The sequence below is a fragment of the Haliotis rubra genome, unplaced genomic scaffold, assembly GCF_003918875.1.
Source record: "Haliotis rubra isolate DU_JTF1 unplaced genomic scaffold, ASM391887v1 Scf4, whole genome shotgun sequence".
Lineage (NCBI taxonomy): Eukaryota > Metazoa > Mollusca > Gastropoda > Lepetellida > Haliotidae > Haliotis > Haliotis rubra.
In genome coordinates, this window is record NW_025767079.1 from 6,547,934 (window position 1) to 6,692,112 (window position 144,179).

At 40.0% G+C, this 144,179-nt stretch overlaps 5 protein-coding genes across 12 annotated transcripts; 4 read left to right on the plus strand and 1 right to left on the minus strand.

Annotated features, from left to right (window-relative positions):
- Positions 1 to 1,055: 1,055 nt before the first annotated feature.
- LOC124287149 lies at positions 1,056 to 2,696 on the plus strand. The gene has a single exon (XM_046723633.1). The coding sequence runs from the start codon at positions 1,056 to 1,058 to the stop codon at positions 2,694 to 2,696; it is 1,641 nt and encodes a 546-aa protein (XP_046579589.1).
- A 347-nt stretch (positions 2,697 to 3,043) lies between these two features.
- Positions 3,044 to 3,766, plus strand: LOC124287151. The gene has a single exon (XM_046723634.1). It carries the CDS (start codon positions 3,044 to 3,046, stop codon positions 3,764 to 3,766), a length of 723 nt encoding a protein of 240 aa, XP_046579590.1.
- Positions 3,767 to 31,585: 27,819 nt separating this feature from the next.
- Positions 31,586 to 80,704, plus strand: LOC124287260 (ski oncogene-like). Of its 8 annotated transcripts, none has more exons than XM_046723763.1 (9): positions 32,474 to 32,604; positions 55,358 to 55,558; positions 56,186 to 56,275; positions 56,993 to 57,207; positions 58,218 to 58,420; positions 58,772 to 58,945; positions 72,082 to 77,653; positions 77,709 to 77,847; positions 78,112 to 80,704. In XM_046723763.1, the coding sequence occupies exons 2-7, from the start codon at positions 55,371 to 55,373 to the stop codon at positions 72,106 to 72,108; spliced, it is 897 nt and encodes a 298-aa protein (XP_046579719.1). In that variant the 5' UTR covers positions 32,474 to 32,604; positions 55,358 to 55,370; the 3' UTR covers positions 72,109 to 77,653; positions 77,709 to 77,847; positions 78,112 to 80,704. The 8 variants fall into 8 exon arrangements, with proteins under 8 accessions (XP_046579712.1, XP_046579719.1, XP_046579718.1 ...); XM_046723762.1 differs by having other exon boundaries at positions 77,778 to 77,847; XM_046723760.1 differs by having other exon boundaries at positions 72,082 to 73,731; positions 73,765 to 77,653; positions 77,709 to 80,704.
- Positions 80,705 to 87,053: 6,349 nt separating this feature from the next.
- On the minus strand, positions 87,054 to 100,459 carry LOC124287278. The gene is made up of 4 exons (XM_046723777.1): positions 100,218 to 100,459; positions 91,818 to 91,965; positions 89,967 to 90,550; positions 87,054 to 87,508 (listed from the first exon to the last, which is right to left on the minus strand). The coding sequence occupies exons 1-4, from the start codon at positions 100,448 to 100,450 to the stop codon at positions 87,436 to 87,438; spliced, it is 1,038 nt and encodes a 345-aa protein (XP_046579733.1). The 5' UTR covers positions 100,451 to 100,459; the 3' UTR covers positions 87,054 to 87,435.
- Positions 100,460 to 119,402: 18,943 nt separating this feature from the next.
- On the plus strand, positions 119,403 to 126,680 carry LOC124287277 (solute carrier family 22 member 4-like). Its single transcript, XM_046723776.1, has 8 exons — positions 119,403 to 119,446; positions 120,721 to 121,142; positions 121,518 to 121,751; positions 122,005 to 122,139; positions 122,589 to 122,671; positions 123,052 to 123,172; positions 124,168 to 124,240; positions 124,443 to 126,680. The coding sequence occupies exons 2-8, from the start codon at positions 120,775 to 120,777 to the stop codon at positions 124,830 to 124,832; spliced, it is 1,404 nt and encodes a 467-aa protein (XP_046579732.1). The 5' UTR covers positions 119,403 to 119,446; positions 120,721 to 120,774; the 3' UTR covers positions 124,833 to 126,680.
- The last annotated feature ends 17,499 nt before the right edge of the window (positions 126,681 to 144,179 follow it).

Genomic DNA, 144,179 nt, shown 5'->3' on the forward strand with positions numbered 1-144,179 from the left:
CTCAAAGCCGAGGCTCGCTTTTAATCATCACCGTACCGAACTAAACGCGAGGGCTAAATTTGCTTTCATGAATGTTTAATTCATGAAAGGTCAATGCTTAAATATGGTAATAACTTTCGTGAAAACGCGTTAGTTGCGGTTGACACTGAGAACTAAAAACATGCTGCAGAATCGCGTGAAGGCTGTTGGAATCGGTCGCTGGGTGTGAGATATGGTGAGCTTTTCCCAGCCAATATTAGCTTGATGTCCTTATCTGACATATAGAAACCTATGATTGATGGTCCACAGCTAGTCTGTCTCACAGTTCCTGAACCACATCGTTGTCCCTACTGCTTTGCCCTCAACGCAATGCTAAAGCCTTAAATGAGGCATGTCTAGATTTTTCAGGTCCTCAATCTCCCTGGAGCGCCTTTTCAATTTAAATGGGTTTATTTGTTGCTATCAAAATGATATATATTCAGGGAGTAAGCGTTAGTCTAAGACTGCAGACTTCCGTGCCACCGACTTTTTGCTTGCATCACATTGCTAACCAACGCCGAGGAACAAAGTCGACGTAACCAGATGACGTGGTCACTAGTGTTAGGTTCAGGGCGAACTGGCCTTGTGCTTAGACTGGTATGCTGTGTGGTAGAAGATATTGCAGGTGACGCAGTTGGGGGATGGGGTGAGAGCAGGGGGTTCAGTACAGGTCTAGTGTTGTTAGGTAGATAGTGCATGTGCTTAGATGTGTGTTAGTGTGCTTCTGTGTGCTCTTTTTGAGGCATGGTGTAGTCAGTTAGAGGTTAGGTGTTGTTTTGCAGCGGTCTGGTGTGACTATAAATAGTGGTTTGCTTAATGTTGTTGATTTTATTTTCTGGTTTTGTCAGTATGTGTTATCTCTACTACTACTAGACATCATCAATCAACTACAGCAATCTTGTTTACCTTCAACCCCCCAAACTATCACCTAAACTGACTATGTGTCTCTGGAATGTGCAGTCATCCCGCAACAAGTGTGGAGATATCATTGATACAATTGTAGACAGAAACATGGACATAATGTTACTGACTGAGTCATGGCTGAGGCACAAGGCGATGAAGCAATTATAACAGATTTGACTCCCCCTGGATATAACCTGCACCATCACTCACGGCCTGGCCGTGGCGGAGGGATCGCTGTCATCTACAGGCAGTATCTACAGATCACCTTCAAGCAAGTCATCACCATTGGTAGTATATCCTTTGAATCACTGGAATTCCAAATAACACATGGAAAGACATGCACGAATATATTGGCATTGTATCGCCCGCCACCTTCTAAGAAAAATTCCTTCACATTTTCCATGTTTCATGATGAATTTGCCAAGATTTTGGACTCTGTCGTCTGCAAAAAATCAAGACTTGTAATTATTGGAGATTTTAATATCCACTTTGACAAGAAGGATAATCTTCAAACAGCTCAGATGTTAAAATTACTTGACTCTCACAATTGTAAACAGTTAGTGTCTGAACCAACACACAAGAGTGGCCATATCGTGGACTGGGTTCTGTCCAGAGATGGAGACTCCTGCACCACTGATGTAAGAGTCACAGATCTTCAGGTATCGGATCATCACCTCCTCACTATTGGGCTTGATACTACCAGACCACTCCATCCGACCAAGTCAATACGCTGTAGAAACATCTCGAAGATATATCAGGAATCATTCAGATCAGATCTCGAGAAGTCAAGGTTACTCAGTGAAACACCAACTGAATGTGCAGACATAGTTGATCTGTACAACACATTCCTTCTGGAGCTCCTTGACAAGCATGCCCCCGAGAAAGTTAGGAAGATCCCTTATAGACCAGAGACTGCATGGATATTCACCCCAGCGATCAGTGACGCCAAAGCTGAGAGGAGAGCTGCAGAACGGCTCAGGCGTAAGACAAGGCTTGAGGTATATAGGCAGATGTACTGTGTTCTACAGAACAAGGTATCAATAGCTATTAGGCGCTCCAAAACCGAATTCATGAACTCAAAGATCAGAGATAGCAGGTCCAACCCAAATGCTTTGTATAAGCTCATGTTTACACTAATGGGCAGGAATAATACCTCCACTTTGCCTAACATCGGTGACTCTGAGTATATCGCCCAACAGTTTTCAGACTTTTTCATTGAGAAGATTGTGAAAATTCATCAGACATTTCCACACGATGAGAGTCCCTCTAGTATGTATAAAGAAACCCATTTTTCCTTTGAATCTGACTGTCTCACAGAGTTTGCTCCATTTACAACCAAGGAGTTGTTAGCTCTTATTAAGAAATCCAAACCGACTTCCTGTGCTCTGGATCCTATACCGACCAAGATTGTAGTGAGTAACATTGATATTCTCATACCAGTAATTCTCCACACCGTCAATTCAAGTCTCAGGTCAGGAGTAGTTCCACACAGCATCAAGAAGGCGATAGTGAAACCATTACTGAATAAAACCACTCTGGACAAGGATGAGTCACAGAGCTACAGGCCAGTCTCAAACCTGTCGTTTATCTCCAAGGCTGTCGGAAAGCGATTGGCAGAACATCTTGAGCATCAGAATTTGTACGAGCCTTTCCAATCGGCATACCGTCCTAAACACAGTACGGAGACAGCCCTATTGAAAGTCCTCAACGACCTTAGACGTGGTATTGACAGTGGTAATGTGGGCCTCCTGGTGCTGTTAGAGTTGATACCATAGACCACCAGATGCTACTCAGTCGCCTCAAGGATGACTTCTTCCTCAATGGTACTGTATGGTCCTGGTTCAAATCCTATCTGTAGAATCGGTATCATTCGGTGTATATCGATGGTGTCCATTCAGCTCCAGTGAATCTCTCAAGAGGTGTGCCACAGGGGTCGGTTTTGGGTCCAGTTTTATTCACACTGTACACCAAGGCACTTGGTTCAATCATTAAGGTACTTGAGATCAACAGGCATCTATACGCAGATGACACTCAGCTGGCATCACTCTTCAAGCCTAATCAATCTGAAGCACGGTGGGCTGCTCAATCTATGACAAACTGCTGTCATGACATACAGAAATGGATGTCGACCAACAAGCTCAAGTTGAATGCTGAAAAAACGGAGTGTGTTGTGGTTGGACCAAAGTCAAGGCGTTTAGAGTCCGGACTCACTACCTTGGTTATTGGAGATACTGAGGTACCAGTGTCAGAGATTGTCAAGGACCTGGGTGTAATCTTGGACTCGGACCTCTCCACAGACAGTCACATCAGCCAAATAACCAAGATGTGTTTTCTTCAGTTGAGGAACATCAGCAACATCCGGAAATATTTGACCAAAGAATCAGCCATCATTCTCATACTGTCCTTAGTCATGACAAGGATCGACTTCTGTAACAGTCTCCTTGTTGGAGCCTCTGCTGTGCAGATAAATCGTCTCCAGCGTGTACAGAAGTCACTCGCCCGAAAACAAGACCATATCACTCCAACCCTGAAGGATCTACACTGGCTTCCAGTGCAGCACAGGGTTACTTTCAAGATCCTCTGCTTAGCCCACCGGTGTCTGTCCGGCGACACTCCAGGCTACCTACAGGACCTCCTGCCTATCTACTCTCCCACTCGATCCCTACGCTCTGAGTCCAAGCTTCTGTGTCGCATTCCCAACATCAAGACTGTGAGATATGGCCAGCGTTCCTTCTCATATGCAGTGACATCCGCGTGGAACAGCCTCCCAGAATCAATCAGAAGATCTCTAAATCTAATGTCTTTCAGACGTCAACTCAAGACCTATCTCTTTCAACAGCTCTGAACACTTTTTATTTTACTGTGCGCTTCGAGCATGCATCAAGCATGGAGTAATGCGCAATACAAGTGGCCTATTATTATTATTACTACTACGACTACGACTACGACTACGACTACGACTACTACTACTACTACTACTACTGCTGCTGCTGCTGCTACTACTACTATAGACTAATATCTAGTCTCTGAAATGAACCTGTTTTGCAGAAAAAAAAAGCAGTAGAGAAAATAATGTGGTTCGGGGACTGTGAGACTGTATTCCTCTCAGCCATGAAAGACTGAACCAAGATTGTGAAAAGATTGTGTTCTAATATAACGATACATTTTGGAATCAACACCAGTGGAGCCGGCAGTGAGCTTATCGAAGGACCATTCTTAGTCTGTCTCACAGTCCCGGAACCACATTATTTTCCCTACTGCAAAGCCCTCTCTGCAGTGCTAAAGCCCTAAATGAAGCAAGTCTAGATTTCCTCAGGTTCTGAATCTTTGGTCTCCCTAGGGCTCCTTTTCAATATAAATGGGCTTGTTTGTTACTATCAAAATTATATATATTCAGAGACTAAGCCTTAGTCTAGACCATTCTCCACGCCCCCAAACACTGGCCTGGATGTTAAAATTAGCACCTCGGGTAAAGCTCCGACAATAGATTTATGTAACTACGGTAACTGGTTCTCAGTAAAAAGTACACTGTAAAATTCACTGTGACAGACACGTGGATTGAGCGATTATCTTGGACTTAATGTGCCAGGAGAGTTATTCCACCGATCCTCCACACATCCCATCCCCACCCACCCCTACCTCCCACCCCATCTTTTATGATCTATAGTCTCATACAAATGAACATACGTGTTACGCACACACGCCCACCTGTAGGCGATTGATCTTTGAAATTTAACACTGAAATATCCATTAGTTGTCAAAATTAGCAAACCTACAAAGTATGACTGTGAGAAAGACGAGACGGCGCAGACATATTGGAAATATTAAACAGACAAACAACGGGGGTAATGCTTGTTTACCATATGTCTCGAGAAGCAATGATTTTTTAACCTGTCCGACACCCCCTAGATTCATTCTAGTTTGGAATATATACATCCACAAGAAGGTGCACAACGAACAGCTCAACCGTGACATCACTTTTTGCAATTGAGTTTTAAGCCTTTTTATCACTTTATCTTTTATCTCAATGACTATCTCTTGTTCAGTGTTGCGTGGTGGACAGGATCTACTTTGATCCAAAATGCAGCGGAAGGATATCAAACGATCTCACTTGTCACTGCAATCAATTCATCCGCCGTGGAACTATAACTATTTGATTGCATCTCCGACGTTTAAGCATGTTTTGCACGGAACAAACTCCAGAGAGAAAAAAACTATATATTGAAAATGAAATTTACAATTTAGGGATTTGTATAATATCTCACAAGCGACAACCGTTTGTGTAGAGCACAAGGGAAGGATCTGTTTGAAACGTTTTTAATGCCAGGTTTCCATACTTGTAGCATGTTAACAGAGACAGAACATCGCGTTAGCGGCAGCTTTTCGTGATTCTCAAACACGTCATGCGGATGAGGGTGTTACTTTGTCGACAGTTATTTTGATAGATGCGTTTAGATTTAAGATATGAAGCTTTCTAAGTGTGGTAAAGACATGCAAATGGCAACTGGGATGAAGAAAGCATAAACGTGTCAGCATCGACGGGCAGCTGGCTATTTGCAATTATTTTACTTCCGAGGTCTGTTTCGTCTCAGGAGATGTAACATGATATGGTGAATACGGGAACGACTGTGTGAATAGCTGCAGTCGGTGATATAAACACTGAGTTCATATGAATAGGTCTTCATGGGCCAATGTAGACTGTCTCACAGTCCCGGAACCACATTATTTTCCCTTCTGTCTACTGCCAAGCCCTCTCTGCAATGCTAAAGCCCTAAATGAAGCAGGTCTAGATTTCCTCAGGTTCTGAATCTCTGGTCTCAAGGAGGCTTCTTGTCAATTTGGATGGGTTCGCTTGTTAATCAAAATTATATATATTCGACACTAAACGTTAGTCTAGAGACAATGAGGAGGAAATCCATGGTTTGGAAACAGAGGGTTCATGTTATAACGGGCGGTGGGGTAGCCGAGTGGTTAAAGCGTTCGCTCGTCTCGCCGAAGACCCGGGTTCGATTCCCCACATGGGTACAATGTGTGACGCCCATTTCCAGTATCCCCTGCCGTGATATTGCTGGAATATTGCTAATAGCGGCGTAAAACTAAACTCACTCATGTTATAACATGTTTCCCTCCAGGGACACTGACATTGACGAAGGAGCCCAGTTCAAGTCTAAAATGATTTGGTAAAACTGGACTGACCCAGATCGAGACTTACACTTGATAGAAATAAATAATTCCGTTTAAATTGAAAAGGAGCCCCAGCAAGATGGGAGATTGAACCTGATGAAATCTAGACTTGCTTCCTTTAGGGCTTTAGCATTGCAGGGAGGGCTTGGCAGTAGGAAAACTAGCAACTATGAGACAGGAAGACAGACTAGGGTCACGTCAGATCCAGCAAGGACCTCAAGGCTAAACTGATGTGGAACTCCTAGATTGCATCAGATCTGGAATTAGGTATTGTTTGGACAAACGCTCAGTCTCTGAATATGTCACCTTCTCCATCATAATATAGGTGAAATACTGCAATTTGGAGTTAATACATCACTCCAATTTAGCATCAAATGATGTACAATGCTACGGATGACTCATCGTCTAAGGCACCGCAATTAGCTTGCGGAGTTATGTCCCTTTAACCTGCCCTCGACCTATGACAGTAGGTTCGAATCCCAGAATCCCATACCGTTTCTAGTGTTTTCAGCACCATGCATGGGCTAGGTTTCGCCAATGTGCCCAACATCAAAGACCTGCAAAGCTTTGCGATTTCTTCCAGTGAAAGCTTACACACCGTGATGTGACTGACCTTATGCGGCGTTAAACACAACTCACTCACTCACTCAAGCCCTACCTAATGCAGTAGCAATTTCCATGTTCCTACGTGACGTCCACCAATCACTACCCATGAAGGTCCGGGTTAGAATATTGATCTTCAGTAACCCATGCTTGTCGTCAGATGCAACTAACGGGATCGGGTGGTCACGCTCACTGATTTGGTTGACACATGTCATCGGTTCCCAATTGCGCAGATCGATGCTCATGCTGTTGATCACTGGATTGTCTGGTCCAGACTCGATTATTTACAGACCGCCTCCATAAAGCTGGAATATTGCTGAGTGAGGCGTAAAACTAAACTCACTCACTCACTCACTCCACCAATCACTGCACAATGTGGCGTCGATTCTTCTATTCCGATGCCAAATACGAGATAATGACCCATCGGTACCATTATCTAAGCTGGTGTCGTACACACTCACCTGTGTAAGTATATCAAAACACGTAAGACGCGAATAACATGATAGGGTGGTCAGGCTCGCAGACTTCGTTGACACATGTCATCATATCCCAATTGCGTAGATCGATGCTCATGCTGTTGAGGGGCGGTGGGGTAGCCTAGTAGTTAAAACGTTCGCTCGTCACGCCGAAAACCCGGGTTCGATTCCCACATGGCTACAATATGTGAAGCCCATTTCTGGTGTCCTCCGCCGTGATATTGCTGGAATATTGCTAAAAGCGGCGTAAAACTAAACTCACTCACTCATGCTGTTGATCACTGGATTGCCTGGTCCAGACTCGATTATTTACAGACCGCTGCCATATAGCTGGAATACTTCTGAGTGCGGCGTAAAACTAAACTCACTCACTATATCACAATACATTGTCGAAACAGGGGCAGAGAACCATGACCTAGATTAATATGCCACTGATGTCACTCACACCGAAAACAACCATATTTAGCATATGGTTGTACGTGCTGTTTCAGAATTAAATTAGAAGGCCCATATTTTGAACTGAAATCTTCAAATCTTCTTAATCCCTGAATCTACATAAACTGATGCGCCCGTTCATCACGTCCATGCAGAACATACCAGATACAAGTCAAGCTACAAATATCGGAGGCACAACTTGCTCACAGCTCGATCAAAGGAATTATCTGTTCAGAGCGCTTAATGAATAATGTTGTGGTGAAAAAATAATGTTGTGATGAAAAAAGTAAACATTGATGAAGTAGTGTCTCGGAACGGCATTTAGAGGTGATACACATAAGGCAAGAATTTATGGATGTCAACTTTTTTATTTTGATGGACACGACGTTTGTCGGAGTAAGAATATGCTCCGAAATTACCCGATGAAGGAGTAAGAATATATTCCGAAATTACCTGATGATGCAGATAGAATATACTCCGAAATTACCTGATGATGCAGATAGAATATACTCCGAAATTACCTGATGATGCAGATAGAATATACTCCGAAGCTGACATCCATAAATTCGTGCCTTTATTGGTGAAGTAGAAAGTAAAAATGCAGCCAATCTTTGCATAAACGTTATGTATAGTAAATCAACACATTTGTTTCCAAGGCGATTATTTACTTACAAGATTAAGAGTTCAAGAGTTCATGTGTGCAAACCAAATTTCCAACTTTTTACTGAACTGTCATAGAATGCGTGTCAGATTGATTGACAAGTGCACTTGGACGCTGACCACCTTTATGATGTACAACGATAGTTCGAAGCCATAAAGTCACTATATAAGAACATTCAGGCATGAAGTCCTGTGGCATCTGGTCGAGTGAAATCGACAACAAGCATGCAGACCGCGTATATTGCAAGCGTGGTATAGATAAATTGCAGTCAATCAAGTACGATCGTTATGAGTCGTGTCGGTCCGTACATCCCATGAAGCGCGAGGCATTTTAGCGCCTTTGAGGTGGCCATGATTTGAAACGCAATTGCGCATGCGTAGACATAAAAGCACATTTTGGCTGCAGTAAAATCTTTATTAAATTTAAGTCTTTGGTAATGGTTTAATCTCGCCTTTGTCCCTTCACTTCCTGCCATTTATCTCGAGTTCTGTAAGCCTAATAAATCTTTTAGTTTTTGAAGATTTTCCTCAAACAGCCTATATCGCTTTAGTAGGGTTATTTTGGTGCTTAGTCAGAAAATGTCTGATTTGGTATGCGTGCTAATCATTTGTAAATATGCTTTGCTGACGTAAGATATGGGACTCGGATCCTAATGATGGATGTCAAAGATGTATGTGGCTTTGACAACCGTCATTATTCTGTTTAATGTCAATAAGCGAGATCGAGTTTTGTTGTTGAAGACATTCTGTACGTCTGTCAGTCATTTGGTTATCTTCCATGTTTACTGATACCTTCCTCGCCTTAATGACTAAACAGCTGATTACTTCTCCGTCTAAGGACTTGTTATTGAAGTTCTTGATCATTAAATGGGTGTTCGTACAGACATGTCAGCCGGTTCCTCTTTTACGTCTTATGGACTTGCGTGAAGTGAGTGGATGGAGTTTAGTGCCGCTTGGAACCGTATTTCAGTCATATGACTGTGTGTTTAAATGTGGGAGGAAGCCCCGAAGTTATGCTTGTAAGAGTGAGTGAGTGAGTTTGGTTTTACGCCGCTTTGAGCAATATTCCAGCAGCATTACGGCAGGGGACACCAGAAATGGGCTTCACACATTGTACTCATGTGGGGAATCGAGCCCGGGTCTTCAGCATAACGAACCAACGCTTTAACCACTAGGCTACCCCACCGCCCCGGTGCTTGTAAGAGAGCTGAAACCTACAAAATGATGATTTGTTGTTATTTGTTTGTTGTTTCATGTCGCACATACCAATATTCCTGATTTATCGCTGTAAATAATCTATCAGACAATTCAGTGATCAACATCATGAGTATCGATCTACACAATTGGGATATGATGACATGTGTCAGCCAGCGAGCCCGACCACCGTAACCCACCGTCACAGCAGCCATATTGAAAACCATATTTGGACCATTACACAACAATTTATACACATACATCCACGTGCATACAGGTGATTAAAATGTCAAGGCCAAAACGCAAATCACTTTTCTGACGTATTGCAATTGTTGACTTTGTTAGCATGAGATTGACGTCATTTGTGACATTCTAGTCATCATGACGACTATGATCATGCAACTATAAGATGTGTGGAAGATATGCCATAGATCTGATACCAGGACACATGGCACGGAGTCGCCGAGCCTCACAGCTCGTATCGGAGTTATCTAATAGCTTTAAAAGGCAGCGTGATGACCAGGACTGATAAAAGACAATGTAGAGTGGGACATTGCGTGTTTTTCATGACATACACATATCTTTACACACGGGCTATATGTACGTGTAGATTGCAGCCATATCGAATTTCTCTCCTGTTTCGCCACGTCAATGTCCCTTGTTCCTGAAAGGTCAATTTCACGATTTGAGTGACGTCAAATAGCTTCCGAAACAAATGAGTTATGATGTGTCATTGATCTGCACCGAACGACTTCGCCCTTTTTGTAACATGTACTAAACACATATTTACTGAGCAAGCACGGTTTGGAATCATGAATATTGTGGGTACTATTCATGAATTTGAGTGGTCAGTAACACATGACAAATATCGCTGAACATATTCACGATTCGTTTCCCTTTTTCATAGTAAAGGCTCGTCTGAAACAAATCCTCAAAAGCATGGTAAAATGATCATTCTGGTATAAATTTTAGATATCCATGTTCTGGTTAGTTAAACGTTTATGAGGCGATACTGCAATCAAACCGTTCTGCATATTTTACTTATTTTCAGATGTGATGCATGTGTGGCGTCTTGAAAAGAAGTTGAATTGAAATCTTTTTAATAAACTAAAAATGTTGCAACTGTGTTTCATATTCAAATACATGCGATTAACCGAACACACGCCATGCAAATTTAACATTAAAGGGAATTCTCATTTCTCGGCACGGTCTTACAAAACCTAATTCCCGAGTCAAGTGAAGCGATATTCTGATTTTTGAATTACGTCAGACACCAAAGCATATAACATGAATAAAGCCAAAAATGTTATTTCATGAGAAAAATGATTAAAGCATAACATCACGTGCCGGTGATCACAGCGAAGTTCATAATAGGAAGTATCCTGTCAATTATGATCGTAATCAGATGTGATCATGGAATCTGGCCAGAGTTTGAAAGTCCAACACAAAGATTAAACAGTGGAGTTTACAACGTCAAAGAACGAGAGCTATGGGACGAAATTTGTGTAAAGTGTCTTGAGAGGTCAAAAAGCGTGCATCTGCTATTTTGACGTCGCTTGATCAAATTGTTCTTTTATGTCGTTTGTGACCTAAATGCGATTTTATAGAATTTTAAGCAGAAACGGGTTGGTTTAAAAAACACATAAAACATCAAAGCGGGAGTTTTTGGGTCGAACCTTAAGCGCACATTATGTCGCTTTTATCATTGCCTCTAAGCCGCTGGGAGTTGCTCTCTCAAACATTATTCCATGCCAATAATACTAACGCGATATGTTTTGAAACATGGTAGAACCGTTAGAAAAAAGGACTCCTGGTTAATAGGAATGGAGGCTGATGATAAAGCCACGCGTGAACTTGTTTATCCAGGATAACCTAGCAAGCTTGACACGATGTGGACTCCATTGGGAATTTGTGTCGAGTTTGAATTTGTTTGTGTGAATTAAAGGCGCTCTCTGCTTCTAAATGACTATATTTACACATTATCATCATAAGGTTGAAACGAGTTCTGAAATCGCCTCTAAAATATTCGCAAGTAATAACTGGTCGAGTACTCAAGTACATTAAACGATATAATTGGCTTTATTATTCTGTTTAAAACAACCATCTATTGGGCAATTGTATTTTGCATGTACTTTAACTTACGCTCAACCTATTTAGATAATAATTATAATCATTGGTAGAGACACTAGTTCTTTCATCAGGCAGCGACAAGACTTGTAGAACCTTCTTGCAGGTTGTTGGTCAGACAGCAAATCTTCATCTTCGTTTAACTGCAAATCGTGCTGAAACTAATTTCTTCTTCAACCTACTTTACTTTTTCAGTAGATTAAACAATTTACAAATAATTGACAGAGGTGTTTGGTGGTTTTTTTAGAAACCCCAAAAACAGAAAATGAAAATTTTGTAATTTAACAAGTGGCAATGTACCTTTAACCGTTTAGAGGAGTTGTTTTGCTTGTTTTGTTTATTTTTTCCACAGATCAAAGATATTTTTTGTTTTTGATCTTTTAATGCTTTGAAGTTGATGGTGAATGAGAAAAAAAAAATAATATTAAACCAAATTTGAAATATAATCAGGTTTACAAAGTCAATAGAAACTACCATGTCACTGTGAAGGCCAGCACTGAGTGTTGCCGCCAACTCTACACACCAGAGGATGCAGAGCACGAGCGGTTTGTTTAACGCCGCACTCAGCAATATTTCAGCTATGTGACGGAGGTTCCAGACGTTCCAGTGATTAACATCATGAGCATCGATCTACACAATCGGGATATGATGACAATCCTGAAGAGCCGAGGCCGCTACCAGCCTCTAACGAAAAGCATTTGTTACTGACGGTCCATTCTAACACGTATCAAAGAGCAGTTGCTTCGTATGATTCACTGTCAGTTAGTTCCAACTTGTGGAATCAAATTAGGATCAAATTGTATATTAGTTTGTGATATATTTGATGACAGTTCAAATTTCAATCAATTTCAGGGTTATGCGCGATACCTGTTCAGAAACGTATTCGCATTAGCAATGGGAGATTTCCGGAATAAAATCCAACTGAACTGCTGGGTTTTTATAAAAAACAACAACATGACTACATCACAGACACTGACAATAACATAGTGTCCTGCCATGCGATTGTGTGGCTTGTCATGGTCTTGCCAAAAGGGCACCACATGCATGTGCCTTATCCTAAATATGGGCATGATGCAACTCTGCACCTTGCCCAAGTTAGGGGAGATAATTCATGCTTATATGGTAATACTGGACCTTGGAAACCACTAAATATATGGATGGGTGGGTTGTCACTATGACACCGACCCGTTCAATTACATAACATCATCAGAGGGTGGGGTGGCTAGGTGATGGGGAGATCCCCGGAAAGATTCAGTCCCCGTTCTTTAAGATAGAAGCTGTCAACAGTTCCGGGTGGTGGGGCTGTGTGATATAGCTGATTGGCTTGACCTTGAAGCATTGAATCATTGTGCTCATGAATGCTTTCATTCACTGGGTCAGCAACGTGGCAACACGATAGCAATATCATGGCGGGGACTCCAGAAACGGTCTCCCGCGTTTGTACCCACGTGGGGATCGAACCCAGGGCCTGACTTTACAAACCGAAACATGAGTCTCACGAACCAATTCAGACAATGACCTACTTTTCAGCCGATCCGAATTTTCTCGTGTGAAAGTGAAAAGAGACACTACAAACAACTATGGTTACACGAAATTCCAATTCCTTGTTTTAAAACAAAATGGTATTTACAAATGAATTTTAATTTTAAACTTCGTATTTCTATATTTTATGAAGAGGTTTAGGCAGCATGATGTTAACTAAGACGGAACAGACTGCCCCTGTTTGAAGAGGTCCCAAAATGATTCACAATTCACCTGGCTGACTGGTTACACCTGTTATGTGTTTTTTGCGCTTATAACGTGTATAATTGTAACATACAATGTGATTTGATATAATATCAAGGTCGTATAAGACCGCCAACGTTTCTAGCGGCCGAGCATCGTTTTGAGATTTCCACGCCGTTTGTCAGAGCACGCTGTCCGACAGACCACGCTGCACGACGTGTTTGCAAGGATTAGAAAGTGTGTGTTTGAAATAATTTGATTTCTTGTTGTTGTTTTTATATACAACCTACTTTACGTACGAAAAGTAGAACACCCTGGACTGGTTATTGTTCTAAGTTGCGCAATAGGTTGGACGGAACCCAGTCAGTAGGACTGACTGACTGACTGAGTTTAGTTTAACGCCGCTTTTTGCAATATTCCAGCAATATCACGGCGGGGGACACCAGAAATGGGCTTAACACATTGTGCCCATGTGGGGAATCGAACCCGGGTCTTCGGCGTGACGAGCTAACGCTTTAACCACTAGGCTACCCCACCGCCCCCCAGTCAATGTAATCAATGTTTTGACTTCCTACTTGTTTACCAGTGTATATTACAGCGTTTAAACTGTCGAGCGAATACCCAGAATGTTTTCACGTTTTATAACGTTAACCACTTTGGGGGAAGGATTATAACCAGTGATATGAATTATTTACACCCCATTGCGATATAGATGGAATATTACAAACTATATCGTTGAACGGATAAATCTCACAAGACTGCGGCTTGAAACAACATTCAATGACTCATTGAAACGAATGGCAACGATTGTATTCGAACCTGACACGTCCGTCTTGTGTTTGTATTGTTGAAGTGAGTGAGGGAGTTCCAGCAATATCACGACGGGGGACACCAGAAATTGGCATCATAGATTGCAGGGGCGCAGCAACCAATATATAAAACTTCCCGAGCTTATACATGATTGTTGTTAAAAAGATTGGGCAAGCCCTCAATACTATCTAAATATAAAGCTTTGCAACCTATCGGGCATACGCGAAAAAATAATCATTATTATTGTGCTAATATTTGTATAGCGCCAATATCCAGCTCAGCTGCTCAAAAGCCTTTGTTTTTTCCCCCTCGATCATCGGATGTCAATCTCAAACGGCACATCGTATTTTCACTCTCAACTCCCTGGGGATTATACAACTCTTGCAGCCACTAGGCGCATCGAGTTAATGTGGCTTTCCAATGCTTACGAGGTACCCATGTTGGGACACATAGTCACAGTACTTTGTACAAATTTACTGCATGTTGCTGTACCCGCAACTAGGTGTTTGCACGTATTTATGTGGCCACCATCTGGTCATATCCCAACGGATTGGCTTGCTACGCGTCATGTACCCAATTGGGGAATCGAACCCGGAACTTCAGCGTAACGAGCGTACGCTTTAACCACTAGGCTTCACCACCGCCCGCGCCTTATTGAACCTCACGACACGAATTCATGCTAGTCGAACACGATATAGCGCTTCCATGGTGAAGTAACTTGACATTCAGTATGACCTCCGCTCTCACCTCGTCCCTCATTCGATCAAACCACTTGAATTGTTGTTTTTTTGCATTCAGTGAATAACACGTAAAATGACAATCACGTGACTTCCTGGTAGCAATGTTTTCCACCAGCAATTAAACCGCGAGTCACAAAACCTTGACCATGTAATGACCAACCAGCCATGTAGGGGCGTTTGAACTATGATTTATATTCTAAATTTATCGTAAGATACACGCCCGCTCCAGTCTTGCGCGTAATAATGTGATCACTCGTATCGTACTTTGAGCTCCTTGTAATTACCGGAAAGGGCCGAGAAGTGACGAATGTATCTTACGAACCACGAGACGTTGTAATTCGTCACAATTCACTTCCTTTTAATTTGCATGATGGTTGCACTGGCAATTCCCGAACAGACTTCCCACTTATTATTCACTTGAAAAAATTGTATCCGTGATTATTTTGATTTATTTACACCATAAACGTATTCGCGTAATTCGAAGCCATCGTAAACATGAAAATATAAATGACAATGGCTATTCTAGACACGTTTCACATCACAGCGGAAAGCAGTATAAGGTGGCCATTTCCTTAAAACACTCAATGACCTGTCTTAGATTTGTAGCATTTTGTCTAAAATCAATATATGTTTTGTTCTTTTATTTTTTAGACAGATTAGTCTAAGACTCAGATCATCACATCGTGAAATATGGACTTGTGATTATGAACATTTTAAAAAGAAACATCAAAAAGAAAAATAGAGAAACGTCGCTTCACTGTTAAAAACACAACGTTCTCTTTAATTCCGGTACATATTTTACACCACGATTTAAAACCCATGGGTTATCGAGAACTGGAGTCTTGTGAACGTTTTTCACCAAAGTCATTTTTTAGTTAAAAAGGGATTACAATGTTCCAACCAAAATTCATGTCTGTGCGTAAAATCGATCTGAAAACCACGGCAGTTGGAATAACGAGTTATTTCCCAGCTCGCTGTCAATGACGCCGACCGCTCAATGTCCGACTAAATACCTTCCCAGACACCGGCTCATTCAAGGCGATTCCCAGACAGACGAAAGCCGACTGACCGCCCGGCGGCCAGACTGACCAGTGCTAATGCGGTCGTTAACAGGTGGTCGACCGCCAGCACGTGGTCATCGCTCTGTATTACATACGCGCTAGTTTGATAGCATTGTATACGAAGTTCACGAGCGTAACTGAATATATTTTAAACAGTTGGTCAATATGGACGAGAAGCAGGTGCACTTGTGTGTATGAATGGTCAATAAACACTATTGACCGTGGTTGAACTAAACCTTACGCACTTTTCAGAGGTGGAAATCAATATTTGGAACAGCTTGCTACAGCCGATCGTCCAATTACCTTGTCTGGAACGGTATTATTCGAATTTTGACCTTGACGGGTTTCCGTCCAACTGACCAGACAGGCCAGGCAGGCGCGCGTGGACTACAAGGCTTCGAAGACAATGGCGCCCCGCGTCAGACAAGTGCCCGAGGCGCGAAGCGTGGTCGTGTGCGAACGCTCACAAGGCTAAAGGTCACGCGAGGTGGCACCTGGTCTGTGAACCACGTGGGAGACATCAATGACTACAAACAAACGAGGGTGGGCGGGGGAGGTGGGTCCTACAGACGTGCATGACGCGGCCAGAAACTCGTTTTTGTTGCCTCTGCGGACGCGCGTTAAGAAATTGAAAGAAGGGTGTATTCGGAACGCGACCAGCAATATATTGCGGCTATATGAAAAGCTTTCTATAGATTAGAGTACTTGTTATATGAAACAGCTAGTATTTCACTTCAGTCTCGTATATTGCAAACAGATGTATCGGGAACTTTGGATATACTGAATTGATTTTTATACCCACAATTCTTTATGTTTACACAAACAATACACGTTAGACGCTGTCAATTCTATTTATTTCGGTGTTTCGAAACAATGATCAGAGGATCAACTCTCTTCATAAAAAGCACCTAAACACGGGATATTTATCACTGTGCAGTCCAAATTATATAAATTCTCAATTTTTTACAACACGAAATTCAACAATAAAGGGTTACATTGATCAATTGAACATTGTTTAGTAACAGATCGCAAAATAGACTTCAAATTGAATCTCGCGTTCACATGACATGCTATGCTAACATATTTTTCATGCAATAGTTTTTCACGCACAACCTTTCTTCCTTTTTTCCGTCTAATTCATATTTTACAATAAATCCAGCTGGACGTGTGGTTTGGTTTTTTTTTAATCTGGATTGTATATTAATTCAAATAAATACCGATATGTTTCTGTCAAATTGACCACCTAATGACATGTTATCGTCTCCCATGACAGGAGTCAGGATATGCCAGCATTAACTTACTCACTCACAGTAAACAGAAATGATATACTGAGAGAAACAAATAAATGAACACATGATCATTCAAGCGTGCCTTTAACATTTTTCAATTATCATCACCAGCTTTGAATAGCGCTGTGGGAGAAAATCTGAGAATAAACAAAAGAACACTGCCAGGGAAGTGGTGTGCCCTTATTTGTTTCCCTCAGTATATATCTGCTAGAAAGGGTCTGATGTATACGAGGAAGTCACCGATGCAGTTTCAAACCTGTTAACATACAGGCAATATGTGTACATTATGTCTATTTCATTTCACGACTTCATCACTCAAACTTAGCCGTATTTGAATTCTAGATCTGGAAGATAACCATCACATATGTAATATAACACTTGAACGGATGACGTGTATTGCACACGGATCAACATATATTGTACATGCACTGACACGAACCTTCTAATCGAAATGAAACAGATGTTTGAATAAATTTTTGAGAATATACTCAAACAAACAAAAAAGATTGCATCTGCATGAACTGTTTATTCGTCTCCACATTTTGTTTATTTCAAGAGAGAGAATTATGCAGAGATGTTTTTTATTATTTGCTTCAGCTTCTACGCCATCGATGTTTTCTTATATACTCATGGAAACTACTCAAGGAACACATGAAAGTACAAGTGTTCTTTTATTCATTCCCAGAATTTCACCCACAGTGCAATACATACCTTGTGAAGAAAATAAAAAAAGAATAATGGAACACTTGTACTATCATGTATTACTTTAGTAGTTTCTATGAGTATATTTGAGTTGTGTACGTTTATGACTAGGGGGGACGGAGGGATGACTCTTGGCTTGGGTGGTGGGAGTTGGAATTGGATTTTTAATATTTTTTTGCTATTAGGTTACACATCAATTTACATAACACAAACATTTGCGTTTGAGTGCGTCTTACGACGACCTATTAAAAAACAGAACTGAGCTAAATACATGAAATATGAAAGCCAGAGGCAGGTACCAATGCCTAGACGTAGATTTGTACGGCATTGAGATTACAGATACATACAACATTACCTCTATTAGAAAACCAGCCCCCTATCCCCGAAACAAATTCCTGAGGAGCATTTCCCCGACCTTTGGACTTCATGATTTGTGTGCACCCCTCTCCTCGATCCGCCCCTGACATACATATCTGATAATGTCCTTTTTTGCATGAACGTTCACAAAACTAAATAAAACCCAAATCACTTTTAAAAAGCAGGTCACAGCGGCATAATTAAACCATAATGGCGTCGTTCTTCCCTCATTCAGCATCCACGTGAAGCACGGACCTTTTCTACGCACCATTGACCAAACCACATGCTAACGTGTAGATCAATACATATTTATCCACAGTTCTAAAAGTACATTCACCCCCGCGTCAGTTATGCGTATGGCGGTAACGGTCCGCTGAACATCCGCTGATTATATCTCCCTGGCATCTACCACATGGTTTACACACGTCTACGTGTAGTCGAGCGTAGGAGCTCTCGTACGTACGCTTGGTGCTCCTCGTCAGGTGGGTTAAAAATAATAGGCAGGGAGGCGATACATCGCGGGATGGGGCGTTATCCCTGAGAATTCCTCCCGCGGAATAAATAGTTGTGTCTACCGTCTAGAGGCAGTCTCAGTGGATGTAACATGGCGGAGGAAAAAATGTGTTTACGAAGCGTCAGCGCTGTCTCAAGGAGAACACGGCGCCCAGTTTACGTTAAGAAGTAAACAGTTGTGGTTTCGTCTTATATCCCCTGCTCGAATCACTTGGCGGGGAAGTAGTATATTATTTCTTCTACTGGAGTAGTTTTTACGCTAATTAAATGATCTATATATATTTCACTTGAACATTTAGAAAAAATACATATCATTTGACATTTTTGTAACATTGCAGGGAATCGCTGGCTGATTTTATGACCAAGAAGCTCAGTGAATGGAATGTTAAAATGTTTGCAACACCTATAACATTGATACTCTGTAGCACTTTTAGTGGTGCGGTGGGGTAGCCTAGTGGTTAAAGCGTTCGCTCGTCACGCCGAGGACACGGGTTCGATTCCCCACATGGGTACAATGTGTGAAGCCCATTTCTTGTGTCCCCCGCCGTAATATTATTGGAATATTGCTAAAAGCGGCGTAAAACCTTACTCACTCACTCAATCGCAGTTTTAGCAGGGTCGATGGGGTCGCATCCCTAACGTCTAAAGGACTTCCCTTCCTTTGATGAGTTCCTCGGGTACATACCGACCAATAAGATATCGTCCTTGAATTATCTCCGCTAAGTAAGGGATTACATCTGACGGGGCGATACATTGGAAAGTTACGCGTGGCTGCTACAAGATCTGCCCCGAATTTAACGTGATATATCTCGGCTTATCGTGGCCAGCCCTTATAATTACCTTGACAATTGTGATAACGTTATTGCCTCATAAACTATGAGCCATCACCCTTGACCGAGGAAAGAAAAAAAACAGAGAAGAGACCGTCTGATAGCCACTCAAACATGAAATCACATATGAATGACTTGCTCCGTGGCGCAGCGAAGTGTGACGTCATTAACCGGAAATACGGGCAATTAATCTTTCCGTGTTGTGGAAGGGTCCGTTTAAAATGAGAATTTTGTCAAGCGAGGGGGTTCGGTAAAATTGAGATACTGATAGATTTATTGTTTGCCATGATCGAAATGCCAATTTCATGCATCTTGAGTTGGGCGTTTGCATGGCTACTGAAATGTTTGATCCTTTAATTGGGGATCTGAAATAACATGAATAAAGTCGCCTTGTGGGATATTTCTAATTAGCTATCAGCCTTTCTGAATTTTAACAAATATAGGATCAATTCAAATTGCGAGAACATTTCTATTTCTTTCCACTGTTAGGTACACAAATTTTGAAATGTTTGCCAAACCATTCAAAGTAGTTGCTTTCCGTCCGTGGTTTTGATCGAGTTATACTTGTATTAGTTTTTAAGCTCAGCTGACAATTGTCAGTAACCAGAGTAATCTTGTAAACTATTCTTGGTTACCATGCAGGAAGCGGAAGCACTGTCAGTCCAATCGCCGTAGTACGGTGCCATAACTTTGGTTGCTGGCGATTTCAAGTGAGTGAGTGGATTGTTCTGTCTAATAACACTGTGTCAGTCAATCATTGCCTGTGTCTTCTGACAGTGCTTCATTCAATGTGGTGCAAATGTTATGTGACTGAAAAAAATGCAATATGATGTTTGATCGTTCGTCTGGTTGAAGTTTCATCTTAACAAATTCATTGACAAAACCCACACCTGGTACCACATGACTGTGTAACACGCCCTAACAGAGAGTTGGTGTAACAAAACAATTAACAATGTCAATATCGGGTGTGACCACTAATTGACAGGTGAGTCAGCGAAGGCGCACAGAAGGCATCAGATGATTGAAAACTTCCTGTTGTGTCAAATTGGAACCAAATATTATATGATGTTGTGTTACGATCTATTTCTGATCCAGTCACGATATGGCTGAAATATTGCCGATGTGACTTTAAATCTTAACTCACTCACTAATTCTGATCCTGTCGTAGGCGTCGACACATCTACCCCGAGACATGGTCTATGGAGGAGACGTCTTGATAAACGACTGGCCGTCTTGAAAAACGTCTGTTATAACTAGAGCAACTTAAGATGTAGTCAACAGCAAGCAACGCTTTTCTGACGGTGACGTGGAAGCCAGTTATTGTTGGAATTCGGGGCTTGGTGTTCCGCTCCCTTGACAGTGGCAGTTTAGGATAGATTCAGGACGCAACGACCAAATACGGTGTTCCTTGTTGACGTTAACGTCTGGGTTAGCGTCTTCAGTAACCCATGCTTGTCATCAGAGTCGACTAACGGGATCAGGTGGTCTGGCTCACTGACTTGGTTGACACATGTCATCGTATCCCAGCTGCGTAGTTGGATGTCCATGCTGTTGACGTCTGGATTGTCTGGGTCAGACTCGATTTTTTACAAACCGCCGCCATATATGCTGAAATATTGCTGAGTGCCGGTTAAACAACAAAAAAAACATCTTGTTGACGTGGCCTCCCACGTGGACAACCTGCGCAACGCCAGACATGACGTCATTAAAGAGATGATATTGTGTCTCGATCACCATCAAAAACATCTTCGTGTTGCACCATTCCTGTTTGCCACGTGCCAACGTCGCGTTGACGTTGAATTTTAGCAAACCACAATTTTACGTAAACGTTAATAACGGTTAAACATAGATGCATTTATGAACATCTGATAATTTAAAATCCTGTGCTGTTCAAACTATGTGTGCGTATAATGTTCCCAGCAAACACGCATCCAAATTTCGTTCACTACACGAACATGAACGTGTAAATTGTGAATCACGACCTTGAAATTGACATATCATTTCATTTATGAAAAGATGCATGGTTTAATTTCAGAATGAATATATTAACAGAACCTTATATGAAGCATGGTTACTTTGTTCCGGGTATCGCTAACAGCGACATGTGTCAGTTTAATGCCACGCCTCAAACATTTTATGCTTGGGTCAGTTTCTACCCTTCCAGCTCTATTGTTTCAGACAGGCCAAGTGTTCCGGTTGAATGGCTGAAGCTATTGTTCTCTCAGATTGTGCATGTTTTGCATGCTTATTTCCTTTTCAACCTTTACTCTCACCCAGTCACTACCCTTTCGAGTCACAGACAGCATGTTCACGTTTTTTGAAGACGTTTTATTTCCAAGGTATGTTGACTGAACGCATAAACACACAGAATAATACATCATTATACATAACAGTATATGAAGTTTGTGAATCGAGTTATGTATACTGGACAAAATAAGTAAGGGATATTGATATTTTAATGATTGATATTTCATCAGTGTGTAAATGAATAAATAGATCAATATTCATAATTTCAAAATTTACATCTATCCCTAACTATTTTTGTCCAGTATATTTAACGTAGCACTGATGGTAAGCAATATAAAAACAAAAACACTGTTCGGATCCAGATTGCCACGTGTACTCCAGTATTCGCGTGTCAGCGTGGGTTGTGTCACTGGATATAACTTGTGATAAATAGGATGGTGAAATACAAGGTTTATTGGTTAAGGGATAGAGTTCACTTTGGGATCTATAAACCTTGAGGTCTGGCGCTCCTTTGTATCCCCTTTGTTTAAATGGCGTTATTGTTTTGAATTATTTACATATAAATTGACTGCTCTTTTACACTTTTCTGTGGATGTGGAACTGCATAGTGGTTGATAGACTGACGCTTAGTCTCTGAATGTATATCATTTTGATGGAAACAATTCCTTTTAATTTGAAAAGAAGCCCCAGTGAGTTGTCGTCAGAACCAGGGGAAATCTAGGCTTGCTTCATTTAGGGCTATAGCACTGCAGATAATGCTCGGCAGAATGGAAAATATCGCGGTTCAGGGACTGTGAGACAGACTTAGTGGTTGATAGTATGACCAAAAATGCTATTGGTTAGGTAGATAATGGTTACACACAAGGCCTGTCTCCAAGACCCTTTAGAATATATTAAACAATACGTTTAGAATGATGTGGCTTGATTGCCCCAGTTCTAAAATTAAAAATTGTACTGGGATCCTCTGGGTTTTATATATGTATTCTTTATAGATATACATTTTTAGAAAAGACGAGTTTATTTCAGGGACTAAGCGTCACTCCATCAGATACTGAGAACACTCAAGCTCCTTTTAGTTGGCTTGGGGCCAGAAGGTGGTGAGGGTTGTGGTTACAGCGTTCTCTCATCACGTCGAGGATTTGGGTTCGATTCCCAACATGTGTTCAATATATGAAGCCCATTTCTGGTGTCCCCGCCGTCATATTGCTGGAATATTGCTAAAAGCGGCTTAAAACTAAACTCACTCCATTTAGTCATCCGTCTCCATTTTGGATTCAATGGCCTTGGAAATATGCATAAAATGCACGCTATATTATATCTTTGACAAATCGAAACATGATATTTCAGGAATGTCTGAATGAACAGAACTATGGATAAATAGATGATAGATAAACAAAAGGATGATAGAATAGATAGGTGGTAGATATACAAAGAGTGATCATATGTAATTCTTAACAAAAGCCCACAGAGCCAGCCACATAAACAGCCCTGTGGCCTTTCCAGGAAGCCAGATAGCCATGCCAAGGATACATAAACCTGCGGTCACACATTGCCTACCATCCCCTATGGACCATTAAGGGATGCCCCAGTTGGGAAATGATACACCTAGCTTTTATCAGAAAAACGCGTATCGGCTTTGGAACAATATCCCGTGGCGTACAGCGCCCGTACCACCGCAGTCCGCCAGCCAAACACATGGCCAAGAACCAGTCTTCGCATGGCTCGCACGGAATTTGTAGTATTTGCGGATACGTAATATGAGAAAACACTAAATACAAGAACACCTGAACTCACATCGACAAGATGCCAAATCTCGCGATAGCGTCTGGTTGCATGGTCGTGAACGAGAATTCCAAAAGGCCTCAATAGCTGTGCGAGATATTGAACCTACCTGTAATGAATGGGCCACATGTTCATCGCATATGGTTCCATTGTACATTATTGATAGTTAAATAGACAACCGTACGTTAATCAATTTTTAAAATCTAATGTTACGATATATAAACAACGAGAGGAGTCCTTTGGAAATAGCACCATTAATACTGAAGAGGAAAGATAAGATGAATAATTGGATAACTCGCTGATATAAGATACAACGTATGTTTTCACATGAACGTTGTTTGTTACTAGTGACAATAATAACAATGAAATTGAAATGTCAGTATATGCAATAACTGGTAATTTGCTCTGATCACATGCTGGGTTACTATTATTAAAAATGTTAGATGTGTTTCGTGTTGATTCCAAAGATAAAAGCAATAAAGTTCACCGTAAAAGAACTCATTGTGAAACCATCAAACGACAAAGACAAGTTATATAAATACGGATCGTGTTTCAGAATTAACAAACAAATTAAGAAAAGTTTACAAATCACCCCAAAGGAATCACAATGGCAGTACAAATTGGTGTAGCAGTTGAAATTCAAAGGCAGCGTAATATAAAAGCAGTTATTTTAGTAATAACGACCTCGCTTCCACAGATGTCAACCTTTCAAAATAGGCCTCGGCTGAGTATCCAGGGCGAAGAGTGATCTTCACACAACTCCTTGTGACACATGCCTTCTTTTTGTAGGATGTAAGTTGATATGAGGCATAAACGAACCCCTTAATGTTGTAATAAACTTGCACAAGTCTCTAAGGTAAAATTTACTAGTTTAAATGATAATTAATATAAGTTATAAACAACAGACTGGGGTCCTGTACTGACGTATCTAGACTTGCCTCTTCGAGGGATAGAATGACTTTACATCCAAGGGCTCAGAATTCAGTACAGCTTTGTAGCAAGGCTAATATTGTATCTGTTATGGGACTTATTCCAGGTGAGACGGTTGGAAAGGCAGTTATTGTACCTTGTAGCACATTCCAGGACTGTCCAGATATAGCACACTACTTTGAGACCCCCACCCCTCCCCCTTCTGGAAGTCAACAGAAACAATACGCTTCAAACACTGTTGGTGAATAACACTGCCACACATATTTCAAGCATTTTCTAGGCTGAAAATGTGGATAAATATATATCTAGGAATTTCTTGTTTGAGATATCAACCCTATTATGAGTAATATGTGGTATCGGCGCTCTTTGTTTTACTGTTTTCAACCAAGTCAACTGTACATTCAACCATGCTGTTTTCCGCACATCCAACTGACTGACTGAGTTTGGTTTTACGCCGCTTTTAGCAATATTCCATCAATATCACGGCGGGGGACACCAGAAATGGGCCGCACATCCAAATATGCATAGAGTGTTTTAGTGTTTATACGTGTTATACATGCAAATTTGATTTTGTAATGACAAAATTGGTTTTTAGTAAGTTCAGTGCGTGTAACAGTTCTGTAAAAATATGCTAGGAAAATGTGATATTTTCACCAGGCGAAGCATGCACATCTATACACACACACTAATTGCAAAGTGGCCATAATATTATTCTGTCTGTCATACTTCGTAATTTCAAAACCATACCCCACATGGATACAATGTGTGAAGCCCATTTCTGGTGTTCCCCGTCGTTATATTGCTGGAATATTGCTAAAAGCAGCGTAAACCTAAACTCACTCAAAAACCATCCTTGGGTTACTTATATTTCATGCACGTGTATGAAATATTCTCGTTGCAGAGAATCAGCAGTACCTAATGGCGAGTGACGACCACCTTCAGATAAACGTGCATATTGAGTTATATTACCGTCGTCCCTATCCTCCAGTGGACAACTATATGCACTAAGATCCGGGTTAGAATTGGTCTTCAGCAGGTACAGCAACCCATGCTTGTTGTAAAAGGCAACTGTGGCGGTGGGGTAGCCTAGTGGTTTAAGCGTTGGCTCGTCACGCCGAGGACACGGGTTCGATTCCCCACATGGGTACAATGTGTGAAGCCCATTTCTTGTGTCCCCCGCCGTGATATTGCTGGAATATTGCTAAAAGCGGCGTCAAACTAAACTGTCAGTCAGTCAGTAAAAGGCAACTAACGGGATCGGGTGGTCAGACTCGATGACTTGGTTGACACGTCATCGTATCCTACTTGCGATGCCCATGAGGTCAGTCATCGGATTGTTTAGTCCAGACCGCTGTTATCTAGCTGAGTGTGGCGTTTATCGACAAACTCACCCAATAAATACACCAATGGGCGTTAAACCAGCTCACTCACTCATTACATTGTCGCATCACTATACGCGTCACGCATGTGCTTTGTTGGTAGTGCGGTTGTTGTGATGTTTAATGTAACTTCATTCGTAGTGGGTCCGGGTTAGCATATTGATCTTCAGTAACTCATGCTTGTCGTAAGAGGCGACTAACGGGTTCAGGTGGTCAGGCTCGCTGACTTGGTTGACACATGTCATCGGATCCCAATTGCGCAGGTCCATGCCCATGCTGTTGATCACTGGATTGTCTGGTCTAGACTCGATTATATTACAGACCGCCGCCACATAGCTGGAATATTGCTGGGTGCGGCGTAAAACTAAACTCACTCATTCATTCGTAGTGATGATTTTTGTCCCTTGACGGTTCGAATCCGAGAAATACTCATGGAAACGAAGAACGGAACACATGAAAGTACAAGTGTTTCTTTATTCTTTTCCAGGTTTCTCTACCAGGTATGTATTGCACTGTGAGTGAAATTCTGGAAATAAATAAAGGAAACCTCTACTTTCATGTGTTCCTTTATTCGTTTCCATGAGTATATGATTATGATTTTATAAAAGTGGATCCTGACGAGCCATGAATTAACTGAAATAGTGTAAAATGCAACGCAAAATAAAACTCACTCACTCACTCCACCGGAACTATTAGCTCTGACCAACATTCGTCAATTTTGCCGTAAATACTGCCGCAGTATGTATATCCACGCTATCCGATGAAGACTGTCGATTTCGTTGTGATTTATCACAGACAGCTTAAATTATTAAGGCATATTTATCCTGTCAGAGACATTCACTGTAAGGCATTTGTTTCATAATCGAATTTGGATTACATACAAAATATCATGACATACATATATATTGAATAACACGTTATATCAACGTTCATTAAACCGCCAAATCAAATCCCCTCTCATCAGCAGCAATAATTAAAATGGATATCTGTTTACAAAGTATTCTAATGCCTGGTGATTTGTTAAATGTCAAACTCAAAACGGATAACTTAATCTTATCAACATCAACATTAGTTTACAGATGTACTGAAGAGACTGAGATTTCAGCTGTATAATGATTAAAGCATGATACTTTTAAAACGCTCGCAGTCGTTTAGATAGAAATCAGTATGATAATAATTGGGTTCTGTATCATAAACACGTTGCGCCAAATAACATATTTCTGATGTATCTATTATAAAAAGCTGTTTGGGTTTGAATGTTTGACATCTAACAACAGATTCATCCAGAGATCCATACTTGACCTTAAAGGAGAGTGAGTATGGTTTTACGCCGCTTTTAGGACTATTCCAGCAGGGGGCACACCAGAAATGGGCTTCCCACATTGTACTCATGTGGAAAATCGAACCCGGGCGTTCGACGTGACGAGCGAACGCTTTAACCACTAGGCTACCCCACCGCCCCTCTTAAGGTAACAAACGGGATCCCAGTTTCGTAGACCAATGCTAATGATGTCAATCACTGGAGTGTCTGGTCTTCAGATGACTTATTGCTATATGTAATATGCATGATCAGAATCAGAAAGTCACTCACTCACTCGGTTCAGTTTGTTCCTCTTTCGGAAAGAGTCGCTCCGAACAACAATTGTATGGGGCCAATTGTAATCTTTTCTTATATCGGTTGGCTTATATCGCTAATGAATAGTTGTTGAAGCGGATGATCTTCTCATGAACAACGGTTAGCTTTGTTTTTGAAACCAGGAAACACGAGTAGAAAAGACATTTGTATAGCGATCCCGTTAACAGTGGGAAAGTAGATACACTGCAAGTCAGGTTGAATAAGACTTCGAATGGCCCCAATTTTCTTTTTAAATAGCTACAGCTAACATTCTGTAATCTTTCCTCGCGAAGCGGCTCGAATCGGGTGGTCAGTCTCCAAGTGAAATAACTGTACGCAAGCTCCTCGCAGCGAAGCGCTCTTCACTGGGAGAGTATACGTAACGAAGGTATCAAGCGCTGGGACGGAGCTTTTGGGCGTAGCTTAAGTGACAAATGGTGATCACCAAGAACGAAAACTGGCACATAACAACATTCATTTTCGCTTAACCAAACTTGTGATTCAACATCTAACCACAACACTTTACACATCATCATTGTGTACGCGCGGACCGGTGGGGTAGCCTTGTGGTTAAAGCGTTCGCCCATCACGCTGTCGATCCGGGTTCGATTCCTCACATGGGTACTTTGTGTGAAGCCAATTTATGTTGTCCCCCCTCGTGATATTGCTGGAATAGTGCTAAAAGCAGCATAAAACCCAACTCGCTCATGCACTCTGAATGCATCATCTTTATTATTCTGTTAAACCCAATTTCACCTCACCTCACCTTTATCATTTTGCGGATCAGCGTTCATCATCAGTCTTTACCTTTTATAAATACCCGTGAAAGTCCGGGTTAGAATTTTGATCCTCAGTAAGCCATGCTTGCTTGCTTGACACGTGTCATCGGTTCCCAGTTGCGCAGATCGATGCTCGTGCTGTTGATCACAGGATTGTCTGGTCCAGACTCGATTATTTACAGACCGCCGCCATATAGCTGGAATATTGCTGAGTGCGGCGTCAAACTAAACTCACTCACTTACCTTTTCTAAGAACAGTTCATAATGTGAATCAACAAATGTTGACATTTAAAAAAAACAAACCCAAAAAACAATACAAAACAAACACACACACACACACACACATACTATTTTTAAAAAGCATTAATTTTACCACCACTCACATTTAATAGTTCCCTACATGGGTACAATGTGTGAAGCCCATTTCTGGTTTTCCCCGCCATGATATTGCTGGAATATTGCTAAAAGCGCCGTAAAACCATGCTCATTCACTAATTCCATACAAACAGGCAGAAAAAATTAATACATACAAGGGGTGGTGTGGTAGCCTAGTGGTTAAAGCGTTCGCTCGTCACGCCGAATGCCCGGGTTCGATTCCCCACATGGATACAATGTGTGAAGCCCATTTGTGGCATCTCCAGTCATGGCATTGCTGGAATATTGCTAAAAGCGGCGTAAAACTCACTGACTCACTAATACATACAAAAAGTTGCATTAATGTGTTACTGACAATAACATATAGTAAAATAGAAATTTTTCTAGCATATATATAATGAGACAATGCGGATTGTGGAAATATTTACACAGTGATACGAGCAGAACTTATTCTATGACCAGATTTAAACGACTGTGATGTCTCGCAAACAATATCTATCATATTTTCAGCATACTAAATTCACTGTGATGTAACACGCCTTGAGGCTACTGTGACAGCTCGTGGAGAACAAAAAAAAACGCAATGGAAAATTTTCAATTTTATTATATTTTTTTCAAAGAAAATTAATTTCATAACATATATGTTAACATATGTCGCCAAAAAGGAAACTCTCGAGGACACACGTAAATTGACTGTCATGTGTGACGGGGGGTATATATATGCACTTTTATTCCTCCATAGGAGAGTACATAGAAATGCGATAATTCGATAAATTAGGGTTTAGAGTTCATTGAAATAGATATACAGAATTTTTCACAGAGGGAGGATAGGCCTTTCACAACAGTCTCTATGTACGACCATAGGTCGTCATCTGCCAAACCCACGGATAAATGAGTCTACCTAACCACTCCAATATGTATACATAAACGTATAGCATCTTCCAAATGCCCCTACATTTGTGTGAAATCGCATTGTAATGTTCAAATGTCGAGACTAAGCTGGGCACAGCAAACACAAAACAAATGTTAAAATTTATAACCTCAAACCATACATTACAAGCTGAAAAATTACTACAAAATTACGCCCGCCCCTAAGAAACACAAAACATAAACAACAACAACACACGCACACAAAACACCCCAAAACACAAAAAAGATCTATCTCGTGTCGGAAATATCTTCTTACAAATGTGAATTTCTCTACAATATACATTTTATGTCAAAAATCACATATGACACTCCCACGAAACCCGTGCTAATTGACATTCCCACGAAACCCGTGCAAATTGCTGTGCAAATTCATAGGATGGACTGTAGTCGCAGCTGCTCTCTCTTTCCGTAAATCTATAAACATTGTACCGATATATGCAAAAATACGTGTACTATAATTGGCTCATTGTAATGAAAAAGCATGCCGAGACCAATAACGGCATTTGTCTGGTTTGAACCGGTTCCAAAACGCCGCAAGCTGAAAGTACAACGATGCTCGTGTGCACTTGCACGTGCAACACGAACTGGCCTCAATACGGGTGGCATCGGAATTTAGGTCACCCCTGATGTATGCCAGTCACTCCAACGCAAAATATAATAACGGGACATAGAAAAACAACAACCGAAACAACTGACAAAATCAGTTTCGTAAACAATTAAGAGTTACACTGCTTTCCTTGGAAAATAATCGTTTACAAATTTAATGTTATTTCCCCGGAATTGTTTAGATGTTATTCTTGTTTTTTCTTTAGGAAATCGTTGCGTGTGGTTACAGATATTAACCAGTTCATTTGTATATCTTTGGAGGCTGTGAGAACTTGATCGATATTGATTGGCATAGCGTGAAAAAACATCTCACCGAAAAAAACCGACACACCCAATGCAAACCAGATTCGTTATCACGCGCGACCTTCAAAGTGGAAAACCAGCCTTATCGTTAAGTGTGGGTTTTAACAAGATCGTCATTAGAGTGAGATTAGAAAATACTACCCTCATCAAATTTTCATCACTCCCCTACCACTAACGCAAAAACAAGCCAGCTTAATCATTGCATGAGGAGAAAGGTTTAAGGTATTGGTAGTCTTGAACAGACCGACCGAAATCCCTTCGTTGCTCAGGGATAGCTCTCTGAGCGCGGCGAAGCCTGGTCCAGCTCGAATATGTAGAACGCTTCGTTTGTCAATATAGAAAGCCGGCGTTTTCCCTGACCGGCCCGCTTCAGACTCGCCAAGGACGATCGGTCAGTCTGCCAGCCAGCCGTCCGCTTTGCCTGACGTTCGCTTACGCGAGCAGACCATTGCCAGACTAGTCCGCCCGCTATTTATGGCGGCAATCGCCTCGCGCTTGAGGTCACGAATAATCCATAGCACTGCAGACGGCTCGACCTCGCTTGTGACGTCACTAGCCAGACACCTTTGATTGTACAGGCTTTGCGTTGTCCCTGTACGACTGAGAACGCCGGTACGTGTACAATACGAACAAGTACGACACTATTCACGAATCGAAAGCCCTGTAAACTCGAATTTCTAACACACAAGTCCTTTCAGCCCGTAAACACGAGTGATGCACACTCCATTTTAAAAAAAACACTCTACCTTCTGCTTGAAATAATATGTTGGTGTTTGCGGAGGGAGGTTAACACACTCGCCTCGCCGGAGTCGTTTATTTGCAGAAAGCAATGTGCACGGTTATTTTTTTCTGCGATGGCATGGTTTATTCTTCATTATAACGACACATTACTTTTTATATTAGCGGTAGAGCATGATCCCACTGGCTGAGACCGGGGTTGTTTACGTGCTTGGCAAGTTGAAAAAACTAGGTCACTTAACGCAGGGGGCGCAGCGGCTGATAGCAAAGCCAAATATTTCACTGGGCTCTCTCGGCAGTTGTGTGAGCATACAGGACCGCGGCCAGTACTACACATGCTGCGGCATACAGACTTGACGACACAAGAGGATTTCAACCCATATTTCAAAGCTGTGGGTTTGGATGGAACACCAGGCATTGCACCAATCGGTGACTCCTCACTTACAGAGGGTCCTGAAACGATTTCAAAACGCTTCAGTTCGTAGTTTAAGCGGACCTAACGGTTTTCCGATTGTGAATGATTTCTCGAAGATGAGTGTTGCGGACTACAGGAAGGTGGTTGCCAGTGTCAAAAAGTGCACCCCGACTGAGAAGGGTATGGATTATGATCCGTTTCTAGCACCGCCGCCGTTTCCGATTCAACAAATGCCTGTGTTCAGTCCCGTAGATTCATCGAGGAGCGAAAGAGGGGATACTATTCTTGAAGGGGAGACGATTTCATGTTTCTTAGTCGGAGGCGAAAAGAGGTTATGCCTTCCGCAGATTCTCAACACAGTTTTGCGAGATTTTACCTTACAGCAAATTAACGCCGTATGCGACGATTTACACATTTTCTGTTCACGATGCAGCCCGGAGCAGTTGGACACTCTCAAAGTGACAGGGATCTTACCACTAAGCGCTCCAAGTTGTGGACTTATTACTAAAACTGATGCGGAACGACTGACGAATGCTCTGCTTCATCGAAACCCCGAAAAATATCTCGAGCCCCCATCCCCAAACAGCTTCAAGGTATATCACGAGTGTTTTGGCAAATGCAAAGGCATATTTCACCCTGAACTTTACACAAGCCCGGATGCCAAATGTATCCAGTGTATGGATTGTCACGGGTTGTTCTGTCCCCCGAAATTTGTCTGTCACTCTCACAAAGCTCTAGAAAACAGAACGTGTCACTGGGGCTTCGATTCAACTAACTGGCGGTCATATTTGCTTTTAACGAAAGATCAGGACTGCAGGGAAGAACTACGTCTCATGAAAGCCCGGTTTGACCCGGGAAATAAATACAAACGTAAACAGGTAAGTGTGCACATTGTGATGACGCAACCCACTGCTTACAGCGGACAACCTGTCATGTTGTTTCACGACAACTTGCTTCGGCATGTCATATTTTCACGCATAACTGTTCTGTATCTGGTTTAGTGTTGTCGTTCTCAATATGTGAAACTATTTCTGTGCAGTGTCTGTTCTCAAACCTGCTTGCCATGCTTTAGTCAGTATTTTCAGTCGTGTGATATTTTGTCGCTTAGCCATGTTAATGTTTACGCTACTATACTGCGTGGTTGTATTTGCAGCATATGCTGAAATATCACCCTAGAGCACAATGTTTACTTGCTTCTCATTTCGCTGTTGGGTTTGTTCGGTTGTATTTTAATAATTTTCACACAGACACCAGCTGTAACCTCAGGCCGCACGCAGTGACTTGTCACAATCAATAGATGTGCCTTTACGCTAACTGAAAATACAGTCGAATTTTCACGTCTTAGACCAAACCACAACATGACAACAGACTATTTTATCCGTCGTAAGGTTGACCTATTTAGTTATTCATGTAAATGCATGGTGTGAATGTAACGCTTGGTTGGCAATAGACCGTGATCAGTGAAGCGAAACTCTAACAAGCCGACGGGTCAAACTCGAGCTTCTGTTTAGACGCGAAGGAGAAAATACTCTGCAAAGTTGTCATTTATATTTTCCAAATTTCGACAGGATGTACATTTTCAACGCCAAGCATCTAGACAGATGTTAAATATGAAACGTGTTATATTGACGTTCTATGGTGAGGGTATAAGGTTACTTATTATGAACGTTGTTTGAACAGTATCACAATGTTCATTGTTAAATGTCCGAAAGGACACGAACATTACTCGTTTGGATTGTTTAAATTGTTTTAGATGTTAAACACATTACCATTCCACGACTGTTATACCATACTTTACTGTTCGATAAAACGACCATAGCGCTCTATGTACAAATCATCTTTATTTTTTTTAAAAACCTACATTTTTTCGAAAATATTGGGAGCACATTTTATGTGGTTTCTTTACTAGTTTTTATGGTTGAGGATCTAAATCAGCCTTGACTTAATCGCGTCAACCTAATTTACGAATGTCCGCATTATCGAATGCAGTGTTATTGCTCTTTTATTACACAGAAGCACTCAGGACGGTGTTTGAACCGAATGACACAATTACAGTTGCTTGCGTAATATTTCATTGACTAAATCCCAGACCTCGTGTAAACACGCAGGGTTCATTTTGCATAGGGGTGCTTGGAATGCATCGTTAATTAAAATCAATATTTCACGGTATTTCACGGTATTATCTAATTAGTTTTGAAAGCACCCTAATCTAATGATGGCCAAACAAAGGATAATTGAAATAACACACTGTCAAAATGCTTTGAATTGGTTACAAGTCGGAAAGGACCAACGTGGGACATCCCGTCGGCCAAAATGAAACCGTCCGGTTAATGCTTCCCGAGACAAAATTACGTAATTCGATCCCTCCTAGCTGTTTGTCGGCTCAGCATGCATTCCACGAACAATATCTGTAATCCGCTGTTCAGTTTGCATAACAAGAGCTCCTTGTGGTATTTACAAAGGTTTGAGAGACACGAGTGCACATGGTGTTAGTCGAGACGTGCGGTGGACTGGCGTCTTACTTCAAAGAGATCCATTTCTTCAGTCGAGTTCGCTCGGGGCTAGGAATATGTAAAATAGTGCAAGGGAAATTGAGATAGGGTGTGAGCATGGGAATTAACGGGAGGGGTTTGCCACAATGTCGCCGTTTGTTTGCGTAACATTTTGAAAGAATAACTTGATATTTCGTGAGCAGGAAGCCCATGGAAGATTGTAGGAAGCAGGTTGGCAAGTGGAATGCTAAATGTCTGAACGAAAAAATGTTGCTAAAATTCTGTAGTTCTTTTTTATCGACTATTTGATTGATCCTTAATGGAAACAATTTCTTATTCACACATGTCAAAACCAATATGTGAGCATATTTAATTCGAAGGAAATATATATATAATCAATTATTTATCACCAATATGTGGTAAGCGTTTAAGGAAATCAATTGTAACTGATGGAAACTATTTATTTTTATCCATAAAAATTGTCATCATGCTTTATTAATGTCGGTTGATATTCCATGACATATGCGATTGTAGAGCATGTGGCGAAGAGACAGTGGTTTCAGTAAACTTCCATTAAAATGAGATTGAAGGGACCAATAATTAATAACCATGTTTCCTAAGGATAAGGACCAAACAAACAGTTACCTGTTAGTTTGTTATAAAGGAATTCAATTTAAACTAGTTTGCTGTATGTCAGTAACTTGGCATTTTACAAGTTTCTTTCAAAAGTGGTATTTTCGGATTGAACTCTTTTAGGTATTTAATTTGAGTCACTGATGACTGGCAAATGTTCATTATGAATGATATATTCATTTCATCCACCCGAAAACACTCCATATGAGATCAAAATATTTAGTGTTTTGCATATATGCAAATAAATTTCTGTGATTACTTTGGTAGGGGATGTATTCAATAGGGCTGTTCAATATAACCGGTTTACCAGTATTTACCGGTTCAGACGTGAAAACGATACGTATTGCGATACACTGATCGCAAACCGGTATTTTGACTTGCATTCGGAAAACTTCGTAACACTCGGAAATCTTCGGATATTTCCTTGTTTCGTTTGTGCCAAATATTATTCACATTTATATTTTATCATGATTAAAAGTTATTAAAGCTTAATCAAGCATAGTGATTTTGTTGTGTTTTTCCTCTATAAATCAAGCATTAACTGGATTATAAGTAGTTTTTGTTTAGAAATACTTCTTGCAATATATTGCAATACATATCGTAATACATGCTTTTGCATCGCAATATGAAAATTCTCTACAATACCCACCCTTAGTATTCAACACCTGTTTTGAGGTGAATTGACCGGGAATAAGGTTGTGTGACTGTTGTAGTGTAGTCTGTGCTCGTGCTGTCAACCCTTGGTTTGTTCCAACCAACTTTGTTAAGAAATAATTATTTTGATAGAATATTAATATGCTGACAGATGCAACAACTACCAAAACCACATTCAATCTCTAGAGGGGCTGGTGGGGTAGTCTAGTGGTTAAAGCGTTTGCTTGTCTTGCCGAAGGCCCGGGTCCAATTTCCCACGTGGGTACAATGTGTGAAGCCCATTTCTAGTCTGATATTGCTGGAATATTGCTAAAAGTGGCATAAAACCATACTCACTTACTCACGAACGAGAACAAAGACAAGAGTGTCACTGTCAGTTCAAATCCCTATGAATTTGTTGAGATACTAATTTGCACAACAATGTAACCCTAATGCATGAGGAATTGATGGACTTAAGACACAATAATACACTCATTTATTTGCCTCAGGATATTGTTTGTCATCAAATATTTGCACTGAACGTCTTTTTCTGTCAATGTTTGTTTCGTCAATCTTGATGAATCATCAATTTTTCATCCTGAGCTTGCAATTATGAGATTGTGACCATTGGTGCTCCAATCCCAACAATGGGACTTTTGCTTCCGTCACCTACTACCTCGTACCACCTATTGACGTGTATAGAAGGGACTCAACCAAAGACAGCTTAAGTGCATAATGAAATCCGCCAGAAGGGTTAATTATCTGCGATACTTGCCCACTTCAATACAGATGGCGAACTTGGCCCCACCTAAAGGGATTTTGGTGTCGTTCAGACTTGCTGATTGCAATTTTTTGTCTGGACACCCTGTCAGAAATTAGGCCCTCCTGCGTAATTGGCGAGAGTCTGGTATGTTTAATGTCACAGTATATTGACATCTCCCTTAGGATGTGAAACAGCCGTAGTTAGAACTTAAAAAACAACAACATTATTAACTGGTTATAGGAATGTGCTCTTCTGAATTTATTCTTTGACCTAAAAATAATTTCATGTAAGTTTTGTCTTCTTACTTACTCCGTGATTATTGTCGTTGGTATTGCCATAATTTATGTAACTGGAAAAATGTTCGAAATCAATTAAATCTTGACTACGTGGACATTTTTGTTTAAGGATAAGCCTAAATTTTAGTCCTCTTTACTCATGTATTTATACAGTATAAATATATTTAAATGCGTAACCTGTTAATAGTCACAACATGACGGGGCGGTGGGGTAGCCTAATGGTTAAAGCGTTGGCTCGTCACGCCGAAGACCCGGGTTCGAATCCCCACATGGGCACAATGTGTTAAGCCCATTTCTGGTGTCCCCCGCCATGATGTTGCTGGAATATTGCTAAAAGCGGCGTAAAATCAAACTCAGTCAGTCAGTCAGTCACAAAATGACTGGGAGTGATGAGGTAGCTGTTGGTAATGGTGTTTGCTTGTCATACCCAAGACGGAGCAGTGCAGTAGCCTGGGGGTTTAAGTGTTCACTCGTCACAACGAAGACCAGGGTTCGATTCCCCTCATGGGATCGTGTGTGAAGCCCGTGTCAGTGTACCCCGCTGTGATGTTGCTGGAATATTGCTAAAAGCGGCGTAGAACCATACGATTCTGAAGATTCCCCACATGGGTACAATTCCCCACATGGGTACAATGTGATGCCCATTTCTGGTGTCCCTGCCAAGATATTGCTGGAAGATTGCTAAAAGCAGCGTAAAACCATACTCACTCGCTCACAATATGGCCGAGACTCTGATGATAAACATCATATCGTAATTGCTATGTTGAAACATAATTGACCAGTGAAAAAACATGTCCTTGTACAAAGTAAATGGAGAATACTGACTTGGAATCAAGGTTACTTTTAAATTATGCATGTGGAATTAGAAAAGACTTACACGCTAGTATTATTTTGCCAGAAACACGTCTGTAATGATGGTGAGTAATGGCCTATTGCCAAGTTATTTTCTTCTCCAATTGATATTGTTTTTCAAGGCGGTAAAAAAATGTATTGCACGCAACATGCTGAATTTTTTTTTGTACAACAGATGATTAACTAGCCATGCGCCATGGCAGTGGCATTTATATTTTTACAATTATTTTTTAATAAATACCAAGACAGATCTAGGTCAAGCTAAACTATGTCGAGTTTCCTTGATTAACTGCAGAGGAGAAATATTCTTTTGTAAATATAATTATTAGTTATTTTTATAAGAAATAGTTTTTATAAATAGACTATACATTTTGTCTTATTAACTGATCCTTGTGATTCGTCACGATATGGCTGAAATATTGCCGATGTGATGTTAAATATTAACTCGCTCACTCACTGATCCTTGTGAAAAATATTTTGAAGTCAGGATTGCAGAAAATCTGTCAAGTGTCTGTATGTGTGACATTTAATCCAGTCCTTGTAAACATTGAGGTCATGTAAATTAACTTTAGTGGATTGGATGGATTGGATTCAAACTTGGATTGAGATGGAAGATTCAGATCCTGAAAAAATATAGACTGGATTCATTTAGGGCCTTTACATCAAATCGTCATCTGACTGTTTCGAATTGAAAATTTTATGGTGCCGGGACTATGAGGACTATGAAACAGAATAAGGCCAGATATAGGAATGGTTCCAATCATACCCTGCCTTGTTATTGGATGGGTCTGCTACTGATGCTATGTTCGGTTTGGAGAAAATGAGCCACTCAGGGAAGACGGCAGGAAGAGTACAGCCACATCAATGAAGGATGAAACGGTCAGCACTGAATATTTAATGTTGTACAAGATGAGTACCAGTACTTTGAAGATGAAGAAGATTAATCTCTCGGATGTAGGTCATGAGTATCTGAATACTAAGTCTTCTGCCAATATATGCCGACTTGACAAGAAACAAAATATTTAGCCGTTAATTTATGAAAAGTACTTCTTTAGCCTTATGAGTATTAGATTACTATGCCTTCTGCCAATATATGTCGACTTGGAAAAAAATGAAACACTTTTAGCCATTAATTATGAAAAGTTCTTCATTAGCCTTTGGTCTTATTATATATACATGTATATGCATGCATGTATGTATAATATTGAATTTTTAGTGGGTTTAGTGATTATTACACTGTCAGAGCTGAAGGGCCCTGCTTAAATACTTCGAGTATATGAGGAAAGACACAACTGCAAAATTATATCTGTTGACACATCAAAATCTGACTCAAGTGTTTGCCTGTAATAATGTAGATGTAAAAGTTCTACGATGAACTGATGTATTTTAGAATTTGAAAAGGCCTTTAATTTGACAAGTACTTTGTTTACTTGTTTCGGAGAAAAAAGAAAGCTGACTTCTGAAAATCATGTGATGTCACTCAAGTCAGCTGATTTACATTGATAAGATAAATTCAGGAGCCTGTAGATAATTAACACAATGTCAAAACAACCTCCCCTGAACTAGGTCAGATGATATATGTGGCGGATTTGGTGACATGTGTCTGTCACACAGATCAGCTGTAGGCTGAAATGATAGACAATCACACCACTCCCTCAGATGATAGTAGGCATGGTTACACACCATTAGGCTGACTGATAAAGCACACCTAGGTTTGGGTTTGGCTAGACATCAGATTAAAATTGATATGTACATTGTCTAGGGCAATAGGTGAAATTTGTCATGTTTGATCATCAGGAAATAAGTATAGATTTTGACATGGCTGTCGTGTCTATTGCGAATGAAGGGTTAACAGTTTGTTTTTCCATTTTAATAAAAATGACAAACAAAAAACATTTCTCTGTAAAGATCTGTATCTGAAGACGTTAATGAGGATGGTGATGAGGAGGTCGCGTACCGATCAGTCGAATTTCTGATTTCAGAGTAGTAAAATGCATTTGACGGATCGGCAGTGTGATATTAGCTATGAATTAGTTTTCAAAACATTGGATCATACCAAAAAAACGACGCAAGGGGTGTTGGATGGTTTGACTCTCTATTTTTGTACTTTTGTACAGTATATATCTTAGTCTACTCATATGATACAATGAGAAATTGATGCATTAAATATATGTTTGGACTCTCTATATTTTTTTACTTTTGTACAAAATTGAAATTGATGCATTAAATAAAATGCATTCATAAGGAGAAGTATATAGTTTGTGATGTTCAACCTTCTCGAGTAGTAATTTAGACTTGGCACATAAACCTGGGAGTATAATAATGTAAGGTATACAAAATGGCATGGTAGGGATTAAACTTAGGTCTCTCTAAACTCAAATATCTTTGTTATAAAAATTGCTTAACACAAGGTAAGTTTTTCATTTTGGTTGGCTAGTGGCCCCACAAACTTAACCAAAAAATGGGTGCTTTGTACATAATATTCTGGTAGATACTTTTGTCTGCTGTCCTCATACCTAGGGCATACAAGGAGGACATGGAACTCGTCTTAATCTGTGTTTCTACAGAACGGGCAGAGCGATGGATCAGGGTCAGGGTTTTTAGCCCGCCGTAAATTTTGTAAAGTGCTCTACGGAGCTTACCTATATCCCAGGGCTCCAGATAAGGGCCGTATCGGCGTATTTACGGATTAAAAATATGCACAATACGGAAGGACATATTTTGGAAAAAGTAGCAGATACGCACCACAGCAATGGTGTACGTTCTTAGAATCGTTTACAGTCGTATTTATCCGAAAAAAGTATTGCTTTATTGTTCATTGACCTGTTTACACAAGAGTAGCAATGTTGTGGTGCATACATGAAACGAAACACAAGATTACTGGTACTCAATTAAATTCCATTCAGTACTCTAAATGTACTCTTAAAGTTTTCCAGTACTCTTATATTGAAAAAATAAGGAGTACCTACTCCTGATGTTGAAAAATTATCTGGAGCCCTGTATATTCTGTGCAAGCCATGTCCATCCAAAGCCATAACTAAACAGTTCGATGTCAGCAATCAGAAAGTCTTCACCGGAATCTGCTCTTGTTCATTAAATAAAACATGTATAGTCTAATCTAGACTAAGGCTTAGTCTCTGAATATATATAATTTTGATAGTAACAAACAAGTCCATTTATATTGAAAAGGAGCCCTAGGGAGACCAGAGATTCAGAACCTGAGGAAGTCTAGACTTGCTTTATTTAGGGCTTTAGCACTGCAGAGAGGGCTTGAGGCAGTAGGGAAATTAATGTGGATCAGGGACTGTGAGACAGACTAAGTCTAATCCAATACAAGCCGACCCCTTAATTAATGAACTTAGACTCTCCCAGTGTGTTAACACAGTCTGAAATTTGACCGATTAGCACAGAACCACTCAAGCATGATTCGACGGATCGGCACTGTTGGCTGGTCAAAATTCGACGGATTAGGCTGTAACCGATGATGATGATGATGATATGAATTTGCTGGTTACATTCCAGAAACTTGAAGGAAAATAACTTAGTCTAAAACCACAAGTCATACCAGTTTGGATGTCGATAAATAAATTTTGAAATCTGTTTAATATTCACTTGAATTGAAAAAGCTATTAAGTTATATAAAGTATAATTTCAAGGAATGCCTGTATGTTTCAGTTTTGACTTTTGTAAACTTTCCAATAGTTGAAAGGTGACAAATTCAGATGCTTCTATGGGGCGGTAGGGTAGCCTAATGGTTAAAGACCTGGGTTCGATTCCCCACATGGGTACAATGTGTAAAGCCCATTTCTGGTGTCCCTCACCGTGATATTGCTGGAATATTGCTAAAAGCAGTGTAAAACTAAATTCACTAAAACTCACTGGGTTCGATTCCCTACATGTAAAGCCCATTTCTGGTGTCCCTCACCGTGATATTGCTAGAATATTGCCAAAAGCAGTGTAACGTCCAACTCACTCACTCTGATGCTTCTGTATCAGGAAGGGTGCAGTGAAGTCATTAACCGAAACTATGTCTCTGTAATCTTCAGAAGTCATATGATACCAGTTTGGACACGAGCCAAGCTGACTGTCTAGTCATTGTCTTGCCCTTATATTTAGCGGTACCTATTTAGCATGAGTTGACTTCAGGCTCAGGTGGCTGACCTTGGTCAATTAATTGACTGTGTCACCATATCCGGACACCACGTGATGAAAAATATTGTGGATGAATGTACCCTTGCTTACTCTGATTTCAGTCCCTAAGAACTATATCTGATTATATGTCTAATGTCAATCAGAATACAGTAAAATTATGTCTTGCCTTTGAGGGGTGGTTGGGTAGCCTAGTGGTTTAGCATTGGATCGTCAATCCGAAGACCTGAGTTTGAATCCCGGCATGGGCTCATGTGTGAAGCGCATTTCTGGTGTCCACTGCTGTGATATTGCTGGAATATTGCTAACAGCGATATCACTCTTACCTTTGATTACATGTATTTTGGATAACACTAATTAAATTGTGGGGTCGAGAGACATGTAGATCTTGTTACCGTCACAATGTTTTGAGCTCGTCAAGTTAAATGTTCATGCGTGACATGATCAGTCAGATGTCATTACAGGCAGGAAGTTCAGATCAGAACATACAATTTTTTTTATGCAAAACTATTTTCAGATCAAGTTTGATTAATATGTACTGTGGTGACGTATGTTTTACTGACTAGCTTAAATACTTTGACTTACTGAGCTTTCATGTGCCCACCTGGATTGTTAAGGGACTGGAAATGGGTGACATAGCGATATTAATAAATGATGAAGCCATCACTGAATGCTCTATTTAGTTTGGGGAACTTAAAACTGAGTAATTTGCTAAACATAATTCACCTAGAATGGTTTTTTTTCTACTTCCTTACGACATGTTTACAGGGTGTCAAAATGTCTATACACTTCATTACCCTGACACGGTACTCTAAGATGAAATCCCACAGGGGTTAAAACCTGTGATTTTTTTGAAGATGTAAAATTCATGAACCACTGTGCTACCACTGTGCTTGATGATTAACAGTTACAGTTAAGTGCTTCTGGCAACAAACCTCATCAGTTTGTTCTTCAAAGGACAAAAATAATCCATTGATGTTCTACAAATCTAATATGATGTCCCTACATAAAGACATTCATACCACAAACATTCTTGTTGGGAGATTCAAGGAAAATAACACAGGCTTGTCATGTTTGCATTGGCCATCTAAGTGCGAGCGACCCCGACAGTGACCTTGACTGAAGGTCAAGCTTGACCGCTTGACCATTCATGAAAGGCCTCCAGCGATAATCAGGCATATGAGATTTGCGAAGTCTCATGAAAGCCTGCTTGCGGGGCTGATTTTCTGCTTAGTATGCTAGAAGTGTGTATGATGGGACTCCGTTTGGTTTAGTGTGTCAAGATGGTCAGGGAATGTCTGGCCTAGAATATGGACAAGGATATACCATGCAGATGTACACTCACGAATGGCATGATAGCCGATGAACTCGTGCATCTTTTGGTGATAGTCATGAGTGAGGACATATTTCAGGTTGACAATATATGTATGACTGAAATATTGTTAGATCAGATAAATAATTTTTACATGATATCCATCAGAAATGGCAATGAACCTAGTGTATAAAGTATAAAAAAATATATACATAAATGCATCAGTGTACATTAACTGTGGAAGGATACTATTCGTTTGATTTGCAATTTCAATTGACCGCTCGACCATTGATTACTGTAGGTCATACAATACTGTACTGCTTATTGTATTGTATTGTATTATTTATGAATATATATTTTGTGTCACGGCCATTGTCCTGTCGTTTTACAACAAAATTATGATGTGAACTTGGATGTTTGGTACGGAAGCAAGTTGGGGTGAAAATCTAATTTGATACGGCCTTAGGTTAAGGTTGGGGCATTGTAATTATTTTCGATAATAATTTTGTTAATATTTCAAAAAGTAATCAGCAAGATCAGTGTTTTTCGCTGGCTTTGAAATTAAGAAACATGTCTGTGGACCTGGCGCACAGAGTGGCGGAATGGCTATTCCTGCAGAGTTCCACCTTCCCTGAGACTCTTCATTAGAGGATGTCTTGAAAAACAACGACTGGTCGAAATTATTCATGATAGAGATGAAGACTTCATGAAAAATGCATGTAGTTTTTTGTGAAACATTTGAGATGATGGTAAATATGAAGTGTTAGCTGTTGTTCCAACCGCAGGGATTCACTCACATGTACGCTTGTAATCTGCATCTGGGGCGGTGGGGTAGCCTAGTGGTTAATGCGTTGGCTTGTCACGCCGAAGACCCGGGTTCGATTCCCCACGTGGGTACAATGTGTGAAGCCCATTTCTGGTGTCCCCTGCCGTGATGTTGCTGGAATATTGCTAAAAACAGCGTAAAACCAAATTCAGTCAGTCAGTCTGTGTAATCTGCATCTTCAGTAAAATCTCATCCTTGACAAAGTAGATTATTTTAGTGAACATGCAGTTTTATTTGTTACCATGGTTACCATGACTTATTATTCTTGCCTTGAAATGATGAGGGAAATAGGTTTGTGATAGACAACAACTAGTCACTGAAATGAACATATTTTACAGATAAAACAGTTCATTATAAACAATAAAGTAAATTGGAAAGGAGCCCTGAGACTTTCTTCATTTTCAGAAACTGGGGAAATTTAGTCCTGATACATATTCTAGACTTGCATGAGCTGTCTTGGATATATTTGTTTCGGGGTCTGTATGACAAGACTAAGTTTTGAGAATGGCATGATGTTTGGGACATTTCATTTCTTGGCACAGATTGTGGCATTGTTCTCAGAAGTCTAGTGACTATTTTCTAGTTCTAAATGATGTGTTAAATATATGGGTGAAATGTAACATGGTATGTGGGTAGTTTTAGTCATCTGAATCTTGTGTGTATGCAGTACTCAGCAATATGCCAGCTGAACGATGGCAATCTGTAAACAATCAAGTGTGAAACGGACAATTCTTTGATTGGCATCGTTAGCAGAGATCTAATCAATTGTGATCATCATGCATCAGCCAAGAGCAGAGATGTAGATCAGTCTGATCAAAGATCTTCACAGGACAATCCTTAAGTGAAGCGCTGGAATACATCTGATTTGCAAGAGCAGACACTGGTATTGTGTTTGAAAAACTCGACTCTTCTGGGCCTGCATGTTTGCCCATACGAAGTCCTTCCAAAGCCTTGTATACCTGGTCAGTTATGGGGAGTTCCAGACAAAACATCTGGTCAGTAGTGACTGACCACTTGACCCAAATTGACCAGTGAGGGGATAATTAGTCTCATTTTTCTTCAGCAGAACAAACAAACTGGCTACTGTTTATCCTGAATTCTATTCTATAAACATGTTGGTTTACATTGTCCAGTGTGTGCATGTTATTACCTTGTGGTCATTGTCCTGGCTAGCCACATGGTCAGTGGATGGGTCATTACCCCAGCATGCCTAACCCATAGGAGCTTTCAACCGCTGGCCTTGGGAGAAATACCAGGCGTAACTCTAGACTGAATGGAGAGTTTATTGCTAGCTTTCTCCACATAATTGCAGTTGTTAGGAAAACCATATGCTGCCATGGCCTCACTGGTAATGGTGCATGAAGGCTGGAATGTGTGTGTGATGTCATTGAGGTCAGTGCGGATGGTCAGGGAGGTGTATTTATTACCCTGAGGTTTGCAGGAGCCTGCGTCCTTGTCAGTGTGTCCATCTGTCAAAGCTTGAGTTCTCTTATGGCCCCCAGTAATGGTGTGATAGTGAATAGTTAACACTAGTTTCATTAACTAAAAGAATATTGTCTGTATGTGTCAATACTCTGCTTAAACAATAACCATAAAAAATTTGTTGAAAAAGAAAAGGTTTTGACCCTTATTGCATAACTTTCAAACAATTCTGCCAAGCCTGCTCTAGAAATGATCAGGTAGAACAACTGTAATGATGGTACAAGAAAGTCTTGGACTAATGTGAATATTTAAGTATGTTCCCACATTATGTGAGGTACATGGAATAATTTAACCTGAAAGTAAGTGCCACATACTTGGTAACTCTACCCTGACCATTTCCTCAGGATTTCATAATAAAATCCTAAGGGAGACCCCACATGCTGAAAAGATATGGCCAGACAGAATTGTTTTCTCTTTGCTTTTTTTAGCAAATATATAGGTAGGGAGATGAATTTTAATTTTAATTTCAATTTCCTTTCTTTTGACAAATTCAGTTTTGATACACGAAAACTGTGATCTTAAACAGTTATGTTTTCAAGAATGTCAAGATTGTCATTATATGTCTGATAATTGTTTGAAAAACCTGGAAAATAACCAATAAAATGGGAAGGGAGAGGTAAATTTCATGTGACCCCCAAAGCTTGTGGGTTGGACCAAACCAAACTGTTAAGTGATTTTGACATAATTCAACAGAAGCAGATGCTAGTAACTTGTGTGACAACATGGCTCTTGAATTCACTGCAACATTGTTTATTAGTTTTTATCACATTTTCTTTTTGTTTATATGTTTTTGAAAAACATTTGTCTTGTGTATGCAGCTGACTATAAGCTTCAGTCTTATCCTGTGGAAAATATTCTAAACTTGATGAATTATGAAAGAGACAGCTGAAGGAGGGAGTCTTCAGTTGTTGCTTCAGTTCGGGACAGTTTGTTGAATATGTTTGTGGTCAAGTTGGCCATAGCTGATTTGACCTGTTTACAATAGTGGTTGCTTGGCAATGGAAAGGGTTGCTAGGGTCTTATCTTAGTAGCTGCTTGTGATGTATCTGTAAATAGTGGTTAGATGTTCATTGAGTCTGTTATCAGGGTTGACCCATTGAGTGCTGATATGCAGATGGGGAGTCTTGTATAACATGATAAAGTTACCACATCGGGGTGAAGGGGGAGGTGGGTGATTGATGCAAGGGCTGAAGGTTGGGATGATGATGATGTCAGATTAAAAATGCTGCTCCTATGTCATAGATGTTATCTGGACAGTCATGTGATCTGGGTAAAATGTTGCTGCATGACCCTGAGAATGATAGGGCTGTGTAGTAGAAATATTTTGTGAAATAAGTTATCGTAGCGCTAAAATGAATGTTACTTATACACTTTGGCAAAGACTTCTAACAGATCAAAGCGCTTATATTATGATGGGTCACAGTAATCTTTACATGAAGACTCATAAAAATGTGATAGTATAGAAGCTGTCGTCTTCATTGCAACAGTGTTTTGGGCAACCAAAATGGGTGTCGATTGAAGAGACTTTGGACCCTGTGGGGTTCCCCAGAGAATGCTGCTTCTTCTGTACAGTCCTTTGACCTAAAAGTGGCATTGTGTAGAATAATATGTGAGATTTATTGCACTTGTGAACATTTCTTGGATCTTTCGGAATTGCAGTTGTATGTTTGCTGTTGATACACCAGTGATACTCACAGCTTTGTTGAATGTGACATTGCTACAGCATTCTGAGCATAAACTGACTCACTTGTTTTTTCACACATAACACTCCTGCAGTTCTATCCTTGAAGTTTCTGACCGCCTCCGTGGTGTAGTTGTTAGAGCATCCGCCCATACCAAAAGACATTAAAATATGGTACTCGTTCGTCCCTGCCTGGCGCTCGGCATTAATAAGTACATCAAGGACTGGTCGGGCTCGGAGTCAGTATAATGTGTCTGAGTGGGGTATTCATGCTTCACTGCGGCATGGTATCTCAGTGGGCTAGCACTATAAAAGCAGCTTCAGTCTGGGCTAGTACAAGCAGACGCACCTACACATACACACGCATGCACGTCGTCATATGAGCGAAATATTCTCAAGCACGACGTTAAACCCAATTTCACCTCATTTCACCTTGAAGTTTCTATGTTAAGTAGTAGAATAGTTAAAGCGTTGCTTGTCACGCCAAATGTTCGATCCCCACTTTACCATGTGTGAAGCCCATTTCTGGTGTCCCCTGTCATGATATTGCTGGAATATTGCTAAAAGCAACTGGGTCACTCTAAATGGAGTTGTCAGCATTCATGATACAAGACACTGGGTGCAGAGGGCCATCCAGAGTGATTGATGAAACATTTTATGGCAACTAAGTAGCCAGTGGCTGAAGTTATCTGACCGATCCGGCCAGACGGAGACTGGGTAACAGTGGGAGAGGAAATCTGGCAGAAATAAGAACACGCTCTGGTCATAGAAGGGTGATAAATTGTGCCTCATACACCCCTTGCCCTACATGGGGCAAAGTTCTTGACCCAGGGTTAGGAGTTCAGAGTTGTTGCCCCTGATAAGGTTGATATTGGCAACATTATTGCATCCCGTGCACATGACAGGATGCGAGGTACATGTGTTTGTCTGCTGATATTGACTGTTATAGACAACCTGGTGGGGAAAACAGATTAGATAAGATATCACATGCGAAGTCTGCCTTGTTCTTGTCACTTGGACACTCTTCCCGAATTTTATTTTAACATTTTGTAACTTGTTTCTAAGAACTCCTTTAGCAAACCATCTTCCTTTTGCTCTGTGTGTTCAGTATATACAGGGGGCGCGGGGGTAGCCTAATGGTTAAGGCTTTCGCTCGTCATGCTGAAGACCCGTGTTCGATTCCCCACATGTGTCAAGCCTATTTCTGGTGTCCCCCGCCGTGATATTGCTGGAATATTGCTAAAAACTAAACTCAGTCAGTCATTATATACATTATATACATGCTGCTCTTTTGTCACACAATCATTAGTATTTGTTGAAATAATTATCACATAAGTGACACTTAACAACCAAATTATAATCTACTAATATCAATGTCTTATTCTCTGATCATTTATTGAAATAATACAGAATTGCAATTATCTTGTGAAAGATAGTGTTCAATACTGATACAGTTAGTTGACAGGTATCTCGTCAAGCATATGAGTACAATTTGTGACCTATATATTAGTAAATTGCTACAATCAGATTAAAATGAGGTAGCTTTAAAAGATATTTCCGAGCTTCCAGGCCAATGACCAGATTGCAAGTAAGACTTGGTTAATTTTGACTGTGTAAAGAGATGTTGTTTCAGACTAATCCTTTGGGTGATTAACTAAATGATTCAACATTACATCTAATCCACTACATGTATTCCCAGGAGATCTCATTTAAATCTTGAATAAGAAGAAATTTTAACTCAAATCATTGGCAAATTGACGTCATATTGCAAAGTTTTCCTAAGGCTATGATAGATTAGGGAGGTTATTTTTGGCTGTAATGGGCTGCTGTATGCCATTGGATGGAGTTAAGAATTCTGACATATGATTGGAAATGAACGGAACTAATCAAAAGTGCCAATAAATGGAACAACGCCAACCATGTCATAGAGCGTGATGCAAAGGAAGGACGTCATCAGAACATGGCTTGTGCCATGCTTAAAAGACCCTCGTCTCCGATCAATAATTCTGGATATTTTTTAACGAAATTATCATTGCTGTGGCTTCCAAATGATTCGGTGATCTCTCCAAATGCCAGACCTGCTTCAGCTCTTGCTCCAGTTAAATTGGATATGGACAGGAAGGAACGTGAGGTTTCCAAATGGCATGATTTCTGAAATCATAAATTCTGATCTTTGGTAAATGGTTTCTGGTGTGTTTGAAAATGTTGTCAACTTGGCCAGAATGAGACCAAAATGTTAGGCCTTTGATGTTCAGTGTTGGAAGTTAATGTTTAGTTAATCATGCTGATGAATTTATTATTTTATCAGCCTCGAAAAGGTCAGTGAACCAAACCATTCCGGTCAAGAAAAATGGGGCCTAGTGGTTAAAGCGTTCGCTCGTCAAGTCAGAGACCTAGGTTCGATTCCCACATGGGTAAATTGTGTGAAGCCCATTTCTGGTGTCTTTCTCCCCCCCCCCCCCGGAATATATGGTAAAAGCAGTGTAAAACTAAACTCACTCTTCCTTCAAGGGAATTTCTTATATTAAAGAATGATCTTCAATGACTTTCTCCCGTATGGGATATGTATTTGCAAATCTCTGCTGATTGTTATTTTCAACCTGAGAATACATCTATTTTTTTCGGATAATACAGGAAAAGTTAAAAGAAGTATGTTTCATTCTCAAAGAGGCCACTGCGTATGCTTGTTTAAAGAGTGCACTTCTTTTTCAAATGGGTTATACAGGAAAAGTAAAAATAGTAATTTTTTAGTTGCCGAGTAATTGACACGAGTAATTGACACGTAAACTATAACCAGACTGTCAGCCTGGCAGTTCATTTGTAAACATGCCATCTAGCCACAGCCAAAGTTGGCCAGGAGGACTCCATCGGAGTAATTCCTCAATCTGCCTGTCTTGTCAGTTCTTTATGGCTTTGGTCTGGGGCATCCTTAATCAAAGTCATTCAATGACCATAACTGTCAAAATGCTGATTCTGCAAATTCTAAGACGAATTCCATTGACCAGGTCTCAAATTTGAAAGGACATCTTGACGAATTACAAGCCCTACCGTTTATCAGCAGAGAGGGATCATTGTATGGGAAGAGATTCTCATTAAAATGAAAATGCTTTCTCCCTGTGGTTTGAGTTTGTGGCGAGGCTCATGCTCATTTTCCAAATCAATTTATTCAGTCACAAATTGGGAGTTTTAAATATGCAAATAAGGCAATAAAGACATGGTAGCTGTTGAGTTCTGAGGGTGATCATGTGATTAATGTTCTTCATCATATTGGCTGGACTTGACGATCGGGATGTGTTAATGCTAATTTGCATATGTATTGTTTCACTGTATGTTGTAAAATGCCAGGATATCCAGAAGGTTTTGGTTATTCTGGCGATAATTATGCATTTCTATTCAGCTGGATGCATGACCGAATTTAATGGGTGCATGTTTGGATTGAAGTCTCAACATTCACAATTCCACAGATTTCCTTTGATAATGAAGTTTTAAGTTTTTGCAAGGAATGTTGAAAAATGAAATGAAATTTGCATATGGTGTTGGAAATCAATAGTTAATGATCTGGTGTAAAACCTGACCTGGGTCACGACATGGGGGAAATATCAACTAATATTCACATCTCGCTAATCTAATTCACTTTTTACGTCTTCAAATTTAGGAAGCTGATGACAAGTGCACTGCAAGGAGCTGACGAAGATGATCAACTGATACTTTATTGTTAAAAGATTGGTTGATGTTGATAGATTTGGGAGAAATATTTTCTCAGGATTGAAAAGGAACACGTAAAGGAACTAGGTTTATGAATACCACAATTGCCATAATAGACAGTTGTGACTGTTTGTAAATCATGCTAAGTTGTTGCAATGACGTCTGTCTGGTTGGTATTTGACATGATATATGCAGGAAACCACAGTTCAAGGTGTCTGATAGACCTGATTGGTATCTAAACACGAGGAAATTCAAATCTAGAGTGATTTGGCAAGTCTATATAGACGGCTCCTTTACTAAGCATTGTTCAAGGCCACTTTGGAATTATGGTCAGATGTATATTTTTAAGAAAGATTTATGTGACATAATATTAGCTCCCCCAAACAACAGTGAACCAATTCAGTTTGGCTAAGGTGCGATTTGTCAAACGGAAAATGCATTCAGTCCTTGTATGAAACTAGTTGTTTGCAAGTGATGTATTACACTTCAATATTATTATGACTGTATCTCCAAATATACACTTGAAATGTTATCTCGGGCTAATCTTTCCACAACCCCAAGTATCAGACAAGCCTCTTCAAGAGGGCTTAAATCATGTTTGTAAGATAGAGTGATTATCTTGTACACTCTCCCTATCAAGGCTAAGGAAGTAGTTCCTACCAAGCACAGTTTTTATTGCATCCTTGGAGATGGAGCATGTCTGCATTGAGATTATGTGTAGAGATAGGAGGTTGAAAGAAAGTGAACTTATAAGGTTCAAAGTTCATGGTGTATTTAGGTGGTGCTTGATCATGACATGGTTAGGGATTCTTGTTTCGAGGTCTTCAGTTCACTGTGCAACTCAGTGCGTTGGGAGTTCCTTTGTGAAAATGAGCAGTCTGTACAGGCCTACCAAAGAAAACTTTCCCACTGTGCAGAAAAACGCTGAAAAGTCCACATTAATCATGGAAATAGCAACAGAAACATAATACCTCGCTACTGAAACAGTAAAAACTGCAACTTTTAAATTGCTCAAACTGGATGAAAATAACGAGGAACCTGCAACGTGCACATGGAAGAGGAAGTCTTAACCGCATGTTGACATCTTAACCGCATGTTGATATTTTCCAGCTTGGACAAAAGTTACATTCCCTTTCAAGTATTTCTGTTGTGTTATTTGGCATTTATCATCATCATACTTGTGTGCACACTTGTTTTGTTTACTTTCCATTTGCATGAAATGATTGACAGCAATTATTGCTCGGAAATTTGAAAGAAGGATCGCAATGCGCACGCGCAGTAGAGGTCAAACTTCGCTGATGTAAAAATGTTGCAGTTTTGTTGCCGTTTTTACTGTTTCATTTGCGAGGTATTATGTTGCTATTTCCACGATTAATGTGGACTTTTCTTGCGTTTTTCTGCACAGTGTGAAAGTTTTCTTTGGTAGGCCTGCCTTATGTGCTCATAAACTTGAAATTGAAACTGGTAGATATCAGAACACAGATAGATCAGTTTCAATGAACAAGATGAAAGATGAATATCGTTTTTTTATTACAACATGTGTTTCAATTTTATGAGAATGGCAAGATCAGAATCTGAGAAGAAGGAAGCCATAGACATCATTACGCTTGAAACAAAAAACACTTTTATAAATTTGAAAAACTGACCACTAGATTTGTTATATTTGTTGGTATGTCACAGCCTGCAACACCAGTATTAGTCAGATATATATGACTTCATTCCATGGGATGTTGCTTCATGGTTGAAATTTAGGGATATTTGTTATTGTTTTAGGAATACCCATGCTTTGCATGTTGGGAAAATATGAATTTACTTCCTTGAGGGAGGGGTAGAGGTGGTCAGTGGGCAGGGTGACAGAATAGGTCTGTTGTAGAAGGAAATAGAAGCTTGACGGAAGGTGTAGGTTGAGGAAGTCAGCGATGGAGGGGGTGACAGTGTGAGGAATTTGGGGATGGAGGGGTGACAGTGGGGGTAGGCTATGCATATAGGAGGGGTGACAGTTGGTGTAGGAGTGCTGCTGCTGAAGGGGGGGGGGATTCTCGGTGGGAATAGGTTCAGGAAGAGGGTGACAAGTTGAATCTTCTGAAGGTACAAGGCCACAGCTGTGATGTAGTGACGTGTGTGTAAATATGTTTTTGACAGTTTAATGATCATGGGATTATTGGAGTTGAGAGGGGGTAGGTTTTAGTGGCCTCTGAGAAGAGGAAAACTCATCATTTGATTCTGAAATGTGGAGGCACTGTGACTCAGTGTGAAATACATGGCGTGTTATTCACTTATTCACGTCTCATAAACAGCATTTATGGATTGTGATTTTATAGACTGTATGATGTGCGTGACGTGTATGGATATTGTGCATTTACTGAATAGCTGGCCTTAGCACGAGTTGTGAGCTTGGCTTTTTGGGGAAGCTAATACCATAGGTTGATTTTGGCATTTCATAAAAACGTAAAAGGCGTTAAGGAAAGTAGCACTTTAATTACTTGAATCCTACTGTGGCCCAAAATAGCGACAGCATTAGAATTATTTTGTGAATTTTAATTGTTTTGGGCATTAAATAATTTTTGTCAGTCACATAAATTGTTGGAAAGGTTGAAAATGACAGTAATTAATGGCAGTAAGTAATATCCATAGCAACAGAATGTTTTTGTGAAATATCGTCCAATAGGATCTATATTGGCAGCAGTTGTGAAGTGAAATGGTACGACTCTTTGAGCTTTGTTTTCTAATGGACACCTAGGCCCTGGTTGTTGGTAGGACACAACATGATTCCTTTTCATCAACCTTGCATGCACATTGGAGGAAACATTTATCATTAATTGACTCTATGGAGATGGTTCAGGGATAAGAACCATCGTGTTCACCACCCCTGGCACTTGATTAAAAATGACAAGAAGCCTACTGCGAGTGTGTACATTTGCTGCCAGTGTTGCCTAAACAGCTGTCACTGTTTTTCTGATGTGAACCGGCAGACAAAGCAATGACGCTTGTTTGTATATGAAGTGACAGAAGGTCAGGAGTTCAATCCTGTTGTGATTTTCAATAAATATGTGAATTATGAACCATCTAGAATTTGCATAAAGTTTGCGTGTGTTCGGTTTTTATGTCACTATTTTTCATTTCATGGGATTTTTTGTGTTCTGTGGTGACTGGCGATTTTTAAAGTTGTTGACTGTTAATCTAATGTCATTAAGCCATTTGCTGGGGTTAAGCTATTCCTTAAGTAATTTGTAATTGTAGTTTAGAGAAGCAGCTTTAGTTTCTTGGTCATCAAATATGTGGAGACACTTTTGGCAATAACCCCATGAGGATTCTGGATAAAAATAGTGAGTGAGTGAGTTTGGTTTTGCGCCGCTTTTAGCAATATTCCAGCAATATCACAGCTTGGACACCAGAAATGGACTTCACACAATCTACCCATGTGGGTAATCGAACCCGGATCTTCAGTGTGACGAGCAAACGCTTTAACCACTAGGCTATCCCACAGCCCCGGAGATGAGAATAATGAACTTGTATTAAGCGACTAAGTGGATCAAGATGGTCCAACCCAGCACCTTCCTGAATGTGGTTCACTGTAACCTGGTTCATAATATCAGTCATCTGATAGTGTGACACAGACAAGTGCATTTTGTTATCTTTTCTCGAACAGTTTGACTTTTCCTGAAGGCTGCAGTAAAGAGCAAAATTTTAAATATTAATGAATATTTCCATGTTTCTCAATGCTGAAAGTCTACGCTGAAGGAATTGGTGATAACATTTCTAATCAAACAGCACCGGTCAAAGATACCCCATCAGCAAACACTTGAACCTGTGGAAAATGGGTTCCAGCGACATTGTCTTGTCCTGCCTTGATGTAGTTAAGGCTTGTTATGGTCTACTTATCTCGTCAATGTGTTCATTTGTGAAGGTTGATTGCCTTATCACTGCAGTATCATCTAAATAGTCTGCTAACTACAGTAATTAAATGCATAAGTAGGTTAATTAGCTGGTTACGTGCCTGGAAGCATTTTTGGGAGTGTACAGGTTTTTCTGCTCATGCAACAGTGTGTTGATTTTTAAAGAAAATGTTTATTTAGCAATGCTCTTTATATACTAAATGATCATTAAAGAATGCAGTGTTTGGGTTAACACTTGTTATAAGTTTATTGAGACAAGATTGATTTTGTTGGATTTTGAGTAGAATAGGGTGTCGTTTATGACGTTGCTGGTTGATAATGACATATGATTGGTGTCTAAATATTGGGCATGTGAAAATTAAGATTCTTCACAATTTCAACATTAATAAAAATAATGTAATTTCTGATGAGTTTATTGTAATCATCGGTTTAATGCATGTTTTGCATTTTCTTTGAACATTCATTATTGTAGCTTGTGATTAAGGGTGGCGTGATACATCATGATGTAATTGACCTAGGTGACTAAACTGATGAATAACAAGCTGGTAGTTGTCTTTGATCTTCAGCGTCCGTTTGTGATGTTTCTTTTGAAGCATATTTTACTGTGGGGAATGCTGGCGCTGTATTGGCATATATATAACCTCCATATCACATCATCATCATCATCATCATCGTCATTAGGGGTGGTGGGGTAGCCAAGTGGTTCAAGCATTTGCTCTTCACGCTGAAGTCCCAGGTTCAGTTCCCCACCAGGGTACAATGCGTGAAGCCCATTTCTGGTGTCCCTCGCCATGATATTGCTGGAATATTGCTAAAAGCGGCGTAAAACTAAACTCACTCACTCATTGTTATTAGGTTAGATTAGTTGGTAGCTGAACAATTTGACATGTTACTGTTTGTTGATTTCGCAGAGTCCGGATCGAGATGGGTGTGAGGGCAAGAGACACAAGGGGGGAGGGGTCAGTGTCGCCCCCAGGCAGTATCCCAGCCCTGCCAGAGCACCCAGCCAGCATGCGGGGGATGTCGGCGTTCCAACCCTGGTCCCCAACAGTGCTCAACGCCATCAAGGAGGGCAAGCTCCTACCCACACCACCAGCCATTATGAGAGAAGGGTGAGTTGGAGATGATGTCGGAGTTGGTGGGAGTTCTTCTTTGAGTTCAGTTTACCTTTGCAAAAAAATCCCAAGTTTGTGCAACTGTATTTTAAATCTATTTGCTGGCACCTGTATTTTGTGTCAGCTGCAAAGTTAGTTGGTCTTTGGAATAGGTGAACTAGTGGTCAACGATATGAGCATCAACATTAATGTTCTCATACACATTAACTTGTGTATGGAACAGTTTCTATCAAGAAGTAGAGGTTGTTGAAGCACCTGGGGTAAATGGCTTCAGGGGCAGTCCCTGAACCATATTTATTTCCCTGCAGCCTTGCCCACCCTCCAGTGCTAAAGCCCTAAATGAATCAAGTATCTCTGGGCTCCTTTTCAATTTAAATGGGTTTCTTTGTTACAATCAAAATTATATATTTGGAGACTAAGCATTAGTCTAGTAGCCTCATGGTTAAAGCGTTTGCTCATCAGCCGAAGACCAGGTTTCGATTTCCAACATGGGTAAAATGCATGAGCCCATTTTTGTTGTCCCCTGATGTGATATTGTTGGAATATTCGCCAAAGGGGCGTTGAACCATCCACACTCACTCGCTCACTATAGGGCTACATTTTAGACCGACACTTCTACTGCAGGTTGCCTGGGATCCTACCTTCCTATCTACACACTGGTCCTCCAGTGCTGCTGCACCCAGAGAGAGTGGTGCCATACTCCGAGTCTGAGAGGTGAGCATCCTTAATTTTGTGTGTGTCACTTGCACATTTTGGGCTTAATGTCAGTCCGAAGCGTGCAGATTAAATGGATCCTGAAATCTGCTAGGCCAAAGTTTTATGGTAGCAACCTTCTGGTAATGAGCCTTCTAGGCTGCGTTGCCTTCAAGAGGGCTCTATAACTGTGAAAAGATTTTCGCGTAAGTGGTTGTAATTCTCTAAACTAATACTGTTATGGTTTAATTTAGCGTTATATTGAGCACTGTGGAATGGTCATCAGAAGCTAGGTAGTTCAGTCGTCAGAAATCAGGTTTGTCAGTGCCATAGTTTTGGGGTTTTTGGTAAACTTCTGATTTCTCCCAAATTAATCTAACCTGCCATGGTGTTAATGAGATACTTGTTTAAAGTGGCATTCAACCTTAACTCACCTACCCACTGACAACCCGTGAATATCCGGGGTTAGAACTGATCTTCAGTAAATAATGCTTGTCGTAAGAGGCAACTAGTGGGATCAGGTGGTCAGGCTCGCTGACTTGGTTGACACATGTCATTGTATCCCATTTGCGTAGATTGATGCTCATGCTGTTGATCACTGTATTGCCACCTATAGCTGGGATATATTTGCTTAGTGCGGCATAAAACCAAACTCACTCACAACACTGACTTCATTGTGCACAGCTATTGTTATTCAAAATGGCCTTTTGACGATGCTGTTCTGTTTGAATTCATCAGGTATGAGCGACACTTCACACCAAATGTTGCTCTGGCTCCACCACCACAAGAGAAAGGAAAATCAGAAAATGGGGAAGTCTCTCCGACCCCGAAAATAATCGAAATTACGGACTCCACCCAGTTATCTCCCCCACGAAGCAGCAAGGAGTATCGAGAGTACGACCTCCCCACCGACACAGATGATTCCTCCATAGGACAGTCTTCCCCATCTGATGGTGAGTTCATTAAGAGTTACCCGCCTTTACTTAATAAACTTCCTTGACATCCTTTTTTTTAATGATCACCTCTTTACCATGAAGAATCTTCTGAAATTAATTACTTATGTCTGAAATAAATGAGCACTTTAGCAATAGGGAATGCTGAAATATGCCTAACTTTAGAATTGAATATTGTGGAGGAAGAGATTAACACTTTAATAACATGGGTCGCATCATAACATGGGTCACATCATGGCAGGGGTCACATCATAACATTGACCTTGGTTGCATCATAACATGGGTCACATCACATCATAGCATGGGTCACATCATAGCATGGGTCACATCATGACATGGGTCGCATCATAACATGGGTCACATGATAGCATGGGTCACATCACATCATAGCATGGGTCACATCATGACATTGGTTGCATCATAACATGGGTCACATGATAGCATGGGTCACATCACATCATAGCATGGGTCACATCATAACATGGGTCGCATCATAACATGGGTCACATGATAGCATGGGTCACATCACATAGCATCACATCATGGCATCACATCATAGACATTGGTTGCATCATAGCATGGGTCACATCATAGCATCATAACATGGGTCGCATCATAGCATGAGTCACATCACATCATAACATGGGTCACATCATAGCATGGGTCACATCATGACATGGGTCGCATCATAGCATGGGTCACATCACATCATAGCATGGGTCACATCATGACATGGGTTGCATCATAGCATGGGTGGCATCATAACATGGGTCACATCATAACATTGACCTTGGATGCATCATAACATGGGTCACATCACATCATAACATGGGTCACATCATGACATTGGTTTCATATTAGCATTAATGGACATAAGTTATTTGAGTATGTTGTCATGTTGATCTGTAATAAAAGCAACCTGCGTTGCATATTTTACTCCTGTACAACCACTGGTGTTTTGGGGGAAATAGACTGAACTGAAAAACTGACCATCTTGATCTGTTGTGCAGGAGAAGAGGCTCACACAGTTGACGGTGTGCGAGCCGAGACTTCACTGGAGGCAGAAATGGTGATGATCCGGAGGGCCCTTGATGGGAAAATACCCAACACTAAAGAAGCTAAAGATACCTTCATGCATGAGTTTTCCAAGCTGCGCACAAGACAAGAGGAGCTCCTCAACACATTAACAATAGCCAAAAACTCTCTCCAACAGGTCAGTGTTACCTTCTGTCATTCATGTCAAGTCAAGATGTTACAACATGGAGGTTGATATACATTCATCTTAGTGTTGTGGATCACGCCGAGGACCTTGCTTTGATTCCCCACATGGGTACAATGTGTGAAGCCCATTTCTGGTGTCCCCTGGCGTGATATTGCTGGAATATTGCTAAAAGCGGCGTAAAACTAAACTCACTTACTCACCCATTTGCTAGGGTTAATTTGTGAAGCCCATTTCTCACTCTCTCACTCGAGTCATAATGAGGCTCTATCATATGTTGTTTGCAAACACCAGAAACCAGTTTATGAAAAGTTATCTGAAGCCAGGTTGATATTGTGTCGGCAGGAGGTGGCGGCAGTCAAGGGACGTATGCGGGATGGAGTTGAGAAGAGACGCAACCTGCAGAAAGAACTGGAACGGATACGAATTGAGTGCGAATGTCGTCTTCATGACCAAGAAGAAGAGAAAGAGAGGTTGCTTAAGGAGATCGATGTGTTGAAGTCCAGAGATGAATGTGAGGTAGGTGCTGATGGTGTACATGTTGTTGATGTAGAAGTTGATGGGCAACCCAGGGGAAATTGTCTGTGAGAAATCAGCCATTTGTTTGAGATTTTCTGAACATGTGTGTTTCAAGATGGCAAGAGAGGAATCATTGCAAAACATTGGGCTGTGGATGTTGAGTGGGTGGAAGTTGAGTCTGCTGTGGGGGGACATGACACTACTCACTGCAATACTGGTACCTTCACCATGATATATTGGAATACCAATGTTTCCCCCAAGCATTGCAACCGTCTCCGTAGTGTAGTGGTTAGAGTGTCCGTCCGGAGAGCGGAAGGTCGTGGGTTCGATCCCCGACCGCGTCATACTTAAAGACGTTAAAATATGGTACTTGTTGGTACCTGCCTAGCGCTCGGCATTAATGGGAACAACAAGGACTGATCAGGTCGGAGTCAGTATAATGTGTCTGAGTGGGGTATTCATGCTTCACTGCGGTATAGTATCTTAGTGGGCTAGCACTATAAAACCAGCTTCAGTCTGGCCTAGTACAAGCAGCCGCACATACACTCACACATGCATGCACGTCGTCATATGAGCGAAATATTCTCAAGCACGACGTAAAACCCAATTTCACCTCACCTAACCTAAGCTTTGCCCTAAGGGGTGGCGGTGTGGAAAACCTGGTTTGCGGTGTGGTAAAAGCCGTGGTTCAAGTCCCCTCATGGGTACAATGTGTGAAGTCAATTTCTGGCATCCATTGGAATATTGATAAAATGTCATGAAGTCATATTCACTTACTCACATAGCCATAACTGCTGTAGATTTGCTAAGGTCTCTGAGGCAATGGTTTCTAGTTTAAAGAATACTTTCCAGTTTAAATAAATAGTAAGAACAAGTTAAAAAGGCAGGTGCCCCTCTTGTACTGTCTGTTTATCTTGACTTGCTTATAATATAATAAGGACCCATGAAGATCTGGTTTAGAATCGGGTGGTCAGGTTTGCTGAATTGGTTGACACATGTCATTGTATCCCAATTGTATAGATCGATGCTCATGCTGTGGATCACTGGATTGTCTGGTCCAGACTGAATTGTTTACATCCGGTATTGCTATATCTGAAATATTGTTGAATGGGGATTTGAACAACAAACAACACCGATAGAATTACTATACATGGACTTCAGTTCTGTATTTGAGCCAAGATTCTTCTGCTGCGCGAATGCTGGAGTCAAATTTGATGTTTACCTTGTTGTTTCCAAGTGTATGTACTGTTTACTTATATGTACAGATATGTACAGATATGTACACTTGTTGTGACTGTCATAGAGTGAGGCACAAATTCTTAAGATACAACATTCTCTGCTGCAGTCCTGGGAATTAAAATGTGAAAATGCATGGACAACAGAATTTCTGTGAGTAGGTTAGGAAAACACAGTTTGACACTGAAACTGTAAACAGGTTGGGAGGGTAATCGCATCCACATTGTCAGCAGGACAGGCAAACCGAGAGACTGCACTCCTGATGAAGTAAACATGTTGGACAACCCTCTGTTTGGGTTGAATTCCTGGCAAGTTCGGCTAAATGGCTGCTAGTGGCTCTGGCATAGCTCCACTAGAGGGAGCCACATGTCGGCATTAACTCCCCAACTGGGCCAACAGTGAGGAGCTGTAAGGAGCTTTGCATCAACTTTAAGTTGTCAGCCGACCAAGGTCGGGCCACAGTGTTTCCATGCTCGCTTGAAAGTTGGAGTTTAGAGGTGCTGAGTCTGCTTTATCATTTATTTGATGATGTGGAGATGTTGAAACATTGGAAGTAGTTTTTGATGCCTATTGTGTTTAAAGAAACAAGGGCATCTTCTGTTGTGGGTGATCTTTTACCTTTTACAACTTGTCTACAGTCTATGTAGTGTTTGCAATGGACATTGCAGCTGGACGACTAATCTGTAATAATGTTCATCATAATGATAATAACCACAATCAAAATGCGAATATGAAGTAAAGATTATGTCATGAATTTACGCTTGTCAGTAGATGCCCAGTGTTGGCACAGAAATAAGTGACAAGATGGCGTTGCTTTTAGTTTTGACTTGGAATCCATCCATCCTACGCCCCCTAATATGTGGATGGTCTGAAAAATGACAGTTTCACGATTCTTTGGAAGAGGCCCATATACAGCTTCAGACATAGGCCAGTCAACACACATGACCTTGACCTTTTTAAAAAAACAATAACATTATTTATGTCATTGAATTTCGTGTCCCTGTTGACCGTAATGTGATTCACAAGGTTATGGAAAGTCAAGGAAAACATGAGCACCTCAGCTTGAAATGTCACGATTGCATCCCAAGTACACTGTTGTCAGGCTCCCCATTGTTCTTGATGCCCTTGGTTTGGTACCTCCTGATCTCTTGACACCAGCAGATTAGGAGTTTGCCTGGGTTTTCTCTCCATCAGGAGTACAGCCCTTAGACACTCTGGGTAATGCAGATGGCTGCAGTGTTTGGGGAATCTACATTTTCTTGGTGTGTTTGACAAGGCAGTGCTTCAACGAAGCCCTGTCTGTCAATGTCACATCTACCCTCTTTTCATTATTCTTCTATCTAAATCTGGGTACGATGTGTGAAGCTCATTTCTGGTGTTGTCTGCCGTGATATTGCAGGAATATTGCTAAATGCAGCGTAAAAACCATACCCACTCACTCATTCTGCAGTTATGGCAATTTTCGACTGATCCGCGGATTTTGCCGATATTATTGCAAATTGATCAATTGTGTGAATCGTCTAAATCCCTGAAAAAAAAACCCATTCGATGACGCAATATTAAGTTTTCAGCTGAAAATAGATTTTCCTGTTAACATCCCTGATTCTATTTAAATATGTAAAACAAAACGAAAACCATTAAGTAAAATAAGCACATGTAATGGTACCTATTTGCACCAACGAGGATAGGCTGTAAATGTGATTACAAGTGATGTTATCAGCTCCCTGGGGATCACAGGACCCAAGCTGCATTGACATTACCACCTTGGCCTGCTGGGTTGCATCTTAGTTTGAACTTAAATGTCACTGAAGCAGTAGGACTGACAGAAATGCTGAAATGTTACGCACACACCTATCTGTACAGTTTCTGTAACTCCCTCATGGATCCTTTGAAGAAGATCATGTTAGAATTGGTCTTCATAAAACCATTGTTGTCTTAGAAGGCAAGTAACTGGGTTGGGTGGTCATACTTGCTGAATTGGTTGATGCAAGTAATTGTTTCCTAGTATAAATCTGTGGTCATTAGACTCATAACTGTCAAGAGGCAACTAACAGGATCAGGTGGTTTGATTCGCCAACGTGGTTGATGCATGTCAGCATATCTCACTTGAGTGAGATTGATGCCTTTGATGTCAAGCACCGGATCGCCTGGTTTAGACGTGGTTTTCAAAAGTCAAACACTTAGTCTCTGAAAATATATGATTTTGATAGAAACAAACAATTTCTTCTTATATTGAAAAGGGGCCCCAGTGAGATTGAGAACCTGAGGAAATCTAGACCTGCTTCATATAGGGCTTTAGTGTTGCAGAAAGAGTCTTCAGAAATGAAAATAATGCGGTCATCATATTGCTGAAACATTGCTGAAACATTGCTGAATGTGAGATTCTAACTTACCACGCGACACTGCCTACACATCACCACACCACACCACACCTGCACTCATTCACAATAGAGATTCTGTGTTAGCAGTCAGTGTTCGGGGTAGTCAACTGAAATGGCCTACTGTCAGATTGTTGGAATGTTGCCTCAGAAACCAGTGAACAATGTACAAGCTGTGCAGCATATTCTCTTCTGTTCCTGTTCAAAGGAATATGTCCCCCATCCAAAAACTAAAACACTCTGTTCCCTGATGTTCCACAGTGTCAGGTTTTGGATGCAGGAAAGAAGAGGGAAGTGTCAACCACCGACAGGCCTTACAGCTGCTTTGTGGCAGCCAGGGAATGTTTGCTGTGGAGATAAGCAGTACAAAGCTTTCACCAGTCCACCTTTATGTCACCACTTGGATGGGTCGTGTCTCTGCTATTAGGGCAAGCATTCGGGACGGTTTCGAGAGTCCTTGAACTGGAAAGCATAGTGTCTGGTCAACCACTGACACAAGCTGGTCACTATGTCTGATGTAGAAGTTTGCACGACAAATAATTCGACTGTCATTAGGGAAATGGGAACGCTGCTACTTTCAATGTTTTTCTAAAATCACCATTATTTGGTCAAATGATTTTATGTTTTGGTGGTGTTGAATTGAACCGAGGCAAATGCAGGGTTAAGAAAGAGGGGGGATAAGAAGGGCCAGGACAGAGCCATGAGGTGTCTGTTTTGATCACTTTGGAGACCTTGTTTTGTTGATCATTCTGTTCGTGTGGATTCTTGTAAAAATTGGTTCAAAATCAGTTGAATATGGAATCATCTGAGATACAGCACTTCTTGTGTGTGTGTGTGTGTCATAACAGGGGTGGTCGGGTAGCCTAGTGGTTAAAGCGTCTGCTCATCACACCAAAGACCCCGGGTTCGATTCCCCACATGGGTACAATGTGTGAAACCCATTTCTGGTGTTTCCTACCATGATATTGCTGGAATATTGCTAACAGCGGTGTAAAGCTAAACTCACTCACTCTCATCAAAACAGTGATGCATGTTGGTTTTACCAATGTCTTAAGGCCGCAGCTTAGTGCAACTTTCAGCATTTCTTTCACAACAGGGTGACTCCTACATTCAACCAAACACTCTCTATAAAATGTGTCATATGCTTGAAAGGCTTTAAGTTGTAACCCTACCTTGTAAATGCCTGAAACATTCATGATTTTCTTAAATGTCTTGAATTTTGCATTTTGATAATTTGCATAATGGATGAATATTCTATTAAAAGGTGGAGCTGTTTGCAGGCACTGCATGATCAAATTTCTTGGTTTGTTTGGCTGCAGTTTTTCATTTCATAAAAGATTTCTGGATCTGTGACATTAATGCTAATTTTGTCTGCTCTTCTTTGTTTAGTACATTTTTACCTTAGTATCCGTAAAAGCTTACATGTGATTCTGATTTTAATGAATCAAGGAAAATTTGACAGTTTGTTATATAAGATGTTCAGAGAGGTGGGCATTGTCTTTAATGTGTGAAAGTGAAGTCAATTTAGACTGACTGACTGACTGACTGAGTTTGGGTTTATGCCGCTTTTAGCAATATTCCATCAACATCACGGTGGGGGACACCAGAAATGGGCATCACACATTGTACCCATGTGGTGATTCGAACCCGGGTCAACGGCGTGAAGAGCGAACGCTTTAACCACTAGGCTACCCCACCACCCTCAATTTAGAACTGCTGACTTGGTGCTTAGACTGTCTGTGTTGTGCAAGTAATGAGTAGTGATATTCTGCTTGTTTCACAAAGTCAAAACGATCAGTGCAAAACCTTTGAATGTGAAGTTTCCTTGTGTGCTTTCTTAATGAAACACTCACTTCAACCACTTTGTTGATATTCAGATAAGGGGAGAGTTTGACCTGGTCAGTTGTGGGTCAGCTCTCCTAATTGAAAAGTGATGTAACCCTCTTGATAGGCCGCAAACCTTTGGTCAGCATGTGTGCATGGCTCTTGAGTTATCAGTTTGTGTATGAGCCCGGGGAACAACATGACGGTGGGGAACAGCATGACGGTACCCCGCAGTTAGCCGACCTTCAACAGATTTATGACTTGCCTGGCAGAGAGTTTAATTTAATAATTACACTTATCAGAGGGGTACACAAAGTACATGGTCCTGACTACCAATTGTCAGACTTCCATGTTAATGGGTTAGATTGTGCTGGAGATTATGTGCCTTACTATGGGAGTGTGGTAGACTAAAGCTTATATATAATTATGATAGAAACAAATAATTCCTTGAATTGAACGCCAGTGAGACTTACTTCATTTAGGGTTTTAGCATTGCAGAATAGGGCCAAAAAGGATAGGACTCAGCCACTAAATTTTACGAGATTCCCGTACTTGACAAAGTGTAATGTCGTAAATGACATACGTTGAAAATGTCTTTTAGACGCTGGAAGAATGGTGTAGTTTGTCAAATTCTGTACTCATGAACCCACTGTTTACCCATCAACTGTTGGAAGTTTATAGCTCAAATGTCCTGACTGCACAAATCTTAAATTTATTGTCCTGTTTCTATTAAATTTTAATAAGTTGAACAAATATTCCCTGTTCCAAGATAATAGCAGGGCAGTGGATGCAGGAATTTATTAAGTATATTTTTATGTTTGGAGACCCTGAATACTAAACAAACTGGTTATTACAGAAGTGTTTATTCCATTTATCATACATAAAATATACAAATTTTAAATATTACTCTTTATTTCAATTTTTGGACTATATCTATTCATAATGTATAGGTTCTCTCTTCCTTTCCCCAATTGGTGTTTCTCCTGCTGTTGTTGATCACTGGAATATTGCTGAGTGCGGTGTAAAACTATACTCGCTCAATCTTCATTTCCACTGTCTACATGTTGATGAGTTGACCAGCTGACAGTTGATTATTCCTGAAAGTCGCCCAAGTTGACCCAACTGATATAGAGATGAGAATCATGTTTTGAACATGTGATGTTCCTTCCGATCTGTCAATCAAGATAAAGTCTGATGTCACTGATAGGTATGTGCTTGACGGGCATATCCATTCTAATAATTATGTCAGTATATTTGAAGAACATTCTGTATGATAAAGGTAGAGGACACTGGAGGTTTATTTGAAAAAGAAATTTGGCATTAAGAGAGGGTACATTTGCTTCTAGCCCTATATGTTGCTTTCTGTTTAACATTTTGCAAAATGAACTGTAAACGGATATGTAATTTAAGTAGGCTTGTAAGATGATACAGATGTAATGTTGTTTGAAATTGTTTTGAACAATTGTTTAGTGTGGCTATTCAATCCATTGACCGAATAAATAATGACATGAAACCATTCTAGTCTCTACTCACCGAGAATACTTAAATGTTATCCAATACCTAAACTGTTGTAATGTAAAGACTTTTTTCAAATATTTTTTGGTTTTGTTTTCAGCTTGACATTTTGGCTTGATTTTTCAACGTGTCGTTTCGGAGGAAGATTTAAAAAAAACATCACTTTGAACTCTTATCTTAGTTTCGTATTACGTTATCGTTATCTCTAGCAAGTTTGTGACAGACAACACGCACGAAGTACACTCATCAACTATGATGTACATTTATCACTGTCGATTCTGACATGAATATTTCTATAGTAGTGGTATTCATCTGAACCGTGTATTATAGCCACAGATAGCGATTCTGTCACATTTTATTGTTGTGAGCTTGTATTTATATCTGTCTCGACCTAGGGTTAGGAATGGAGACCGCGAGAGAGACGCAGTGTCTACCGTATCATGACATAGTGTCTACAGGGGTGACTTAGTTGATTCACATGTGACCAGGGGGGTTTGTTTTTTTGCGATGAATGCTTGGAGTAAACAACCAGTTCGCCAGTACTTTAAGTCGGGTTGTTTTTGTGGGTTTATTTTTTAAAGGCACGACCCATTTGTTTTGTTTGGTGTCTGGGTCAATATGCCAGGATGCAGGTGATTAAATAAGATTTAGGAGAAACTTTTTCTGAATTTGTGGTCGATTAATTCTTTGAATCTTTTGTGATAAAAGTTGTGACAGAATTGAAAATTATTATGTTTCAGTTTTTGTAAACATTTATTTTTATAATGTGAATTAGACTAGAATTTTTAGGTTTTAAGTAAATATTTGTTTGAAGGAAATGTGTTTTGGGGTAGTGCTCATGTAACAGTTCAGCTTAGACAGTTGATACTTGCACGTTCATTGCAGACAGTTGATAATTGCATGTGCATTGCAGACAGTTGATAATTGCATGTGCATTGCAGACAGTTGATAATTGCATGTGCATTGCAGACAGTTGATAATTGCATGTGCATTGCAGACAGTTGATAATTGCATGTGCATTGCAGACAGTTGATAATTGCATGTGCATTGCAGGTAGCGGATACATGCTTATGTGTGCACAACAGATTCAAAATGTCATTCGCAGGTATAAAGGTTAGGTACTAAACGTGTAAATTGTTACAAAGTACGAATTTCAAATTCTCTTCAGGCAGATTTCAAATTCCTTTTGAAATTTGTATTTGACTTATTAAATATTGTCGGCGGTAATAAAGGATATATATTTCACTGATTTCTTTGAATATTGTGTTGACATCAAGTTCCGGACCGCTAACAAAGCTTCTTTCGAGATAATATTTCAAACATTGAAAGCAAATAAGTTTCATTTATGCAGTTAACAAAGTCAGGATTTAAATCAAATTTCGATCCCAGCAGAGGAAACGCAAACTGAATTTAATGCAGTGGAAAAAAACAGGCTTTACATGACAGAGTACCCGAGGAGCATTCTGTATTAAGGTTAGCGAGGAACAGCCTGTATTGAGGTCACAGCATCACTCTGTTGGAGGGGTAGGGGGAGCCAACAGCATTGTACAATGGGAGGGGAGGTGCCCTTGGCTGGTAAAGTCAGCCAAGCACTCAAGCGTCACTGTGCTATCACCCTGTGACCTCAGTATAGGCTGGTTGGCTGGTGCAGCAGTTGGGGGAACTTGTATAATTATGTCTGTCGGCTCACCTGATCTTGAGGTCAAGGTTGGAAAAATCAGGCTTGTTTTCCCTGTACAAATTGTAGTTTGGAAATGATCCAGGTTGAATTGAGATATTTCAAGGAGTTTTTGAGATTGCTATGTGTTTACTTCTTGGGATAGCTATTTTGTTCATATGGGAAGTGATACTTTCTGGAATGAAACATTTAGTTTTGAAATATGAAAATAAGCAAAATATAGTTTTTAGAGCATTTTGATATGCACTATTAAGTTCAGTGATATTTAAGTTCTGGGTCTGTAACCCAAAGCTGAGACGTTTTTCTAAAATGGAATGCTTTCATATTTTACATGATGAAAAAGGTAGGCACAGCTGTAATATGCCAGCAGTGAGAGGCATGTTGCTGGACTAAGAAATGTTGCAGTAATCCCTCTTCTTTCAAAACATATCCCTCCAATTTCTTCATATTTCATTCCCCATACTTCTTGCACTGATTGGATAACATTTCCCGTAAGCAGACCTGCAGAGGCGACTATCACTTCACTTCTGTCTAAGAGCTCGACATTTCTAATTGATGGTTGCCATGGCAACGGGGTATTTTTTTGTGATCTTACAGAAGCATTGTTGAGGCGTGCACGGCCTTCACAAGCATGATGAAGACGCACTGTGAGACAAATCTTCTTTGGGGACTTGCAATATTGGCTGTGAGAAACTGTGAACATTTAAAGGTCGAATAAGATTCAGCATTTCTTTCGTCAACAAAACACCGCAAGTTTTTTTCTCCATGAAATTGAATTAAAACCAAAGTTGGTTCAGTGACAGTGCCATGTTTGCAAGCTACGAGAAATGTCTATTTGGGGAAAATTGAATTAAAGCCCAAAGCTAAAGCAGGATGAGACTAACTCAAAGCAGACCTTCCGCCGTCTCGTTTTGTGTCTTGTTTATGGGCTATTTATCTATTTTTTACTCAGCATAAATCAAAAGCATATACAGGAGTCTCCGTGGCTCGGAGTGTCCCACTGGGAGAGGAGAGATGCCAAGTTGAGAGGCTTATCAGGAGGCTGGAGGGCTTGTGAGAGCCATGTACAACATAGACAGGTGGACATGGTTGAAGATACACACGAGGCAATTTTAGGAATGTTGTTTTGTACGTTCTCGTTGTGAAATGCTTATGAGGTAACATGTAATTATGGCATTGTAATTACATATTTTTTTGTGTTTGAATCTGAAACATGTTGAGCGTGATTAAGTTAGAGGGTGTTTAAGGGGTCTTATTTTAGGTTAGATTGTTGGGAAATATGTTGATAGGACTTAGGGTGCTAATTGTGCAGAAACAGACATGCTTTCTTGTGGACATTTGATAAATAGGACAACTTGCAGTCAGGAAGGGTTCATAGGTCTGCGAGGGAGTTAGGAAGAGCTTGTACCTTTCTGAAGAATTGTACGTGTGCACTAATAATAATAACAATAATAATAACAATAATAATAATGCCATTTGTAATGTGCTGAATTCCGCACCACGGAGGGGCACTCTCAAAGCGCTACAATCTGATTATTATTACCCTGGATAACCCAAGCTGCCTGTGAGGCACTAGAAGGTTAATAGTCACCTGACGTATCACACCGGGTACCCATGTTCTGCTGCGTGAACAGAGGCAAGTTTGAACAAACTCACTTGCCTTAGGTGAGACCACATGTATCACATGCCCTTCTTTGTGGGGCAGGACTGAAGTCCTAGAAACTCAGGAGAAAAGCTGCCAAACACGGTCACCCATCCAAGGACTCTTTGCGCCCAACGTTGCTTAACTTCAACTGATTTGTGACCTGAGGTCAATGCACAGGACCACACACCACCACTGATGTTGTTTTGACCGATGGAACAGTGATGTAAATCATGCCGTATTCGACAGCTGCTGTATCGGATGCAGAACTTGCTTTTGTGGGATAACCATTTATCATATATTCAGCAGGATATGTAGTTTTGGTATTAAACATTCTAGTGACATAGATTTCAAATGAGTTCAACTGTTATGTTAAAAATACTGGTTAATAATGCATAGGGCGTTCATGAAGTGTATTATTCAGTAGTCGTTGATAGTACATGAGAAGGAAAGACTAAACAGTGCTGCTAGACTCGGCAGTGAAACTTATCTGTGACCTGAGCACTAATCTTGGATCAGCAAGGGGCAATGATAACCTTTTTCTTGTGTCCAAAGAGACACGATGACATTTTGTTCAAATGGTGCCACATTTTGTTCTTGTCTTCAAGAGATAATGAAGCGATGCCCTATTCTGTTAGATGTTGTTTGATGTTCAGGAACGCCAGCAGGGACTGAGATATATTGTTGCATATGTTGATTGTATTGAAAAGGATCAGGGATGTTTATTGTAGACACTATCAGTTCAAATAATCCACAGCTCTTTTGATGACGGTTATTGAAAGCCCTGTTTTAACAGTATAATAAGCTTTGGGCAGAGCACCTTGCTCCACAACCATTTTTACTTATTGATAGCAACTCACAACATGATGTGCATGGGGGACCCTTAGCTTGTGGCCCTGAGCATGTACAGGCCTACCACAGAAAACTTTTCCACTGCAGAAAAACGCAGAAAAGCCCACATTAATCGTGGAAATGGCAACATAAATATAATACCTCGCTACTGAAACAGTAAAAACGGCAACGAAAGACTATGAAACTGCAACATTTTTATATCAGTGAACTTTGACCTCTACTGCGCATGCGCGTGCGTTATGATCCGAGCTCGTTTAAAATTTCCAAGCAACCGTGAATCGCCTCGAGTAGAAAAAGTATTGAATATGTCGAAATAATTGTTGTCAATCATTTTGTACGAATGGAAAGTTAACTAAACAAGTGTGCACACAAGTATGATGATGATAAATGCCAAATAACACAACAGAAATACTTTAGTAAGGGAATGTAACTTTTTGTCCAAGCTGAAAATGTCAGCATGCGGTTGAGACTTCCTCTTCCAAGTGCGCATGCGCAAAATCGAAGTTGCAGGCTCTTCGTTTTATGATCCAGTTTTAGCGATTTAAAGTTGCTGTTTTTACTGTTTCAGAAGCAAGGTATTATGTTTATGTTCCTATTTCCACGATTAATGTGCACTTTTCAGCGTTTTTCTGCGTTTTTTCTGGGAAAGTTTTCTTTGGTAGGCCTGATGTGGCCCTGAGACTAACGCGGCAAACTCTGAATGTGTATAACTTTGATAGTAACAAATAAACCCATTTAAATTGAAAAGGCGCCCCAGTCAGATGCGAAATTCAGAACCTGAGGGAATCTGGACTTGCTTCATTTATGGCTTTAGCATTGCAGGGGAGGGCTAGGCAGAAGGGAAAATAATCTGGTTCAGGGACTGTGAGACTGGCTATGTTGCCCCAATGTTCGTGGGTCATGGGGCAACTGCCAGGCAAGACCGATGTTTAGTCTCTGAATATAAATAATTTTGACAGTAACCCATTTAAATTGAAAAGGAGACCAGAGATTCAGACTGGATCTGAGGAAATCTAGACTTGCTTCATTTAGGGCTTTAGCATTGCAGGGAGAGCTATAGGCAGTTGGGAAAATAATGTGGTGCAGGGACTGTGAGACAGACTACTGCTTGGCATGCTTTTGCATTAGGACGGCCTTGGTTATGGAACAGAGGAATACCAGAACTGGAACTCACAATCCGCTTGATTTGAGTTCTTTCTGAGAGTAGCTGAATGCGTGTGATGTTTTGTTGAAACGCGATGTAATCGGATCTAAAACCTATGAAACTTCAATGTGTGAATTTGGTTTTTTTATTCTGGATCTTAAAATATGAAATGCTTTGTATTTGACAGTGAAATGCAACGTTTAATTTTTCTTATATTTAATTTGATCAAAAAGCCATTCCCTTGTCTGGTTGACATGGTTACGTGATGTCCTCCATTGTTTGATCTCAAAGACAATGGATGAGATGACTGCACTCCAAAGTGATGACTTTTCTTATCACAGATGTTTCGAGTGGAGTGTTGGAATGAATGTCGCTCTTTTTGTTTTGAAGATGAAATTAAGCATTTCATTTCCAGATTTGCTAAAGCCATCAATTCCAGTTATAATTCCATGGGAGCAAAAATTCATTAAGTGAATGCTGCAAATCTGGAAACACTAGTTTAAGAAATTAAGATAATGAATGAGATTTACCATTGTCCTGTCTTTTCTTGCATAAAGTCTTGCATAAATTGTTCATTTATTATGATTTCCAGTATATGAGTATCTTCCACTTAATGAACCGTTAGTAATGAATTGTTCAGTTCAGACTTCGAGTCGTCTGAAGCAGATGTTCGGGGAATGGATTGTATGGTCAAAGGGAAATAACTCTGCATGGCAGTTCGACAACCTCTGTCGTGTTTGTCATACATAGCACCTTGAGTATAGTTTGACTCAAAGGGATTGATTATTAATGTTTGTGGTTGTGTAGCCTTGCTGACAACATTTCTGTGGTACATGAATGTAAACAAATTTATTTCTTTATTTTCAGGTTCACGAGAGAAATTTATTCAGCTAAACCGTGACCTGGCAAATCGTCTGAAGCACTTTGAGAGCGCTTACCATGATGCGGAACGGGAGAATGCAGTTTTCCGAGAAGAACTCAAACGAAAGGGCATCAACGTCTCGGAACTGCTCCAGAGCAAACAAAAATACACGCTGTGCAACGGAACCACCGGAAAATCTGCCCCAAGAATAGTGTCCCCCCGAAAAACTTCCAGAAGGAATTGCAAAACAGGACTTTGTGTCATTCCGGCACCCAAAATGTCTCCCTCCTAAGAGGGAGAGAGAACACGTTATTGATTGACTAGAAGAGAGGTCAGGGCAGAGACGCTGTGTACTTGCGTAAAGCACACGATTCAGTGCCCCATGTACGTTTGAATCTTGTGACTGTTTATGCGGCGACGATTCAGCACTGTACGGTGTAAATGTTGTCCATATTTGAAGGCTGTGATTGTTATTGTGGAACCTTTCATCCCTTTGAACCAACTTGGACTGTGCCCCAAGCCAGGACTCTACCATTATGGTACAGAGGGATGATGGGATGTGCTGAACTTTATGCTGAGTTGTTAGGGCCAATGGCCCACCTATTGTTGTCATTGTGGCGTGTTCGGTATTTATACAGAGTTTGTGTCATATTAACATGCCTCTCGTATGTTGACAATGCGCTGGATGGTGTAGGTTTAAAAAAATGGCAAACCTTTTGTAATTTTATGAACTTAGTTTTTATTTTACGGGTCGCACTTTATTACTCTTTTTTTTTTTTCATTTTAATCGTGTCTATTTATGGTGCTACAGCCTGATTGTAATGTTTTGATCAAAACTTGTGGTCTTAGCTTAGCTAGGTTCACCCTTCCTGTTGATATTAAACTAGCAAGCTGCACTCAACTTGACTACACGTTGGAGCAATGGACCAGAGGAATGTTGTCATCCAGGCTGCACTGCTGACCACGTCTCCAGGGTTGCTGTGGCAACCAAGTCATGGCGATGTCACCCAAAAATGTCTCGTGTGCATGTTAAGAAAAGTATCGTTTGTCTACGTCACTGTTTGGGCGTGGATCGTCTTCCCAGTTTTGTTACATAGAGTATGTATGTTTGAGCTCTGGTGTTTCGCAAAGGCAACAATAGTGCTATTTTATATCTGTTCTGTCTTCTGTGGTTACCGTTGAAATAGTCTTGTTCTAGTTTGTTCTAGGAGTCTTCTCACTTCAACACAGCACAGCCTAAACTTGATAGGAAGAAGTACAAAATCTACTGTAGAAAACTGCTCATTAATGAATGAAAATAGTGTGTCTGTTGATGGTGAGGATGTTGCTTGTATCAGTGAGACAGCGTATCAGTTGGACAGTGTTGCAGCTGTATGAAACAGTGTATCGGTTGGACAGTGTTGCAGCTGTATGGAACAGTGTATCCATTGGACAGTTGCAGCTGTATGAAACAGTGTATCCGTTGGACAGTTGCAGCTGTATGAAACAGTGTATCAGTTGGACAGTGTTGCAGCTGTACAAAACAGTGTTGCAGCTGTATGAAACAATGTATCAGACGGACAATGTTGTAGCTGTATGAAACAGTGTATCAGTTGGACAGTGTTGCAGCTGTACAAAACAGTGTTGCAGCTGTATGCAACAGTGTCAGAATAACAGTGGTGCAGTTTTATGAAACAGTATACCTGGAGAACAGTGTTGCAGCTGTATCAAACAGTGGATCAGCTGGTAATTGTTCCAGTGGTCCTTACACCCATGGTGTTGAAACTGCATCTGCAGTGTTGTTTATAAGAGTGTCACAGATAATGTGCAGCTACATCAAACACTGTTGCACTTGCAGGAATTGTTACTGAAGCTTTGTCTGTGTACATGGGAACCTGACAATACTGAATCCTTACAGAAGTTGCATTTGTGTCTCACACATTTACAGCTGTGTTGACGTTTAAAGGGCTTGTCCAGGATGCCATGTTAGTCTTTCCATGGTGAGCATATTGACGAGGGCATGTGCTGTGTTGGAGTAAGATCATCAGTAGAAGGTTCTTTGTCCAATATCTTTCTGTGGGATGTCATGACAATGTGTTATGAATTGTGTAATTAGTCAAAAGGCGAGATATTAACCTTGATCAAATTTCAAGATGGCAGCCAGTCACTATCTGACAACAGTGACTCTCTATTACTTGACATAATATTTGTATGCCACATTTACTGTTAAATCAGGATAAATAAGCAGATCCAGTTAATCTCTGGGAAGGACCTTAATCGCAATCTTTAGACTATCTATAAATAGGAACATGTTATTACTTGTGAAAATACCAGCCATTTTGGGACCATAAAGGGGAGATAACTTGAATAAGTCTAAATTTTGAACAAGTTGACAGAAATCTTCAACAAGTGGTTTCTAGTTTGTTACAGAAAATTCTATGATCTCAGAAGAAATTATAACCCAAATGTCATGCAGTCATTAAGTGCATGTATTTAATCTTTATAATCTTCAGTGATGGCAGCAAAACTTTCATCGACAACCGATTTTTAAATCTCTCCATGAACATAACCACATGCAACTCATTTTCAAATATTGTGAATAGAAGTTTTCTTAAGAAACGAAACTTGTTTTGCATGAGAACAATGATTGCCAAGTTGCTGTCAATTTGTAGTGGGTCATCTAGCAATTGACGATGATTGATTGCCAAGTACAAATAATTAATGACTACTGTGACATTGATGTCCACTTTTCATGTAAATATCATAGTTGAAATGGTGGCTATGTTTAGAAGTGTTTGGGGCTTTTTGTCTGTGTTCTTCAATCCGTGTTCTGTAATTATTCAGGATTTGGGGCGTCAGTCAGCGCACCAACTTGGGCTGTCATTGAAGAAAGCATTTTTAAAAAAGTAATTTTTAATGTCATTTGATTTCAATACTGTTCATCCTTTACTAGACTTTGTTACAAAGTCAGATAATTTAATTTTAACTGCATACTATTTTGTGAACTTGTACGGTCGAGTTGAAAGCTGTTGCTTTTTCAGTGAGAGCCCTTGTTGAAGAAGATCACTGAAGTTCAACTTCGTAGCACCAGGGTTTTGAACTGGTAGTAGGTTAACAGATCACACATTAAACCACATTTTATTTCAAAATTTCAAATAATTTTACATGAATCAAGCAGAAAATCAGTTTCACATCCAACACCAAATGCCTGGCATTATTTTATCATGGCAAAGTTTACTCGACATTATCTTTTTGCTTTCTCATGAGTGCGTTACCATAATTGGCAATGGAGGCAGAGTGTGCAATTTCTTTCCCTTTGTGATAAAAGTAAAACCGTTTTACCTCAATCTACAAATGGTGGCAGTATTATCTTGCATGGCTAGCTAATATGCCCAAAGACAAAAAGAGGAATTTATTTTTTTATTAATATCCATCATTAAGGATTAAATAGTTTATTATGCTTGTTGAAAATTTCAAGTTCTGCTAATTAGGTAGGCTACGAGTTATATATTTCATTGGATGATTGCAATTTCTCCAACAAACTTGACCAAAGAAATGCTTTGTTTGTGCTGCCTATTGTCTGTTGAAGTTGTAAGGGAAATAGTTCTGTAAATCAAATACAGATTGTACGGTTAGTGGGAGTTTCAAGACTTCACAGGTGTATAAAGTCGGTCTTCTTTCCCAGAATGGTCTACTTTGCCGAGTCCGTATCCCCTCGCCATGTTCTTATGTTCAAACAATTGACACGTAAGTTGTGAACACGTTTCAGTGTTTCTAAACATAATTGAATTTTAGATTAATGATCCTTTTTACAGACTTTAGGTATTTGTCTTTGTGTGGTTCTTAATTTTTAATTGTTTATTTTTTTAGAAACAACGAAAGTGAATAAAACTGAGAAATGAGTTCCTTTCTTGCAATATGAACTCTTCCATTAACAATATAGGGCATTGAGGAACTGATCAGTTTATCGTCTTGGGGGAAGATTTTTTCAGCATCTGAAAATGTTTGTTCATTGAAAGGAAACAGTACAATTGCCTCAAGAGTGAAGGAATTGTGGATGTTTCAGAAATGAAAAGCAACATGATGATGGAACACCTTCCCCAGGAAAGATACAGTGGTCTGTGACTAAACTACAACACATTATATTCATCTATATATCAAGGATAGTACAAAAAGCAACCAATTTAAGGCATGTGTCTTTGATAGGAGACCACCAGGCTCACATATGTTAACAGGAAACTGGTCTGTTGTAAGAAATGTTCAAAAGGAGCCTTTGACGGATTTTTGATGCCAATCTGGAAAGAATTTTTTTTCTTTCTGCACAGAGAAAATTAAATGGAAAAGTGATTTGATGCTTTTGGTACTATCCACAGGAATGATATCACCACAATTGCTTCACGGGTACTCATTCATTGTTCATAGTTTTGATAATTGGCGAAAAAAACATTTCAAACTTCGTTGCCATAAAGATTGCCGATGTACATTTTAAGATTACATGTTAAAGAAGATTGGTTGCCATTGGTCAGTCAGCATGTTTATTTTGTTCTTTAAACTAGTGGTGTTTTCCATGTGTTGAATTGTTTCAAATAACCAACTTAAAATCGTAAACCACCTCATCGTTCACTTCCAATTAATAGCACACAGTGAATGTTCAACCCTCACAGGTCATTGTCAACTGGACTGACCAGAATTTCATGTCCATCAGCTGTGTTATTGTCTCGTGTAATTGTTCCAATGATGGACAAGCTGTACTTCCCTTCATCGCACAATAATTGTTCTAGGTTGTGTGCATCTATTGTCGGAGATCATCCTTGTTGTAAATGTTATCCTTGGAGGAAGATAATGCTTTATAAATAACACCAATCCCACTAACTTAGTTATATAATGTAAAGTTCTGACCAACTGTGGCAATTTCAGTTCATAAAACCATTAATTGTTCTTGTACTTGGAGAAGGTATGATGTAACTAGAATGAAACTAATGAATATTCATGTCTTGTTTTGTATGAATATGTATAGCATGCCCATTAGCTGAGTTCAGATCAACGTGATTAATTCATGACTTAGTAAAATAATCTTTACCTACCTTCAGAAGGCAAGGAACTATGTGTATGTAAACTGCCCCAAGTGTAAATATTTTGAGAAAATATATCTATGGGGTGACTAGGGCAATTTTGGGACCCACCGAAATAGACGACAGATGTTTTAGATATATATTATGGCAAAACGCTGACAATTGTATCAAAACATGCTATGCAGGCTGTAAATAAGTAAAGCAGGCACTTTGCTTATAACGTTACATGTGTACAGTGCAAAATGTGTAGCATTGTTGAATTATGTACATGTTGAGTCACTTGTGATTACTGTACAGCGGATAATCACTGGTCATCAGATGCTTGTGAACAGTTTACATGTGAAATTGCTTGTGAACAGTCACTTGTGGAACTGTACACATAGATGACTAATTGTGAACAGTGTACATGTGAACAGATGCTGGTGATACTGTACACACGATCAATTACGTTTGAACAGTTGCTTGTGAAACTGTACACACATACTTTTGTACCTTGTACATGTGTAGTCTCTCGACAAGTGTACTGGTACAACTATGAAACTGTACATGTGTACCTTGTATATGTGAACAGTCTCGAAAAGTGTACAGGTACAACTGTGAAACTGTACACACATACTTGTGTACCGTGTACAGTCTCGACAAGTGTACAGGTACAACTATGAAACTGTACACATACTTGTGTACCTTGTATATGTGAACAGGCTCTCGACAAGTGTACAGGTACAACTGTGAAACTGTACACACATACTTGTGTACCGTGTAGTCTCTCGACAAGTGTACAGGTACAACTATGAAACTGTACACATACTTGTGTACCTTGTATATGTGAACAGTCTCTCGAAAAGTGTACATGTTCAACTGTGAAACTGTACACATACTTGTGTACCTTGTATATGTGAAGTCTCTCGAAAAGTGTACATGTTCAACTGTGAAACTGTACATACATACTTGTGTACCGTGTACAGTCTCTCGACAAGTGTACAGGTAGTGAACCCTGTGACCGTGTACAGTACTGTACAGACACAGGAATGCTGTGTTTTATTAGTGTGAAAAGTGTGCCATATGTTTCTTCAACTGCAGTCCGTGACCACCCAGCAGTGAGCCGGCCCTGCCGCCAACTGAACACCTCAAACTGTTCTGAGTATCTTGTCATTTTCTTTGTACATTTCAAGACCGTTGTTGTTCACGGATGTATAATGTGAGGTACCATAGTGTAGTGTACAGGTTAGTACAAAAAACAGTTGCCGTTAATGTCAAACAGTCGTCTGTTCATCCCGAACACCGAATGTCAAGAACGACGGTTGCTGTTTCTTGTTTCTGTGAGTTATCGAGGGTGTGTTCACATCGTGTGAACAGATAAGCACATGACAGACACATGTTCACTGTTCAGAGGCGGAAGCAAACAGCACTAGAATGAACATTCTTGTTTGGAATTTCAGTGTAAGCACTTTGTTATTGTCAAGTGTCTTCAACAATCTTGAACACAAATGAACTGACCTTGAATCGTTGGATATTGTTTATGGTAATCGGATGGATACTATTTGCCAGGATGCTATTCCTCGGAAACCCAATGCCTGATATCGTGTTCATAGATTGATGAACAGCTGACTGTCTTTCTGTCCGTCTGTCTTCAAACTGTGTCTAATTTGATTTTGTTGAACTATTTCTTAAATGTGGATGTCAAGAACATTAGTGATCATGGGATCTTCATTTTCCTAGCTCATGCAGGGAGAATGAAGGCGAATTGATGTGACATCAGTCGTACGTCTCTAGACACTTAAATCTATTTATTTATTTTTTCAAAATATTAAGTGAACTGTTTTGTGCCACATGAATATTTGTGAACTTTGTTTGATATTGTTAATCTTGTGACGAGTATCGTATTGTTTCTTTGTAATGAGCCGGAAGAGGAATTACAGTAATGTACGTATTGGTATGCTTTAAAAGCAAAAAATCATGCTCTGTGGAGCAATTTGGGAGAATAAAAACACTTTAATCGTAGGATCATTTTGGCTCGGAGAGTCCAAAACAATGTAGTTATGCAACATTTTACTAATTTGTTTCTTGAAGTGAGGGACAAAAGAAGAATGTCTCAAATATCTTACATAAAACATAATCCATCTGTCTCACGGTGTTGTTGTAGCAAGTTTCTTCATCATGCAATTTCAAATTTGATCAATCAAAACCCCAAACATCAAACTTTTTAGCTAAGATTTTTTCAAGCTATTTTGTGTCGCTGGTTTGATGCTGTCATTACAACTGTTGAAAATACGCATGCGTCATTGACAATTACCAACGACCCATTGCTGTAGAACTTGTTGCTTGTACTTGAAAATTCAAATTGTGAATCATGAATCAATCTCTTGGTGGAATTTTTGGACATGGTTAGCGTAATGCAAGTGTGACATGGAATCGGTAACTGTTAGATGGGTGCCAGGTCTCCAGCACTGGGATATATGTACATACGAGTCCTTGAACAACATAGCCGTTTGCCGAAGCTTGTTAATTTTATGACATCACGTGAGTGGATCTACAGATGGGGAGCCATATGATGGCCAACCGGTGTGAAACAATGGCTTAAGGATACGTGCAAAACTAGGAGTTTGCTCATCTGGGGTATCATCTCAAAAACAACCTGAATCGGAAACGAGTCAAAATGTAGTTATGGGGTGCTTTCAAGACTGAAATTTGTCGTGCTGGTAGTTTTTGAGATGATCCCGTGTATTAAGAAGTTCTAGATTAGAATGCTGAAAGACTACATTTTGTTTACAACCTGTGATTTGTCTTCTGGAGAATATAATATAAACCCTGCAATTCTTTCCCTGCTGAGCTAAGCTTGAGTTTTGTTTCCTGGCTGCTTGATGCTTTCAAACACCAGCTTAAGTTACACGGAATAATGATTTGTCAGTCCATTATTTGAGAATGTTTGGCAATAACTTATTTCCAAAGAGTGACAATTTATCTGAAAGCAGTTTGAATAAACATTGATGCAGCCATATTTACAGTGCCATACTAGGGAATGCTATTCATGGGTCGAATTATGCAGACATGTAAAATGTAGTTGCCTTTAAGGTGCTTTTCAGCTAGCCTTACAAGAGAGCTTTCAAAAAGTCGAAGGTTAGCTTTCAAGAATATTAACGGAGACCCAGTTACATGCATGTTTGCTCAAGAATGCAATTTTCAAATGCTTGCTGTTGTTTCTTACGATTTATCCAAACAATGTACATTTTAGGAGATGGAAAAATAAAATTTCTGTGATAAGTTTCCCACTGTTACTTCAGCCAACTACAACATTTTCTAGGCGTGTTTTGTTTTAATCCGACTTTTTTTCTGATCCTGAAAGGCAGAGTCACTGTACGATACTTGGTGATGCAGAATACAGAGGGATGGTTTATGACAATGTTGGGGAGATTTAGCTGTGTATTGCCAACCTTCCATATGTAGGCCTGTCTTGTGAGATATGCTTGTGAGAAGCACTGTTATTTCAAGTAGGGTTACTCTCAAAACTGTTTCAGATTCTACTTGTTCCTTTGTGTCTGTACTTGCTTAAAGATTAAATAAGTGCTATATGATAAAATGTGATTTCTGTTGTTCTTTTGACGATGATGTCGTGTTGCAAGGTTGCCTTCACACTACACAGGATCAAGACTGTCAGCCAGGGAACAAAATATTATATTTCAAGATTTGACAAAAATACAATTTACATAAACCTCAAAATGACATGGGTGTGAGCACAAACATTTCACTGCAGCTTCATTTTACAATAATACAAGCACACATATATCTGCAACTATGACAAATGAATGAAATTTTGGGTTTCTGCTTGTGATCTAAAATGGCCACAAGTACCTCAGACGTACTCCAACTGTCCAAACTTGCACAAACAGTTACTGACCCAGTTGATTGTTGCCTGCTGTATAGTCTGATCTTGTTCAGTACGACACAAGTTGCTGTGGAAGCTTTTTACTGTCTTTAGTTCCTCAAGATGGAGTGATGCACGTCCAGCTGGCATCTTCAAGGCCTGACCCACACATACCATTAATCTGTTTCATACGTGTCAGTGTCACTTTCACTGTCCGACCTGTCAGTTATGCTCACTTCAGCATAATCTGCATCTGAATCAGCAGGGATGGTCACCAGTTCTCGGTGATACGGCTCAGCATTTGATCAAACTAAACGATTTGGTAGGTTAAATCTACTAACGTCCTGATGTGTACTTCTGGGGTCAGCATATCTCTTAACACCAATTACAAAGTTTGTCTATTTGGCCATCCAACAAGGGCATGTCATCCAACTGTCAGTTTCCATCCAGGTACTGACGAGACCATACACAGTCCTTTTGGCCTCCGTACCATGGGTTCAAGGAAGAAGTGTCTGATGACAGCGACTCTTTCGGTTTAGAATTCACCTTCAGTATCCCTCAACAGGATAAGGTGGTCAGACTTGTTTACTTGGTTGACGGATGTCATTGCATCCCAACTGTGTAGGCTAGTGCTCATGATATCAATCACTGGATTGTCCAGTCCAGATTTGATAATTCACAGACAGCTGTTATAGCTGGAATATTGCAGAGAACTGTCACTAACATCAGATGATCGGCTTACTGTTAATGTACAAGATGTCATGGTACAAGACAGTATGGGAAGAGCCGTGCCTCCTGTCATGGCTTACATCAGACCATCTGCTTACACCAGATCAACAGAGAAACCACATGGCACAAGACGGTACGTGAAGAGATGTGCCTCCTGTCATGGCTTAAACCAGATCAACAGGGAAACCACATGGTACAAGATGGTACGTGAAGAGACTTGCCTCCTGTCATAGCTTACATCCAACCATCGGCTTAAACCAGATCAACAGGGAAACCACATGGTACAAGACGGTACGTGAAGAGACGTGCCTCCTGTCATGGCTTACATCAGACCATCGGCTTAAACCAGATCAACAGGGAAACCACATGGTACAAGATGGTACGTGAAGAGACGTGCCTCCTGTCATGGCTTACATCAGACCATCGGCTTAAACCAGATCAACAGGGAAACCACATGGTACAAGACGGTATGTGAAGAGACGTGCCTCCTGTCATGGCTTACATCCAACCATTGGCTTAAACCAGATCAACAGGGAAACCACATGGTACAAGATGGTACGTGAAGATCCGTGCCCCTTGTCATGGCTTACACCAGAACATCGGCTTAAACCAGATCAACAGGGAAACCACATGGTACAAGACGGTACGAGAAAGTCGTGCCCCTTGTCATGGCTTACACCATCCATCGGCTTACACCAGATCAACAGGGAAACCACATGGTACAAGACGGTACGAGAAGAGTCGTGCCCCTTGTCATGGCTTACACCGTCCATCGGCTTACACCAGATCAACAGGGAAACCACATGGTACAAGATGGTACGTGAAGAGCTGTGCCCCTTGTCATGGCTTACACCAGACCATCGGCTTACACCAGATCAACGGGGTAAGCACATGGTACAATACGGTATGGGAAGAGCAGTACCTCCTCATGACTTACATCAGACCATCGGCTTACACCAGATCAACAGGGAAACCACATGGTATAAGAGCAGTACCTCGTGCCATGGCTTACATCACACCATCGGCCTACACCAGATCAACAGGGAGACCACATGGCACTAAAATGTATTGTAGGAGTGGTATTCACCAAACCATGGCTTATTGGTGTCACGCTCTTCACCATGGACAACAATGGCTACCAACAGAGCATGACAAATCTGACAAGTCAGACAATGAGTTTGTTGAACGTCTCCACAAGTCTGGACAAACACCATCATCATCATCATCATCAAAACATAATATTCCATGGCTGAGCTTCAAAGAGCAAATCTGCAATCAGGCAAATGACAGCCTTTATAAACTGAGAGGTGATGACAGGTTGTCTCAAAACTATTTGAAGAGTCAGTGAGTTAGTGGAAACACAAGAAACAAACACGCCAAACTCATGACATTCTGTTCCCTTAACTCCATTTAGGCTGGCGAAGTCTCCCAACAACAGTATGTCTTTGTTTCAGACAAGAATCAACGATTTTGTGCCTGTCAACAGACGTAGGGAAGCCCGGCCCTAAGATCTATTGATTAAGATTTTGGAGTTCACCATCTAAAACCTCCTATTCAGCAATCGTACAGCGGCATGCTGGGAGGTACACCCCTCTCCATGATGATGGACCACATAGTTTTGCTGCTTCATCATTTGTAACATCCGAAAGGAAGACGGGTACAGGAAACCGCAGCAACAAGTCAAGCTGGTTCATCAATGCAGTTGCTTTGGTAATTAGACCAGAACAATCAAGAGTAGAAAGTTCTACCCTTGTGGCTGATCCAGTCATCAGAAACCGTCTTCTCACAGACACAATCACGCAAGGCGGTTGGTAGCCTTGTGTTGATAGCGTTGCCTTATCACTCTAAATGCCTTGTTTCTATTCCCCACATGGGTACAACGTTTGAACTCCTTTCCATTTGTCCCCTGTAAGGTTACTGCTTGAATATTGCTAAAAGCAGAATGAAATCAAACTCGCTCTCTATCAGAAGACGTTTCTGGATTTGCGATGTTTGCGTACACCACATATTCCAGATTGGAGATGTCCAACAAAAATGACATTCGACATAGTGTGCTTTTACAAGAAACTCTCCATCAGGATTCAAAGGAGTGACCCATTTGTGTATCCACCTTCCATGAGAAACTACTGGCGGAAAAGATCCACCAAACAAACACTGTATCAGGTGTTTGGAGAAATGCTCACACACAAAACCTGTTCACTATGCACCAGAAGGACATGGCTGGAAGTTTGTACATGGAACCTACCAAATTTGTGATCAAATGCCAAGCCACATCACTGAGAACTGACGACTATCCCTGAAGATTCAGACATAGAGAATGTGATGTAAGGATTAGAGACAGTTCTTACCAGTTTCTGTTACACTTCCACTGTGTGGAGATTAATGTCATATGTTTGCCCTTCCTTGACGATGTGAGTCTGGCTTGCACCACTCGGCATCTAGAGAAAATATAGACAGTGAATAACTTAAACAACAACTTGTGTGAAACTAAACAAGGTCAGCTCTTCACAGCTGGCTACAATCAAGTGGATCAGTAACTGTTTGATTTCTGGTTACTAGATTTGTAAATTTGGACAGTGGAAATACATCTGAAGTACTTACAATCATGAGGTCATTTTGATTCACAAACAGAAACTCAAAACATAATGAATGCAGAAATGCCAACCCCAAATTGTTGCAAATAGTAGTTTCAAGGATAAAAATTAGCAGCTTGACCATAAAATTAGTAGTCAACTAAATACTTAAAATCATAATGGATTCGGAAAAAGATAATATGATACTAATCAAGAGTGAAGCTTTAATTTCACATACCCCCAACAGCAGATTTCCAAATTATCACCATTTCTTAGAGGTTGGCATCTCTGTGAATGTATAATTATATACATGACTATGTATTTTATAGGCCAAATAACATTCTAACACAGACATCCTCATTGCAAGAGCTGTAAGTTACTCTAAATAATTACTGTAATCTGTGAATCTGCAGTATAAACAGAAGGCTCGCATAATCTCCAGCCTCAGAATAACAACAAACAACTCAGTGACCAGATCACAAAGTAACATCATCTCCAGCCTCTGTATGACAACAGAAGACTCAGTGACCAGAACACCATGTCACATCTCCAGCCTCTGTATGACAACAGAAGACTCAGTGACCAGATCACAATGTCATATTGTAACCCCAGTATGACAATAGAAGGCTCAATGACCAGATAACAATGTCATATTGTAACCTCTGTATGACAACAGGAGACTCAGTGACCAGATCACAATGTCATATTGTAACCCCAGTATGACAATAGAAGGCTCAGTGACCAGATAACAATGTCATATTGTAACCTCTGTATGACAACAGGAGACTCAGTGACCAGATCACAATGTCATATCTCCAGCCTCTGTATGACAACAGGAGACTCGGTGACCAGATCACAATGTCATATTGTAACCCCAGTATGACAATACAAGACTCAGTGACCAGATCACAATGTCATATTGTAACCTCTGTATGACAACAGGAGACTCGGTGACCAGATCACAATGTCATATTGTAACCCCAGTATGACAATAGAAGGCTCAATGACCAGATCACGATATCACATTTTCTATAACATCTGTATGACAACAGAAGGCTAAGCGACGAGATCATTATGTCACATTTTCTATAACCTCAGCATAACAACAGAATGCTCAGTATGAGAGCAAAAGACTCCTTTACCAGATTACCATGCTACGTCTCTAACCTCAGTACGAAACAGAATGCTCTGTGACAGGAACATCATGTAACATCTTCTATAATCTCTGTATGACACCAGGAGGCTCAATGACCAGAGTACTACTACAGAAACTCTCCTTCTATCCCACATTCGCGTCTACATGAAACGTAACAAACTCATACTTGAACAATAGGAACCGATGTGCGTTTCGTGGCCCACATTCGCGTCTACATGAAACATAACAAACTCATACTTGAACAATAGGAGCCGATGTGTGTTTCGTGGCCGAGAATAGCGAAATGCATGTTGAAGCCAGACACGTAAACCTGAGAAAACAACTCCCGCAGAAAAAAAACTCTGGAACCGTGTTCCCACAACGAATGCAGCAGCAGCAGCACGAACACTGGAGGGTTTACAGTATCGTTAATATTACACAACATGGACATAGCTGCAATCAGCAATAAATATGTGCATCGCTGATGAGCATTAGCACAACTGAACAACAGCCCCATAAATTACATAAATATAAGCACTATTTACACAACATTCAAACATACACACTTAAGATTCATTCATGTACACGTAACAGTATGCTGCCAAATCTTTTTCTGCTTTCAATGTTTTAACCCTTATATACTAAGGCTGAGTATGAAAACTCCTTAACCAGATAACCATGCTATGTCTCTAACCTCAGTACGAAACAGAAGGCTCTGTGACCAGATCATCATGTAACATCTTCTATAATCTCTGTAGGACAACTGGAAGCTCAATGACCAGAGTACTACTACAGAAGGCTTCTTTAAAAGACTACCATGCTATGTCTCTAACCTGAATGACCAGGGGGCGGTGGGGTAGTCTAGTGGTTAAAGCGTTGGCGTTCAATCCCAGGCACAATGTGTGAAGCCCATTTCTGGGTGTCCCCTGTCGTGATGTTCCTGGAATATTGCTAAAAGCGGCGTAAAACCAAACTCAGTCAGTCAGTCAATGACCAGACCATCCCTCTCTGCATGACAACAGGAGGCTTTATGACCAGAGCAATACAACAGAAAGACTCTGTGCTCAAATACTGGTTTGTTGTTTTATGCCACCTGCAGCAATATTCTAGCTCTGGATGGCAGTCTGTATATAATTGGGTCTGAAGTAGTGTTGGGAATTGGTTAAAATCTCATAATTGATGATTGGTTCATTACTACCGATCAATCATCGAAAATAATTGGTTAGCATCATTTATGAAATTTGTTAATGCACACAAAAATAAGGTAAAATACATGTAGTTCTTTGGGGTTTTTTTGGCAAAATTTCACATCTTTAAAGGATAACTAGTATGTTAGGAACATAAATTTCTTGGAATCTTTAAGATAAATTCAATCGTGACTTGAAACGAGCTTGTAGTGCTTATGAAATGTAACAGACAAAACCAACCATGTGAAAAATATTGTTAATGAAAACAAGTGTTCCAGAATTGGTTGTGTTCGATTATGAGAAACTGTGAACGATTGCTTGGTCGTTTAGTCACTACGACCAATCTTCGATTATTTCAATTAATCGGACCACCACTAGTCTGAAGTCAACAATTGAATGATTGACATAATGAGAATTGTAAGTGAGTGAGTAAGTGAGTGAGAATGGTTTTACACCGCTTTTAGCAATGTTTCAGCAATATCACGGTTTGGGACACCAGAAATGGGCTTCACACATTGTGCCCAAGTGGGGAATCGAACTCAGGTCTTTGGCGTGACAAATCAACGCTTTAAGCACTTGGCTACCCTATCGCTCCTAATGAGCACTGATATACATCATTAACATACAGGTATCTTCATGAGTAGAAGGCCCTGTGACCATATCACCATGTCACGTTCTGTAGGACAACGGGAAGTCTCTCTGCCGACATATTTGTCAATAAACCTGAACACCCGGTTCCTTCAGTCCCATCTTTCAACAAGCATGGGGTCCTGCAGTCGAAATCTAACTGGGATTTTCACAATTGAAGACTCAGTGACCAGGTCACCATGTGGCATCATCTCCAGCAGCTGAGAGGCAGGCAGCGATGTGGCCATCGATGTCCAGTTGGGATGTCCTGTAACAGAGAAGTAGATGCTGATATCAATGTTAACATTACAACATTGAGCAGATGATCAACGCACTGTATTTATGAACCGAAGGCAGGACACCATTCCTTCACTCAGGACTTTAAATTAAATCACAGAAAAATACAGTAAATGCAATCAAATGTCCAGTTCATCGATGGTGAAATGAGTATATCTTCTCAACAATTATTGTTTGAAAAGAAAACAATGACATGAATGTTTGTTCTATACATTTTACATTTTGTGTTATTTCGATACATCTTTTAGAATGTAACATGTAACATAATGACTGGGATTCACCCAGGAATTTTAACTAGGCACCCCAGCAGGCAAACTGGGAATAAAACAGTTACTGTGTTCACAATGAGAATATTTTAAAGTATTGTACACTGTATTTTAAAATTGCAGTCAATGACATAACATAAAACTAAACATTAAAACCTCCTTCTACGTATTGGTTTTCTTATTAGTAAAATTCAGGTTATCCAAACAAAAACATAATCAAGTACATAAAGTACACACAAATATCGAGAATGGATACAGAAAAAAATTCCTTTTCCCCAGAGATGCACAATATTACCTACAGTGCAAGAGTGGTGGTGGAATTGAGTTTAACGTCGTGCTTGAGAATATTTCGCTCATATGACGACGTGCATGCGTGTGTATGTGTATGTGCGGCTGCTTGTACTAGGCCAGACTTAAGCTGGTTTTATAGTGCTAGCCCACTGTGATACCATGCCGCAGTGAAGCATGAATACTCCACTCAGACACATTATACTGACTCCGAGCCGACCAGTCCTTGATGTACCCATTAATGCCGAGCGCCAGGCAGGGACCAACAAGTACCATATTTTAACGTCTTTTGGTATGACGCAGTCGGGGATCGAACCCGCGACCTTCCGCACTCCGGGCGGACGCACAGTGCAAGAGTAGTTATGGGTGTCTGTTATTTCACCCATTATTCATGATCATCACTCACTCACACGGTAGCTGATTCATTCCAGGATGTTAATTATCATTGTGAATGTCCAGCACACTACACCATTTGAAATACTGTACTTGACCTTCATATTGCTTGCAAAGACCTTTAAAGTTGATTATTGGTGGTCCCCTGAAATCAAGTTATACAGTTGATGAAACCCAGGGGACAATCACTCCATCAATCCCAAACATGCCAAAAGTGTCATACTGGAATGTCTATAAAATATATATCATTATATTCTTGCAAATTATTTTTGGTGTGTGGTTCTGTGCATAGAGCTCAGGTCACAAATCATTTGAGTGAGTGAGTTTAGTTTTACGCTGCACTCAGTGGACCAGACAATATTCACTATATGGCAGGACCAGGTCTGACCAGACCATCCAGTGATCAACATCATGAGCATCGGTCTACGCAATTTTGATTTCGATAACATGTGTCAACCAAGTCACAGAGCCTGACCACCTGATCCCGCTAGGACCTCTTACACCAAGCATGGGTTACTGAAGATCAGTTCTACAGGTCCTTACGGGTCAAAATCAGTTGAAGTTAAGCAACATGGAGCTGAGAGCCCTTGGATGGCACCGTGGCAGCTTTGGCAGCTTTCACTCATGAGAATTTTATGGGACTAGGACTTCAGTCCTGTCCCATAACGAAACACATGTGATACATGTGGTCTCACCACAGGCAAGTGAGTTTGTTCAAAATTTCCTCTGTTTACCCAGCAGAAAATGGGTACCTGGTGGGATAAGTCATGTGATTGTTAACCTTCTAGCACCTCACAGGCAGCATGGGTTATCCGGGGTAATAATAATCAGATTGTGATTTCAGCTTCTTAGCGCTATGAGCATTCGCCTTGTGAATGGAGTTTAGTGCATTATAAATGCAATCATTATTATTATTAAAAAACATCTTTGAGCGAGTGATTTTGGTTTAATGTTGCTTTGAACAGCATTCCAGTTACATCACAGTGTGGCAGCCTAATTTGGGGAGAAAGCCTGAAGTGATGCAGATGTTTGATGTCGACAATTTTGGTGAAACCCACAAGCAAGGGTATGGTGACAAACCTAGCAATGTAATTGTCGCATACCGGGAATCTAACCCACAATTGTTCCTTTCTCAGGAGTGAGTGAGTTTAGTTTTACGCCACACTCAGCAATATTCCAGCCATATAGCGGTGGTCTCTAAATAACCAAGTCTGGACCAGACAATCCAGTGATCAACATCATGAGCATCTATCTACACAACTGGGAACCAATGACATGTGTCAACCAAGTCAGTGAGTCTGACCACCCAATCCCGTTAGTCGTCTCTTACAACAAGCATGGGTTACCAAAGATCAATTCAAACCCGGATCTCCACAGGTCCCTCTTCTCAAGAAACAGAACTCTTTACACTAAATACAGCGCCTTGAAGCCTGAGCCACCCATGCCCCCTGCATATCTGATCATGTTATATACTCTACATACCCTTTTTCAAACTCCATACTACACAGCGGACAAGCTGATAGTAAATTTACTTCACAAATAGGTGCAGACGTGTCAACATCCACTGATGAACTTGGCCCATGTTTCAATACTTCATTTGTTTTTGTCACATCTTGTTTGCCTTTTCCACACTTTTTCATTTTATCCCTTTCTTCAATATCCGACATAAGAATATCTTCTTCAAAATCTGACATGATGTCAAAATCTAAGACTGGAGATTTTGAAGTGACAACAGCTTCACCAGTTCGATCACAATCTGACGACGAAGTACTTTGCTTTGGTGGACAGCTTTCAGTTCTTTTCAAGATCTTGGGAGAATTGCCGTCTGATGAACTGTTATCATTGTGTGATGAACTGTTATCATTGTGTGATGAACTGTTATCATTGTGTGATGAACTGTTATCATTGTGTGATGAATTTAGTATTGTGTTCATCACCGAGTCGAAGTCGTGATTAATTGGTTTCCTGTGAGCGCAGGCTAAACACATCTGAGGCAGGGGAGAGTACTCTTGATCACTGGAAGCCAAAGAAGCAACAGCAGTTGATTCCCTTGACCCACTGATTTTCTGAAATGGAGATGAGTTTTTGTCAGTACGAGTAGGATCATTCATATTCAAACAATTTTATAGATTAAAAGACCTAGTATCCCTTACGACTTGCCTGAAATTGATAACTGAAACTTCGAGACGAACAGCTTCTAAACAGAGAACACTTGCCATAGATGGAATGTAAACAATCGCTCCGTACATCGAAAACTGTCGCATGTGGTATTGTCGGTGTTTGCTGAACTGGTTTCAATCACAAAATGTGCGTAGGAAATTCGTAAAGAGTGCTCAAAGGGACATAACTCTATGGGGTTCAATTGAAATAATGTTCGGCCGGTAGAGGGCGCAAGTGTTGATTTAATGCAACATTGCATTAATTCATTCGAACTTATAAATTAAATATTGCAATCTAAATACGTAATTTTTTGGGAATAAATTATATGGTAGCTTCCCTGTCGAGAAAATGAGACATAAACCAGCAATTAATCGTGATCAAGGTGTATACCTGCCATGTGCATGGGACCTCTTGATTAACTTTTGATGAACTTTTGATGAACTTTAGATACAAGAAAAAACGAGTCTACTATTCTTTTTGGAAAGCCTGCTATCAAGGAACCTTTGTGTTATTAGCAGTTGTTGTGTATTAGCATGAATTTCATCATTATGTAATTAACTCTTCAAACTCACTTATACAGTACTCTCCCTAGTGTACTGTGATGTCACTTGCATTGTGACGTCATAACTCAGTTATGACATCATAGTGACGACGTCATAGTCCTAACTGCCAGTTCACCTGATGAAGGGACCTGGAATGGTCTCGAAACGTTATGAGAGAAATTAAAAAAGAAGTTTAATCCATAAAAATATCTTGGACATCAATGTACAACTTCTAAATGCCACTGAAAGACACTTCCCTGAAGGCTGATAGTTAGTATTGTCGTCCTTGTTGTACCCATTAATGCCCAGCGCCAGGCAGGGACCAACAAGTACCATATTTTAACGTCTTTTGGTATGACGCGGTCAGGATCGAACCAGAGAGAAGTGTGCGGATGTGCCTTTAACTACTACACCACGGCGGCGGTTTTAAGACCTTGAGAGAAGTGTGGTGTGATATAGTGCCTATAAGACCTTGAGAGAAGTGTGGTGTGATATAGTGCCTTTAAGACCTTGAGAGAGGTGTGGTGTGATATAGTGCCTTTAAGACCTTGTTCTTTGCCGGACTGATTCCCAGTTACTTCTTAAGTTTTGTCTTGGGAATCTATACGTGACAATGAAAACAATCACAAACCTCTGTTTCCGGCAGTTCAAGTTCTGGCAACTGTCGTATGTACGCTGTGTATGATTCCCGCCCTCTGAGTGCAAGTAACTGTCTTCTCAGTTCTCTTAACTGTTCATCAGGAATGTCCAGAATTGAGCGGGCCGCAGTAGCATTGCTTCTGAAAATCAAAATTAACACATTATTTCAAAGACGTCTTCACTGGTACAGTCTAAACAGCTACAAGATAAATAATTCAAAGAGTACCCTGATGATGAACATTCAGTTGACCATTTTCAGTTACACTTAAAGACCGTTTTTGACTGCAAATCTGGAAGTTGTTTTGACTTCATGTTTTCGAGGGAGTTTTGATTAGGGCTGTGTACTGGCAAATAAATTGTATTTCAGTATATTGCAATTCAGGTACCTGTGTTGCGATACGTATTGCGATTTATCATCTAATGGAGGGTGTTATCGGTGCAATAAAGCAATCTGATAAACTAGGTATCCAAATTTAATAACTACCGGTATGCAAATTACGTTTATGTTTGCACTGTATTAGTGACTAGTCACAACCATATGTCGCCATCATGAACGACCTTCACCTAGGTTTACCACTAAGTATTACGCTTGAAATTAGAAATACACACTTAGTTTCAAAAGTTTGGGTATCATACCCATAAGGATAGAGAAATGGGTCATGGATATGCAGGATGTAGACTGCAGCTTGTGTATCAGCCAGGAAGAAATGCAGCTGACCCACTGGGTTTCCTATCCAGGCACCGGCTACCCGGGCAACGTAATGACAATACGGAGGAAGCTGTCAAAAGTGTTTTGCAGACAGAGCGTGCTGTTGTGATTGACAGAATCAGAAGAGAAACCCACAAGGACAAAACATTGCAGAAGGTGAAAAGAAGAACCCTAAACGAAGACTGGGTGAGGTGAAATTGAGTTTAACGTCGCGCTGGAGAATATTTCGCTCATATGACGATGTGCATGCGTGTGTATGTGTACATGCAGCTGCTTGTACTAGCCCAGACTGAAGCTGGGTTTATAGTGCTAGCCCACTAAGATACCATGCCGCAGTAAAGCAAGAATACCCCACTCAGACACATTATACTGACTCCGAGCCGACCAGTCCTTGTTGTACCCATGAATGCCGAGCGCCAGGCAGGGACCAACAAGTACCATATTTTAACGTCTTTTGGTATGACGCGGTCGGGGATCGAACCTGCGACCTTCCGCTCTCCGGACGGACGCTCTAACCACTACACCATGGAGGCGGTCATGAAGACTGGGAACAGCATAGACAAGATCCAAACGTAATACACGCCTACCAAAGAAAACTTTCCCACTGTGCAGGAAACGCTGGATAGTTCACATTAATTGTGGAAATAGCAACATAAACATAATACCTCGCCACTGAAACTGTAAAAACAATAACTTTAAATCGCTAAAACTAGATAAAACGAGCATTGTCATTGACATAATCCCCCGCCGCAAATTATCAAATCAAACTTAAAAAGTAATGAAAGTGAAGGTTGTAGTTTAAGATGAAGTTAAATGTCAACAAAAGCATGACCAGTCAACCTGCACCTTCCCTAGATGAAGCTTGGTGTCAAATATGAAGAAAATCCAGTGAATGGGTCTTGAGGTATCTCGCTGACAAGATTAACATGCAGGTTCATATGCTGAAATCTTCAATGTTGCTGTGACCTTGAAAACTACATGAAAGTCACCAAAATCGACTGGGCCCTGCATCTTCCCTAGATGAAGCTTGGTGTCGAATATGAAGAAAATCCAGTGAATAGTTCTAGAGCTATATCGCTGACAAGGGTAAAACGTTAAAGTCTCCTTGTGACCTTGAAATGACTGGGACCTTTTGCATGCTTTGATGAACCTAGGTACCAAATATGAAAGGAATCTAGTCAACGGTACTTAAGATATTCTAATTCGTGAGGACGGACGGAGCCTAATACTATATCCGCCGCTTCGCGATAAAGACGCGGCGGGTGATAAAAAACGAAGAGCCTGCAACTTTGATGTTGCTCATGCACTAGGGAAGCAAGGCATGTTGAAAATGAAGCAACTGCTCTGAGTAGAATACTGGTTCCCAAAGATGGATAACCTCGTGCAAGCAGCTGTGAAAGAATGTTACAAGTGCCAAGACACAACAAGGAACAACTAGAAAGTGTTTATACTGGTAAAAACAGATGTCTCCCCCCATTCCCCCAATTCACCGTTGAGACCACAAACAATTCATTTGATTCCTTCAATTTCAAAATCTCTAAGTATGAAAATACATACTAGGGATAGTATGTTATTATGTTTGTAAAGTCTTCATTTATCTACATGATATGGAGAGACAGTATACCAAATTTGGTGAAGATTATTCAAGTAGTTTTAGAGTTATGTTCCGGAAACAAAGGGAATGCTGACGCCGGCACCAATGCCGAAACCAACGCCGACGGAAAGAAATCAACCAAAAACAATATGTCTCCCGACCCTTCGGGGGGGAGACATAACTCTTCAGAACCAGTAAAGAGCACTCCAATGCCCAACAGACCATGGGATATTCTCTCAATCGATCTTGGAGGACCATATCTGGATGGGCATTACAACTTAGTTGTAATTGACAAGAGGACAAGATTCCTTGAGGTAGAGATAGTGTCTTCTACTTCAGCAGAATCAATCATGGAAGCACTCAAACGAATATTCGTCACTCACGATGTACCAAGAAGAATAGAGCGAACAACAGACCACCAGATGGCAGACTTTGCATAATAATAATATTAATAAGTACATTTATAATGCGCCAAATCCAGACACAAAGTGTATGCTCATAGCGCTACATAAGAGATTATGACATCACCAGGTTAAGAGATTGCGACTAGAAATGATTAGAGTCTATAGAACTGAGTGAAGAGAAATGTTTTGAGACTGTCTTTGAACATTTGGAGGGTAGAGATTCCTTTAAGATGATCTGGGAGTTTATTCCAGAGAGTGGTGGCATTGTAAGTAAATGATCTCTGACCAAATCATCTCAGCCGTGGGGTTGAAACAGAGAAGAGATGTTGTTGGGCAGATCGGATCGGAGGACTCTAGATGGGTGGTAGACTTGTGTGAGTTAAGGAAAGAAGGATTCCATCACCACAGAATAACACCTCTCCATCCAAGTGCCAATGGCGAAGCTGAAAACTTTATGAACATTCTCAATAAAACAGAACAAATCGCTCACCTTCAGGGTCGAGACAACACATCAGGTGTACAGGAGCTTCTGATGGGCTACAGACAAACTCCGTATACAGCAGCGGGTATACCAATATACCGAGCATTGATGAACTATGACGTGAGAATGAAACTTGATTATGATGACAAAACCTCAAGAAGCCTGAAACTGACATGGAGCAGAGAGACAAATTTTGGAAATAGAAGATAAAAGACAATGCTGAAAACAAGTTCACTGGTACTTCCTCGCCGGAGACTACTTCATGGTGAAACAGCAGAAACGGAATAAATGGACGACACCATATAAACCATCTTTACCATGTCTGAAGTTCAGCAGCATAAGCACGAAGAAAAGGGATGGCAGAGAGATCACCAGAGATGCCAGCCACTTCCAGTTAGTCAACACAGTAGTACAAAGCCAGCAGGTGAGAAAGAAATCCAACCAACAGATAATCAACAGCCAGATTGGAGAGAAGTAATATGATCAAGGGCCTGACCAGAAACTGGTAAGACTGTTGCAGACGGCAAAACTACAACGACATAAATCAACGATGTCAGCAACATGAAGACAGCAGCCGGTGATGACGACAACCGCGACTCAATGTCAGCACGAGACGACACCACGACTCGGAAACCGACAACCCAGACACCACTGAGAGACTCACCACACAAGGGAAAGACCACAGAGAAATCGAAGAATATCTAAAAGACTATGTTTATTGAACTGTAACATTAATGTGAACCATTTCAGAGATTCAGGAATTATGGACTTTTTAAGTGAGTGAGTTTAGTTTTATGCTGCTTTTAGCAATATTATGGTGGGGGACACCAGAAATGGGCTTCACACATTGTACCCTTGTGGGGATGACTGTTAAAGTGAAAGGGTTCTGAGCTCCAGATAAGATTTAGCTCATGTGGGTACTGTACCCACTGTATTTTTTTGGAGTGGGTATTATGAATGTTGAGTGGGTATTGTATTTCCTGTTACCCACTGCTTTCAAATAAGTGCGTATTTCAGTCATTTTACTCACCTAAGTATTACGTCATTGAGTAAGTTTACTAAGCAGGTATGTCCTGCCTTATGTCATACCTAATCAAAACCAACTTAAATATAATGGAAATGATTTCATAAAAAAATCACTCATCCTATACTGACAGTACAACACTAGTCCTATACTAACAGTGCAACTTGATAGCAATCGATGTCTTTTTCATTACGCAAGCCATTTTTATAAATATATTTCGGACGCATTTAGTTTTAAACTTTTTTCGTATCTAACATTTTAAATGCGTAATTGGTACGCAACAATTATTTTTCAATGCGTAATTGGAAATTTTCTATGAGTATTTTACCCGGATACGCAGCTTATCTGGGCCTCTGGGTTCAGGCTAAAACGTCACCACAGCAAAACGGCACCTGGCTAAAACGGCACCATTTGGACATAACGGAACCTCGACTTGATGAAAACGGCTACAAATCTTATGGGGAAAATGGCACCATCTAAAATCTTATGGGAAAACTAGTTTTTTATTAGATAATCAGATTGCAGAATATTTCGATAGTAAATTCACTCATTCTCAATAAATGGGCGCATTTGACCATACCAAAAGCCGAAAAATTAAGTTAATATATATTCATTCACTATAAGATTATTTCAGAGTAGAGTACTAGGTGCAAAATACTTGGGGTGACTATTGAGGGAGAAACAACTATTGCGATAGCGATTGTCTATTGCAAGTTACTATTGTGATAGTGATAGTCTATTGCGACCAACTATTGCAATAGGTTTTTTTTCTCCTTGAATTGTCTCTTTTAAATCATTTCCCAAATGAATATATAGACTCAAAAATTGCAATCCATCGATAGTTCGATGCATCGTTACACCCCTACAAAATACACAACAAGAGTTGTCAAGTAATCTTTGTTTTAAACATATTATTTTGCGACTCAAAGTTATGCTTCGAGTTTCCAAAAATGTAGCTAAGTAATGTATGTGACGGTGAAAGTGATACTCAAATATGTTGATTAGTATTAAACAGAGATATTGAAGATCCTCAAAGGTCACTTATCTTTTTGGCCAAAAACCATGTCCGTGTAATATCAAACTACTTCATTTGGTTTATGTGATGTCCACAAAATACACATGTTTAGAGACAAGAACATTTCAAGAAGTCGACAATTAAACGATAATCTCTGCAATAATTTCAAAATAAAGTATTTGAATGTGTTTGCTTCTTAAAAGCATTCCGTCACTGTCATCCACCCCAACCTGGCCAGTTGACAGCAATCTGCGTGAGAGTGGAGGTATTTATCGTGTTTGTTAAATAATTGACAGTCACAGTAATTGATTAGATTGTTAATTGGCCTTTAATTGGGTAGTGTAGTAATCGGCCTGTAATTGAGCAGTGTAATTGTTATATATTCTGCAGAAAGAGCTGTGGTTGATATCTACAAGTCCGGTGCCAGCATTGTAGAGGAAGCTCAACAGAAACATATCAACCCTGACAAGCCTGGTGGTCGCTGACCGGCAATTACACAACTTAAGTACGAGTAGACAGTTGTTCATGGATGGTACTTTTAAGATTATCAAAAAGCCATTCCATCAACCGTATGGTTTTATGCCGCTTTTAGCAATATTCCAGCTATATTATATATATTTATTTCCGGTACTGAGTAGTACAACACATTTATAAATCAATATTTACACGCACATGTAATATACATGAAGAAGAGAAAAAAGTCAACTGTAGGTTACATTGTGTTCCGAGATATATTCTATCCTAAACAAAATAGCATAGTAAGCAAACATGGACAAGTTTGGAAGTATAGTATGGTTTTTGTTATTTAACAATGCTGAAAATTTATTAAGGTTTGGATGGGCACAATAATATTTCTTAATATACAACTTTCTCAGGGAATTATAAGCAGGGCAAATTGAAAGAAAATGATATTCATCTTTTCTATTTGGTTAAGATCACTTAGTTTGCAAGTTCTATTTTCTTTTTTGACATTTTTAAATCTTCCACTTTCTGGCGTCAAAAGTACATTTAAACATCTTATAATACAAACATTTACTGAAAAGTGATAACTTTTCAAACCATTCTTGCAAATAGATATCTTTTAATCCACGTGTTAGTTCTAAAATAAACTTACCCTCAGAATCAAAATACTGATCGTTCCATACAAAACCAAACCCTTTCGAGAATAGAAAATTTCTAACAGAAGAAACCCAATTTGTGTGTCCATTTTTATCGAATAGCATCATTATATTGTAACATTTCTTTGGTAGCCTATAAGAAGGCATCATCAGTAATTTTAACCAGTATTTTATAATTCTGATATTTGAAAATAAGTGCATCGGGTATTTACCACATTCTCCATACACCATTGTATTCATTATGTTCATCGTATTGGATTTAACACCAAGAAATCTTATACACGCTTTCAATTGAACTCTTTCGATATCCTTGTAATAATTCAAATCCCATATTTCGGCTCCATACAATAAAATTGGCTTAATTTTGGCATCAAATATTTTAAAGTATGAACTTATATCTATGTCTCCAAGTACATTTAATTGTTTAAAGATACCTATTATGCATTTTTGTGCTTGCAAACAAGCGTAATTAACATGTGCTGTCCAAGATAAACAATTACTGAAGAACATTCACAAATATTTGTACGAACTGGTGCATTCTAATTCTTTACCTTCATACAACCATTTTTCGTTTTTTGATAAACGTCCCCCTTTTTTAAAAACTACTACTTTAGTTTTATTTCTATTTACAGTTAATTTGTATTTGTCACAATAACTCTCAAGTTCTTGTATAAGTCTTTGTAAACCTGCAACAGTGCTTGAGAATAGCACGATATCGTCTGCAAAAAGCAGAAGAAAAATATGTACTACTATTAACTAGGTCAGGGTGTAACTGTATTCCATACTCACAATTGCTTTCAATTTAGATTGCTAATTCATTTATGAAAAATGAGAATAAAAATGGGCTAAGTATACAGCCTTGTCTTACCCCGAGTTGTAGTTCAAAGAATCTGAGAATTCATTGTTATTCTTAACACAAGCTTTAACATTTTCATACATATTTGAATCAACTTTTTCATTTTAGGACTTAGACCATGGGTGTTACAACTAGACCATAGCTTTTGTCTGTCAACTGAATCAAATGCTTTTTCGAAATCAACGAAAAGTGTATAGAGTTTACCACATTTGGCGTTGAGGTATCTCTGTATAACACTTTGTAATATAAACCAGAGACCATATACCGTATATGGTCTCTGTATAAACATATTGTCAGTAGTCGTATATCCATGTCTAAATCCTGCCTGGGATTCATTTATTTTATTCAATGCCTCTCCTCAAGTTACTAATCTTTTGTTAATGACAGAAGTGAAAACCTTACTAAAAATACTTAAAAGAGTAATGCCTCTGTAATATCACGACGGGGGACACCAGAAATGTTAATGAAATGAACTATAAATTAAACCTCAATGTTTTATATATGTTGAGATAATCTTGCTAATGAAAAGAAATGAATCATAAAAGTCAACGTCATACTTTGTTTTATATATGGTGCTGTTTTAGCCCAGAAATCAGTAGCCGTTTTTGCAAATATGGTGCCATTTTTGCCAAACAAATTTGGTGCCGTTCTGCTGTGGTGCTGTTTTAGCTATAACCCAAAGTGAAAAGATGGCATGCTTGCTTAAGACAGATTTTCCTTTTGAAATAGGTGCAGATTTATTATGGGAAGATATGGACAATTGTTGACAGGTAAATGTAGAATCTGTTCACTGAGAAATAAGCTTTAATTGTATTTGTTAAAAGCTAAGATTGCTATTTTTTTGTTTTAACAGTGCACATTTTATGAAGAGACAAGTAATTATTGGTAGATGGTAATTTTACTAGGTCAAGACAAAGAAAGTCTTTAAAAAGCTTATTTTTGGGCCAATGTAATAGCTTAACACAGGAGGGATAGCATCTCCAAAGAAAAGGAGAAACGTAATGACTAACAGAAACAGCTGCAATGTATATGGAGATTTTAGTAGCGCTTCACTGTAGTTGGATGCTGTACCAAGGGAGGTAACAAAGCTCGTCCCCTCTGACGATTTGGCCTTAACCATGTGGTCGTGTTTTCCATGAGAGAGAATTTCGAGACGACCAATATTACAAACATAATGATTCTGCTTCATACCTTAATTTGACTTGTTTACAATTGCCGGTTTCCACGTCTGAGAGACAAATGATTTCCAGTTGTACATTTTCTTCTGGGATGTTCTTCAGGTTACTGGAAGTAATGGCACTGGCAATCTTTCTTTTCTTACACACATTCCCATTACTGTCGTTGTCCGGAATTTTAGCACTTTGGAGAGTTGGTTTCTTGTTTTTCAAGCTTAACCGCTTTCGTTTCCCGACCCCGTCAGTCATATTGAGTTTGAGATTACCGCCATATCGCGGATCTATGTTGTTTTCAACCAGAAAGAGTTCAAAAGGGAGGTAACTCAGTCTTTGTCTCGTACTCGTTACTGCACAGGATTTCGAACAAGCAAGTCAAGTTCGAATCAACTTAATATTTTCAAATTTCTTTTTCCTTTTTGGTAGGCTAATAACAGCTGCAGAACGATATATTTGTGTCGTATTTGTGTGTCTATATATACACACAGGATCCGCAAAGGACCACGTAGCTATAATTTGTTATGTTTGTTAGTTTGGGCGTGGGTGTACTCGTATCACGTCAACATGTCTCGCGGCCTCCACCACAGACTCATGTTTTATACTAGTTGACATAAGATGGCCTGAAATTCATCGATTGGTGGTGAAACATATAAATATACCTCCAGGTTTATCATATGCTCAGCAGCAGCACGTATTCAAAATTAGATAGGCACTGTAATCAAATCATTACAGAAATGGACATAATAAGCGGATCAAAAACATTTTTTTTGTGTACAGTGTCTTGACATATCAATGAATAACTCAGCACAATTTCAAGACATTACGTGAACGTTTGCAGTCCATTCAGACTCTTGACTTCAGTATCTAGTGGGACCACCACGAGCAGCAATAACTGCAGCACAGCTTCTATATATGCATGGAGTGCAACAATCGATTGATGAAGGCCATTGGCACCTTGAACCACACTCTGAGAAAGGCCTGGCGCAATAAATCGGCTGTGTTCGGCCTTGGTATGACATTATTCAGTCTCCTCTGAATCGCATTCCAAAGATGTTCATTTGGGTTTAAATCAGGACTAAGGGCTGGCCACTGCATAATGCTGACACCGTTCTGCTGTAGGAAGTTCCGGCAGCTCTGGCAGTATGGGCCCGGGCGTTATCATGCTGGAAAATGTTGTTCCGGTGACGTGCGAAATGTGGTATGACGTGGGGTCTGAGAGCTTGGTCGATGTAGCGCACCGCTGTGATGCCGCCTCCTCTCCCTGGACCAAGGTTCTGGAACACCACAGGACCCACTCTCTGGTTCAGGCCTATTCCACCCCATACCATGATGCTTGCACCTCCCAATGAGTCTCTTTGGTCTGAGTAACGCTGGCCACGTCGTTGGCATATTCTTGTTCTGCCATCTGCAGTTGATACGCAGTACCGACTCTCATCTGTGAACAGAACAGTTCTCCATTGCCTGTATCGTCAGTTTTGGTGTTGTTGGGAAAACTGTAGACGTCCACTCCGATGACGAGGGGTGAGGATAGGTACACGGTAAGGTCTACGGCAGTGGAGGTTCTCGCTGTTAAGTACTGATTGGTTTTCCGGGTGTTCCCACTGTCTGACGTGCTGTTTCGGATGCCTGCATGAAGGGATTCTGTACATGCTGTCGCACAACATGGCGGTCTTATCGTCACCCTTTGTTTGCCAGTACGGGGGCGATCATTTGGGGGTTTTGTGGCCCCAAAACGTTGCTGCAGCCTGTAGATGGTCCGGACGTTGATCTGGAAGTGCTTGGCAACGGCTTGTGCAGTGTGGCCAGCTTCAAGTCTTCCTAACGCCTGGTTCCTCTGAGCTGACGTTGTAATGTGAATGTTTCAACCAGGTTTGGGTGTGCATTTTATAGGGCTGGTCCTTGTGAACAGCACGTGCAGCATGAGTTGCATGAAAAACCATCTCCGAGATCAGGTTGCGTTTTTGAGACCATTTCCTGGGTTCCATTCTGAGTTTGGGAAGTAATGCCTTTGCTCAGGTAAAGTTTGAGATGTTCTAAAAAATATACAATCAAAACATTAAATGAGTTTACAGTTATCCGTTTCTGCGAAGGAAAATTCCAAACTGACGTTTCTTTTGCTGTTCAATATATTCTGTTATATTTGGGATTACAATTTCTTAGTAAAGTACAGATTCTAGTTCTTTTGTTGGGTTGATCCCATCCGGGATTCGAACCCACACCCTCAGAGTCAGGCACCTACTCGCCAGCACACAAAGTCAGCCGCCTAACCCGCTCAGCCACCGCGGCTTCCACTACAGATTTGTACAATTAATGAATGATGAACACTTGGACACCGTTTTCTTACAGTACCGACCCAATGTGTCAGAGCATCTCAAATACGCCCCTTTCTACAAGCAAAATTACCGAGGACGATAATACAAATACTAAACAAGTAAAGGACAACTGATTAGAAGTATCACAACAACTGCACCTGGGCTTAGGAGATCTGAAAGAAGCTTGGATAGCACTGCAAGGAAACATCCCTTCTTAGCATATCAGAACCTGGCCTTGTGTGAACTTTCTTCTGACGACATGCTTCACAGCCAGGCTTGATGGGCTCGTTATTAGCTTGGGGATCCAATTCGTTCTACACGCAGCACACACAGCAAATGAAACTTCTATAAAGCACCGCTTAGTCAAACCCACACCATTGACTTTTGTAGAACGTGAAAATTCCCCAGCACTGCAGCCTTTTCGTTACCCAGAGTGTTCCCGGCAGCTTAAACAGGCCCTCTCCCATTGTCACTCTAGAGATTGGGAGGTACCAAACCTAAGGCACCAATCACAATGGGAAGTCGGACAACTTGGTACTCCAGCCTCAGTATGAAAACAGAAGACTCAGTGACCCAACCACCATGTCACATCTCCAACCTCTGTATGACAACAGAAAACTCAGTGACCAGATCACCATGCCAAATCTCCAGCCTCTGTATGACAACAGAAGACTCAGTGACCAGATCACCATGTCATATCTCCAACCTCTGTATGACAGAAGACTCAGTGACCAGATCACCATGTCAAATCTCCAGCCTCTGTATGGCAACAGAAGACTCGGTGACCAGACTACCAAGTTGTCCGACTTCCCATTGTGATTGGTGCCTTAGTTTTGGTACCTCCCAATCTTCATGAAGATGGTAAGATGTACCAGTTTGTCGACCACCTCTTCTACACACTGTATAGCTTGCACTAGACCTGAGTGATTCTTCCTCAGGATATCAGGTGAGCGGCTTCCATTTTCTATCTTCGAGGTAAACGGCTATCAGAACCAATAGAGTGAAGAGCATGCGTGCGTTCTCTCTCTGGCGACTGAAGTCTGAATGACATGGGGACTGTTCGGGGGCCTTATATTGCCCACTTGAGTCTAAAAATACCCCTGGGAAAGTGGTTCATCCCAAGGTCAGCTCAGTACAAGGTCATTGACACCCCCTGTAAAATGAGGTCAGCCAGGTGTTCGATGATGACGTCATTTTTCGTCTATTTCAACCCCCTTACAACACCTTACACAAGAATTCGAAATGAAATTCATCATGAAAACATCCATCTTTAAAAAACTTACAATATCTTTCAACAGATACCTAATGCCATTCCCTTGACAAATATGGTAACACTATATCAAGATCCAATATGTTACCGCACTGATCCTCAAACTCGTATATGGGTGAACGGTGAGGAGTGAGTGAGTGAGTAAATATTTAACATCGGCAATATCTCAGCCATATCGTGACGAAAACAATTTGAGGGATGTATACACCGCCTGACATTATATTAGACATGAGACCAAACAAAATACCTTGCATAATGGAAATTAGAATACTCACAATCCAGTTCCTGAATATAAGGCGCTAGGCTTTTACGACCAAGCAAACAAATGCCTCCAATATGTCTACCATAATTAGCAATCCGTAATCCATGATAGTGGAAACAAATAAAATCGTCCATTAATATATAAGTTCTCAGTTGCAATCTCTGTTTCAAAACCAAAAATCACATCATAACCTTCGAGGTAACTAATGAAGTCAGTGGAGGATACTTTGGACAAAAGTTCGGCGATGTTCCAAGTCCCGAACCTAATTGTTGACTGTATAACGTGGTTGTCTCGCTAAACGGTATTATTGTCCAGTACATCTATGGTGAAATGAGTGTATCTTCTTAACAATTTCTGTTTGAAAAGAAAACAATGACATGAATGTTTGTTACATAAATTTTACATATTGTGCTATTTCGATACATCTTTTAGAATGCATCATAGAACATAACAAAGGGGAAACGTGTTTGACATTGTGTCATTTTTCGTGTCTGAAAACATATATGTTGATACAGCCAAACATCTCCATTTACACTAGAAAGTAGCCCCAGTGGGCTGGGAGATTTAGTTATCTTGAGTCTGAGCAAAATCCGGGCTTGCTTCGAAAAGGGATTTTGCATTGCACAAAGGGAAAAATGTGAGACTGCATGGGAAACAGACTTTACGAAGTGATTCCTGTCCCTGCCTTGCGCACGAGTGCGTGTGGGCGTGTGTGTTCACTTCACTACATTGAAGTCCTTTAGGGGGCAGACTGCACAAAGCCAGGGAAGCTACAGCCTGGTTCCTGCGGCCATACATTTACTATAGGAAAATCCGAGAACGGGTGGTTAGAATTCTTTCATAGCATTTTCATCGATACTATGGGGAAATATACGTCACCACAACAACGGCCATCGTTACTTTCAGTGTACGAACACGTTATTTAAGCAGTTTCGAGACACGAAAATCGTCGTTACATTGGCAATATGTAAACAATGACACACACCCTATTTTCATCACCGCGACATGTGCTTGCATATTTCGTGTCAGCTCGCTATTGCCACGAAATCGTACTCATAAAACATGGATCTGAACGACCACATTGATTGAATATAGTTAGCATCTTTCTTTTAGCAAATTTTATGACGTGTAATTCGATGATTTGGCCCCCATTTCTCCTGTTTTTTTGTGTTGAAAATGAACACATTATATAAACATCGGACTTTTATATATAACATTGAATGTACCCTATTCCCACCCCATATATAGTTTTGTATATAATAGGAAAATATTGTCTAAAACACACTGATACACAACACTCCCAGATTGGGCTCATGTTTGTTAAAGACATTTTTAGTTAAAAACAGTTATTAATATTTCATAATATGTCAATTTCCTATTACATAAAAACACTGTAGCTATATCTGGGGTTGGAGAGGGGTGGGGAATGGGGTACATTCAGTTTTGAAACCTGTTGGTATTAAAATCACAATAAACAGACAGCTTAATACAGACTATCTTTGGGGATTGCATGAAACATGCATGCCAATGAAGCAATCTATTACAATTCCCTTAGCTGTTTAATATAAATATAGACATGAGTTATATACAACATCAAAGTTGTCTTGTCTGTCTGTCGTAGTTTTCAGATGAAAGAATTTCGATAAAAGATGTTGGTTGGTTTGTTGTTTAAGGCTGCACTCGGCTGTATTCAAGCTATATGGCGGCGGTCTGTAAATAATCGAGTCTGGACCAGGCAATCCAGGCCAGAGATCAACAGCATGATCATCGATCCGATAACAAATGTTACAGTGTGTTACAGACTTATATATAATTGTTTAAGACACATATATAATTCTTATGGCTGAGTAGTGAGTGAGTGAGTGAGTGAGTATGGTTTTACGCCGCTTTTAGCAATATTCCAGCAATATCACGCGGGGGACACCAGAAATGGGCTTCACACATTGTGCCCATGTGGGGAATCGAACCCGGGTCTTCGGCGTGACGAGCCAACGCTTTAACCACTGGGCTACCCCACCGCCCTTACACCGCTGAGTAATACTCGAATACAAGCAATATATGCATATGAAACTCATCTTCAACAAAAGATCTTCCCCTTAATATACAATATTTACAGTCATTCAGTATATGGGATATATGTGTATCTTCCAAAACCGACTGGAAGTTTAAACCTACTACATCTGAAAAGAGCCATGGATAGTCTTAGGTGTACAGGGATCGGGACATTCTCTTCCCACAGAGGTTACTTGTCATATCTTCCTACGAACCTCTGTTCTAATACGGTCATATTTCCCGGTTCTCGTAAAATCCCCTAGCGGCAAAAAATCGCAACACGAATTATCTCCCTTCTTTCTGTCCAATCAGAACACGTGTTACATCATCTTGACTAATACAAGTAAATGTTGGGTCACAAATATCCCTCCCCTGCCAGGAACTTGTGTTGATGTGACACACAAGACACTTAATGGCTAGCTTGTCCGTTGTCAACGAGGGCGATGGAGACGCCATTGATCCGCCATTTACATGACTTAGTCCTGTCTATAAGAAACGTTTGCGAATCGCGCAGGGAAAGCGGTTCTAGTTTTTCCGAAGCATACGGAAATAACCGAGGCCTTGCGAATGATCACTTTTGAAACAATGTCGCTGATTGCACAACTAAATCTGATTGCAACCAATCACGAATCCTGAACACTCGCACCATGAAAGGGACGTATTAGAACAGAGGTTCGTAGCAAGAAATGACAAGTAACCTCTGTGGGAAGAGAATGGGATCGGGAGTGTAAAATTCTTTTCCTCATTTAACAGTGATTTAAAATGCTGTTAATAGAAGGAATCAGATAAACTGTTGATAGAACTACACCCTGATTGTTGTAGGTTGTCAAATGATCTTCACATCTTGTGCTAACCGCACATATTCAAATCAGAATATTTTAAATATGAATGAGTCTAAACAGAATATTTTTAATATGAGGAGCCCATGTGGTACGGCATTGGCGAGGCAGTTTGCGTTCATCCAAATACAGTAGCCTGCACCAATACCTTATAGGGGCTCCATGCAATAAATAAGAAGTTGTCATCCATAAAGTTGTATGTTTCTCCTTATAGGCCCTGTGGTGTGCACAAGTTGGAGAGGGGTTCTGCCACATTCTCCCCAAATCATAGAATTGTTTGCTGTTTTGAGACACCGTTTACACATTTTATGCTGTACGTCTTCAATAATTTTACAATATGAGGTCCCCTATACTTCTGCACCATTACACACTAAAGGAACAATCATAACATTAAATATCATAATTAATCTTGACATGGTTTATTTTATTTTATTTTGACATCTGTACAATGCCATAACAGCCTATTTACTCTGTGCACCAAGAGTAGATAGTGCTTTAGTTCAAATAAGTTTAGGTGTTAACACAATACCCAATATTTATATTTTAGACAATTTCAAGATACACACCATAAACTTTTGATTTAAAAAAAATAAAATCACAATAGTGGACTGGTCAACAAGTACAGAGCAAATTACCCAAACTTCAAAAGCAAAATCACTGATGGTGTGTTGAATTATGTATGCATGCACTGCTGTAAAGTATAATAAAGTAAAGTAAAAAGTCCATAGCAGCATTTAACCAAACTAGTTAACTGATATCTGACTGAAAAATTGCTGACATCAGATGATTTGTATAAGATGTATTCAAATAACACCAGGGTTATCATGCTCAAAATAATCAGTGTACAGCAAATGTATACTCTCATACTGGCTTCAAGAGAGGTTTCATTGGTAAAAATCACCCTTAATTCAACAGTTCACAAATAGTGGAATGTTCATCTGTCTAAAACGTTCTTCTTCACATATATGTTATACCAATGTATTAATATACTGACCATACCATGCATTTTTATATATTCAGTTCAGTAATATAAAGTATCAAATTCATAGTTTTGAGCTGTATATGTGTGTGTATTTTTGTATATAGATCATTTGATTCACCATGTTTATTATAATCATAAATATTTCTGAATGATATTGGTATATATGTTAACTGTTTCATGTTGTTTTGTAGAGGCTAAATATCAGAATGACAAACCCTGTCATTAACATCATCCATCCTAAACGCTTTATCTTGTAATTTCACAAGGCGATCGAAAAATATATCGGCTAAACCTACCCTGAAACGATGGAAGACACGGGACATAATCGGCGATATTTTCGTCATAAAAGAAAAGAAAGATGCTAACTATATTCAATCAATGTGGTCGTTCAGATCCATGTTTTATCTGTGCGATTTCGTGGCAATAGCGAGCTGAGACGAAATATCAAAGCACATGTCGGTGATGAAAATAGGGTGTGTGTCATTGTTTACATATCGCCAATGTAACGACGATTTTCGTGTCTCGAAACTGCTTAAATAACGTGATCGTACACTGAAAGTAACGATGGCCGTTGCTCTGGTGACGTATATTTTCCCATAGTATCGATGAAAATGCTATGAAAAAAATCTAACATGTATGGTTACATACACAAATGTAGATTGCAATTATTAGGAAGACTATGTAATAATGATTGTATAAATTAAACATAATAATTCAGAAGTTTTATGAATTAAACACCGATTTGTCTCTTTGATTCTAAGTTCTTTGTAAGATTAAAGAAAAGACGAAATTCACTGAAGCAATTTACGAAACGTTTGTGTACCCACGGGAGGTAATATAGAACGTAATCAAATCACATCACGCCCCTTGAACGTTTGTCACGCTTACCTGAAATATCCGTTTATTCGGAAGGATAACCTGTTCCGTTATTATCAGCTGTACTCAGTTATTAACTATTTGTTTCATTAACACCAGTTGAAATGGTGTCGCCTTCTTACTGTAGGTAATGACGAGCAAAACTGTTCATCGTCTTGTGGTTGAATTCAATGGACAAAATATTCCCAACAGATACATTACTGTTCAGTTTCGACTATACTTGGAACATTTTTATATTGAAATTTACTTTTAATTCAAATAACTGCATTAATTGAAACTAACATGAACACAATTCCATTTGGTTCCCAGTCGTTCATACTGCATGATCGGTAGGCAGTGGCATGATGGTTTAAACACACAAAGTGACGGAATATTAAAATCGGAAACAAACACCTGACCAGAACGCAAAGTTTAAAATATTTAAGATTATCATTGTTACAGATCATAACTTGAAAATGTAGCCAACAATTACGAAACGATGTTAATAATAATAATATTAGTAGAGCGCTAGACTCCATGCACTAGTGCATGCTCAAAGCGCTACAAATTTGTTTAGCAGGAATATGCTTTCCTGAACAGAAATGTTGAGGTTGGACTTGAAATAATCTAAGCAGTTGGCAGTCCTGAGATGAACAGGAAGATCATTCCAAAATCGAGGGCCAACTGCGCTGAATGCCTTGTCGCCATAGGTTTTGAGTTTATATGGTGGAATTACCAGCTACTGTGAGTCCTGTGACCGTAGAACTCTATTTGCTTTGTAGGGCTATGTCAGGTTGCATAGATACGTGTTCATAAGGTTATTTTCCCGGTTGCTATGAACAGTTCACAGAACGGTCATCCCAAATCCCAAGCGTCATAGAACATGGGCGACGACATTTTAAAATATGCAAAACTGTACACAACAATGCTGATCTCATTTCATTAACGTGTAAATGGAAAGCACACTCTTGGACCTGACAGGGAATACCTCATTATGCCAAAGCAGTAAAAATATGCGATGCCAAACAACCATGCTCGTTGCAAATTGCAGATGATATTTTTAACCCAAAAATGAATCGTGCATTTAAACACAGAAAGATATGTGAGTATGTAGGTGATATACCACAGATTTTATTCGCGCATTATACACTGCTTGCTACTAATATGTATATTTCATAAATGACATTCATAGAGAATACTACACGAGGTCTCATTACATACGAATTATACGAAACGAGTGTCCTTCCTATGGTATCTGACCGAGCGAACGCTCGGTCAGATACCATAGGAAGGTCTCGAGTAATTTATTACCCACGTCTTACCTGCATAAAATTGACAAAATGGCGTAGTTTTTGTTATTTTTGAAACCGAAACCGGTTTCATAAATAGGTTTTGTTGAGGACTAACCTTTGCACTTCTTTTGACATTCCTGAATATGCGCAATTGAAAATAGTTCTTGTCTTTTTTACTTAATAAGGAAGACGCTTTAAAATGTTAATAATAGGAAACACACGCTTCAAGAGAATCAAATATTTCTCATTATAGAATAATAACGAACGATCCGCATGACATACCGTCAACCGTCACTTCACGTGTTTGTTTAAGTTTGAGTCGGCGCTATCGGTCACTGGACACGAAGTGGAATTTTCAGGCTTTCCCTCGACCTGACAGTGGTTACTACAGAAGTTAATGTGTATTGTTCCACCATAGATTGGGGCAGAGAATACTGAGATGACAAACTCAGAACGAGCAGAAGTTGGTGTCAGTGATGGCCTAGCATATATGCTAGCAGTGACTGCATTGGAATGTGACGCCATTGTTTGCGGAAGGGCAAGGTCACCATCATAGGTAATCATGTTACTCAGCTGACGGTGCTGTACAGTTGTGATACTAGAGTAATTGTTCACGCTCTGAATGTTTTTGTGTCCGATTTTGTTGGATGTAACTGTCAATGTTTGAGCAATAATAGCTGAAAGAACTTTCATCATTTACCTCCTCAAAGAAGTTATCTTTCATAAATTCTTCCAAAATATCCTCCGGTAGTGAAAGCTGATCATTGTGGAAGGGGCCATTGATACAGTTTCAGGAACCACAGTACGTCTGTGTCTGTGTACTTGCCTTATTTCCCCATCCAAAGTTTTGGCATTAAAAACACTGAATGTTCACAGAGGTTTAACGGTGGAAGTGACTCTTCGAACTGTTCCATCGATTTTCACGGAGTCATTAACACGAACGGGAGTGGCCATGTTTTCTCAAGACATCGCCAACAGCAAAACACAGCAGACGAACTTATATCTATTTTCAAAAACTGTAAATTAATTAGAATTTGTGATTGATACGTATACTCGTGTTTTAGTAGTTTTTAATATTTAACTTTTTATGTGTTTTTGTAATATTTCAAGTAATCACGATCATGTGAGATGTCTCGTTGTAGTAACATTTGTAAAATGAATGAATTCACGTGTTTGTTATGAATGAAAAAGTAGTTCCGTCACAACGTGACCTAGTTGAGAGGTCATCGGTTATCCAATCAAATCGCTAGAATCTCAGGTCAAGTCGTTACGACACAGTTCAACGCGATTCGACAATCGTGTGACGTACGAGATTAGTATGCAACTACCCATGCGTTGACCACGTGGGTAATAAAAACGATTACGTGATAGTTTCACCAATGGAAATGCAAAATGCTGTCACATGCAATTCGGAACCAATTCGGAATTCGTTAGCTATCCTGGTAAGTATTATATTTTCATCAGGGTAAAAGGATGAAAAATTCTTTCCTGTGACGTTTTTTCTGCTTTTACATTAATAGAGATTTGCAACTCTTTTGACCCTGTGGGCAAAGTGATCAAAACAGCGGAAGTTGCAAAGATCTTTTCTGTTTCCTTTAAGGATCTCCTTTATGGAGTTCCGCCCCATTATCTGTGTACCATCCACCGAACCCAGTTGCTTATATTTTATCAAGACTGTTGATGGTTGTCCAACAGGTAGCAATGCGAAACTCGTTTTTGTTTATCGTTGCTTTGTTGATTCGCCAATGGGAATACCACGGAATGTCAACGCTTTGGGTACCAAAAGCCATGTAAAATGACCAGAGATTAGTTTCAAGAATGTCAATATACTTCAGGGCATTTTATATTGCTTTGCCCATAGTGTAGGCACTCAGTGTCCCTACATTATAATATATGCACTCACATGCCAAAAGTTGCCTTTCTGTTTCTTTTAACGGAAGTTCGAGTCTTATTTTTGATTCCAAATTAGGAGATAAACGTACTGTGTTTGGAAATTAGATGAATGTTAGACCGAATTGATAGTCTCTAAATTTCATTTGAAGCCGAACGCGTAGCGTGAGGTTTCAAATGATTAATTTGATATTAGTCATGTTGATATTAGTCATGTTGGTGGCCATGCTGAAGTATTGCGGCAGTGTTGTATACGTGCGCAATGAAACGCCGTGAAATCAATCCAAATTGATACCGTCTGATTTTATTGATTGACCAATCAAATTCAAGCATTTCACGTGTCCATGGTAGAATGCAGGATTTGTACCAAAGTGTCTGCCAAACCCACTTGCTCATATGTTCTGAACACACTGTTGATGGTTGTTATGGGTACGGCAAATAGCCCTGCTAACACTGATTGATTTCCAAAGTGTTTTGATGTGTGTACCGTAAGCCTGCGACAATACCTTTAATCTTCCATCTCACCTCAGAACACAACCAGATTTAACTGTTGCTAAATAAAATCTAAAGATTTGTCTCTTTACTGAAGCATTTGAACTCTATGTGATATCAATACCATCTCAGAGCCAAAGCACCTTTGAGCGCATTACGGATATTTTCACTATACAAATATTTGTATGCATGTCTGTATGTGTGAGTGAGTGAGTGAGTTAGTTTTACGCCGCCCTCAGCAATATTCCAGCTATATGGCGGCGGTCTGTAAATAATCAAGTCTGGACCAGACAATTCAGTGATCAACAGCATCAGCATCGATCTGCGCAATTGGGAACAGATGACATATGTCAACCAAGTCAGCGAGCCTGACTACCCGATCCCGATAGTCGCTTCTTACGACAAGCATTGGTTACTTTCTGTTGACGAATGAGGGGATTTATGAAAACAAAATAGATAAATCTGGGTTTGATAAACTCGGCTCGTCCACTTTCGCGACTTTCAGTGTTATTTAATGCTCTCCACAAGAGTAAACTCTTCTCTTTTTCGACAAATGTGCCTTTTTTTAATCTGAAAATTTTAAACCATTCTCTCTCTTTTAGATATATTTGACGTTGTTCACTGAGACTAAGATTAATTGCTGTTTATAAGATACATGGAAAATATCTGTGTAATTACAAATATGAACATGATTAAATCACAATGACATCTATACTTGTAATACTATTGTGTATATATACTGAACCGCAAAAGAAACGTCACCTTTCAAAACCAAATGCAAAATATTGTTTTTACAAGGTGTTTTATGAAATTATGAATGTACCGTTTTGTTAACATGGTTTTCAACCCAACTTGACAGTTATTACCAACATCAATGTGTTTTCTGATGAAAAAAATAAAGCATATCGACCAAACGCACCTAAAAAGGCGGACGCGGTAAAATGTTCCATATGACATTCGTGAAAATGAAAATGCACGTGCATAATGTGACAACCTTACCAATGAAAGCGAGTCTCAAACTTGCCTGAAATTATTTTTGTTTTGACACAATCGCCATGCCAAGAACCACGAGATCAGAGGAACCAAGCCTTGGGACGATTGCAAGTTGGCCAGACTATACAGAGGGTAGCCAATCATTTTAATGTAAATGTTAGGACAATCTACCGACTGCAGGAGCGGTATCAGGCCACTAACAAAACCAAAGACCAGTGGGCGACCTTCAGTAACATTACAGCGTCAAGACCGACAGATTGTGCGCAACCATCTGCAGGATCGCTTCCCCAGAGCGACGGAAACAGAACGCCAGACCATTGGGACTCACAACAGACCCATCGACGTTTACGCGGAAGAAACCTCTTTTGTCACAGACCATATCGTGGTCCTGTCCATCACTGCTCGTCACTGCCCAAACCGACTGCAATGGGCAACTAAGCATCGAAATTGGCGTTATCGATGCTTTTTTCTGGTTAAAGCCGATAAATTGTTTCGACAGCCGATTTCAGTGTGAGAGTATGGCAAAGGCGTGGTCAACTGTTTTCCAATGAGTGTATTGTTGAAAGAGACTCGTGGGGTGTTCCAAGCATCATGGTGTGGGGTGCAATTGGTCTTAACCAGAGAGTTTGCACCGTGGTGTTCCAGAATCTCGGTCCAGGATGAGGAAATGACGTGACAGCTGCTCGCTATATTGACTAAGTCATAAGACCGCACGTTGTACCACATTTTGGACGTCACAGAAATCACATCTTCCAGCAAGACAAAGCTCGTGCCCACACTGCCAGAGCAACACTGGACTTCCCAAGACAACATGGCATCCAAACCCTACAATTGCATTCACTCAGTCCGGATTTAAGTTCAACAGAACATCTTTGGGACGAGATTCAAAGAAGACTGAATGATCTCCAACCAAGGCCCACAACTGCGTCTGGACTCGATCAGGCATATTGCAGAGTATGGACCCAAGCGCCTATGGCCTTCATCCATGGCCTAATTCATTCCATGTACAGACGATGCAACCCTTCCATCAATGCCCATGGAGGCCACACACGATACTGACTTTGGGGTATCTTAATGGTACCTTTTTTGGTGATTTATTTGTGTGAACTGTAAATGTGATTCGTGTTAAATGTGTTAACCATAATTGGAAAGTTTGAACTAAATCATCCGTTTTGATTGTTAATTAGAGTGAGTGAGTGAGTCATTGAGTTAATATTTAACGTCACATCGGCAATATCTCAGCCAATTCGTGACGAAAACAATTTATACAATAAATGAAATGAGAAACATTTGACATTGAAATAGAATATATGTGCGTTATAAAAACCTGTCGACGAAGGACAGTAAAACAACTAGAATATCACAATTACAAATAAAACTAGTGTTGAGAATTAAAACTGATAGCACTAATGGACAATACAATATAAAAACAGGCTATAGATCGCCAACACCAGAAGGTAGATCACCATACCAGGGACCATGGGGACTTACAGTACCTTTGCTAGGACCCTAGTTGGATTAACACCATCTCTTCAGCTGCTGGCGATTGTAAGAAATGTTAGCCAAAATTAAAATGACAAGAATGCTACGTTTAAAAATCCTGGCAAGTTTAAATTGACTTTGAAACTTTGGGGACTTACGTACCCTCTGAGGAGGACAATAATTTTACAGTACTTCAACCCCCCTTGAGGATACAGCCACTAACAATGTAAGGTATTAATTTAGTTAATTAGAGTGAATTAAAGTGTGTGCTTCAAGAAACCTCTATCGGTGTGACGTTTCTTTTGCAATAAAGTTTTAGGGTGATATTATATTAGGATTTATGGATTTGGTTGAATATGGATTTAGAAATTAATATTCCACTCACAACGTGTTATAAGCTTCAAGCAAGCACGCCCATTCCGTGCCAGCATTATCAATGTCATGCGAAACATGGGGATAAATTTAGTTGGGATGCTGCTATATCTACATCGACCCAATTATAATGCACACATTCATCAAAGGGATAAACCAGTTACTCATCAAATGAAAAATATTGAAACACTCAAGTGCCGAAATGAATAGAATAGATTAAGATTATGTTCGTAAAGCTGTTATTTGAAATGGACTAAATTACCGGTTTCTCAACATTTCATGGCCATTCTGACATGAAGCCGTTTTGACCTCAGTTATTATAATGTAAACGTGGTTAGAATGTGCACGTGCCAGCCACCGATTGCAAAGAAAGAAATGATACTTATGAAATGAATAGGCACGTTTTGTTCTTGTTTTTTTTGGTAGAATAAGGACTAGGGTCAGGATTAAGTGAAAGTTACGCGAGGGTAAGTTTGATCAGATGACCACAACTGGTTATCTATGTCAATGCATCTTTGCTTAAATATTGATATGAAAGAAGAGATATTTTCAACACTTTGGTTAGCCCACACATTGCCAAAACCATAACGGTACAAAAGATATTTCACCTTAAGAGCCCAACAATCTATACCATTTTCAGCAAGACAGTACTGATAATCATACACTTTATTTAAGATTACATTGTCAACTTGAGACAGGAGGCGAGCCTAATATTTAGTCATTTTGATATATTGATTTACCTTTAATGAATAACGCCCTACAATATTTGGCGTGTTTCTGGAAAGACCCAAAACCTGTTTACAGAACTTATCGTGTACGTTCAATACAGATGGCGACAGATGGAAACCCCAGACTTCACTTCCATATAGTAACAATGGTAAACGTGTGACATCAAATATATGGAGCAGAACATTAATTGGTAGATTATACAAATTCTTAACCGATGATTTGAGAATATTCATCCCCATCCATGCTTGGTGAGCCAACGTTTTCTGTGTAATATGCCATGATCCAGAGGAAGAGAAGTGAACACCCAAGTATCTATACGTTGTATGATGCAACAATTTCAAGCACCTGTCCATTCAAAAGGAATTTTACGTAATGTCTTAGTCGACCAGCCTTCCTGCAAACAATAACTTTACTTTTTTTATCAATATTTATTTTCACTTTCCACTTGTTACAATACGAAACTAGCTAATCTGGCCTCTTTTGCAGACCTATTACCTAACACTATTCTATTAAAGATGTCTTCCTTAATTCAATGAGTTTATTAACAACTGGTAAGGAAAATCTGACAACAACCTATTCGTATTTATTTAATGATGTGTCATATTTTAGAAATTTTAAGCAGCTTGAGTAATATCACAACTTCAACGCAGAACAATGAATACTTTCAACGCAGACCACATATGGCGATCACCTTCACCACAAAGAACAAAACACCTTCAACGTAGAGCACAGATCGTGAAAACATTCAACACAGCACACATGTGGTGGTTTATTTTGACGTGCTCGAGCATGACCTGTGTTAGTTAAGAGATAAAAATTGATCGTCAAACGTTTTCATTTGGATCTTTAAGCGTTTGGAGCGTTTGATGCACTTAAAGTTCATATGGTCAGTCAGAACAAGAATATTTCATTTTGTCACATACTGTAGAAACTACAACAATAGAGGAAGTTTTAAAACTATATTTCTTCCTTTGAGAAATATTTTAACCTTATAAACTACACTAAAATGTCAATTGATTTCAAAATAACAAATACAACCAACTAATTTGACGAACAAAACCTGCTCAGCATACATTCCTAGTCTACCTCGAATATTACAAACAGTTTCCTTCATTAATACTGAAATACTAATATTAATGTTCTACCACCAATACTGACAACTGTCACTTATACTAATATTCCATATACTACAGTCCGTTTGAGTCAGAAACGGACCGATGAATTGCAAATTTTATCATTGTACAAAATTGCCACATAAATATAAATAGTACACATGTTTATCATTTACTAATACCCAACAGCTTTCTTATATTTGAAAATTTTCAGGACTCCACCAAAAAAGTTGTTTAAGAAACTATCATCATTGAAGTTGTTATCTGTCGCGGCGGGGTGAAACCGCAGAAACGGAACAGCCAGTCAGGGCGGGGGACATCTCAAAATCTATTCCGAGAGACCTGTCGGTTCCTCGTCTGTCGTAGTGTCATAGTCACGACTTAAAGGGATGACAAGTGGTGCCACAGTTGCCTGTTGTAAGCCATCCCGAGACCAGTAACCTTGTTCAATGACGTTAGCTACCTTGTTGACACAGTTTTGCAAAGTTTCAGTCGTGATTTTGTTAAGGGATTCCTTAACCAAAACCTCTACGTCACGTAATCTAAAAGGTGTGTTTGATCTGGCAACATCTCCTTTGACAATACCCTATATCATTTCAATGGGGTTAAGGTCACAGTGATAGGGTGGAAGTCGCAGAATATCGTGACCCTTACTTTTTATGTAACTATCAACTTTGTAGAAAGGTTCGTCTTTGTGGGTTTTTATGATCTCATATAGCTGAGGCTTCGTTGCCTTTGAAGGCCGTGCGATCTGAAATTTGTCGAGCCATGATATCATATCACCTTTTGGACTGTTCGATGTCGGGGTCCTGCACGCTGTGGTATGGGGCATTGTCCATTACAATAAAAGACTTCTCTGGTAGAGCTGGTACCAACTTGTTTTTAACCAAACCGAGGAAAACCGCACCATTCATCTCGGAATGGTAGTCTCTGTTATCTGTGGACTTTGCCCTGAATACCAAGTCGCAGCCTGGGAGAAAGCCTTTGCTGGAGCAACCAGCATGGAGAATGATTAGTCTCTCTCCTTTCCCTAGAGGCAGCTTTCTACGTGACCCCTTATCACCACCATCGGGTACCCACTGACTGCTGGCAGTGTGCGAGGCATTGACCCAGGTCTCGTCCAAGTACACTGGCTCGAACCCTTCCTCGCGCTTCTTCTTTATAACCCTGAGAAAATTATTTCTCAAGCGAACGATATCAGGGCGTTCACAGAGTACTGACCTATTCTCCCCCGAAATTTTCTTATAACGATACCCGAAAGAGTGTAAGAGTCGCCAGGTTCTTTTGAAAGTTGTCCAAATGTTTTAATTTGTGTGATTTTGACACGACCCCTACCTGCTTCGCATCACCCTCACAATGTTTGTGTTCCAGGGGGTCCTTTCACGAAGCAACCTTTACTAAGGTTAACCTTAACTCCCATTCTTTAACATTGCACTAAGGTTACCTTAGTGACTTACGATCACCTTAGCGCTTTGTGAAAGGAGGCCCAGAACATTTGTCAGTACCCTAGCTGATACTCCTCAAGCTTTTGCTGCCCGCTTACGGAATTTAATAATGGCATAAAATGGTTTGCCCCTTTCGGCTTCAGCACGGAAAAAATCGTACACTTTAATCATCAACTGTTTCACGTCAGCATTCAACTTCATTTTTCATCAGGCATGTGTATCCCGTGCACGACGAGATAGTGGCTGTTCCGTTTCTGCGGTTTCACCCCTCCGCGACAGATAACAACTTTTGCGTTTTCAATGATGATAGTTTCTTAAACAACTTTTTTAAGAAAGCTGTTGGGTATTAGTAAATGATAAACATGTGTACTATTTATATTTATGTGGCAATTTTGTACAATGATAAAATTTGCAATTCATCGGTCCGTTTCTGACTCAAATGGACTGTAGTAACAACACCAACATGGTAATACTAATATTCCCGATTCCGACTTCATAGTAAGCATGATTGTGACATATCTGCTCAACACACTTATGTATTTCAGGGTCAGCTAAAGAAGAACCGTATCACCAATCTGCCGTACTCTTTTTTCCTCGTCTCTTACGATGCATCTTGAGAGTCTCATCGGAGAGCTGGGCAGTTTCGGTCCCTACCAGAGATGCGTCCACTGTATTCTACTGTTGCTCAAAGCACTTAGCGTCCCACCTATGATGATGATGGCGTCTGCAGGTGTTGAACCCGATTGGTGGTGCGAGTCACGTGGTCAGGATGAGACCGCCATTTTTACAAATAACAGCTACCAAAATTGTCAGTGGAATGGACTTGTCAGAGAATATTTGAGCCCGAAACAGTAACCATTGTATCTGAGGTAAGTCATATCGTGTCAGATTCGACATGTAAAAATCCCTGTATGGGTAATGGGTGATAAACATGCATCAAACATTATAAGAGGCATGGGTTATCCGTTCGTCTGAGGCGTAGCTGGTAGACAGTGACGATTGGCTGTGTTGAATTCGGCTAATCTTCAGTTCATCTTCGATCAGGTCGGATAAGAAGCCTTGGTTTGTTGGCATCATTTCGATCTCGTTGGTTTCAGGGTTTTATTAACTGCCTTATCACTGTAAGTTGACATGCATCTTTCAAATCGACCTGAAGTTGAACTCAGACAATCACTTCAATAAGATCGATATAGTTATACAGTCTCTTGATTAGTAGGGTAAACTCGTTTTGATGCATATTGCTTTGGTAAGGTGAAAAGAAGACTAACTGTATTCTGGTCTGAAACATTATATACACTACGCGCCAAAAGAAACGTTACCCTCCTACATTTATGACTTACTTAATTTTTTCAAATGCATTCATATTTAGGTGAAATGCATTTTTTTCGAAGAGTTAAATTGTCCTATTTTCGTCCATGCAGAAATAAACAAATAACATTGATTTAGATGTCCAAAAGAAAGGTTGAAATAAAATTATGTTTGAGACAAAGATAAATGATTTAAAGTCACCATTTTCAACTATTAAAACAAGAAACAGCTGTTGTAGAGTGTGTAAAATTGTAACATAATCAGTCCTATGATTTCAGTCTTTTAAAACATTTTCTGCTGATTTGCATTAGTGAAACAAGTAGAACGTGTCCTTGATATTGTGAAAACATGTTTAGGAACATCTAAAATTATCTTTGTTAACATTTTTGCTTGCAAAGTAACATTTTTCCATTTTCCTTTTACACATAGCAATATAAATCGCCAAAACGCAGCAATATTTGCATCCATTTCACATGTAGAATGATTCTATAGGGTATAAAGAGAGCCTAGAATGCATGATATGATACACAAGTACGAGGAATATGCCACGATTAACAGCTGAAGAGAGAGAAAGAGCCATCGTAATAGTGAAGATGGGGTCGACATACAATGATGTTGCCAGCGCCCTCGGATGCCATCATATCACGGTTATAAGACTTATTCAGGGCTTCAGACAGACTGGGGTCCCCGTAGACAGACCAAGAAGTGGACGTCCACGCTTCACAACTGAAGCTGAAGATAGGTACCTCCGTCATTAAGGAAGGAGGGTAACGTTTCTTTTGGCGTTTAGTGTATTTTATATTTTGCCTGTTTATACAAGTTCTGGCTATTTCAGTGGAACCTCGTGTGCAGCAACAGGTGGGTCAGTAACACCATCATTTCCATACAAATGGTAGGTGTTCTTTTCGGCAGCATAATTGCAGGCTACTGCTCAGACAGATACGGACGGAAGAAAGTTGTCTACGGCGGACTGCTATTGAGCACCATCAGCAACCTCATAGCTTCATTCTCTGTGTCATGGATCATGTTTGCTGTGATCCGAGTCATCATCGGACTGGCAGTAGGATTAACATTGTCCTGTTGCTTCTTGTACCGACTGGAATTCGTGGGAAAGAAATGGCGAGGGGCGTGTACTACGATTCCATCCTGGTCCCTTGGTGTGGTGCTATTTGCTGTTTTAAGTTGGTCCATCCGGAACTGGAAATGGCTGCATCTAACTATCGTTGCAATCAACATTCCCTTGCTGCTGACTTGGTTGTAAGTGAATTATTTAAGAAATGCACAATCATTTGTGTTTTGTTGTAAGGACAACGCCGTGACTACTAATTTCTACTTAGTGTGGTAATTTTAGTTTTGACTATGGACCATATCCGAAAATACCTCACATGTTATAGAACAAAGGGACTTAACACATTTTTCAAAATGCCAAAAATGTTCACACACATTCCTGCCTTACATTAAGATATCTACCGAAATATTAACTGAAAAAGGAAAACGACTCTTGATTTTGAAATCTAATTTCTTCGACTTGAGTTAGCGCACCAAGCATGAAGTATTCTAAGACTACATGCTTTGTACCATTCTCTTTCTCATCTGTATCAATTCAAAATGGCCTTCAACATTTACTGCTAGTGTGGTGCCAGAGTCGCTCCGTTGGTTAGTTGCAAAAGGACATCTTAAGGAGGCGAGGCGCATCATCAACAGGATTGCCAAGTTCAACAAGAAGCCTGTTCCAGACATGTCCATCTTGGAGCTGATCGCCGAGGAGGAAAGGGCGGAGAGGAACACAGCTAAATCCTACTCCTATATAGATCTGGTCAGAACCAGGACACTGAGGCCGAAAACTCTGATAACAAGCTTTCTTTGGTAAATACGTTGCATATGTTGAAGTACCTACCCTTATATCTGCATTTTTGAAGAAAAATTCAGTTAAATTGTGAACGATAGTGCAAGGTCCATCTTCGGGATCATCATCATCATTAGTAGCAGCATTTTGTCACCATCAACATTATTACCAGGAAAGTTTCAACATCTCTACTTGCAACAATTATCACCAGTGTTGTCCTGAGCATCACCATGCCAATCATCTGCTTTCAGCTCCACATAAATGTTGTTTCAGGCTTTCATTGTCCATTGTGTACTATGCCATAACATTTGGTATAAAGAACCTGTCAGGCGACTTCTATCTCAACCTGATGATCATGGCACTACTGGAGGTTCCGATGTCTTTCGTGGAACTTTTCATGGTGTCAGTGTAAGGATTTATGGTACTTTAAGTAGTTATTCAGCATAAACGTGAGCTTACTGTGTATATGTGTCTGCTTATATTACTCCCATCTAATGCCAATGTTATAACGCAGGCACTATGACATACCATTTCACAGTTTAACATTACACAACCAGTAACTTAATTAGTGAAAGTCTATATCTATTCCATCGTTTAGTTCTTGTATAAATCTCTACAGATTTTGTGTTTGTGGGAAAGGCGTCGTACGTTGGGCTTCATTTGACTCATGTTAATTTGTTGTTTATATTTAAAACAAATGGTTATACACGTTTTATGGTTAGCTATGAGTGTCAAAATGGCTTTCATATTTCAATGTCTGTAAACAGACAAAATTACCCAGCCAATGACGTGAGTCCAACTGCCTTCTCACCTGCGCATAGTTACTTTTGTAAATCTCGGGTCTTATGATCACACAGGTTCAGTCGGCGTTGGGCGTGCGCCATACTGCTCTTGTTCTCAGCTGTTGCCTGTTTTGGTGTCGCCATAGTAACAAAGCTGGGTGAGTATGCATGTCTGTCTTGATTCTGCTTTGGGACACTTGGTAAATCTTAAACTAGAACATGTGGGAGTGAGTGAGTTAATATTTAACGTCACATCGGCAATATCTCAGCCATATCGTGACGAAACAAATGTATACAATAAATAGTGAAAATACGAACATGTTGGAAATAAAGCAGATGTGGCATCATTCTCCCCAGCAGAACATTGGTTGTAAATATGTACAACGAAGGGAAGGAGTATGTTACAGTATTAATGATAATGGTGTTGTTTTTTTCAGGAAAGTGTAAATGGCGGTGCTTCAACCAGCCCAATAGTTTGGGCATTGTAATAATATCATTCACCATTTCCTGTAAATACACACACCGCACCTTTTTACAGCTCCTGCAGACATCAAAGTGCCGTTAGAAAATGGATTTGCAATCTCCGCCAAATTATCCAACATCAGCGCATGGCTATTGATCGGGGTGTTGTCCAGTGAACAGCTCCCTACCGTGGTCAGGTGATTCGAATAGTCACACTATGTAGAATATAGATTGTAGCGCTGAAGTGACTAGCTGTTAACGACAAAATGATATAGAATAGAAAATGGTATTCAAACCCTCCTGCCGCGGATCCTGGCAAGGACAAAATGAATATTACACGCCACAGCAATATTTGGGCATTAATCTGCATGGCCACTCGTGCTCCAAATGCGTGGGGAGTGTTGAGTAATCTAGTATCTAAACTAACATCATCTACATGGACAGAGCACAAAGAACGATCCTAATAACATGTTGAGTCAGTGTCTTCCAGTGTGCCCTTGTCTTATTCACATCTGTGTGTTCGCTGAGTGACTGGTACCTCATCAAGGCATTTCCTAGGGGTATTTGTACTTTGCTGGTACTCAACAACTTTTATTACTGACCATGTTTCTTTTATAAATTCAGTATTTGCCACGTTTTGTGATAAATAATTTTATCATATGTTTGATTTTCAGTTAAAAAATCAAACGTAAGCTATATTATATCGACTTGGAGACGATACTCGCACTAAGCATTCAACACATGCTTGTAAAGGACAATTGATACCCTTCAAAAACAATACAGTATAATACGCAACTGCTATCAATGCATATCTTTGACATCTTATCTTTTGAAAACAATATGTTTAGATTTTCTGCACAGATTTATAACAAATCCATGTCGTCATTGAACTTGTTTAGTTTTACACAAAATTACCAATTCACCGATTTCTATTTACAAAATGTTGCAGAAATGAGTGATGTTGAAATAGACATAATCAGATTCTTCATTTTCAATGACATGAAAACACAATCTCGTTGTACTTTCATTTGCCCCTTAGTCTGTTTTTGACATTGTTGTGTCTTATATTAATTAAAGTGATAGTAGATATTCTTGTAGATAATATTCTTTGCAAAGCAGTTTACAGTTGAGGACTAGTATTTTTTACATTGTAAATCATTTGAATATGTCACGACTTCCTGACCTTTTCCAGGAACTTGGCATATGCTGCTCAAAACACAGCTGCAAGAATTGGAGGGATCGTGGCAGCTCAGATATTCTCTTTGGTAAAACAATTTAAGTGTTAAGTAACCACTCCACAAACCTCAGCGTGTTATCTTTCACACGTTAGGGGACTCCACTTTTTACTTTCAAGCATTCTATTTCATTAGATTCAAATCTTGTTTTCCCTGCCTGATATGGCTGCACTATTACTATTAGCAGTGTAAAGCCTGTAACCTCTTTAGCAAATTCTTATTCCTCTGCCAGGGTTCCAAGGACGATCTGATGCCACCTTTCCTCGCCATGGGAATCTTGATGTCTTTTACGGCATTATCATGCTTTGGTCTTGAAGAGACGAGCAAAAAGGCATTAGAGGACACAATGAAGAAATATACAAGAGAGGGCGTGAATGAAGAGGTTGAGGGAAGTCTTCCTCTGAACGATATTACTCTGACAATGAATGGCAGGGGTGGGGCGAAGGGAGACATCGCAGAAATGGACGAATATTGTACCTATGCAAAATCATGTGGTGGTGGTACTGACGAAGGAGGAAGTATTTCCCAGTCAAAGGTGAAGACAGTTGAGGGATTGGTTGATAACAGTAAACCAGAGAAGAATGAAGGGGAGGAACAAAGGAGCAGTAACACGTTCCTCTAGGTCCGGCGTGTGTACAGTACAAGCGACATTGGTGGTGACAGATACATAATAATGTCATATGACGATCATAACGATCAATGGTCAAATATTAAAGACTTGATTGTAATCATTGTCAACAGCAGGCGTTGTCAGTCAGTAAATTAACATGTGTTGTGATCTTTTCAAGTAACTTGCTGGTATGCATATTAAAAAAATTGTCAGATTGTTTGCAAGTTTCTCTTTTGTTGACTTTATCAATAGTGCATACTTTGTCTTACTTGTACTGGATACCAGCCAGGTACATTCAAGTCAGAACACCATAGCAGGGTCCTGGAAGATTACAAACAAATACCTACGCTATATTTGTGAATAGATAGGTGAGTGATGCTGAATCAGCAACAGTGTAGCTATCAGTTTTCTATGGAATTGATTATAGAATAAAAGTGCTGACAAAGATCACTTAAACAATAAACTCTAAGCTTTATCACAGAGTTAATTTCTTTCCAATGTACTTAAACGAAGTAGTGAGAAACGGCATTGAAATTTCAGAAATGGTTTGAACAGTAACGAACAATGAAATAAATGTGCATATCCACACAGTACTGAGAGGTGGTTGCCTGTCAAAGGGCTATGACAAAAGGCATCCGTTTCGGGGATCTTCTGTCTTCAATACATAAAACTGGTATAATGAAAGTGTCCAGTGCAACACGTCACCTTCTTATCATAACTTCGTAATTCGCCCTCACGACTCGATTAGTAAAGGCATAATACCCAATCAAGATAATTAGATACATTTTCTACTTCGAATTTCTAACCTATCGCCAAACAGCAGGTTTCAAGCGCGCTCGATACTGACATCTCAAGAGTAGCTTTATCTGCAGAATATACCTTAGAAGTTTCCCACCCGAAAGCCAGCAAAAGAGGATTTCCAAACGTACAAATTTAAATAGCATTTCAAAATGTCAGCTATATATGGATGGTCAATTTTACGGTTCCTAATTGCCTGAAGGCGTGTCAAATAAATAATGAATCTGGAAGGGCAACCAGTTAACTGTAATGACAAAGTATGATACGGAGTGACAGCTGCTGCTGACACTGTATATCCTTTCTTCTATTAAATATTAGTAAATGTTTGTATGATCATGGCTTGTTGATATGACAGGTAGTTCGTGCCAGGCAGTTTCAAGTTGGTAAAAATCGAGAAATCAAGTTGCATTGACCATGGCAATTCAGGCAGTTTGAAACCAGCAATTACAGAAATAGTTCCCTTTCATACAGTGTCTGATAAGGAGGATTAACACAGCGTTAAAGGAAAGAATGGATGAGACGGATATGGATTTTAGCAACACAATGCAGTGCCAGTTTTATCCTTCTGATATGTAGACAAGGCTCATTAGCTTAAACACGTATGCCTTGTAAATGATGTTAAGCTCTTGAATGTATGCCATTTTGTAGCATTTAAAACTACCTTGGGTATATCAGGACAACATTTTAAGCATTTAACAGTTTCATATAAGGAAGCGTTTGTCAAAGCTTCTTATTACAATTTGGTCTCTTTGACCGTTCTGATTGGAGTTTTGCAAACTGTGACAACTGTAGCAGGCACTTCAGTTGTCATTAAAGGTCTGTTCCAAGCAAACTATTGATCTTGACGAACATGTTGTTTTATATAATGATTGATATCGTGTTGTGAATAATGCACTTCAGGATTGAAATAGTACTCTCACGTAACTGAACATACAAAGAATATTATTTGTCAAAATTTAAGACCAATTTGCCTCACTGTATTTTGTTCAATTGAGAACAAAACTGAGGCAATTTGCAAATGTGTGTGTACCCAAGGAACGTAATAAAGAACATGATCCAGCACATTATCTCATTTTGATCGTCGTGAACAATTTGTCACGGTAGCCTGAAATGAGTCTTTATTTTGTCCGGAGGATAACCTGATTCAGATTTTTAGATGCGTTAAATATTATCAGATATACATAGCTAAAATTATTTTCATCAATAATGTTTGAAATGATATCAACATGTTACTACGTACACGTAATGATAAACATGAACAGTACATCATCTTAAACTGATGGATACAATCGACTTTAAGATTAAAATTCAAATATAATTCAAATGACTGCACTAATGACAAATAATACCAACACAATTCCATTTGGTTGCCAGTGGTTCCCGGTCTTCCACACTGCATGGTGTCACGAAGTGTTGTAAAGAGACGATATACTCACAATGTGATGGGAATATTGAAATCGGAATAAGCATGACCAGATCACAACGTTTGAAATCCCTGATCTACAAATTACATATTAGAGATGATTACAAAATGATGTTCATAGAGAATACTACACGAGGTCTCATTTATACGAATTATACGAAACCAGTGTCCTTCCTATGGTATCTGACCGAGCGAAAGCGAGGTCAGATAACATAGGAAGGTCACGAGTTTTGTACAATTCGCATGTAATGAGACCGAGTGTGGTATTTTATTTATTACCCACGTCTTACATGCATTAAATTGACAAAATAGCGTATTTTTGTTAATAGTTTGGTTTCAAACCGAAACCGGTTTCATAAAGAGGTTGCGGAAGAGTTTTGTACTGTAGTACAATATTTGCATGACGTCACACTGTAATGACGTCACTGCCTTGGTAACCGACGTCTAGATGCATGTCAGTTGTCATCGCCTCGTACAGCCTCCTACAGTAAACTACTCCGTAGCACCCCGTTTCTTGGTTTGCAGTTGCTTCATTCGGCTAACATCACTGGAGGAAACATTGCGTTTATGTTTTCCGACGGATATAATGTCTCAGTTCGACTCACAATTAAATAGCGACACGGCAACGTTCCGTCACAACGTGACCTAACTGAGAGGTCATCGGTTATCCAATCAAATCGTTAGAATCTCAGGTCAAGTCGTTACGACACAGGTCAACGCGATACGACACTCGTGTGACGTACGAGATTAGTATGCAACTACCCATGCGTTGACCACGTGGGAAATAAATATGTATATTATCCCAGCTGCTGTCAAACAGTACACATAACAGTAAATCGAAAATACCAATACCAAATCGACCATTTTGAAACATGCAAAGCTGTCGACCACCAGCATTCCGATGTATATCTTCTACACGTGCATTTTTCAATGTTCTGAAATTTCCACAACCCTGCATAGCCACCAATCATGAATGAAAATAGCACAACAGTACTGAGACTAACTCGTCAATTCAACCGTACGCAAAGTTCGTGGACGTACAAATGCTCAGGGTCAACATTGCGCGGATGCACTGTTCCAAGTGAACTGCTACTAATGAGTTGTGAGGAATACCACATTTGGCCAAAGCAGAAGAAATGTGCAATGCTTCTTGCTGAATACATACGATGAGCGAACGAATACATACATGAGCGAACAAATATCATGATTTATTGCAACGATGAAAACAGAAGAAGGCCTAAATTCTTACCTTGAAATGGTTTTCACTTAAATATTTCTGAAAGGACAATTAATATCGTTAATGTCGTATTTCATATGATTCAAGGGCAAATTGGCGTCACACAAATGGAACAAATTTGGAATACACGATATCGCAACTTCCGGGTCAGTATTTCATTCTCGGGAAAATATACAAGCTGTTAAATGAGGTTAATGTTTTTTCACATTACACCCCCACGAGACACACAATGACCTTTTCCACAATAACAACAAAATAGCTGATGTGGACATTTTATAGAAGGAATGCGTGTTCAGTACAATTCCCAAGAACTTACTCATAATCAATGTGATGCTTATAACATTATCCAGTGTCAGTAAAGAACAGAAATTTCAGGAGTAGGGGTTTGTTAATTTGTTATAATAGGTTTTCATGAAACGTGACTCACACGATAATATGATCGTTCAGCCAATTCAAATGCAAAATGGCGGAACGAGTTCGGAATTAATTTCACTTGCTAATTTCCAGGCAAATCATTAATTTTCATCATGGTAGGCGAACAAATGTTTTTATATTAATGGAGACTCTTTTGATCCTCAGGTGAAAAGAAGACCAACACTTAACTGGTCTGAAACATTATATATATTATATTTTTCCTGTTTATACAACTTTTGGCAATTTCAGTGTGCAGCAAGAGGTGGGTCAGTAACACCATCATTTCCATACAAATGGTGGGTGTTCTTTTCGGCAGCATAATAGCAGGCTACTGCTCAGAGAGATATGGCCGGAAGAACGTTGTCTACGGCGGACTGCCATTGAGCACCATCAGCAAGCTCACAGCTTCATTCTCTGTGTCACACCCAGTAGAAGGTAGCGATGGGGAAGGGAGGCGACCCGTGACGTTCGGCTTATCCTTAGTATTAATTTGAAAAGGAGTCTTGGTTTCTTGGCATCTTTTCCTGCTCGCGGGTTTCATCAACTGCATGAGAGTATTTCCTCTCACCCGCTGACCTGCAGTAATGTAATTTACTAATATCCTAACTATCTAAGATATCAAAGTGCTGCTTGAAAATGGATTTGCAATCTCTGCCAAATTATCCAACATCAGCGCATGGATATTGATTGGGGCGTTGTCAACTGAACAGTTCCCTACCGTGACCAGGTGATTCGATTCATACTAACTTGATTGTTGTGTTGAAGTGGCTATCTGATAACAAAACACGGCGAAGTTTGATAGAACATGGTATTCAAACGTCCAGCAACAAATGCTAGCATGGCTAAAGGATGCTGCTCTACAAATCAAAATCTGCGCATACATATGCATGGCTAATTGTGCTCTAGATGTATCTGTACGCTTCAGCAATCTACGATCTAAAATTGACGTAATGTACCTTCTTTAAGTGGTATGTAGAGTTGAGTTGAGTTGGGCTTTACGTCATATCGGCATTATTCCAGCCATATAGCGACGAGAACGAGTCTGCATTAATACACATTGTAAGTCAAAATTAGTTTTATTTCAAAAACATATATTCATTACATTGTCATTTAAAGACAGAGAATGTCATAGCACTAAATTTAAAAGCAGGCAGTTCGTTAGTCACATTACACAGTTACAATTTATGATATTGATCAACTTCCCTCAGGTAGTTCACTATCAGATGAGCGCTCACGCGGGAGAACAGATCTTTCAGATTTGTTGCATCATAATGTGAGTCCCTTGCAGACGATAAGTCTACACAGTCAAGCAGAATATGTTTCATGGTGAAAACTTCATCGCAAGAGACACATATGGGGGGTCCATCCCCATCCGTTTTCAGCAGATAGTCATGTGTAAACCGACTGTGGCCAATACGACATCGTCGTAAAATTACCTCATCACGTCTTGACTGACAACCCAAGTAGGTATAACCATGGTATGTAGAAGCTGGTATGATGACGACGAACATTTTTTACAGATAGACTTCTTCATTGCAATAGATGAGACCATTCGGTGTAGATGCTATCAAAAATGTGCTTGATAACGGTGTTAGGATCTACACCGAAACGTCGCATTTATTGCAATATAGAAGTTGTCTATCCATTGAAAGTGTTCCTCTTAATGTAATGTAAATAAACACAACATATAGAATAATATTGGTAAAATGCTCAGCCAGTAGTGTCTTCCAATGTGCCTTGTGTTATGTATTTATAACAGCCGTTGATTTCGAATGGGTACAGTATTTGTACTTTGCTTGTACTGTTTACTAGACACAACTGTCTGAGTATTCTTTTTTAAGCTGAGTGTTTGTCATGTTTGTTTGATAAACTGATAAGCCATAATGTTATCATATGTAACAAATATCAAAAGTTAGCGGTAATACATCCACAGCATAAACGAATTCATGCTTTTAAAGATTATTCGATTTAAACCATTTTCATATAGCAAAGCATAAGACAGAGCTGCCATCAATGTGTGTCTTTGATATCCTATCCTTGAAACCAAAAGGTAGATGTCATGTGGTTGCAAATCCATGTCTTCATTGAACTGGGACATGTTACACAAAATCACAAAGTCACTAATTACTTTTTACAAACTGTTGCGGGGATGAGTGATATTATCAGATTTGGAAACATCATAAATCTCGGTGTACCTTCTTTTACCTTTGTGCCCCTTTATTGATGACAGTAGTGGTGGGTATGCGCTTAGAGCATGCCCCTCGGTGATGTAGATGAGGCGCTATAAAAGTACTCTTATTATTATGTTTTACAGATTAAGATGAAAATGCAGCAGAAAGGGTCCGGGTGATCCTGGCACAGTCAGGCTGGTAAGGCTCATCATCAGCTCAGGGCCCTTGCCCCCCAACACTCAGCCCAGACAGCGAATGGGACGCTGCCTAGTGGAACCCACCAAGAACTTTCCAGAGAATATGTAGACTCCCCAACACTGCAGCCTTCTGCATTACCCAGAGTGTAAGAAGGGCTGTGCTCCTGGCGGAGAACCCGGGCACTCTCCTGATCTGCGCCAAGAGATCAGGAGGTACCAAACCAAGGGCACCAAGAACAATGGGGAGCCTGACGACAGTGTACTTGGGATGCAAGCGAGACATTTCAAAGGCGAGGCCCGCATAATTAGCATGCTTTCCCCGAATCTTACTAATCGCGTTGCTGTCAAAAAGGGACAGAAAATTCAATGATATATATAAATTCATTAGCTTTATCAAAAAGGACAAGATCAGGTTTGTTGGCTGGAATTCTTCTGAGGCTGTATATGGACCTATTCCAAAGAAGTTTAAAAGCACGTTTAAAGCCACCGGCATGGCGAAGACGAAAGTAGAAGCAACGAGCCATGTCGTCATGTCGTTTAAGATAGGCTGTTTGTGCCATGGACGGGCATCCACTAACAAGATGTTGGAAATCTCTGTAAATTCATTGAACAGTCGACATTTCATGTTAATATTTGGTTTAAGAATCACATTTTGGCGATAGCGAATGGAAAGGGACTGGTCCTGGGCAGCAAAAAGGAAGTCTTCAGTTTCACATTTAATACCAGCCGACTTCATCCAGGTGAAGGAGTCAGTTGGATTGCTATTCTGTTCAACACACTGCATGTACACACGATGCAATGGTTTCTCAGAAAGCTTCTCCACAAATGACCGACTCTGGGCAGACTTCACCTGGTTTAATCCCATCGCTGTATCATCCAGCAGTACACCACCATCAACAAAATCAACCTCAAATTTCAGATTCTGTCCAACAACCTTGGCACGCTTAAAATAGCTGTGGAATGCATGCCTTGCTTTCATCATGAGTCTTGACATGCATCACCAGAGGATCATCCAATAAATAAATATGTGCAAAAGTACACACTAACATTCTATCATGAAGAGCCTCCACATTAATCAAACCCCGACTTCCCGAATTGATTGGCATATATAAACGATTAAGAGATCGTGGTGGGCTCCGTTATCAAACATGATCCTTCTGGTCAGGCGGTCAAGACTCTGGATATCTTGTTTTGTCCAATCGAGTACTCAGTAGGAAAGGACGGGCACAGCAAAAGTATTGGTGGCTCTGACCTTGTTTCGAACATTTAGCTCTGAGCTCCAGATTTTCTTTAAATGAGTTTTATACTTGGCCCGAAGTTTGTGTTATTTCGAAATTCTCAGGGGAGACGTGTGTGGCATTGTATCAAGGGATAGGCACATTTGTAGTGTCTGAAAATATACAAGCTGATACAATCAAACATCTCCATTTACACTAGAAAGTAGCCCCTGTGACCTGGGAGATTTAGTTCTCCTGAGTCTGAGGAAAATCCCGACTTGCTTCGTAAAGGGATTTTGCATTGCACAAAGGGAAAAATGTGAGAATGCATGGGAAACAGACTTCACGAAGTAAATCCTGTCTTTGCTTTGCGCACGCGTGCGTGAGTGTTCACTTCACTGCATTTAAATTCTCTTGAGGGGCACATAGCACAAAGCCAGGGAAGCTATGGCCAAAATGACAGCCCAAAGGAGAGTTTTAATTTGTATTTAAATGTTCATGTGGACCACATATATCCTACTCTTAATATGCGGTATTGCAGAATGAGTAATTCCAAGGGCACGAAACTGAAAAGGTCAAATTACAGGCATATTATTGGTTATGGTGATTGACAAAGTGTTGTGCAGTATATCCTGCAGGGTCAAAAACCTCTGTTTAGCTGAATATGCACAAATATAATTTGTATAAATTAAACACAAATTTGTCTCTTTGGCTGTAACTTTTATTGTAAGATTAAAGAAAATTAAAGAAAAGGTTATATTTACTGAAGTTCTGTACGAACCATTTGTGTACAAGGGAGGTAATATAGAAAACATAATTAAATCACATTATCTCCCCTTGATCGCTGTGAACTTTAAAAACTATTTTCTGTTTCATTAACACACGTTGAAATGGTGTCGCCTTCTTACTGTAGGTAATGACGACCAAAACAGTACATCGCCTTGTGATGGAATTCAATCGTCAAAATATTCCAGACAGATACATTAAAGTTCAGTTTCGACTATACTTGGAACATTTCTTTATTAATATTTACTTATACTTCAAATGACTGCATTAATTAAAGCTAACGCGAACACAATTCCATTTGGTTGCCCAAATGATTTAAACGCACAAAGTGACGGATTATTATAATCAGAAACAAACACCTGACCAGAAAGCAAGGCTTAAAATCTTTAAGTTTATCATTATTACACACCATAAAGAAGTGTTACCCACGATTACAAAAACGTGTTGATAAACGTATTTTCCCGGTTGCTGCAAAACAGTACATAGACAAGTAAATCCCAAATCCCAAACATCACAGACCATAGTCAACATTTAGCCAGTAGACAACAAAACTGGCCTTGCTGAATCTTTTCTGCTTCGCATGTATTTTCAATGTTCTGAAATCTGTTTGGTAAATAGCCATGAATACAAAAAGCCACAACGATGCTACTCGCTCATTCAACTGTGTGTAAATTTTGTCACTGTGCCAAAGCAGTAAAAATATGCAATGCAAAAAGGCATGTTCGTTGCAGAATACAGATATGTCTGAAAAATACCATGAAAACACAGCTAGGCGTAAACTTTATTTTGACATGCTGTTTCCATGTCTTCTTTCTTATTGCAGGTAAATACTAATTTCATTTAAACAAGGAGGGTTATTTCTGTATGTAGGTCATGTAGATCACAGGCCAGGGTTATGACTATATCCGTTCATTATTCAGGGCTTAGAGCTGATATGCATATTTCCAGGTCAACGATAATTTGATAGTTTCACCAACGTAAAGGCAAAATGGTGTCACACACATAGGGACAAATTCGGAATTGACATTTTCGCTAGCTAATATCCAGGTAAGTATTTTATTTTCATCAGGGTAAAACAGATTTGCAACTGTGTTGACCATATGGGCACAGTGAACAAAACAGCGGATTTGATACTGTTTTGAACTATCATAAATACCTAACAGTATTTATATGGTCAGTTGAGGAAACGATGACTGAATGACTTCAAGAATACTAGCTGGAATTGTCAGAATATAAGTGATGAATATACACTCAAACCAATACCGATCCAAATGTCATTCATAGCAAGTTTTGGCCCGAGGTCTTCTTTTATTCAGATGTTCTCTAAAAAATCTGGAGACTGTCTAAGATTCTGTCCCATTGACATTATTCTTCATTAAATTAAAGTATGGAAGATGCAAAGACGCTTTTCTGTTTCATTTATGGATCTGTAAGAGTTCCGCCTCATTATCTGTGTACCGTCTACCGAACCCAAGTGCCCATATTTTATCAACACTGTTGATGGTTGTGCAACGAGTAGCTATGTGAAATAACCGTGCTAACTCGATTTCGTATAGGTTCTGGTGTTTATCATTTCAAACTGCTCAATTTGCCATTTGTTATACCATGGAATGTGAACGCTTTGTTGATAAAAAAAACATCGAAAAATGTTTCAAGAATGTCAATACATTTCGGGGGCATTTTACATTGGTTTCCACCGGCGCAGTGTTCTGACATGGAAATAACATATGCACGTACAGCATACGTTGCCTTTCTGTTTCTTTTAACGATACGTCTCATTTCTGATACCAAAAGATAGATTTGTACCAAAGAGTCTGCCAAACCAACTTGCCCATATTTTCTGATAACACTGTTGATGGTTCTGTGGAGGTGTGGAGGTGTGGAGGTGCCTTGGCTGCTGCTGCTGCAGCTGCTTGAGTTCTTCCCCGGAATGTTTTGCTCGTTTATGATGGACTAAGTCATGCGCCCAAACATATTGTTTAGAACAAACTAGACATGAATACATTTTAACTATTTGATGGTTAGCTCTCGAATGATAAGAGTCGACTTTTATAGGTGACTGATCCTCCAATGACCATAGGCTAGGCTAGGTCACCCTATTTTCGAGAAGGTATCGCTTGTACTAGTTATTCACGTCCAAATATACTAAGCAGCAATAGAAACGTCAAAAAAACGGATAACTGTAAACCCATTTAATGTTTTGATTGTATATTTTTGACAACATCTCCAACTTTACCTGAGCAAAGACATTACTTCCCAAACTCAGAATAGAACCCGGGAAATGGTCTCAAAAACGCAACCTGATCTCGGAGATGGTACGGTGTTCTCCATGTTTTTCATGCAACTCATGCTGCACGTGCCGTTCACAAGGACCAGCCCTATAAACTGCACCCCCAAACCTTGTTGAAACATTCACATTACAACGTCAGCAGGATGCCGCGACTCACGACAGCTCAGAGGAACCAGGCGCTAGGAAGACTTGAAGCTGGCCATACTGCACAAGCCGTTGCCAATCACTTCCAGGTCAACGTTGGACCATCTACAGGCTGCAGCAACGTTTCCTCGCCACCAAAACCTCCAAATGATCGCCCCCCGTACTGGCAGACCAAGGGTGACCACAAGACGACAAGACCGCCATTTTGTAGGACAGTATATGCAGAATCCCTTCATGCAGGCATCCGAAACAGCACGCCAGACAGTGGGAACACACGAAAGACCAATCAGTACTGATACAGTACGCCGACGTCTTAACAGCGAGAACCTCAATTGCCGTAGACCTTACCGTAGACCTATCCTCACCCCTCGTTATCGGAGTGAACGTCTACAGTTTGCCCAACAACACCAAAACTGGCGATACAGGCAATGGAGAACTGTTCTGTTCACAGATGAGAGTCGGTACTGCGTATCAACTGCAGATGGCAGAACAAGAATATGGCGACGACGTGGCCAGCGTAACTCAGACCAATGTGTTATGGAAAGAGACACATCGGGAGGTGCAAGCATCATGGTATGGGGTGGAATAGGCCTGAACCAGAGAGTGGGTCATGTGGTGTTCCAGAACCTTGGTCCAGGGACAGGAGGTGGCATCACAGTGGTGCGCTACATCGACCAAGCTCTCAGACCCACGTTAACCACATTTCGCGACCGCCTCCGTGGTGTAGTGGTTAGAGCTTCCGCCCGGAGAGCGGAAGGTCGCGGGTTCGATCACCGACCGCGTCATACCAAAAGACGTTAAAATATGGTACTTGTTGGTCCCTGCCTGGCGCTCGGCATTAATTGGTACATCAAGGACTGGTCGGCTCGGAGTCAGAAAACTGTGTCTGAGTGGGGTATTCATGCTTCACTGCGGCATGGTATCTCAGTGGGCTAGCACTATAAAACCAGCTTCAGTCTGGGCTAGTATAAGCAGCCGCACATACACATACACACGCATGCACGTCGTCATATGAGCGAAATATTCTCAAGCACGACGTAAAACCCAATTTCACCTCACCTCACCACATTTCGCACGTCACCGGCATTTTCCAGCATGATAACATACTGCCAGAGCTACACGGGACTTCCTACAGCAGAACGGTGTCAACATTATGCAGTGGCCAGCCCATAGCCCTGATTTAAACCCAATTGAACAACTTTAGGATGAAATTCAGGGGAGACTGAATAATGTCCTACCAAGGCCGAACACAGCCGATTTATTGCGCCAGGCCTTTCTCAGAGTGTGGTTCCAGGTGCCAATGGCCTTCATCAATCGATTGATGCACTCCATGCATAGACGCTGTGCTGCAGTTATTGCCGCTCGTGGTGGTCACACTAGATACTGAAGTCAAGGGTCTGACTGGACTGCAAACGTTCAGGTAATGACTTGAAATTGTGCTGAGTTATTCATTGATGTGTCAAGATATTGTACACAAAAAATGTTTTTGATCCGCTCATTATGTCCATTTCTGTAGTGGTTTGATTACAGTGCCTATCTAATTTTGAATTCGTACTGACGTTGTTTTTGCTGCTGAGAATTAGACTAGTCAAATTTCTCAGAAATGTGAATGCATGAGGCATTTTTGAATAAAAGCAAGCAAACAACATTTTCTGGGGTAGTTTTTCGTGCTGAATACGAATCTGTTGTTTGCTAAGCTCAAAAATGCCTCATTAGGTCACAAATTGGGTTCAAAGGTCAATGAATGCAAAATTCAAATTTTTAAAAAAGTGTTTTATTTATCATTCTCCATCCATACAATGAACTCATTTTACAATATATTGATTAATAATGGTACCACAGGATTTCAAAATGTTGGATTTCATGGAAATGCTGAAGGGAAAATTTCGTATTTTTGCAAATATCTCCCTTATGGGGCGACTTTTAGTATTTGCGTGAAGAGCTACTTTTTACAAGCATTTTTGCTCAAAATGCAAAGCAAGGCTGAATCTTTTCCTTTTGTTGACAGAATTATATTCCAGGCAAACTGTTTAGATCACAAAAATCGCATATTAAGCACATAATTACTTCAAAGGTTAATGAGTGTGACAGGATGCGATAGGCATTTTTACATGTATGCCACACGAATGCTTTTATACTGCTTCACATGTATGTCAAATGAAACTGCTTTCATTCATGCAGCGAGTTTGATTAATGATTTTAGCAACACAATTACCCACAGAACAGTTCAGGAAATCACAGGAACAGGTGGGAACCCTATCCGATAATGTGTCAAATACATAGTATGAAGATGAAGGCGAAAGTGGAAAATAAATGCATTCAAGCCATGTTATGTGCTATGACTGAAGGATCGAGGCTGTACTAAAAGACTTTGCTATCACATGTTTGGTTTTAGGAATCTTTGTGCCGGAGGATTTTGTTAGTTGACGCACTGCACTGGTACTTTTTTTCAAAAGGTGCAGTGTGTGTGTACCAGGAGAGGTCATCAGTGGCGGTATATACGTAGCACTGGTGTAAGTTTGTTTCTATTTACAGGCCAAGGTTTATCAGTTGAGCTTTGTATCTTATGTCAGGAAACCAGTCAGACTAAAAATACCCTCTACAACCAGACAAAACTGGGCATCTAATACATTCTTGAGGCCACCCAGTTGAGGCACAAATTGAAACATTGCAAAGTTCGGTCATCTGTAGACAGGCTTTCGTTCCTCTTTAAGAATCTCCTGACGGCAACCCTAATCTAAAATGGCATACACACATTAGGGAAAAAATAAATGTAAGGCTTGCCAAGGAATAGTCCAATGCTTCACAAGGAAATGAACAGACTGGTGTTTCAGATGAAGGATACCGCTTTTTACGCAGGGGGTACTTCAACAATGGATTTGTACACAAATGCAAAATATGTACACAAGGCCTTTGTACGTATTGTAGACGTGCATGATTTAATAGCAGACGAAGCATGCTATCATATTGACTGTCTAAGTAAATTTCTGTGGGATGCGGAGTCATGAGTTACGTCACAATGCAGAGAATGGACACGAATTTAAATTGTCTGCTGTGTTCATGAGGTACAAAGAATTAGCCAGTGACTCTATCATCCTATCATTTGATAAAGGAAACAAGTGCATTGTGGACTCTTGACCCAGCTGCACGTTGCTTTGAGACTCCACAGTGATATCATGTCACATGTTGTGACGTGAGTGAAGAAGGAGAGTAGGCCAGTGTACATGCTTCTGAACATCTTACTTGTTGGCCAAAGTCATGTTTATAATCAGTTTGAAGAAGATGAAATAGGCGCATCTGATGTTGAACGGGTTAAGAACACAAGGGTTAGAAGTACAGGGCACTTCGCACCAAGGTACCAAGTCCATCTTGTTCTCACAAAAAGTGTGTCCTGCCCCCAAGAAAAATGAAAAAGAATATCTCCCAAAGACCAAGTTCCTTGAAAACACTGCCCAAGTATGTGGATCTAGTGCTTGGAGAACCCGGGTGTAACTGATGATGTGCCAAGCATTCTATATGGTATAGCTCAACTAGTTTTCTTGACTGTGCATGTTGATTGGTGAAGGGTCATACCCATACCAACATGTTTAGATGGTGCTTCCTTGTCCCCGCAAACACTGTAGACCATGTCTTGCCCCATACTACGAACACCTGTGTTCCTAATCCGTTCAACATCAGATACACGCCTATTTCACGTTCTTCAGAAGGAGGTACACTGGCCAACTCTACTTCTTCACTCACGTCACAACATTTGAATCCTGGATCTGACATATCACTGCAGAGTCTCAGAGCAACGTGCTCCAGTGACATGAACCACAAATTCATAAGTGACCCCAATGCACTTTGATAAAGGTCCCTTGAAGTCCCCTGTCTACTGAAATATGATGATGGGATGATATGATGATCATTGGCTAATTCTTTGTAACTCATGAACACAGCAGACAATTCAAATATGTGTCCATTCTCTGCACGGTGACATATCTCCTGACACAACCAAGCCATGGCCATATCAGCTCATTTGCTGTCAGTTTCTGCCCTTTTCGCATCCCACAGAAATTAACTTTCAAAGACGTTGTGTGCATATTTTGCATTTGTGCACACTTTAGAATGTATAATTATGGTACAAACATGGCTTGTCTTCTGCTTGCTTTCGGAGCCGTGACAGAAAATGTACAACGTCAAGTTCACTGTTGAAGTACCCCTGCATAAAAAGCGGTATCCTTCATCCTAAACACCAGTCTGTTCATTTCCTTGTGTGGCATTGGACTGTTCCTTGGCAAGCCTTACATTTATTGTTCCCTAATGTATGCTGAATAACAGAGTTTGTGCCATTTTAGATTAGGGTTGCCGTCAGGAGATTCTTCAAAGAGGAACGAAAGCCTGTCTATAGATGACCGAACTTTGCAATGTTTCAATTTGTGCCTCAACTGGGTGGCCTCAAGAATGTATTAGATGCCCAGTTTTGTCTGGTAGTAGAGGGTATTTTTAGACTGACTGGTTTCCTGACATATGATACAAAGCTCAAATGATAAACCTTGGCCTGTAAATAGAAACAAACTTACACCAGTGCTACGTATATACCGCCACTGATGACCTCTCCTGGTACACACACACTGCACCATTTGAATAAAAAGTACAAGCAGTGCATCAACTAACAAAATCCTCCGGCACAAAGATTCCTAAAACCAAACATGTGATAGCAAAATCTTTAAGTACAGCCTCGATCCTTCAGTCATAGCACATGGCTTGAATGCATTTATGTTCCACTTTCGCCTTCATCTTCATACTATGTATTTGATACATTATAATAATAATAGTAATAATAGGGCATTTCTAACGTGCGTATATCCATACTGAAGTATGCTCAGAGTTCAGCAAAGTTGGAAAGACATAAGGAAAAGGTGAGTTTCAGTTTTGATCGGAAGCTAGAGAAGTCACTGGTGTTCTGGAAAGAGAGGGGAAGATCATTCGAGGCTGTTGAAGCTGCGTAGGCGAATGATCTGCTGCAGTAGCGAACACTGTTTGCTTTAGGAACAAGCAGAAGGTTTTTGTCCTGAGAACAAAGGGATCTAGCTGGTTTATATGGCATAAGAAGATTGGAGAGATAAGCAGGAGCGCATCCAGACAGACAGCGGTAGGTGAGGCAGAGGAGTTTAAAGCGGATCCGGTTCTCGATTGGAAGCCAATGAAGAGATTGAAGAATGGGAGAGATGTGGTCAAACGTCTTCGATCTAGTCACGACACGTGCCGCAGCATTTTGGATTCGTTGAAGACTCTGGATTTGTGATTTGTTTGCACCGGCTAGGAGAGAGTTACAACAGTCCAGGCAGGTCATTACATGGCATAAGGTGAGAGTTTTTGCCGAATCTATAGTCAGGTATTGCCTAATGGAACTGACATTGCGTAGAGCTGCAAAACAGACCCTAGACAGATGTGGTATGTGATCATCCAAAGAGAGGTCGGAGTCAAGGATGACACCAAGATCTCTTACTTTCTGTGAGATGGAATACTTTCTCCATCAAAATCAAGAGCATTCAATGAGCACTGTGAGGAACGTTTTGCAGGACCCAGTAGAATGCACTCTGTCTTTGAGCTGTTCAATTTCAGCATGTAGTCAAACATCCAGCTCTTGGTTTCCTCACAGCACTGTTGTAGGTCATTCAAGGCGGGTGTTGCTTGATCCATGGTGGGTAAGAAGACTTTGTACATTTTAGGAATCATCAGCAAAGTTATGGCGATCAACATGGTGGGCTTCCATTATTTTCCCAAGATCTTTGATGTAAAGACTGAACAAGACCGGACCTAAGACCGATCCTTGTGGGACACCACAAAATAGATGAGCTGGATTAGAGTAATGATCCTCTATCAGTACTTGCTGGTAACGGGACGACAGATAAGACTTGAACCAGCATAGAGCTGTGCCATCAATGCCATTATCAGATAGGGTTCCCACCTGTTCCTGTGATTTCCTGAACTGTTCTGTGGGTAATTGTGTTGCTAAAATCATTAATCAAACTCACTGCATGAATGAAAGCAGTTTCGTTTGACATACATGTGAAGCAGTATAAAAGCATTCGTGTGGCATTCATGTAAAAATGCCTATCGCATACTGTCACACTCATTAACCTTTGAAGTAATTATGTGCTTAATATGCGATTTTTGTGACCTAAACAGTTTGCCTGGAATATAATTCTGTCAACAAAAGGAAAAGATTCAGCCTTGCTTTGCATTTTGAGCAAAAATGCTTGTAAAAAGTAGCCCTTCACGCAAATAACAGATTCGTATTCAGCACGAAAAACTACCCCTGAAAATGTTGTTTGCTTGCTTTTACTCAAAAATGCCTCATGCATCCTTAAAATCCACATTTCTTAGAAATTTGACTAGTCTAATATGGTGGAATTTTGATGGTCCTTCTTTAGTGAGGTTTCAGACTAGCTTTTCCAAACACGAACTTATACATTGGAAGCTATCGATGAAGTCCATACAACCTAAAGAAAAGGAAATGTATTTTTCCATGTTGTTTGGAATACAATTGATTTTCTTGTGTTGAACTTTCCCTATGGCCTGCATGATTAGATGATCATCATAGCCCCTCTAGTTGTGAAACACCACTGGAATACTTCCCGTGAACTTGTAATTAATGTTACAAGCACTATGGGCTGCCTCTCGAAATTGCCCTGTCACGTGACAGTGGTCCTTCACTTTACCGCTGCAGAGAAGCTTTTCACAAATATGGCATTGTATTGCCTTTTTAAACCTTTGCCAGTCACTGTCTGTCATAATCATGGGAATGTCTGCCAGTTTGACTAGGAAAGTGATATTGTTGAAATCAAGATTCTCCGTATGTTTCATTGCATGCAGTGCTGAGAGGGTAGCCCACATAAAACACTTCTTGTCCCGGTTCCTGACATTGATGATAGCCCGTTCCATTCTCAGCTTTAAAGGTAGGGGTATACAGCTGGAACCTCTCAGTGGTTTGTATCGAGCCATGTGGATAGTCAGGTCGATGATTTTGTCCACAGTCCAGTTACTACCCTTACGTTGATATTCGATGAAGGACTTGTAGAACATTTTAATGGACTCCCTGATGCCTTCATCTAGATCTTCAACCTTAAGACTTGTCTGGCATTTCCCACAGAAAAGGGTTCTACTGTATCACTACATGTTTTTCCTCCTCATTATGATTTTTACGAAATCGCATGTTGTCGTGCTTCTCCACACCTCCTCCAGGTATGTCATGGATGCTGACGGTACCGCCCAAAACCTGTCGGTCACAAGGCTGATCGTTTTGGTCATAACTACCACCCACTTGTTGTATAGGAGCATGCACTGCCTTCTTGTGATGTTGCCAGTTGTCCTTTCTGGTGTATCTGAGCTTACAATAGTCACAGGAAAATAATTCTTCATGTCTATGAGAGGTTAGCTTGTGTCGCAGCAGACTTGACTTATGAGAGAATTCTTGGCCCCACACATAGCAGTTTTAAGACATACGGGATTACTAAGCTTGGGGCTCCATGCTCCTGAAATATAAATACCGAAATATATTGTTTTATCATATACACCTGGTTCTATTCATAATGCATTACTACTAATGTAACAAACATATAAAGAAAATATTAAATAAATAAGTAACAAATAAAATATTTCGTAAATTATAAATAACCAAAATGATGAATAGGTAACTGAAATTAACTAATGAATAAACATTACCAACTATCAGTCTGTCTCTTCTGTATCGAAATTGTAAAAGTAACTACATTTACTTCAGTAACTTCTCGTTTGGTATGTGTATATATAGGCTGACTTCAGCCAGCTGTCCAAACGACAATGGAACGACCCGCGCAATGACACTGTATTTATTTGGCAGGCGCGGACATCGGAGAGAGCAACCAATGAATATTGCAGAAAATCTCATCTGCTCTCTTTATTTGTGTTTTCATTAATAATTATCTATTCATTTCTGGTCTATATTCACGTCTTATTTCCTATCATATTGATGACTATAAACACTATCTTCTCCGCGTTCACACGAGTTGTTCATGGCATTAATTGTTGATTCATAATTATATTTTTTAATTTAAGGGTTTGTCATCGAAGTGAAACTACCAAATGTCCGTGCAGGAAACATAATTAAGAAATGCTAATACAACTATTATTATATGTAATGTTGTAATTACTCTTCTTAATTACTGTAAAACCTAATGGTTACAATTTAATGGTTATAAGCATGCTGCACACTATTGTTGTGCAAAATGATTTGCAAGGTTGGCCCACTAACACACTGACCTAGTGATACAGGTCATGTCTGTTGCACATGGCCAGCTGTGTGTGCACAGGTTAAGACTGTATTGACCACAAGCCATTGTAACAGGTAATATATTGTTGGAAACAGGTGGATGGATATTTCACTATGTGTAAAACTTTGTATAAATGTGGGACAGCGTTCTATTCCATTTGGAGGACTTATGGATGTAGCTTGTTACAGATCGTGAGGGGTGTGTTTATATAACGATGCATGTTTACATGACGATGTGAAAAAATATGATTGTTTGTTGATCTCATGGATTATATGGAATATGCTATTCTAAGGATAAATAATGGACAGGTATGAAACATAGTTTGAAATCGTAAGCCGACACATATGTAAAGGTTTAATTATGTTGCAATGTAATGTATCGTGAA

Bases quoted from the DNA above. Each gene is read 5' to 3' on its own strand.
- LOC124287149 (XM_046723633.1), top strand. From the start codon at position 1,056: ATGGCTGAGGCACAAGGCGATGAAGCAATTATAACAGATTTGACTCCC.
- LOC124287151 (XM_046723634.1), top strand. From the start codon at position 3,044: ATGTCGACCAACAAGCTCAAGTTGAATGCTGAAAAAACGGAGTGTGTT.
- LOC124287260 (XM_046723756.1), top strand. From the start codon at position 31,714: ATGGAACACCAGGCATTGCACCAATCGGTGACTCCTCACTTACAGAGG. The intron at 32,605-55,357 runs GTAAGTGTGCAC...TTGATTTCGCAG, and splicing joins ATAAATACAAACGTAAACAG to AGTCCGGATCGAGATGGGTG. The intron at 55,559-56,185 runs GTGAGTTGGAGA...CTTCTACTGCAG, and splicing joins CCAGCCATTATGAGAGAAGG to GTTGCCTGGGATCCTACCTT.
- LOC124287278 (XM_046723777.1), bottom strand. From the start codon at position 100,450: ATGACTGACGGGGTCGGGAAACGAAAGCGGTTAAGCTTGAAAAACAAG. The intron at 91,966-100,217 runs GTATGAAGCAGA...TTTGATTTTCAG, and splicing joins TGTAAACAAGTCAAATTAAG to AAGCAATGCTACTGCGGCCC. The intron at 87,509-89,966 runs GTATGTAGAGTA...TCTCTGTTACAG, and splicing joins AGTATGGAGTTTGAAAAAGG to GACATCCCAACTGGACATCG.
- LOC124287277 (XM_046723776.1), top strand. From the start codon at position 120,775: ATGGTAGGTGTTCTTTTCGGCAGCATAATTGCAGGCTACTGCTCAGAC. The intron at 122,140-122,588 runs GTAAGGATTTAT...ATGATCACACAG, and splicing joins GAACTTTTCATGGTGTCAGT to GTTCAGTCGGCGTTGGGCGT. The intron at 122,672-123,051 runs GTGAGTATGCAT...ACCTTTTTACAG, and splicing joins CGCCATAGTAACAAAGCTGG to CTCCTGCAGACATCAAAGTG.